At 46.8% G+C, this 144179-nt stretch overlaps 1 protein-coding gene and 1 pseudogene across 1 annotated transcript; both read left to right on the top strand.

The window, feature by feature from the left end:
• The first annotated feature begins 63128 nt into the window (after positions 1–63128).
• CHRNA4 (cholinergic receptor nicotinic alpha 4 subunit) lies at positions 63129–133819 on the top strand. The gene is made up of 6 exons (XM_066623229.1): positions 63129–63189; positions 71075–71226; positions 91229–91273; positions 93589–93698; positions 112152–113535; positions 133633–133819. Exons 1-6 carry the CDS (start codon positions 63129–63131, stop codon positions 133756–133758), a joined length of 1878 nt encoding a protein of 625 aa, XP_066479326.1. The 3' UTR covers positions 133759–133819.
• A 6387-nt stretch (positions 133820–140206) lies between these two features.
• LOC136650476 (5S ribosomal RNA) lies at positions 140207–140323 on the top strand (annotated as a pseudogene).
• Positions 140324–144179: the final 3856 nt, after the last annotated feature.

Genomic DNA, 144179 nt, shown 5'->3' with positions numbered 1-144179 from the left:
CATACGCATCATGGCTTGTAACCCGTAATGGATTTTTCCTCCAGAAACTTGTCCAATCCCCTTTTAAAGGCATCTAGGCCAGATGCCGTCACCACATCCTGTGGCAAGGAGTTCCACAGACCAACCACACAGAACAATTTATTTATTTATACAGGTATTTATATACCACCTTTCTTTGGTCTGATTTCTCCTCAGACTTTTACTCCAAGGCGATTTACATAGGCAGGCTGTTCTAAACCCCCGTAGGGATTTTTACAATTGAATAGTTCTAGTCTTTCATAGAACTCCTCGTTCTAGCTGGATTCCTTCCCGGTCTGGCCTCTCTCTGGCCCTTCGCCTCCCACTCTCCACTTGACAGCAACTCCTCGGCAATTAAATATGGTATATTGGCAGAATGTGATTCTCTAAACATGGGAAAGGCAGTTGAGGGTGGAGTGGGGGGATATCACTGGTTAAACTATTTTGTGATTTCTGTTTATTCTTTTGCACGGATGGCTACTTTGGTATTGGGAAGAAATGCTTGTAGAACAGAAAACCAGCTGTAAATGCCAGTTGGTTGAGGATGGTTCCCCTTCTCATGTCTGCACCCACCCGTGTGCAGTCGCCCATTTGGTGAGACAGATAGCATTAGTACTCCAATCTGCCTTCTGCCACCCCATGACCTTTAAATTTTCTTTTTGATTTCGGTTTACTTGAGAGCTGAAGCACATTTCGTCACGCTGCTGTGGCCATGCAGTGCCACCCACTTTGGGTGTCTGCCCTCACAGTCGCCATCTGGCTCTTTGAATGATCAACCATGCCATCCACTAAACTGGATGCAAATTGAAGGCAGAGAAATGCCTGCACTTCAAAAACAAGACTGTAAAAAAAAAAAACCAACTGTTCCTTCATATGCTTACCCACAACGATGTATTAAAGCATTTTTTTTCCTTGAACCAATACGCTTTGAACCTATTTCCTACTACCCCGTGTGTCACTTGCATGGCTCCCCTTTGATGAGGCTACACATGCTCTGTGCATGGACACTGCAACTTGAGGAAAGGTTCTGACCTTGCTCACACATATGGGAAAAATGTCAGTGGCACCACAAAACACAACTGGATCATCCAACAGCAACTGTAGACAGTTTTCAAGAGGTTTGTTTAACCAGCTGCAAACGAACAGGCACCTGCAATCAGTGGCAGCAGAGATTAGCTACTAGGCTGTCTCAATTCATTTGAAGGTCCATTTCATTTCAATTCATTTCAAGGGTCCTCAATTCATTTGAAAATATGTTGGTGACAGAGAAACCTCTCTCTCTCTCTCTCTCTCTCTCACACACACACACACACACACACAGGCGGCAGCAGAAATCTAATTTCATAAATAAATGAACATCCTGGAGGATTTCTTTCAGAAATAAAGTTGTGCTTTCCATGGAAATAGAAAATATGTAAGAGCAGAACACACTGTCTCAAAAAGTACAAAAATATGATTTCCTTATCCTCTTCCTGGACAATCTGTTTTGCACTAGATGTATAGAACCATCAGAAGAGACACCTTATTTTGTGAAGAAAAGCCTGCTGGATTTTAATTTATTTGGATTATTTCCTGGAGAAAAGTCTACTGTACTTTAATTTATTTGGATAGTTTGATGAAAATATTAATCCCATAAACTGTTCTTAGAGCTGGGCAGTCACACCAAGATATTATATATTTGGAAAAGCATAAACATTTGTTCATGCATTGTACTGTTCTCCTTGCCATGGAGCAGATAAAGTTCAATAAATGTAATAAACAGCAATATTTCAGCAGGTTCAGCCAAGGTTTTATCTATCCACGATAGGGCGACTTCTTCTATTTAGCTTCAGGGATATACAGACACAACATTTCACAAAATTTCTCAAAGAGAAAAAAAATGCAATGAACACATATTTAAATGCAACCACAGCTGGTGTATTTGTTGCAGCTGAAGCAGCATATCCTCCAGAACTTGAGACAGGTTAGTAAGAGACTCAGCAAAACTTGTAGCTGAGTTTTTGCAAAGGACATTTGCTCAGCCTCAACCTGTGCTCTTTGCTCCTGGAACTGATGTTCACTGTTTCTAAAACTGCCCGGTGATCTTGACACAAGATTCATTCCTGCCTGCTTCCCAGCATAGCTGCAAATACTATGAGCCAGACAGACCTCTTGCTGGTTGAGGAGCCAGGGAAAATATTTTCACTTTCTCCTCCCTAGCCTCCTGATTGCAGCATATTCTGTTTTCGGTGTAGCCACAAGCTAATGGGGAACAACCTAGGATTGAGCTGCTAAAGCAGTGGTTTTCAACCTTTTGGTGCACTAAGGGCGCAATCCTAACCTACTTTCTAGCACCAACATAAGGGTAATGCAACTTCAAGGTAAGGGGACAAACATTGCCATACCTTGAGAAGGCCTCCATGACTACCCCCCAGCTGCAGGATGCAGCACATGTCCCATTGGCACAGCTATGTCAGTGCTAGAAAGTTGGTTAGGATTGCGCCCTAAGTAAATAAAATGGCCATCTATATAACCTTCTCTGAGAAAGTTCATAACATTCACCAAGCTGATTCCAAGTCAAGCTGAGGAGAGCAGTGGAGTAGCTAGAGGAGTTGCAAAGCACTAAGTTTTGCAGGGAGCCTCACTGCAGCATACAAGAGGGTCCTTCCCCTCCCATTCAGAACCATTCCAAGCGCACACCTCTGTTTTGCTCCACTACCTGGAATGGCTCCAAAGGGGAGGGGGAGGGGCCTCTTGCATGGTACATTCAGACGCCTGCAAAGCCTAGTGCTTTGTCCCCCCTCTAGCTATGCCACTGGAGGAGAACGTGCTGGAAAAAATGGAGTCAGGTAGTGGATGGCCAGGAGTTCATTTAAAATAAATACCCCATTTCCAGGAACTACCATCTGAATTGATTTTTGCTCTACACTTTACAAGGCATCATCTGCTTTCAAGCCTTCCATTAAATAAAAAGGTCAGACTGCACTCTTGCCACGTGGTCAGGGATAAATGGAGTACAGCTGAACTGAAATTCATAATTGAGCATTTGTGCAAATATTTCAGTCCTGCAAAAAAAATCTTCCCGTTTTAGCAATTTTTTTAGCGCACTTTGTGAAAATGTTCACTAATTCATGTACGCTGTTCTCAATTCCTCTCACTCATTCTCTACGATGTCAATGCTTAGCTAAATCAGAATTGGCTACATAACATTATCCTGTTCACTGTGTGATCCCTGATTGGGTAGAATCACCCATACGATTAATCTAGGAAGGAAGACGCTGGTGTAAGGTAAAAGCTCAGAACCTGAGCTAGGAATCCTGAGAATCAAGAAGTCCCTTGGTTGGATCTCATTCTTGCCTTGAGCTTGCTAGATTTCTTGAGTCAACTCACTTGCTCTCAGCCCCCCCCCCCCGCAATATGATGATACTCACTTTATAGAATTGTGAAGTTTAGAGTTGTGATACCTGCAAAGTGCACTGAATAGTTGAAAGCCCTAAATGGTCAGTTATCATTATGAAGCAGTGGAAGCAGCCAGGATAAAACAGCAGTGAAGACAGAGCAACAGAGAAAATGAATGTGTCAAACAGGATTGAAAACAAATGAATTGTAGTCACACAGTATAACGTTTTCTTCTGGGAGGCATTTCCATCCAATGAAATCTCTAGTCTTGACCTGAAAATCAAAAGTGTATCGTGTTTAGCACATTTAGAAGATGGACTGTCTTGCAGCAGGACTGACCACACTCTGAAGTGGTCCAGAGAGCAGACCCTATATCTTGAACTTGTCGAATGGGGGTTGCTGTGAGATTGGAGATGCCTAGAAACTGGAGACCTGCCAATCCATTTAAGCATCTCTTGCAGTGGAGGCCTCCCTGTTGCTTTAAGGCTAGAAGCGGAGAGCATTTTTAGCTGAAAACAGAAAAATCCCTGGGCAATTTTAAAGTGGAAAGAGACAGAGAGAGGGAGACAGAGAAATAAAGAAAAAAAATAGGGAGAGATTATACGTAATAAGGAAAAATATGTGTATTTTGTACAGAAGAGTATGATTCATACCCCCAGTCACCATATCCCCCACCCAGCCACCCACATGAGTGAAAGTGACTTGAAAGCGCTGGCAATCTTTGCAGAGGATATATTTAACTCTGCTCTAATAGGTGAAGAAAAAAGTCCTTGGTACCTGTATTTTCTCCGGAATGTGAAACAGCAGCTCCCAATGGTATTGATCAGTGGGAGAGACTCTTCCACACATCCCGCAGTAAGTTACTGTTGATTAAACAGAAAGTCTGGAGGGAGCAGCTACCGTTCTAAACAGATCCTCAGAGACCGTTTTCCGGCCTGACCTTGAGAAGAATTTTTTTCCCTTTCCAGACAGATATTTCAGACGATACCGCAGTGGAGGTAAAAGTAAGGGATTTTAAATGAGATGAAGGGGAAGTTGCACCTTGTCATCCTGTGATTGCTCTGGAGGGGAACCTTATGACCTTCAAGACTCAAATCTTGCAGGAATTTGAATGATCCCCAGAGTGGTTTTCAATATACTGAAGACAGCTGCTGGCTGGAGGTCTGGCCCATAAGTATAAGCCAGACATTAAACTGACTGATAGATAAGCTTGTCTCAAACAGCTTTCTTGAATGACTGCCCAAACTCCTTTGCTTCCCCATATACTCGGAACTCCACCCCAGAACATAAGTCTCTTCTCATAATTCCCTGGTAAGTCAAGGGTAATTCAAAATCACTTTTAATGAAGGTATTTAATAGTGTGCACAGCTGGAGAGCCGGAAGAGGAAGAGGGACAGATAATTTGTCACTACAGACGGTTGTCCTTGAAACAGAGCCACAGAAACTGGAAGAGTTTTTCCAGTGATCTTCAACCACTGTGCTGCTAAATCTTGTGGCACACCCGCGGACCTTTCGTGGCACACCAAGTTCTGTGGCACACCAGTTGAAAATCGCTGGTCTAGGCAGTAGCAGTGAATACGAGGTTTTGCCCAATTTCCTGACAAAGGTTTTGTCTCCTCCATGGGCCCCTGTTGGCCTTTGGGCTCCAACAGCTTCATAGATACCTGGATGGAATTTAAGCTGTCAGTGACAAACCAGGAAAGAGATCTTAGTAGAGACGAAATGTAGTAGGCAATGCAAATGTCGATACGCAGCAGCGGTGAGGACACAAAGATTTGTCTGGAAAGGTAAAAAGACTCCTTCTGGTGGAGGGGTAAAAAAGAAGGGAAAAAAAGCTGCCAATGTCACTGTCATCACTTTTCAGTCTTCCCACCCAAAGGAAAGGCAAGGACCAGCATTTGGAGCCTATCCCTACGCCTCACCTTCTGCTATAGATCACGGCTTTACTCGTCCTCTCATGCTCCATGCCAGTGGCATAGTTAGGGGGAGCTGAGCTCACCCCATGAGGGGGTGTCAAGGGGGTGCCTTGCAGAGACCTTAGAAAGGTGCTTCTGGTTTTCGGCAAAAATGTAAGTGCCCTTCTAAAGCCTTCAGGAGGCCTTATGAGGCCTGGGGGGGGGTTGCAACTGTTACCCTGCACGTGCCTGATCTTGTCTGATTTTAGAAGCTAAGCAGGGTCAGGCCTGGTTAGTACTTGGATGGGAGACTGCCTGGGAATACTGGGTGCTGTAGGCTTCTACCAGAGTCTTTCGAGACAGAAGGTTGCCAACCATGGGGATATGGGAGGTGTTAAAAATCTATGAGACCCAGGTGCCATATGCCCCAGCTACACCACTGCTCCATGCATCCTCCACATGCTTGCTCATCCTGCTTAACAGGACTGCACAGAGGTGAAGTAGGTAAGGGGGCAGGCAAGTGGGAGGAGGATCAGAGACTGACCAGAAGGGGTTTGTTGGCAGTGGAATGGAGGAGGGTGGCTCTCAGCCATTCATTGCCTGCCTCCAAAGCACTCCTCTAAATGATACATTCAGGTTGTGTAATCGGTGACCTGGCCAGGCCAGGTATCTAACGCTGGGGAAATTGGAGAGCATGAACAAGGATATCTTTTACAAGGAACTAATTTCTCTGTAATGAAACCCAGAAGTGGATACCTAATCAGTGTTCAGAGGGGAAAACACAGAGTGTCGAGACATATCCTGGCTACTTGCATTGCCAAAGCTTGCGGAGAAAGTCTTGCCCTAATTTTTTGGCTTCAGATGGCTGAACGAATTCTTGACTGGTTTGAAACCTAGGAGCATCATTTTATTTCTTTAGATTTATGGGAAAAAGAAGTGTTCTCCTGCCCAAAACACCCTTCCTGGACCTCCAAGCCTCTGAAGTGCAATAAATCAGAAGAGAAAAAGCAGCTTTGTAATATGAATAAATAACCAGGTAGCAATAGTTTCCCCCCACCAATTATTCTCAGTGGTCCATAAATCACTACTAATAAACCCGCTTCTTCAGCAACCCCCCTTTCTTTTATTGCATGGCATGAGTTGCCATTTTTGTCTGAAGGTCAGTAGGCTTGAATTATGGGCAGCAGGCAGAGAGCAGAGTGCAAATCAAAGAGGCTTTTCCTTTTTTTTGCTAAGCCACCCTCTGCAATGAGACCAAGGACCAGCTGGAACTAATTCACAGACAACAGACCTCCACAACATTCATTCAAAACTTAGGAACCACAGCTTGGTGGCAGAGCACACACTTTGCATACTTAAGGTCTCAGATCTTAGTTCCCTGAGACTAGAATACATAAGAGCAGACAGTGTGTAATGGAAACACACAAGAGCTCTCAAAGAGATAGGGTGTGGTGTCAACAGGGGCCCCTTGCTCTGAGGGGTCTGGGCAGCATAGGGTTAAAACCTTAGACTGCAATGAATGTGCTGGACAGCTGCAGTCACCTGGAGGCAACAAGGCCCTCAGGGATAAGAGCACCACCTGGAGAAAAGAGTGGAGTGGGTAGTAGAAGAAGGAAAGTTGGGGAGGAGAGTGGTTGAGAGTGAGGATTGGCTGACTAAATGAACTGGCAGATGGACTGGTTAGCTGACTGATGCGAGATGTATGGAGACTGATAAGCCTGCCATGCCCAAGAACTGCTGAGAACCAAGGTGTTGCTGTGGCGTCCAGAGAAGCTGCTGGTGGAGTGGGGAGAAAGGAGGACCTCTGTGGCTCCCACTGGTGGTGGGGGTCCAGCACTAGGGCCATGGTTGGGAAAGTAGGGGAACTAATTAGCTGAATGTTGACATAGGTTCTGTATACAAGGCTTGGAAAGGGAATTTGGCAAAACACAGTGCACCGAGAGGTGAACAAATATTTTGATTCAGTAGAAGGCAGCTTCATACGTTCACAGCACTGAGCCCGTACTTGCTGGAGCTGTCAAATGATCAAGCATGAATTGCTGTGTGCTCAGGTTGATGGTGGAAAAACGTGACAATTCCCTTCACAGCTTGTGTTCCCTCCTGGCTTTCAATATTGCCAACTGCTGGAACTAGAATAACCGCTTGGCTTCTTATTGTATGAGTCCTTGGTAACTGCGGGGGGGGGGGGAAATCAATTTCGGGACCCACCATGGATACTGAATTTCGCAGATAATGAAATCTGCAGGAAGGCCACGAGACACTGCAGTTCCTTACCTGGGGACTGTGCCTGGCCCTCCAGAGTTTGCACATGGCCTCCTAGGCACAACCAGAAGCCACTTCTGGTCACATCTGGGAGATCCTCTGAGCCTTCCAGCTTCAGGCTCAACTTTCTGCAGGAGGGCAGCTTTCTGAGACTGGCGTACAACCCCACATCCACAGCCTGCCAACTCACTCCTTGCAGTCCCCCTTCTGAGGCTGGAGTAAATAGGGGCTTCTGCTATAATTGGGCCCCACCCCACTTTCCCCATGCTTTGCTGTTGTAGCCTGATGTGCTTGCCCTTTGTTCGTGCTGTCTATGCCACTGTGTTTACCTTATTGGTTACTGCAATTCCTGCCTTATGCTACTGTATCCTTTTGTTGTTTTTGCAGTGCCAAGCCCCAGGTGCTGTGGGGAGTGGAACCTCTTTCCCTCCCTCCCTCTTGCTGCTGTTGCCACAAGCAGCAAGGTAAGAAGAAGGTGGCTTGGGGTCAAAAACTCACAGGAGGAAGGGGAAAGGATGCAGGTTCCTCTCCAGGCTAAAATCTGAGCCAGAGAAGAACTTGGGAGGGGGGGGGTTACACTACTCACTCATATTTCATGGTGAGTGAGTATTAGGAGTTGACAAGGTCCATACTCTAAGAGAGGGGTGCCCAAACCCCGGCCCGGGGGCCACTTGCGGCCCCTGAGGCCTCTCAATGCGGCCCTCAGGGAGTCCCCAGTCTCCAATGAACCTCTGGCCCTCCAGAGATTTGTTGGAGCCCACACTGGCCCAACACAACTGCTCTCAGCTTGAGGGTGACTGTTTGACCTCTCATGTGAGATGTGGGATGAGGGCTCCCTCCACTGCTTGCTGTTTTACATCTGTGATGCAGTAGCGGCAGCAAAGGAAAGGCCAGCCTTGCTTTGTGCAAGACCTTTTATAGGCCTTGAGCTATTGCAAGACCTTCATTCATTCATATAAGTTCATCTTTAATATATTCATTTATGTAAATTTATTCAAATTTTAGATGTAAATTAATTCTTTTTCCCCCCTGGCCCCCGACACAGTGTCAGAGAGATGATGTGGCCCTCCTGCCAAAAACTTTGGACACCCCTGCTCTAAGACAAGGAATTTCAAAGCTCAGCAGTGTCTCACTAATGTCAACAAATCTTTGCAGTAGGAGTTGAGTTTATTGAGTCTCTCTATTCCTGGATCTGTCTCAGCACACACACACATAGTATACCTGAGATAGTATACCTCTGAATTACCTGGTGCAGGAGATTGATGGATAAGAGTGTTCCAGTGCTTGAGGGACATCTGATTGGCCCACTGCTGGACATAGAATGCTGAGGGAGATGAATCATTGGCTGGATGTCAGCTGGCAATTTGCATGTTCTTCAGTGCTGTGCCTCCAATGTCCAAGATCACAGAAGAGCTTCTATAGCTGGCCCTGTTGCTAATCACTGATGTCCCTTTTGCTCTCAGTGTTTTCTCAGATCTGCTCCGGGGTGCACCGCAGATGCATCTTATCAACACAATTCATGTAAGACTTTTTGTTAAGGCACAAAAGGGGGAAGTGAAAAAAAGATCAAACTTATCTCTCTTTCGCACCTGCAATTCAGATGCTTGCTGGTGATGGACTGCTAGGCAGGGAAGATGAACTTTACCTGCCAGCCCTCCAGATAAACAGACCCTGCTTCTATCAGAGAAGCTTGCCAACTTTTGGATAAAATTCACCAATTAGGCACAGGTCCCAAGGACGGAGTTGAAAGAAGTGGTCACATTTCTTATGCCAATGGACACAGGTTGTTTTGTGATGCTCTTCCTCTAGTGGATTGTGTTTTCAGCCACACAAAATGCAGAGTAGGACTGATCTATTACAAGCTATTTGAAGGATGTAAAGGTTCTCTTTTGCTGCTGAACTAATAACTCACATCCAATGATGGGTTTAATGCATTTCTTTAAGCTTCTGCTTAAGCAGGGCTGGGTTTTGTGATATGTTTCAAATCTGTGATTGAAGTTTTGACAGCCTCAGTAAGAGATGCAAAATAGGAAAGAGAAATGCCTCTTCTCTGGTCCATTTTGCCTGGTGAAAAAGTATAAGAGTAAATGCTGGTTCAGATACAGGCTAAAGCGGCCTCCAGTCTAATGTTAGTTATTTTGCACCACAACCAAAAAGCAGATTGACGTACTCGCTCGAGATAAACACATGGAGGAGAACGCTGAAGATGGGTGTGCTGGGCCACCAGAGTGGAGAATGTGGTCAGATTTGCTACATTTAGGTTTTGATAATTCCAGCAGTGCTGGGCAAGGGCAGAGTATCCCTGAGTATGTGCAGAGTGTCTTTGTTCTGTGGGGAATGAAAGAGACACAGGGACAAACTGCCTTTGAGTCTGTGCCAAAATATCCCCCATATGTTGAAGGGTGCCTGTAAGAGTGTTCAAAAGAGGGTTGAATGATCTGATGCTAGTAACTGGCCCTGAGAACGACATGCCTTAACGTTAGGACTTAATATCCTGAGATGTTAAGACTTAACATCAAGGCATGTTAGGACTTTACTACAAGAATATCACGCATGCAACAGAATCCTGAAGCTGCTTTTCTGAAAAAGAAAAGTAGGTTTGCAAAGAGGCAATTTAGAAAAGGGAAGCTGTGTTTGTGTGCTCCTAACCAACTGCTTTTCTTTTCCAAAGTGTGTGTCCTGTTTCTCTCCCTGTATGCTTGGTGAAGAGGTGTTTGTGTGTTTGGGATTCCTTTGGTAGGAGGTTTACTCGGGAGGCAATCTGGAGTAGAAAAGTGGTGGGCAGAGAAAAGCTTAACTACCCCTCCCTCTAATGCATCTTCCTTCCAAAGTGTCTCTGAAAACCGCTTTTCCCAGGGAAAAGTAACCAACAGAACTTAAGGGTTATATAACATGATGGTATTATTCAAACATACCAAGATTTAAAAAATTTTGGTCAGTAGTGGTGTCACCCCCCCTGGGTGCATCAGCCAGTGCGGCCCACACCCTCACACCCCCCTAGCCACTCCACTGGTACCAGCAGTACATGGAGGGAGTGTGGGATCACACCCAGCTGGCTCCATTCTCATCTTCACCCCAACACATGAAAGTCAAGAGCATGACATACCGGAATGCAGTCATTGGAAATGGAGCCAGCTGGTGCAACCCTGCTCTCTCTGTATGTGTCATCCATGTGCATGAAAGGGAACATGAGCACAGCTTTATATTTGCACAAGTTTGTGTATAACGTGTACATAAACCCTGAACTAAGTCATTGGGGAGAAAAAAAATATTTTTTGCAAATTGTGCTTCTAAGGATACCACTAGCCTCCTGGAAAAAATAGGAAATGAAAGCACCTTATTTCTTATTACAGTAAGAGTTCTGTTTATTTAACTGGTTTCCTGGGTCAGCTTTTATGCTTTACCACAGAGAAAACATTAGCCTGATTTGACATGGAATGATTTTCGACTCTTTAAGGAATTTTTTCAAAAACCCTTCTGAATAAGCTTAAATAACTTTTTGTTCCTCTGTGCATGAATATGTAATGCATGTGTCTGTCACTGATTACAACATTTTTTAGTTACCTGTATGATTTTAAACGGATGGGCCTGTTTTTATTCTAAACGAGCACCAGATCGGCTGCTGGTTCGTACTGTTAAATGGCAAGCCGCAGTTGTTGCCCTGCACATGCCCAATCTCGTCTGATTTTGGAAGCTAAGCAGGGTCAGGCCTGGTTAGTACTTGGATGGGAGACCGCCTGGGAATACAGGGTGCTGTAGGCTTATACCAGAGTCTTTCGAGACTGAAGGTTGCCAACCATCTCCCTATACTGAACACTATCTCCCAATCTTGTCTGATCTCGGAAGCTAAGCAGGGTCAGGCCTGGTTAGTACTTGGATGGGAGACCGCCTGGGAATACCAGGTGCTGTAGGCTTATACCAGAGTCTTTCGAGACTGAAGGTTGCCAACCAGTTCTGTCCTTGGAGACAAAGTTGGGGCCAGTTGTCATTTGGCACATCCCCTCCCGTTTTGCCAAACTCCCTTTCCAAACTTGGTCTAAGAACTTCTGCCCACTTTCAGCTAATTAGTCCCCCTGGCTCAAACACAGCTAGCTCAGTAGTACGAAGCTACTGTTGAACCCCAGCACCAACTGGAAGGTAACCAGTAGCTTGCCTGTGGGGCTGCAGCTCCAGTTCTCAAGCAGCAGCACTTCTGGGTACAGTGCCCCCTCCACTCTCCCCCACTCAGCAGTCTCTGTTCGGTCAGGCTGCAATCCTAACCACACTTTCCTGAGAGTAAGTCCCATTGAACAAAATTGGACTTGCTTCTGAGTAGGCCTGGTTAGGATTATGCCCTCAGTCTGCTTGCCAGGTGGTCAGTTAGTCCATCAACCACTCTGTGAGTCAGTCCCTTAGTCCTCTCTCCTTCTTCCCTCCAACCTTTCTTCCTACTACTACCCATATCTTTTCCTTTCTCCAGGTGCTACTTTTATCCCTGGGGGGCTTGTTGCCTCCAAGTGGCTGCATCTGTGCAGCACATTACTGCAATCTAAGGCACTGGTGTTAACCCCATGCTTCCCAGGCCTGTCAGAGCAAGGGGCTGCTGTGATACCACACCCTATTTCCTCAAGGTATCTTGTGCATTTCCACTACACCTCATAAGAACATAAGAACAGCCCCACTGGATCAGGCCATAGGCCCATCTAGTCCAGCTTCCTGTATCTCACAGTGGCCCACCAAATGCCCCAGGGAGCACACCAGATAACAAGAGACCTCATCCTGGCGCCCTCCCTTGCATCTGGCATTCTGACATAACCCATTTCTAAAATCAGGAGGTTGCGCATACACATCATGGCTTGTACCCCGTAATGGATTTTTCCTCCAGAAACTTGTCCAATCCCCTTTTAAAGGCATCTAGGCCAGATGCCGTCACCACATCCTGTGGCAAGGAGTTCCACAGACCAACCACACAGAACAATTTATTTATTTATTTATTTATTTATACAGGTATTTATATACCACCTTTCTTTGGTCTCAGGTTGTGCATACACATCATGGCTTGTACCCCATAATGGATTTTTCCTCCAGAAACTTGTCCAATCCCCTTTTAAAGGCATCTAGGCTAGACGCCAGCACCACATCCTGTGGCAAAGAGTTCCACAGACCGACCACACGCTGAGTAAAGAAATATTTTCTTTTGTCTGTCCTAACCCGCTCAACACTCAATTTTAGTGGATGCCCCCTGGTTCTGGTGTTATGTGAGAGTGTAAAGAGCATCTCCCTATCCACTCTGTCCATCCCCTGCATAATTTTGTATGTCTCAATCATGTCCCCCCTCAGGCGCCTCTTTTCTAGGCTGAAGAGGCCCAAACGCCGTAGCCTTTCCTCATAAGGAAGGTGCCCCAGCCCCAGAATCATCTTAGTCGCTCTCTTTTGCACCTTTTCCATTTCCACTATGTCTTTTTTGAGATGCGGCGACCAGAACTGGACACAATACTCCAGGTGTGGCCTTACCATCTTTTTGTACAATGGCATTATAATATTAGCCGTTTTGTTCTCAATACCTTTTCTAATGATCCCAAGCATAGAATTGGCCTTCTTCACTGCCGCCGCACATTGGGTCGACACTTTCATCGACCTGTCCACCACCACCCCAAGATCTTTCTCCTGATCTGTCACAGACAGCTCAGAACCCATTAGCCTATATGTGAAGTTTTGATTTTTTGCCCCAATGTGCATGACTTTACACTTACTGATATTGAAGCGCATCTGCCATTTTGCTGCCCATTCTGCCAGTCTGGAGAGATCCTTCTGGAGCTCCTCACAATTACTTCTGGTCTTCACCACTCGGAAAAGTTTGGTGTCGTCTGCAAACTTAGCCACTTCACTGCTCAACCCTGTCTCCAGGTCATTTATGAAGAGGTTGAAAAGCACCGGTCCCAGGACAGATCCTTGGGGCACACCGCACACACCTCCCAGCACTGTCTTCTTGGTGGCTATTCCACCAGACCTCATCTGAGGGACAGCTGAGGCCATGAAGCCCCTTCCATCATTGTGGCTGGAACTGGCTGCCATTTGGCTCTTCCTCAGAAGTGTCTCTATTCCAGCGGGCTGCTCCAGTAGGAGAGGCAAGGCTCTTAAAAAAAAAATAGCACAGATCCTGTCCACAGGCTGCCATCAAAGACGAAAGGAAATGGATAAGATGAAGACAAGCACACCCAGGTGCCAACACTTTTGGGATATGGAACCATAACATGGAACAGCTGCTGAGCATACAGGATCCAGAAGGGGTGCAACTGGAGCCTATCGAGTGGACCACATTGCCTCACTTCTTCCAAGCATGGAGGCTGTTTTGGGGACAAGCCAAACAGCGGGTGGTCCAGGAAGAGTCAATGATGGGAACCTTGCTGTTAGTAGTCCCTGGTGAAAGTCCCTGGTGAAAACAGGTGAAATTCTGTTATGGGTTTCATGGTGGCTACATTCTCTGTTTTTCTTCTTGGCACACTGTCCTCTATGGTTTTCACTATGGTCCTCTCCTCTTGTGACGTCACTTCTGGGAGATCTATCTGGGTTCTGCAGCTCTGTTTTTAGGGCAGCTGTCTAATAACCAATTGTCTGTCCCTCTTCCTCCACCAAGATGTACTACCTGTAGTAACGACAATTTGTTACTACAGGCAGTTGACCTACTCGTAGAAACAGAACTACAGAATTGGGAAGAGTTTTTCAGCCATTTTCAACCACTGTACTCCAAAGTCGTGCAGTACACCTGTGGACCTTTTGCAGCACACCAATGTGCCATGGTGCACCGGTTGAAAACAGCTGGTCTAAATAATGAACCTGTTGCCTGCTCCAATTGCAACATGCCAAGCAGCCCTCAAAAGAAGCTCAACAGCTGAGACCTTGGAGTGGGGGATTGATTTAATTATGAAATGAGAACTGGGATTCCTTTTTTTTCCTTCCCCTTTAGGCTTCAATTGTTGATTTACATTGGACTTGTCTCTGGCTTGCGCTGGCTGGCACAGGGTGTATTGTCTGACTGATGTGAAGAGAATTGGGCCTTGAGGAAAAGGATGGGGAAAAAAATAAATAAAGATGACAAGCAGAAAGTTTGAATTAGCAAGGTATATGCACAAGGGAGGCTTTGTAAGCCTAATCAGAGATAATTAGAAATACTCCGAAGCAATCCATCAAAGCCCTGCAGAAAGGCAGAGACCATTCACAGTTGTCTGCAAGGTGAACTGGCTTTCGTGAAAGTTGGCTCTGGAAATAAATGATTCAGACAATTGTTTTTGAAGCATTTTCATTTTCTGTGCTGGTTGACAGCCCAATCCTATGCATGTCTACTCAGAAGTAAGTCTCATTAGAGTCAATGGGGCTTACTCCCAGGAAAGTGTGGCTAGGATTAGGCTTATACTTTACTATTACTGGCATTTAGTGCACTCATTTAATCCCTAAGCAGAAGGGCTTCTAAGAGAAGCAAAGTATATAACTGACAAATAGGTAAATACAGAACGCACTAAGCTTCTTAGGTTTTTGTCTCTTTTGTTCTCAAATCAGATTTTCTCAGATTTTCCTCTTCACTGTTATTTGAAAATTATTCAGCATGGTTAAGAGATAGTTTGCCTCAGTGGCATTGCATGCTGTGTCAAGACTCCCTGCGAAACTTAGTGCTATGCACCTCCTCTAGCTAGGCCACTGGTTTGCCTGCATCCAATGGTGTAGTGGTACATTTTAAGTGCAGCAGCTCTTCATAATTTCCCCCCATAGCTGAACCCAGTAACACCACACAAACACACACACACAGAGTTGGGTTGTATCACACATAGAACCTTTGTTGGGTTTTTATTATTCTTAGGTTTTGTGTGTGTGTGAGAGTATTCCTAAGCATGTGCAGAGTGCCTTTCCTTCAATGTTTAATAACCACAATACAAAAAAAAAATATCAGTTTGGGCTATCTGCTTATTTGGTGGAGAAGAAAAACATTACATTAGTAGTTGAAATCAGAGGGGTGGCCGCATAAAAGGTGGAGGAAAAGTTGGGGGGGGGGCTGATGTAGCACTGAAGAAAAAGTTAGAATGGAATCCGATGCATACTTAAAAGCCCCTCTGAACTCGACAGCCTGACTCCTGAATAACAGTTGAATCTTGTGCACTGTGACAGAGAAGAGGGGTTGTCCCTCAAAATGGCCACGGTGCCAGAAGATTGGAAGATAGCAATCCTCCAGAAGGATCTCTCCAGACTGGCAGAATGGGCAGCAGAATGGCAGATGCGCTTCAATGTCAGTAAGTGTAAAGTCATGCACATTGGGGCAAAAAATCAAAACTTCACATATAGGCTGATGGGTTCTGAGCTGTCTGTGACAGATCAGGAGAGAGATCTTGGGGTGGTGGTGGACAGGTCGATGAAAGTGTCGACCCAATGTGCGGCGGCAGTGAAGAAGGCCAATTCTATGCTTGGGATCATTAGGAAGGGTATTGAGGACAAAACGGCTAGTATTATAATGCCGTTGTACAAATCTATGGTAAGGCCACACCTGGAGTATTGTGTCCAGTTCTGGTCGCCGCATCTCAAAAAAGACATAGTGGAAATGGAAAAGGTGCAAAAGAGAGCGACTAAGATGATTACGGGGCTGGGGCACCTTCCTTATGAGGAAAGGCTACTGCGTTTGGGCCTCTTCAGCCTAGAAAAGAGACGCCTGAGGGGGGACATGATTGAGACATACAAAATTATGCATGGGAAGGATAAAGTGGATAGAGAGATGCTCTTTACACTCTCACATAACACCAGAACCAGGGGACATCCACTAAAATTGAGTGTTGTTAGAACAGACAAAAGAAAATATTTCTTTAGTCAGCATGTGGTTGGTCTGTGGAACTCCTTGCCATAGGACGTGGTGACGGCATCTGGCCTGGACACCTTTAAAAGGTGATTGGACAAGTTTCTGGAGGAAAAATCCATTACGGGTTACAAGCCATGATGTGTATGTGCAACCTCCTGATTTTAGAAATGGGCTATTTCAGAATGCCAGATGCAAGGGAGGGCACCAGGATGAGGTCTCTTGTTATCTTGTTATCTTGGGGCATTTGGTGGGCCGCTGTGAGATACAGGAAGCTGGACTAGATGGGCCTATGGCCTGATCCAGTGGGGCTGTTCTTATGTTCTTGTGTTGTAAGAGAGGGTGAGAAACAGAATGTTAAGGAAAGGAGGGGGAGAGAAAATGGGTGTGAAAGCAGTAGGAAAGATTAAATTAAGAGCAAACAGGTGCATTTGCAAAAATAGAACAGAAACAGGGAAACAAAAGTTTAAGGTTGCAATATTCTGCAACTCGTTTGGGAGCAAACCCCGCTGAACAGTGGAATTTTGATTCCAAGTAAAAATGAAGGAAGAAGGGAATGGGGGGGGGGGGATAAACCAAGCATCCAGAGAGGGAGGAACTAGATGAAAAGAGCCATAAGTAGGGAGGGAAGCTGTTTTACAGGCAAAGGGCTGCCAAGGAGGAGCAAAGGGCTCTTGTCCCTTTAAGGACAGAATGAAGGGCCTGTTAATCCATAACCCATCCCTGGTATTACCTCTGCTGTTCATCTCTAAGGATTCCTTATGCTACAGCACAGCCCCACAGCAGTGGTGCACAGAAAGACAGTCACCACTGTTTCAGCTTCACTCTTACATGAGCCTACAAATACAGCTCAATCTAGCCTTGGAGATTTTCCTCCAGAAAATCCAGCTTCAGATTTTACCAGACTGGTACGTTCATTTATAAAAACCTAAGTGCTGGGGGTCACATCTGCCAAGAATCTATTGTGGTACCTAGTGTAGAAAATAGGATTTGGGGGAGGGCTCACGTTCTTTTGGATGCAACAATATCTGACTTGTAAGCCATGCTCCTAACTCAAGACAAAGGTGGACCCATGTCAGTGACCCAAATGTACTTTGGGTAATTTGAATCTGTAGACACACATGGTTCGTTGATAATGGTGTTTTCAAAGGCTTGACAGGCACATGCTGGTGATGGTCTAGGAAGATTTCCTGCTACAGACAGGGGGTTAGGCTAGATGATCTTGTAGATCATTTCCGACTCTATGATTGATTCTCTGAAAGGCTGCTGTAGGAGAATATCCCAACAGCATTGAAATCCTGAGCCAGCACAAAGTTTCTGGCAGGTTAGAAGTCAAAAACAAACAAACAAAAATGGAAATAAAGGCAAAAATGATGGGCAACTAGGGCATTCACCACAAGGTGTGATTAACAAATTGATACATAAATAATCTCAGCATTTTTAATTGTACCCAGAAATAAATTTGAAACATGCCTCTCATCCATCCATCCCCAAAGTCTGCTGGACTCAAGGGATGGTTGCTCCATGTGATCGTTCTGAGGGTCAAATGTGGAACATATCTGGGTGTGCATATGGAAAACATATAGTTTTAATATTTAACTTTCGGCACCCAAATGTGATAGGATGACCTTCTGCGGAGCAAACATTTTTGATCCTCTGTTTGTTCAAACCCTTGACTCTGCCGGGCGGTTCACGAGGAAAAACCGCGTACTGTCTCATTGTGTGGCCTGGCTGTTGCTACACCACAATTAGTGACTGTTGAGCCAGTATTCGCATTGGGAAGCAGACGGCACACTGCCATATTGATTATATTATTGCAGCCTGGGAAGTGGGGAAATGGGTGAGGGAGAGAAATTGGCTCGGTGCAAATTGCAGCGAGACGTCTTCACAGCCTGGCTTCGCAGATGGGGAACAGCCAAGATGTAAAAGATCGTTGGCTGTTCTCTTCTTCAGCTGTGAAAACAGATGGGGTGGGAGAGGAGAGATGTCCCTTCCTACAGGTGACTCTCCTTTCCTAAGCATGGATGGCTTGGCCCCAGTCCTTTGGCCACATGGAGAGACATCTTGAGTTTCAAGGATACTCCAGATGGTTATCATGGATGGACGAGAAATCAGGCCTGTCTTGAAAGAATCTTTCTTCAACCATTTCCAAGTGAAAACAGCAACAACCAGACCCACTCCTGTAACATTTCCAAAGTCAGTGTAAAGGGAGAGAGGTGCTGTGGTGAATCAGAATCATGGTGTTCAATGGGGTTTACTGTCAGGATTAGGATTGCAGCCTAATCCTTCTGGGCAAATCCATTGGCAGAAAAAGCATTCTGTTAGTGGAGACTGCCTTATGGCAATCATAAAAGCTGGAGTGCCAGCAGGGAGGCTGAATTAGTCCTGGACACGGTGGTGGCTCTGTGAAGATCTGGTGACCCAGGAAAGCTGGCAGAAGTAGATGGAACGGGGCAAGGGGTGAGCAGAATGGGAAGGAGATGGGGCAAGAAGGAAAGTGGATCAGGTCTAGGAAAGGGGTGGGTTTGGTGGCAGAGGTATCTGCCAATCCCTTCTTGGACTTGATCCCCTGACATGGGTCCATACAGATGTGCACCAGTGGGGGGGGAATCGGATTGGGCTGTAAGTTTAGGAAACAACAAGAGATTTCTTTTCACACTTGTTGTTCACCCAATTGCTATTGTGTTGCTAGATCATGTCTAGGCCCGCTGTCACCCAAGTATTTTCTGCTAAATCAAGTTTGATTGAATTGCCTTTCACACCGGCCAATTGAAGAGGAGAGAGCTTGTTGCCTCATCTCCAATGACTGCTTCTTCTAAGTGATCACATCCATTTTTGTCACACATTTTGGAGGGAGAGTCTTCAAGGTAGCTCCCTTCTGTTTCGTTTAGCTTTGGCTATTGCTGCTGTTTTAGTCCAGAATAAGGTTAAGTTGGGGCGGAAGGAAGGAAGGTGGTGCTGGGTGCATAAGGCCAGCCTTGGGAGCTATGGGGCCCAATGCAAAACCTTTTTTGGGGAGGGGGCACCCCGTGGCGCTCCCTAGTCACCCGGATGAGTGGCAGCAGTGAGGCATTAGGCAGCAGCGCCTTCACCAACTGCTTGGGGGGTGGGGAGGGCTAATTTTAAACCAATCAGGCTGTCCAGTGGCAATGCTTCGCTTGCTACGCTCTCCTCGCTCCACCTCAGGCATGGAAGATTCCAGGCTTGTGTGTCAGTTACAGAGCGAGGTGCCAGCTGCAGGTAGGGGGACTCCTCTTGCCGCCCCAGTGCAGGGCCCCTCCAGGCAAGGGGCCAATGTGTTTACTGGGCCCCATCCTCTCATCCATCACATGTAATCTGTAATAATTTAAAGAAAAAAGGAGCGATAATTTTCCTATTACATGCTATCACCTAGGGCTCTGGTGGGGAGGCTCTGCCTCACCTGCCTCCCCACCCACCACACGTCCCTGCTCAGCAGCACACCCTGTGGCTTAACCAGACTAAAATAATGAGGAGGAGGAGGAGAGAAAAGTAAATTTGTGGGACAGAATGGGGAAGAACAAGGCGTTTAAAGAACAAAGTGTTTAAAAGAGGTGTGAACAGCAGGTGGAAACCAATGAGACTACTTCAAAAGGCAGAAAACGGATCAAATAGATGAGAAGGAGAAATTAATTTTGCCAGGGTTTCTGATGTTATTGAAGAGAGGTAAGAAGCCATCGAACAGAAGATTACAGGAATCGAGATGAGAAATGGCCAGGGCAGGAACAAGAATTTTAGAGCCCAAGAAATGCTTTGAGTTTGCAGATGTTTAAAATGCTGTCCTTCATGGTTGTAGAGCTTTGTTCTGTAAGATGTTCTGGAGGGCCCTCAGCTCAGTGGTAGAGTGCGTGCCTTGCGCACTGCAGGTCTCTTGAATTTCCATTTTAAAGGATCTCAGGTAACAGGGCTGGCAAAGAACTCTCCCCAATACCTGGAGACCTTCTACCAATCGGAGTAGGCCAGGAGAAAAGATGTGTGGCTAAACATCTGACTTTCCCTGCTTGGGAAAACAGAAACAGCTGGAAACAGATAGCATGCCCCCTCCCCTGCCAAAGAGGCGGTGCCAGAGGACCGAGCATATCTTTGTCCCTAACGGTTCAAAGACTGAGCTATGAATCAGAATGTCCTTAGTTTGAATCTTGCCTCTGCAGTGAACTTGCTAGGTGGCGTAAGGTAAGCCTCTCAGCCCCAGTGCCTGTGTTGCTGTATGAGGATAATAATCCAGTTGGAATCCAATAATCCAGTTGGAATGGGCCAGCACACTGGGAGCGCTGAATTTCAAGCAAGATAATAAACAAGAGGGGGACGATCCGATATCATAGTGGGCCTTACCTTTGGACTGATAATTCCCTTTTCCAAACTATAATATACTGTATAGGACAGGGGTGTCAAACTCATTTCATATGGGGGCAAAAGTTAGCAGTCATGGTGCCAGAAGTGACATCATTAGGCAGGAAGTGACACCATTAAGCAGTTGATAGCAAGAAATAAGCACTTTGTTCTCACGCAGAAATGCGTTAGCTGCAAATGACAAAAAAGAAAATGTGTACATTTTGTTCATATTTTCAAGATATGAGAGAGCCCAATTTTCAAACTGGGAGAGCCCAATTGTAATGGGGGCTGGATAAATTGCCCCCGGTATAGGAAGATGGATCATGGAAGGTGTTCTCTCCCAGGTGAGAGGCTTTTAGGCTCCCCAAATACTGTATACTCTGTCCCCCTCCCCGTTTCCGAAGGTACCTCTTCTACATGGATTAAGAAAGACATCTGCAGCATTATTATAGACTAGAGAATATCAACAACAGCAGAACATAATAACAGTGAAGATCTTGTTGGAAATTTCCTGTCACAGTTGCCAGCAGGGGAAAAAAAAACACAACAGCATCCAGGAGAAGTGCTTGGCTATCTCACTAGTCCCAGCCCATCAGATTGCATTCTAATTACTTCTGTGCTGACAGCCCTTTTATTGGCATCCTAGGATACCCAAGTGCTGACTGCACAGAACTGAGCATGAATGTTCCTAGCCTGTAATTGCCATTAAATGGCGCATTTGTTCCAACATCCCATGCATGACAAGTCCGGGGACTTTTGTTTGGTTCCGTTGCCTTCTGCAGCATTTTGACAGCCTGATCTGGGACTCGGTGTGTTGAAACCCATCACGTCTACGGCGGCGGCCGGATATAAAGTGCCCCCTTAGCTTTTCTTGTAGCCCAAGTTTTTCAACCTTGTGAGCACCTCTGCTGAGCAGTGGGGCTGCAGAAAAACAACTCAGGCTCAAGGAGTACATTTTGTGCGTTTTCAAAGGCCTTCAAATTCTTTCAAATAAGATGGGTTGAATTGTTTGGGATGTGCTACCAGGGAAAATTCAGGGCTTGCTGTTTACAGAGGAAATGCAGATATAATGATGAAGTGAGATGAAAGTGAGGGACTGGAAGGAAGGCTCTTCAATGTACACTTACTGTTTCAGTCTCAAGTCTTAAAAAATCCTGCTCTGATGATGGGGAACATCAATGTGAAAGGCACCAAGCAGAACTGTTTACTTGTTCTCTGATTCCCCATACAGAGCACTTACTTTACAAAAAGGGATCTCTGAGGTTTTGTGATATACATTCTTTTTCCAACCAAGCCACTTTTCCATCATTTAGCAACTGGGGGTTGCCATCTGATTGGAAAAAAAAAAAATCTCTTGCTCTCTTAGCAATGGTTTGATCTGCAGTAATCAGTGGATGAAGCTTGTCAAGGCATGGAGATACATACTGGTATATAGGATTAAGAAATGAATTTGGGGATTATAATTTCAGTATTAAATGCTTTTACACAATATAATTCTAGGTGGCCAGCTCTTTTTGTTAAAAATCCAGCAGACTAGAATTCAGGGAGAGGATGGGTCCCAGGAGGCTAGTTAATGGTTCTCAACAACTCCCAAATGGCCCTAAATGAGTGCCTCACTGGAAGACCGCAAGCGTAGTATACAGTACAACTGATAGCTTTCCCCCATTTCTGCTCCACAGCAAATGGTATTCAGAGATATACTGCCTCTGAATGTGGAGGTTCTACATATGGTTGGCAACCTTCAGTCTCAAAAGACTATGTTATAAGCCTTCAGCACCCAGTATTCCCAGGCGGTCTTCCATCCAAGTACTAACCAGGCCTGACCCTGCTTAGCTTCCAAGATTAGACAGGTACAGGGTAACAGTTGCTACACAGCCATCAAAGTTAACAGTTGATGATAAACCTTTGGTCCTCCTGGAATTGGTCGAATTCTCTTTAAAGTCTACCACCATCTCTTGTAAATTAATTCTGTATTATGTAGAAGATTTTTCCTTGACCATCCTGACTTTCTGGTCAATTAATTTTATCACTTGACTCATGTTCTGATATAAGAGTGGGGAAAAGTCTCTCCACTTTCTCCACCCTAAGCATAATTTTATAACTCCCTTTCCACATCATATCCCTTCTGTATGCACTTCTGAGGTTGTTTGGCTTGGGGAGTTATTGAAAATAGTTCTTTGCTTGTCCCATTTCTCAACCCAGAAGCTAGCACATGTCACCTCAGGACCAAGAGGTATGACGAAGCAGGATGTTGGCTCATGTTGCAACATAGCTGAACCTGGTTTGTGTCTTGAACCTATGAGAAATCTCTGAAAGAGAGCTCCTCTAATAGACAACACCTTGGACTGGCTAAGATGAATCCATCCTTGGCTTGGTTCAAACTCTGTCTGCAACTGCAAGTAGACACCAGACTTGTACCAGCCAATCAGAGGTAATCATTCAGGGAAAATGAATTAATCATTTTAAAGTACTGGTCATTAAAACCACTTTTCTCCCTCCCTCCCTCCTTCCTGCTCCCTCCCAGTCTGTCAGGATGCCAGACATCTCTTTAATCATTCATAGTTCTCAGTGATGGTTTGCTGTAGCCCCCTTAGCTATTGTTTTTAGAGGGCTAGAAAGGGAGCTCCATATTTGAGGAAACTGAGGAAAACTAAAGGGGGGGGCTTGTGGATCTCATTAAGAGCCCTGTTACCCATTCTCCCATAAGCTGAGCATGATCACATTTGCTATCAGGTTGATGGGGCCACTCAATTATAGTTGTCAGTACGCCAATCATCATGATTCCATAGAGAATCTATGTGGTCCTTCAGAATCAGGACAACAAACATGTAACCTAGTCAAGGTGCCTCCACCAAAAAGCAACTACTCTTTTGTTCTCAGAACCAATACCTGAATTTGCCTAGATAGACTAAACCAGGGGTGCCCAAACCCTGGCGCCACATGTGGCCCTCGAGGCCTCTCAATGCGGCCCTCAGGGAGCCCCCAGTCTCCAATGAGCCTCTGGCCCTCCGGAGATTTGTTGGAGCCCGCACTGGCCTGACGCAACTGGTCTCAGCGTGAGGACGACTGTATGACCTCTTGCGTGAGCTGTGGGATGAGGGCTCCCTCCACTGCTTGTTGTTTCACGTCTGTGATGCAGCAGCGACAGCAAAGGAAAGGCCAGCCTTGCTTTGTGCCAGGCCTTTTATAAGCCTTGAGCTATTGCAAGACCTTCATTCATTCATATAAGTTCATCTTTAATATACTCATTCATGTAAACTTCATGTAGATCTCACGAAGGCTTTCGACCTGGTCAGCAGGGACGGCCTCTTCAAGATTCTTCCCAAGATCAGATGTCCACCCAGGCTCCTCAGCATCATCAGATCCTTCCACAAGGACATGAAGGGCACTGTTGTCTTCGATGGCTCCACATCAGACCCCTTTGACATCCGAAGCGGAGTGAAGCAGGGCTGTGTTCTTGCACCAACCTTGTTTGGGATTTTCTTCGCTGTCCTGCTGAAGCAGGCCTTTGGAACTGCAACAGAAGGCATCTATCTCCGGACCAGATCAGATGGAAAGCTCTTCAACCTCTCCAGACTGAGAGCAAAGTCCAAAGTCCAGCTGAAATGTCTTTGTGACTTCCTCTTTGCTGACGATGCAGCTGTCACTACCCACTCTGCCAAAGATCTCCAGCAGCTCATGGATTGTTTTAGCAAGGCCTGCCAAGATTTTGGACTGACAATCAGCCTAAAGAAAACACAGGTCATGGTTCAGGATGTGGACTCACCTCCCTGGATTACAATCTCTGCGCATGAACTGGAGGTTGTCCATGACTTTGTGTACCTTGGCTCAACGATCTCCGACACTCTTTCTCTCGATACCGAGCTAAACAAAGGCATCGGTAAAGCAGCTACCACGTTTTCCAGACTCACAAAGAGAGTCTGGTCCAACAAGAAGCTGACAGAACATACCAAGATCCAGGTCTACAGAGCTTGCGTCCTGAGTACACTTCTGTACTGCAGCGAGTCATGGACTCTCTGCTCACAACAGGAGAGGAAACTGAACGCTTTCCACATGCGCTGCCTCCGGCGCATTCTCGGCATCACCTGGCAGGACAAAGTTCCTAACAACACAGTCCTGGAACGTGCTGGAATCCCTAGCATGTATGCACTGCTGAAACAGAGACGCCTGCGTTGGCTTGGTCATGTCGTGAGAATGGATGATGGGCAGATCCCAAAGGATCTCCTCTATGGAGAACTCGTGCAAGGAAAGCGCCCTACAGGTAGACCACAGCTGCGATACAAGGACATCTGCAAGAGGGATCTGAAGGCCTTAGGGATGGACCTCAATAAGTGGGAACCCCTGGCCTCTGAGCGGTCCGCTTGGAGGCAGGCTGTGCAGCATGGCCTTTCCCAGTTTGAAGAGACACTTTGCCAGCAGTCCGAGGCAAAGAGGCAAAGAAGGAAGGCCCATAGCCAGGGAGACAGACCAGGGACAGACTGCACTTGCTCCCAGTGTGGAAGGGATTGTCACTCCCGGATTGGCCTTTTCAGCCACACTAGACGCTGTGCCAGAACCACCTTTCAGAGCGCGATACCATAGTCTTTCGAGACTGAAGGTTGCCAATACAATCATGTAAACTTATGTAAATTTATTCAAATTTTAAATGTAAATTAATTTTTTTCCCCTGGCCCCTGACACAGTGTCAGAGAGATGATGCTCCCTCCTGCCAAAAACTTTGGACACCCCTGGTCTAAACCACCATTTTTCAATGGGTATTTTTACAAATATATTCTGTGACTCACAGAATCCTCGGTCACCAGGTGTAGCCTTCACAGTGTGGTCACCTCCTCTATTTGCAGGCCATTTAGCTTCTGTAGGCAATCATAAATCAAGCCTGGACAGGTCCCAAGGTCATTCTCTGTTCTTTGCTGGCTGGCCTTCTTACACACTCCCACTTCTCTCATTGCATGGCTAATCAGCTCAACAGCGACTCTGTCCTGCCACAACAGGTACTGCAGCTTGTCACAGCCTGGCATTCTGTCTGCCATCCAAAAACACAATAATAGATTCTCCTGGTTAGCTCTTCACGCAGTACCGGCAACTCAACCATCAGTCCACACCTCCTGTGTCCAGGAGCAGTCAAGGTAGCAATATAGAGGAGGAAGGAACCCAGTGATCTGAGTCCAACTTCTTACCCTTGAGCAGGAAGTACATGCCCAGTCTCTGAAATTTGTTTGATGGATGCTACTGTCCTAACTTGCCTTAAGGGCCTCCAGAAAAGGACATTGTACAGTTAGCTTGTTACATTCTGCCATGATCCCTGTCACTCCTTGCCCTAATTTCAGCCTGTACAATGAGCAAATGTTATTCTTTCTGCCTCTAACATTCTTTTCAAAAGGTGTGAACTGATACTATGTTCCTGGATTTTCTTTTTCCTTACCTAATATATACATACACACAGGTCCTTTGGTAGGATTTTTTCCTCATCCGTTTCCGTCCTGTAAAACTCTTTTGTATCCTTTCTAAATTGTCAACTTCCTTTCGGAATTGGAAAGCCCAAGATGGAAGTCTGTCCTCCAAATGTGAGGGATATACAGGAACCCTTTCAGATCTACCCCCATCCCTTGTTGCTATGGTGCTGGGACAGAATCTTTGCCCTTGTCTCCTTGCAATGGGCATGTTTGACTCCATCCTTGATGTGGTTCCTGATGGAAAAGCTGAGCCTGTCAGACTTGTGCCTGCTCAGACAACGTCTGTTCTGCTGAATGATCTCCCACATCCCTTCCCAGAAGCCGACAGCTTGCCTCAGGGGACATCATTTCATGGTACCAAGCAATTTGCACCTTGCTGAAATTATCAGGATATTAAAATAACATCATTTTTGGTGCTGGGCATGACTGGATTTTTAATAAGTGGCTACCCTGGCATTGCAGTATCTAAAGATGTTCCATGAACGTTCATCCAAACCAAATATTGAATCCCCCAAGGCTGTCTAAGCAACCCTTTCATGTAGCTTTCCAATGAATAATCCAATGTATGAATGTTGGATGTGGTAGAGATGTTATCAAGTCACAATTAACTTTTAAGCCAATATCAATTTTGATTAATAAGGAGGAGTGGCACACTTTATTTAAAACTGGGAAATATATAGAACAACTTGGTTGAAAGAAAGAAAAACATAAGCTCTGGCAGCCTGATTGAACCATTAATCAGAAACATGGGAATGAAAATCAGTTTGCCATGCAGGAATGTCCAGAATTTCTCAGATTTTCTTCAGAAATACTGCTAGTCCTATCCCAGATCCTACTGGAGCTCTGTCTCCTTGTTTCCTTCAGAATTCCTTGCACTTTTCACTCAAGCAGGAATTGGGACCTCTCAACCTCCCTTGACAGTTTCAGCAAAAGTTGGGAAGTGTTTAGTGATGTATGGACACCCAATCTGAGAAATTTCACTGGCAGTGGTTCTCAAACTTTTTAGAGCCGGGACCCACTTTTTAGATTGACAATCTGTCAGGACCCAGAGGAAGTGATGGCATTAACCTGTAAGTGATGTCATGGCTGGAAGTGACATCATCAAGCAGGACATTTTTTAACACCCCCTACAACAAAATCAAATCAAATCAAGTAAGTAAATTAAAAGTTTACAATAAGTATATGTTTAAAAATTTATTTAAAATAAAGAAGATCCCTCATAACCCTCCCTAGCAGTTGCTGATCTGTTTTTTTTAAAAAAAATTCCCCAAACATCCGAAAGGCTGCAATCCTATCCACACTTATCCAAGAATAAGTCCCCTTTACTATCATTGTTAAAAGCATATACATAATAGCCTGTTAAAAGTACAGACCTGTAACATTCCCCCAAATACAGTCACATACCAGGGTAGCATCAATAATAGCGGATGTCCCATTCATTTGATGGGCCAAATGCTCCAGGCGCGGTGCCTTGTGCATGTTTAGGACCCACAGAAGCCTCTCTGAGGCTCCTGACGGGGTCAGAAACTGTGCTTTCGGTATGCCGGAAGCACAGTTTAAAGTGTTGGGGAACCTCAGAGAGCCATGTAACATCATGGTTACAAGCCATGATGTGTCTGTGCAACCTCCTGATTGTAGAACTGGGTTATGTCAGAATGCCAGATGCAAGGGAGGGCACCAGGATGCAGGTCTCTTCCTGTCTTGTGTGCTCCCTGGGGCATTTGGTGGGCCACTATGAGATACAGGAAGCTGGACTAGATGGGCCTATGGCCTGGTCCAGTGGGGCTGTTCTTATGTTCTTCCCTGACACATCCTAGAGTCGTGCAAGGCTCCATTGCGCTCCAGGTAAGTGGGGGGGACAGATTTTCATGGAGGCTGTGACGTTCTGTGGGGGGCACCATCGCAGACTTTTGCCCTGGGCTGCAGGGCTGGGGAGGTTCACCACTGAGCATCAAGTCTCATAAAATTTAAAATAAAATACACATTGCAATGAATGGGGATGCACCTGAAACTGGCTTGCGACCCGCCTAGTAGGTCCTGACCCACAGTTTAAGAAACACTGCTCTAAGGAATCCAGGCATGGTTGCAGGGTTGCAAAAGCCTGAATTTGTTGCATCCATATAACCTGAACAGGCAGGTACTGAACAATCAGGCATATTTGCTGAAAGCAACAGGGCAAGGAATCAATTGCAGGAGAGAAGTTGTCAGGAGTACTGCTTCGCCCTCCTGTCTGCTTCTTTTGCCCCAGCATGAATTCTGGATGCGTGTTTGCTCTGTCAGTCATGGGAAAAATGACCAGGGATTGAAGGGAGGAGCTGTAGCTGAGTGGAAGAGCATCAGAAGGTTGCCACTTTCAATCTCTAGGCAGGGCAGAGACTAGTTCCTGCCTGGAACCTTGGAGAGCTAATCAGCACCAAGAACACTGAGCTGCATGGAGCAATGGCCTGACTCAGCATGGCAGACCCATAAGATCCTAGCAGTGGATTAGGAAGGGTTGCACATCCACCCCTCACCCCTGCTATTTTACAGCTGTTTGACAGGGACCCAAGTTTTCAGACTCAAATTTTCTGCTAATGTGTCTTTCTGACTTCATTGTGTCAGAACTCTTAACAAAGATGCCCATTTCTCTCCTTCGGCAAATGATGCATCCACCAAACTTCTGGAACTTTTTCGTCATTTTAGGCTATAAAAATGATTGCCACCAGGTACCACACTAGTTCCTCTAAGTGCTTGATCATTTTGCCTGCTGAGAAGACTGGCTCAGAGGAGTTTTTTGGATTGCAAAGTCTTTGTTGTGAGCAGTTTCCAAACAAGAGAGTGAAGCTTATTGATTCACCTCCCTTGCTTCTAAAACGGTACTTCTTGGAATTCAGCCGGCTCCCTTATGATGGTGCAGAACTACTTCCACTGGGCTTACAGGAGAAATAATTAAAGTTATCATAAGCCTAGGTGCTCTCAGTGATTGTGCTTTTCTTGGTACAAGGCTGTTAACTGCATGTAATTCTCTGGAAGGTGACTCTGGAGTCACATCTTTTTTGACACAGAAAACCTGGTTTGTACTTGATTGCACAGGACCCTCTATAAGCACAGTTGCCATGCTGTAGAAATGAAAAAGATCACCTACTAATCACCTTCAGCAGGTTGTAAGGGAAAGGCTAAACCCAATGGTGTAGCTAGAGGGGGTGCAAAGCACTAAGTTTTGCAGGGAGCCTCACTGTAGCATGCAAATGGCCCCACCCTCTCCCCTTCAGAGCCATTCTGGGGGGGGGACTCCATTTAGCTCCCACTGCCTGGAATGGCTCAAAGAGGAGGGGCCACTTGCACTCTACAAAACTTAGCACTTTACACCCCCTCTAGTTATGCCACTGGTTAAACCAGCCATTTTCAACCACTGTGCTGTGGCACATTGGTGTGCCACAAGTGGTCCACAAGTGTGCCACAGGAATTTGGGCGAAGGTCATTTATTAGTAGGGCCAATGGGAGATGAGAACTCCCCACTGTCAGTATGGTGTGCCTTGTCAATTGTCAAAAACCCAATGGTGTGCATGGACAATTTTAGAGCCTTGTCAGTGTACCATGAGATGAAAAAAGTTGAAAATCGATGGGTTAAACCCTAAGCATATTCTGAGACCAGTGGGCTGAAACTCTTTGGACATAAGCATAGATCTGAATTCATCAAAATAAGCAATAAACATTTATACAGTATAACATTTTCTGAATATGTGCTTCAATGTACTGTCTGCTTCTGACAACATACTTTGGTCAAGTTATTTAAGAGTTATGATAGTGGTGCCCCAGTAGCATAGCTAGAGGGGGTGCAAAGCATTAGGTTTTGCAGGTTCCTGAATGCACCCTTCCCTCCCTAAAGGCCTCAATGAGGCCAGAATGAGGGCATGTCTATGTATGTTCTTCACATAGACCCCATGTGATTCTCAGCTGGACTGATGGCCCTCAATAAACGTGTGGTGGAATGGCTGTTGAGGAGATGATGGAAGGGGAGAACATTCAGTGTTTGGCTTCATGCCACACCTTCAGATGGCAAATAAACATCTAGGAACCAACTTCAGTCCCATTAAATGGCCAACACCATGTACCTTTTGTTCAATAGGTAGGTGGGCCCTGTGAGCTAATTATGCCATCAGAGCAGTGTGGGAGGGACAGATGGCAAACTGGCTTCTTGTTCTAATTACTTAAGAGCAGCCAGTACATGAACCAGTGGGAAGATGATTGAAGCCCTGAAGTTTCAATAACACAGGCAGGCAAAAACATCCTAAATGGGAAACACCAGATGCCACCTTTCCAGTGCTCAGTCAATAAGATTTTGTCTTCTAAAGCTTGGAAGATATTGTGACACTGGAATTGAGGCCTTGAAGAAGCACGTGGGTGGAGTCACAGGGGAAAAAAGAGTGTAGCCCCCACACTTTATCCCAAACACTTTTTTTCTCTTTTTGTTTGAATTGAAAATAATAATTACAAAAGTAGCAGTTCCTTCTTTCCAATGCTGAGATGAAATGCCCTACTCCCCTCCTGCCATCTGGAGCAAGCAGAAGTCACCAGTCATCAGCATGTTAAATGATTCCCCCTCCCCCACAACAAATTATCTAGCCATCAACATGGGCAAGCCTAACTTCCCATTCCCATAATCACCAGTCTTCAACATGAATGCTTGATTATTTTTCCCCTAACCCATACCAATTACATTGGTTCCTATGGGAAAAGCAGTTCCAATTTACAGGTGTTCAATATACGCACCAATCTGAGAGGACATAACCCCTGTGCAAATTAAGAGCTGCCTGTATAGCATAGAATCATAGAGTTGGAAGGGGTCTAATAGGTCATCTAGTCCAACCCCCTGCATTAGGCAGGAAATCCTCTTAGAGCTTCTCCAGCAAGCCTCAGCTTGAATATCTCTAGTGAGGGAGAGAGAGACTGGGCTGTGAATCAGGAAGTTCTCTGTTCAGATTTCATCTCTGCCATGAACTCACTAGGTGGTCTTATTAGCCAAGTCACTCTTCTGTAGCTCCCTGCCATCTGCGGTAGGCGTAATAATACCTACCTTACAGGACTGTTGTGGGAATAACAAGAAAATAGTACACACTGTGCACTTTGTAGACTTAAAAGTACAATACTACTACTACTACTCCAACAGGAACAACACATGCTTCATGTAAGATCCATACTTAGAAATCCTTGTGAATGTATTTCCCTACTGCATGAGTACAGAGATTTTTCCGGATATGGGTGTGCGAAGTGGCATCTCCCCATCTATTTCTGGTTGGGATTTGGGGCTTTTTCTTCCCTCCACCTTCTTCTGCCTGTGGGTGAAGAATTCTTAGCCCAGAGAGACCACATGTGGTGGGGCTGCCCTGATACGGGAAGCATAACACATAGCTCAGTTTTGAGCATCAGTTCTGATTCTCAACATTTTCAGTTGCCACTGAGCTCCTTTCGCAGGCTGAGACACCTCCTACCAAAGGGACCTGAGACTCCTACCTCTGAGTGAAGGAGACAAAGTTTTGTCAGCCAATCCCTTCCAGATTCTTCCATGAATAAGCTGGAAAACATTTGTCCTCTGGTGAGGAAAGGACACGGGCTGAATTTAGCTCTCCAGAGCTGTGCAATGAAACTGAAGATATCCTTGGAGAACAAACTTGTCTAAAGAGACATGTTTCTATTCTCTAATTTAAAATCCATCTGCTTGCCACTCCAGAGAGTGGAGGCTGTATTGGTCTCTCTGGTTCCCCCCCCCCCATCCTTTTTGTTATAGCTTCCATTTACAAAATAGAAGTTTGGATCATTTGTAATATTAAGTCTCTAATTGCCTAGGGGAATGGGGTTCTTTAATGAAGCTGTATTTTGCCTTTTGACATTTTTCTCTTGGTAATGACTCAATTCCCCCTCCCCCCACTTTCTCCAAAAGCCATTATTATAGCCACCAACCCCCTTGATGACCTTACCTGTCGCTTTCGTCTGATGGCTGCGCAAGACAAACAGAAACGAGCAAACGTGACAAGATAAGGAATGAATGAAAGAATGACTGTGGCACTTCTCAAATATAGCATGAGCTGACCCTATCAGCCATGCTGCAAATGTGGAATCCCTGGAAGGACTGCTAATCACCCAGTAGTTTACTCGCCCATCCAGCAAAATGATATTCTGTCTAATGATGTTTTGAATTCCCCTCCCCATTCTCAAATGAATTTGGCTTCAGCGTTTCTCAAAATTTGCCCTCCACTGTACCACTTCATGTGGTCCACATATTCAAAGTACCACCAGAAATAACTGGTGATGACATAATTGTCAGTTACTTCTGGGTTGGAAGGCCAGACAACAAACACCAGAAAGAGACTCAAGGTGGATGGGAGGGCTTTTTCGAGCGTGGAAAAGCATGCTTTGGAGCTCTGCCTGCTGAGCTTCCTACCACTGTTTGTTGTGTCATGTTCCTGGTCTTGCTGCCGGGTGGCAGGTCTCCAGGGGCGCTGCGGGTACCGCCAGACCTCAAGTACCACTATCGGTGCGTGTACCACTGACTGAGAAACACTGGCTTCGATTAAGCCAACTAGCTTAGATTAGTTTGCTAGTTTAGATTAAGCCAACACTGGCTTCGATTAAACCAACTACTCCATCAAAAATTCAGAATTAGTTTGACAATTTCAGTTATGGCCCAATCCTACCTAAATCCCTGCCTGGCAATCCTATGGTGCCAGTATGGACTACGCTGCATCCAGTGGGGGATCTTGGATTCTGCAGGGCTCCTTGGGATAAAGGAACTCCCCTTGCCACAATGGGTCAACTCGGATCTGCACCAGAAATATTGCTGGTGCAAGTTTGCATCTGCTTTGATCCATGCAGACGGATCAGGCCCTGCAAAGGGGATTGGATATGACACATGCTTACGACATTTATCCTGCCTCTCCCAGCCCCAATCACTGTCATAACCTAAACCATCTCACAGGTTATTGCAACAACAAAAGGACGATTGCATTCCAATCATATGCATGGGCTCTGTAGGGGAGGGAGAGGGGCCGCTTGCACACTGTGGCGAGGCTCCCTGCAAAACTTAGTGCTTTTCGCCCCCTCTAGCTATGTCACTACAGCCCAATTCTACCTAATTCCCTATGTGGCGATGCAGTGGCACCAATGCAGCATTCACTATGTCCTGTGGGGGAGTTTCAGTATCAGAGATAGGCTCCCTGCAAAACTTTGTGCTTTGCACCCCTTCTAGCTACACCTCTGACTGCATGGAAAGTCCATGTTCTAAGGCAGTATGGGTGCTGGGGATAAGAATAGGCCCTCAGTTTGACTGTACTTGTCGTAAGAGGCGACTAAACAGCCACCGGGTAGATGGGACTCGTCAGCCTGGGAAGGCAGCTCATCTGAGAGAAGGAAAATTCTGGAACTCTGAGAGAAGGAAACTCTGAGAGAAGGAAAACTCAGGAAAACTCAGATCCCAAACCTCCACTGCCTTGTGGCTACATCCAGTTATGGAAAAGGCTTCAGGAGTCAACCTCGAGGCAAAATCCGGAGTCGGAGTCCCTGAGGCAGTTCATGGCTGAACACAGTCACGTTCTGGCAACTCCTGCGACGCCGCTGGAACCAACCGTATTGGCCTCTGCCTTTCCATTGGACCATTTCAGCGACGTGGAGAGGGGGGATTTGCTGCATGGGTAACAGCCTATCCTCCATACCTACTTTACCCAGGCTTCGCGCACTGGAGAGGACACTCTGTTCCAGAACCACCATTCAGAGCGTGACACCATAGTCTTCCGAGGCTGAAGGATGCCAACAACAACAAGGCAGTATGCCTGGCAGTGCGCAATGGCGGCCCAGTTTTCATGCTGCAGTAAGGCACTAGTTCTGACAGCACAGAAAGCATGTAGGATTGGGCTGTTAGTGGCATACTGAAGAAGACAGAGGTTCTGTCCAGCCATCATGCGTCATCACCAAGACTAACAATTAACTTCATGATGAACAACCACTTCAAGCTAATGATGGACTAACTCCAGGAGGTCTGTATTCCTGGCAAGGTCTTTGTCTTGACAAACATCATACTTGCTGCTAGAAATTACTTTGTTTTGGTCTGGGTGCTTATAATTTAGCTGGGTGATCACTGGAAGTAATAGCTTCATAGGCTCAGAAAGCAACAGAGATCACTGCACTCAGAGGGGTCACGCAAGAAAATTTATTACTAGCAATTTTGTTCTACATTGACCCCTCTCTCCTCCCCCTCCCCCGAGAAGATACGACAGCCAGCAAGCAGACCTTATGCCGGAAAAAAATATTTATCCAGCCCGCAGAACTGTCTAATATTTCATTATTTGCATTCTTGCCTCCAATGGAGCTGCTGCAACCAGCAGTCCCCATTTGGTGCATTGGCAGAGCGACCCGGGAGGTAGTGAGTCTAGAGCCAGGGCTGCAGTCAGCCGTGGCTGGCTCTTCTGCTGCGAGGTTCACAGTTTTGCCAACACCCAGAGCCATTAAGGTAACCCTTGCATTGCAAGGGGAATTGAAGAGTAAAAAACATGGTTCTAAAAATACTTGAGAAGCACTGAGGCTGAAAACGGGCCCAGAAGGCGCAACTTTCACCCTTGTTCCAGATCTGACACGTAACACCAGTTGCTGCTAAGAAATGACTGGGGGGGGGGGCCATTGCCTTCCTCTCCTGCTTCCCAGAAGTATACCTGAGGCTTCCCCAGAGGCATCTAGATACCCACTGTGGAAAACAGGATGATGGATCTCTGGTCTGATCTTGCAGAGCTCTTCTTATGTAGACCACCCACACCCTCGGGGCTTCACATTCTATCTTTTTAGTGTTGCTTTATATGTTCCATTAGATGAAGAAGTGCATTGCTTGCCCCCTTCAGAGGGTGAGGTGGGCAGCCCAATCCTGAGCTGCCCGGTGCACGGGCTGCAGTGGTGCCAACATGGCTGCCACTGCATCCAGTAGGCCCCAGGCAGCTATCACCACCTCTTTGGGAGAAGGGAACTTTCATCCCCTTCCCCTGGGTAAAGCGAATAACCCCGCAATGGGGTTACTCAATTCTACGACAACCCAAGGGTCGGCATAGAATTTAGAGCCTCCGTGTTGGGTGGACAGCCCAACTCAGAGGCTCAGGATGGTGGAACAAAGTTCCACCGGTGCCGCCTCCTTCTCGCCTTGCTCCGTCCACCCGGCACGCCTCCTTCCCGCCCTTGCCCTACTCTTCCTGCGCCTCCCCCCACCCCAGAATGCCTCCTCCCTGTCTCCACCCACAGCCCACCTACCTCTCCACTGCCCAGCATTCTGTGTGACTGGTGCTCCACTGGTGTTAGCCCAGCTAGCACCGGCACTCCGCTGATGTACCATCAGCCCACCCTGCTGGCTTTTTGGCTATAACTTTTGATAGAATAGAGATATTTCAACACGGTTTGTTTCATTGCATTCTGCATGAAATTACGCATTGACTGATATATAACATGATAGTATTATTTGAAAAATATCAAGATTTTAAAAATTGTAGCAAGTAGTGCTGTCACACACTCCCGTGCACATAACCCGGTGTGGCCCACACACCTGCACCCCCGCACGCCCGTGCAACACCACTGCTGGTGAGTGCCCAAGTATGTCCATTGCGGTTGCTGGCTTTCCCTGGGGCAAGGGAATGAATGTCCCCTTACCTCGAGGACACCTCCGGCAACACAAAATTCCCGCATGGAATGCAGTGCAAGCCACGCTGTTGCTGTTGTTTTGGTGCGGGGAATTTGACCCAAATTGAGCTGCCAAGGATCTGTTTCTTGGGCGCTGCCCCTAGTGCCCTGCTGACTGCATTGTATGTACTTTCCAACAGGGGTTGGAGATACAGCATGCAGAGACTATAGTCGTTAAGGGTATTTATTTCCTCTCTACTTCTCCATCTAAATTATTCCTGTAACCACTTTTTTTCCCTTCTGGCCTACTAGCCATTATATCTGTGCTCCGTGTGCAGATTCCGCTGGGGAGCGTTGTATTCTCTCCATTCCGAAGCCTCCTCTCTTATCTTTGCGCTTGGAAAAAGTACAGGATGTGCCTTTCATCATCACTCAGCAGTCCTGAAAGGGCAGTGGGGGGAACCATCAGCCAGTGAGCAGGAAGGAGGGCAAATGGTTGTAAAAGAGTAGAAGGAGCTACCCTCTCCCCCCCACCCCCTGCTTCATTGACTGGAAATTTTTGGCATCGGTTTACTCATCGTGATGCTGAAACGCAAGGAGGGAAGGAACGGACGCTTGTATGCGCGGCCCGGCGAGCTCTGCTAATCGTAAGCGGGCTTGATTTGCTTTGCGCATTGTGCATCAGCTTTGTGCCTTCTGCTTGTTCCGGACCCCCTTATGTATAGCTCAGATTTTCTGAGCTAGTTCACATGAGGTAAGCAGGCATGGTCAGGAGGTAACTGACCTCTTCCCGGCAGGGCTGACGTCATGGAAGCAGAATGGCCCAGCACAAAGGAAAGCAGGGCGCGTGTAGCTGTCAGGTTTGTGTGGGAGATGGGATTTTGTCAGGTGCAGCTGGGGTCGTGCAGGGAAAAGGAGGCCTTCACCTGCTGAAAGTCTCTCTGCTGCACATCCATTATGTTCAGTGGCATACTGCACTGCCTTGGCAACAGAGGCAGTGAAGTTGTGACATCACTTCCGGGTTCTCCCCAGAGGAGTGGGCGCTGGTTGCTCTGAGTACCCTATTCCTTCTCCTGTGGATGCTCCCCTTCAAGGGTGCGTGAAGTTGCAAATGACCTCTCCTCCAGGGAAAACCCAGTTGTGACCGCCTTGCACCGACTGTGGTGCAAGGCAGTCACTTCCAGATTCTTCCTGGAGGAGCGGACCCTCCAGAAGGGAGAGTGAAGCTGCCTGCAGCCCTCAGAGCAGCAGGGAGCTGCTCGGAGTGCCATGGTTGGAGGGCCCCGCTACTACTGCTTGCAGTTCAGTAAGTCCACACCAGGTGCCCCTCCCCCTTGGTACCCAGGGCACTTACTCTGTCTCACTACACCCAAGATACACCCCTGATTATGTTTGCCTCAACATGGAGCCTGTGGCAGACTTCAGAGGGGCAATTTTCTTCCCTCCTACTGCAGTCCCAGTCTGGAATGCCCTCGTTTTATTTACATCTGAAACATCTAACCCCATCGAACGAGTGCTGTCTTGTTGGCTCTGACTTGATTTACTTTTTCATCTCTATAATAAATTACTTCCCCCCCCTTTTGCCTTTGGGCAGTGCTTTATTATAATATTGCTAACATGGTAGCTGGAGTTGTCCTGCTTCAGGTATTGGTTCCACGCTTCAAGCCTGTAGAAGTTAGGTTGAGAGCAAGCGTGAATTTGGTGGATTTGGTGTAAGTTTATGTTATGCTTCTGGCACACCCCATTGTCAACCTGTTTGGGGTCCTCTGCCACATAGTTACGTTGATGTAGTGACTATGCTGGCATCTCCACCGCATTACAGTGGTGCAGGATGACTGACCAAGACATCACTCCAAGTGCGCCACCTCTGTGACATCCATCAAATCCAAAAGTGCCCCCTCCCCACAGCTCGTGTACCTAAGCATAGGACTGTCCCCTAATTTTTTTCCATTGTATTTTGCTTTAGATTCTGGAGGCTTTGGAGGCTACACATTCCCCTTTTGCTTGGGCACCGTTTCAGATTTCAGCAGTATGGGGTGAGATCATCACATTCTGTAAGGTCCAGAGATCTGCTCTTGGATGGACTCCACAGAAAATTATTTTTTTAAACCCTATGCATTTTAAGAGCAATTGCTGCTGTTATTTTCCATTTTAATTACCTCCTAATAAAGGCTGGCAAATGTTACCCATGGAGATCAAACAGCCACCCCTGTAGAGGCAGAGGACTGCATGTGTTTGGGCATCCGTACATGCTTTGTACACATGGAGTTAAAGCACCTGCTTAGCAGGCAGGAAGTCCTGGTTTTAATCCCTGCAGCGCCCCGGGGCAGAGCTGGGAGACAGACCCCTACTTTAAATTCTGGACAGCTGCTGTCAATCAGCACAGACAATACTGAGCAAAACTGACCGAGCATCTGAGTCACTATGAGGAAGCTTCCCGTGTACATAGACCCACTTAATTGCTTGCAATAATAAACCCTTCATATGCTGATCCCTTCATATGCAATAATAAACCCTTCATATGGGTAGATGGGACTCGTCAGCCTAGGAAGGCAGCTCATCTAAGAGAAGGAAACTCTGATCTCAAACCTCCACTGCCTTGTGGCTATATCCAGTTGTGGAAAAGGCTTCAGGAGTCAACCTCGAGGCAAAATCAGGAGCTGGAGTCGCTGAGGCAGTTCATGGCTGAACACAGTCACGTTCTGGCAACTCCTGTGACGCCGCTGGAACCAACTGTATTGGCTTCTGCCTTTCCATTGAATCATTCCAGCAACGTGGAGAGGGGGGATTTGCTGCATGGGTAACAGCCTATCCTCCATACCAGGCTTCACGCACTGGAGAGGACACTCCAACTTCACCATATGGCGTCGGCACAACACGGGAAGCAGCAGTTACCGGTTATAAGTCTTTGCTCGATTGGCGTAGGGCATGACGCCAGGGGCTGCTTCCGACGGTGGGAGAGATCATTGCATCTCATTGGGCAGCTACCGCCCGCCTTAAGCTGGGCAGTCCCCAGCCAGTAAGGTGTTGCCTCGCCACAGTCCGTTAACCTCACGGGGTGCGTGGGGTTTAGGGTGTAAACCGACAAGCGGATCGACAACTCTGCACCATGCAACAGAAAACAGAAAACTCCTGCCCTAAAGCTGGGCACCTGGAACGTTAGAATGGATGATGGCCGGATCCCAAAGGATCTCCTCTATGGTGAACTCGTGCAAGGAAAGCGCCCTACTGGTAGACCACAGCTGCGATACAAGGACATCTGCAAGAGGGATCTCAAGGCCTTAGGAGTGGACCTCAACAGGTGGGAAACACTGGCCTCTGAGCGGCCCGCTTAGAGGCAGGCTGTGCAGCATGGCCTTTCCCAGTTTGAAGAGACACTTGGCCAACAGTCTGAGGCAAAGAAGCAAAGAAGAAAGGCCCATAGCCAGGGAGACAGACCAGGGACAGACTGCACTTGCTCCCAGTGTGGAAGGGACTGTCACTCCTGAATCGGCCTTTTCAGCCACACTAGACGCTGTTCCAGAGCCACCTTTCAGAGTGCGATACCATAGTCTGTCGAGACTGAAGGTTGCCAACGTGATATGCTGATCAGCCCTTGTCAACTTCGTACCCTCCAGTATTTCAAAAGCAAAGGCAGAAGCAGGAGTCTGAGAGCATGATTTTTATTCCAATGATCCCTGCTTCAGCATGCCCCAACCATGCTGCACATTCCCCATTGTGGACAGCTCAACTCCCTTTTGGGCTCCATAAGTGGTAACCCAGTGTTCATCCACATGCATTTGCTGCATATGGACTAGACAAGAGGCAACTCTTGTCCCTGCTCAGGGCCAAACTACATGTTACATTAGTTGCATTATTAAGACTGACATCTTATATACACTTCCCTGGGATCAACAGCCCAACCCAATGGAATTCCCCATGCGGCTACGCAGTGGCACCAATGTGGCGTCTGTTGTATTCCACAGGGAGTTTTGGCATCTGATGGCCTCCTTGGGGTAAGGGATCATTTGTTCCCTAGCACTGGGGTAAGCCCATGCTGGCTTGTTGGGTCTACTCAGATCAGCACCAGCTTTAGCGCTGGCATAAGTCTGCATGAACCTGTGTCAGGGGATCTAAGCCAGGAAGGGAATTAGAATTTTGGCCTATGCTGCTGCCTTTCGCTGATACCGCTCCCTCCTGGTCCTGATCCACCCTCTTCGAATCAGCCCTCCTCGCTCCTGGTCCTGATCACTGCTCCGCCCACCCCTCTTCCCTCCCACCCCTTGTGCAAACCTATTGGCACCAGTGGGTGTCTGTGGTTCACTGGCATGCGGAGCCAGCCACTCACTTGCCCTTGCAATGGTAGCCAGTCCACATGCATTGGTGTGTCAACTTTTCAACAGCTGGAAAGGGCCTTACACCACTGGAATGCTTGTTCTTGCAGCACATGGCTCCAGTAGGATTGGGCCATAAATCCCATGGAATGCAGTGGAGCTTACTTCTGAGTAAACACGCACAAGATGGTGCTGTAAGAGGTGTGTTTATTAAGACTGGCAACTTTTCTTCTCCAACCAAAAGCAGCCACAGGACATAAGAACATAAAAACAGCCCCACTGGATCAGGCCATAGGCCCATCTAGTCCAGCTTCCTCACAGCGGCCCCACCAAATGCCCCAGGGAGCACACCAGATAACAAGAGACCTGCAAGGCTTCCTGGGAATTGTAGTTAAGAACATAAGCACAGCCCCACTGGATCAGGCCATAGGCCCATCTAGTCCAGCTTCCTGTATCTCACAGCGGCCCCACCAAATGCCCCAGGGAGCACACCAGATAACAAGAGACCTCATCCTGGTGCCCTCCCTTGCATCTGGCATTCTGACATAGCCCATTTCTAAAATCAGGAGGTTGCGCATACACATCATGGCTTGTACCCCGTAATGGATTTTTCCTCCAGAAACTTGTCCAATCCCCTTTTAAAGGCATCCAGGCCAGATGCCGTCACCACATCCTATGGCAAGGAGTTCCACAGACCAACCACACGCTGAGTAAAGAAATATTTTCTTTTGTCTGTTCTAACCCTCCCAACACTCAATTTTAGTGGATGTCCCCTGGTTCTGGTGTTATGTGAGAGTGTAAAGAGCATCTCCCTATCCACTTTATCCTTCCCCTGCATAATTTTGTATGTCTCAATCATGTCCCCCCTCAGGCGTCTCTTTTCTAGGCTGAAGAGGCCCAAACGCCGTAGCCTTTCCTCATAAGGAAGGTGCCCCAGCCCAGTAATCATCTTAGTTGCCCTCTTTTGCACCTTTTCCATTTCCACTATGTCCTTTTTGAGATGTGGCGACCAGAACTGGACACAATAGATTGGGATCCTGGTTTGCAGAGAAGGAAAGTGAATCCGTTTGAGATTAATGATTAAAGGGCAATAATCAGATGGTAACCTGTGGCTTGGATGGGATCACTGGGGAGTAGGTCTACTGCCCATCTGTGTGATCACTGTAAATTATGTCTGAGGGAATAAGTGCCAAGTGCCTGATAGCTAGTCATTATTCAAAGGGTGGAAAATTAATTTTTAGTACAGATGCTATAATCTAATGTTTTACACCCCTGGCGATACTTCTCTTGCCTTCCCCCCCCTTTTGTCCTTACAGTCTGATTGTCATAATGAAAATGTTTCAATAAATAATGAGGCATAAAAGAAAATGAAATGGGTTTGAGTTCCAGCCTCTCCAAAACTGCTTATTCAGAGGAAAGAAAGAAAGAATAAAAAATTGCTTGCCTTGAGAATAAAAGGATAGTCGGAGCTCCACCCACAACTCCATTCAGCCGACATGTTTGGATTGACAACAGCTGAAATCCCATCTACACCTGCTAACGAAGCAGCTGATATCCAAGAATTCTAGCTGAGGATCAGCCAGGCTGCAGGTTCGTTAGAGGTGCTGGTTCTTTGTATCAATGCTTAATACTTACGTAGCCATTTCTGATGATTGACCAGCCATTTCCCGTCCATCCTGGAGGCCAACTGAAGCAGTTGCCTCAGGCAGCAGATTGCTGAGGTGTGTGTGCCCATCTCTGCTGGTCTCTATTGCTCCTCCTCCTTGGAATAGAAGAGGTGGACAAAGAGGAAGAGGAAATGCAGGGGGGAGCTGAGTTAGAATGGGGTGAGCAGAAGCTGATGCATCATCAGCTGGGGGGCAGCATTTGCTTCTGGAGGTCAGGAGGTCTTGAGCTGGCCCTGCTGGTGTGCACAGCATTTCAGATGCACTATCTTGATGCCAGCCTTACAACAATCCTATAAGGTAAGTATTGTTATCCCCATATTGCAGTCAGGAGAGTTGAGGCTGAGAGGGAATGACTTCTCTAAGAAGGCCACTTAGTGAGTTCATGGCGGGCTGGGACTGGAGAAGTCCTGAGTGTCTCAGTGTGTCTTAGCCACTACGCTGTGTTATGTTGTTAACCATGAGTCATCACTTGGGGTGTAAGTCAGAAGACCCCCTTTCCTCTTAGCTGTGTCAGGAAGATGAGAGCATATTCAGCAAATTCTAAAGTCTCCAACAACAACAACAACAACAACAACAACAACAACAGGTATTTATATACCACCTTTCTTGGTCTTTATTCAAGACTTTATTCAAGGCGGTTTACATAGGCAGGCTTATTAAATCCCTTATTAAATAGGGATTTTTACAATTGAAAGAAGGTTCTTTCTTTCAAGAACCACTACATTCAGGTGTTTCATTCCGATCTGGCTTCACATTCTGGCCTCCATCCTCCCACGCTGAGAGCAGATGGAATAGCTCGGCTTCAGCTTGTCAGCTGCTTCAAGGTCGCACGGTGCCGGTGGCCTCGAACTGGTGACCTTGTGGATGTTATCTTCAGGCAGATGGAGGCTCTACCCTCTAGACCAGACCTCCAGCCCACATTAGCTACCTGCCAGATACTGGGTACAATTCAAGGTGATGGCATTACCTATAAATCTCAAAACAGCCAGGTTAGATGGGTTAATTACTTGATACCTTCTCACCTTGCCTGAGTCATCTGGCTCTAAGTTTGGTTTCCGGGCAGCATTCTGTAACCCTAGGGCTCTTGGCTTGAAATAGGAGCCTGTCTCCCTCAAGCATCTGTTTTCCTTCTGCAACTTAGGACCAAGCCAGAAGAGACAATGGAGATCTGTGATTGGATCTCCCACCTCTTCAAATTTTGGGTAAAAGCAGCCATGCAGGAGGGGAGAGGATTCATATCAGAACCATAGTACTTGGGGGGAGGGAGGTTTTATCCTTCCCCAGATGCAGTTTTACTATTGAAAATTCCTCCCCTCTTGCCCCATAGCTGCAAAGAGAGATGGGGGGGGGAAGGTAACATTGGAAAAGATATAAACTCCTCTCCTGCTATTGCCAAAAACCTTACTGGAATTTCCCTGCAACTCCCTCTTTTTTATTTTTTTATTTTTTGCTTTTTAAAAATTTAAGAAGACTAAAAATTCAGTCAGGGATACTCAGTGATCTATCAATGAAATCATATATTCATATAAGAACAACATATCATACATTCATTATTATCACTTTGTGTTCTTTTTTGTGTGTGCTGTCCACCACCCTAGTATCATTGATGGTGAATGGGATACAAGCATATTAAACAAATAAAATAAATCTAGCTTGGCCCTGATCCAGGACCGGAATCTGAAAATTTCAGCTAGGGAATGGGTAGCAAAATTCTGAGCTGCCCAACCTGTGGAACTGCAGCAGTGCTGAAAATGGCTGTTGCTGCATCCAGTCTGCCCAGGCAGCTGCTGCCACCTCCTCTGGAGAAGGGGACTTTTGTCCCCTTCCCTGGGTAAACCAAACAGCCCCGCAATGGGGCTACTTGATTCAATGAGGACCCAAAGGTTGGTGTAGAATGAAAAGCCTCCATGTCAGTTGGCCAGCCCGACACAGAGGGTCTGGACCCAGTGGAGCTCCCAGCCTGCCTCCCACCCCCTCCCTCCCTCCAGCATACCTCCTCCCCGCCCTCTCTGCACCCTCCCTAAGCCTCCTTCTGCCCCGGAACACTTCATCCCCGCCTCCCTCCACGCCCCCCACCTACTTCTCAGCTGTCTGGCAGTCCGTGAGACTGCGGAGCGGCAGAGGTCCGGTGCTCCACCAATGCTCGGGCCACAAGGCACGTTTGCGACAGTGTGCACTGGTGGTGAGCCAGCACGCACTCCTTAGAATTGGGCCCTAAGTGACGTTGCAGAGAAGAAATAAGAATGGAAAGAAATTTGGGAAAGTAAAGAAACCTGAAAGTATAATGGGGAAGGGTAGGGATTGGCTCTGTCTGTCTGCAGAATATTTACCAAATTTCTCCCAGGAGTTATTTGCTGTTAACATCTCAGAGATAAACAGAATTAGTAGTGGAGGTCTGGGTAAATAAGATGGAAATGCATTTATTATTGATTCAGTATAATTTGCCATGAATACAAATGACTTTTTACAAAATAATCACAGGAGGAGCCCCCACTGTGCAGAATTTAACATTCTTAAGACATGGATGGCCAATGAGTGCAATAGACGCCACCAACAACACAGGCATAGGAATGAATGGATTTCCTATGAATGGGTTTCTTCCATCTTGTTCTGTAGGTCGGCTGAATTTCAGGTTAATTTGGGAAATGTCTGCAATTATTTCCAGAATTGAAGAACCCAATTCTATTCCCACCAGCCCATAGCATGAAGCTCTACTACTGGAGCACATGCCGCGTGCTATGGGGGGGACACAACCAGAAGGCCCGGGAGAGGTAAGAAAATTTTTTCCTTACTTATCTCTCTGTAGGCTGCCTGGTCACCAATGGGTCTCCTTGGAAAGGGGGATAGGATGTCGGTGTGTGCAGCTGCCATTGAGATCCTCCCCTTGCCTGGCCCACTCCCTACCCTGAACCTCCCACACTCCTCTCCTGGATTGCCCCACTGCCAACCTACCTGCTTTGATAGAGTGTTGGAGAGCCAACACATGCACAGTCTTCAGCTATTTGCACCAGCAGCTCCAGTGTAGACAGCAATGGTGCCACTTTCATGCTGCTGGTCCAGGATTTACAGTGGTGGATCACAAGATCTGCCACCATAAGTCCAGGATATGATTGGTCTGTAAGTGAGTAGAGTTTGCCACCACTTGTAAACTCTTCCATTTATTGGCATCTTTTCTCCTACATTACCAGTATACACATGTGCATTGATAAAAACATTGTAAAAGAGCAATCTGGATGTGACCATACACACAGAAAGTATTTTTGTGTCGCGTTTTAGTGATGTAGACAGGTGCTTTTCCGCTTTGGTGAGACATCACGCAAAAATGATCTTGCTAGTAACATGTGAACAATCGTTTTTTTTTATTTGTGTTTAAATTTTTCAGTGTTACATCAATGCACAGTTGCACACTAGTAACGTAAAGGGGGAAAGATGCAAATGAGCTGAAGGAACAGAATCTTGCTGGGACCTGTTCCACCTGTACAGTGTTCTGCACATGTTCAGAAATAATTTAAAAAGCAACGACCCAGAACAGTGGTGTATTCTGAACGGGTCGGTTCAACGCTACAAACAAGACCAGGTAATTTGGAACTCCGGAACTTGGGGAGAAATTCAGATAGGGGGCATTACAATAGGACACAGCCAGAGTTTATCGACGCCCTGGTGGGAGCAGCACAGAGTCCGGCCAACACACCTGCCTACCTTCCGGATCTGCATAGTTGTCTGTGCCCTTGCTCAGTAGACTACAGAGAAAACATATGGGTTGTGTGTGGACTGCAGTACATACTAGAACAGTGTTTCTCAAGCTGTGGGTCAGGACCCACTAGGTGGGTCATGAGCCAATTTCAGGTGGGTCCCCATTTATTTCAATGTGCATTTTATTTTTAATATATGTGTTTGACTGCATTTGGAGTCTAACTTGATGTGTTTGACTGCATTTGGAGAAATGTTACACACCTGTTCTTTTAACAGGCTATTAGTATGGATAGGATTGCACACTTCGGGGTGTTTGGAGAATTTTTTAAAATATCAGCTGCTGGGGTGGAAAGTTAGGCGGGTTCTCCTTTATTTTAAACATTTTTAAAAACTTATTGTAAACACTTAATTAACTGATAGCCCAATCCTATGCATGTCTACACAGAAGTAAGTTCCATTAGAATCAACGAAGCTTACACCTAGGAAAGTGTAGAGAGGATTGGGCTGCCAATTAACTAGATTTGAATTTGTCATATGGGGGTGTTAAAAATTTTCCTGCTTGATGATGTCACCGCCAGCCATGACATCACTTCCAGTTTAATGACATCACTTCTGGGGGGGGGTTGTTCCTGACAGATTGTCATTCTGAAAAGTGGGTCCGGGTGCTAAAACATTTGAGAACCACTGCACTAGAGAAACACACTCTTATAGGACTAGCCTGAAAGGAGACTGAAAGAAGGGGGCATTTTGGAGAGATTTTGAGGAGCAGGTGCATGCACAAAAATCACTAAAAGGAAGGGTGAACTTAACAGCCAGTGCTGGTCTTTTTCCTGATGGACACCAGCTGGAAGCTGCCTTTTCTTCTTTCCCCCTTTTTTGCTTTTTCAGCCATGTCTTTTGTGATGCAGACATTGGAGTTCCTCTTGGGGTGACTGATAGCCACCATTCCTTCCCCCCCCCCCAACCAGAATGCTCATGGAACAATGCTACATCATGATCAAGAACACTACTGGGAACAGACCTTTTTCCAGCGTTCCCATTAATTTGGCAATAGTCCTCCAGATGTACTGTTGTACGCCCAGGGACTCTTTCAGGATGAATGTAAGAGTGTCAGGCATGTACGATCCCATTCTCCCCTCCTCACTGCCACTGCAATCATAATTTCTGGAAAGAGCTTTTATTTATTATAGCTTTAGCAAGCGGCGTAAAGAACATAACCAGCATAAGGAAACAGATCGATACAACATATAAGATAAAAGGTTACCCAACACAATAAAACCACCGTAATGACAAGAATAAAAGAAGGGAAGAAAGTACTTCTGAGATCAAAGAGACAAAGTTCTCCCACATGTCCCATTCCTATTGCAAAGTTCAGCCAAGGTCACACTATTAGAACATCCGGTGTGCACAGTGAAGTGATCTCAGAGGCTCCACCAAAATGCTGGAATATTCTGCCCATAGCATTTCCTAAGCCTGATGTCTTTTCAGAATGGCCAGTTATAGCACAGGTAAGGTCGGGTCAATGGCGGTCCTGGGGAGGTTCGGGGGGAGCAAAAACCCCAGGAGTCACACCTGTGGGCCCACCGCAGTGCCGTTGCCTCCTCTGCCCGTCCTCCTGAGCTGTTCTGGGGGCAGACAAAGCCCTTTGCTGTGTCTGTGGGCACTCGGACAGCTTTCTGAGGCCTCCAGAGTGCCCTTAAATAGTACTTCTGGTTTTCACTGGAAAACTGGAAGTACAATTTAAAGGTACTCCGGAGGCCTCATAAGGCTTTTGGAGTGCTTGGAAACAACGTGCGAGGCTCTGTTACGACTGGGTAAGTATCCTGGGGGGGGTGGATTGGGAGTGGCATGTTGTGGTCTTGTGTCCTGGGGCGGCACTGGGGCCAAGTGCGCAACTGGGTCAGGCAGCTGCCCAGGGGCTGTTGGATGTTTGAAGGACTTTCAACTTTTAATTTACCAACTTTAGTAAGTTATACTCAAGATTGGAAGGGTGTCAATAAAACACACGGTTTTGTTTTAGAGCGTCCCACAAAACCAAAATCCCAAAGTCATTAGTATTTGTCCTTTTGTCCCTCCAACTCTAACAACAACAACAACAACAATATTTATATACCGATTTTCAACAAAAAGTTCACAAAGCGGTTTAAAGAGAAAATCAAATATCTAATGGCTACCTGTCCCAAAAGGGCTCACAATCTAAAAAGATGCAACACCAGCAGACAGCCACTAGAAAAGACACTGCTGGGGTGAGGTGGGCCAGTTACTCTCCCCCTGCTAAATAAAAGAGGAGCACCCACTTGAAAAAGTGCCTCTTAACCAGTTAGCAGGGGTTAACCACAGAAAACACGTCCTGTTGTGCAAAGAGTAGAATTTGGAAGTGCTGATGCAATTTTAATCTCACTGGTGTATCACAATATGTAGCTGCCATAGCTGGGATGGTCAGATTCTTTGCTTATGGTTCCAGAATCAGGATGCAGGCGTTACTCATATTTCAAGGAAATCAACTCTGTGGGTCCCACTTCCACCCAAACCCACCACGTGCTCAGGCTCGGCAGAGTTGGATATTTGAACCCCTATTTTGTGGATCCCACTCAAGTGCCTTCCACTTTCTAGCCCACTGGTTCTTCATAAAAGAGGCCAGAATGGATGATGATCTCATAAGGACAGAATTATTGATGGAAGAATTGCAAAGAAGTGAAAGGGGCTCTCATTAAAGGGCAAGAGCGCACTGAGAGATGAAGGGGAATGATCAGTCAATCACAGCACTTATGGCATCGTAAGCATTTCATGGATTAATTAATTTACTGTGTCTGTGCCGGGAGGTCAAATGCCAGAGTCCTTAAATCATCCTGGGAAAGGTGGGGAACTAATAGACTAGCTTTCCCACAACACATGTAGACACAGAAAAAGCACAATACTCTCTCTCTCTCCCTCCCTCCCTCCCTCCCTCTCTCTCTCTCACTTATAGCTACTTTTACAATACATCAGAAAATACTAAAAAGTACTACAGGGACAATTAAAACGACAATACGCAGCAGAACAGTTCCATGAAGCCATCAACCTGGATTATATTACATGTTAAGAATGCAAATTAAAAGTTTGCTGAAACAAAAATATCTTAGCTGTACATCTCCGCACAGATAAAGAGGAAGGTTGGCAGTTTGCCTCAGGGAGGGCTTCGCACAACCTGAGCACTGCCACAGAGAAGGCCCTGTCTCTTGTGCTCACTCACTGGATCTCTACCGATGTTGGGACATGAAGAAGGGCCTCCAAAACAGATCCCAAAGTTCAAGCAGATACATACAGGGTGTGTTTGCATGTGCATACATAGAGTACTGTGGGCCTTCATAGGAACTTGGATGGTTCTAGAGCAGTGGTTCTCAAACTTTTAGCACTGGGACCCACTTTTTAGAATGATAATCTGTCAGGACCCACTGGAAGTGATATCATCAAGCAGGAAAATTTTTAAAAATCCTACCCACACTTACCCAGGAGTAAGTTCCATTTACTATTATTGTTAAAAGCATATATGTAGTAGCCTGTTAAAAGTACAGATCTGTAACATTTCCCCAAATACAGTCACATTCCATGGAAGTATCCAGTTTAATATATTAAAAATAAAATATTGACATGAATGGGGACCCACCTGAAATTGGCTTGTGACTCACCTAGTGGGTCCCGGCCCACAGTTTGAGAAGCACTGTTCTAGAGACTGCTCATTTACTTGGCTCAAATGCAATCTTGGCTCACTGGCTGCTCTCCACCTGCCCAGACTGGCAGGTGTCACCACTGGGCAGTGTCAGGAACCTCGTGGCCAATTTCTTCACCTCTGCTCTCATCTAGGAAGAATTCCTTAGGTGAGGTTTGAGACTGTGTTGTCTCTGCTGCTGCCCTCACCTGACACTGAAACTGGGACCTCATTATTATATACCTCAGAACAGTAGCATACACCAGACTTCATAAGAAGAGCCCTGCTGGATCCGGCCAAAAGCCCATCCAGTCCAGTTTCCTGCATCTCATAGTGGCCCATCAAATGCCTCCAGGAGAACATAAGACCACAAGAAGCCTCTGTCCTGTTGCCACTCTCTTGCATCTGGCATTCTGAGGTAGCCTACTTCTACAACTATTCTTCTATTTATTGTTTGCAACCCTAGTCACGTTCTGGCAACTCCTGCGACGCCGCTGGAACCAACCGTATTGGCCTCTGCCTTTTCATTGGACCATTTCAGCGACGTGGAGAGGGGGGATTTGCTGCATGGGTAACAGCCTATCCTCCATACCTACTTTACCCAGGCTTTGCGCACTGGAGAGGACACTCTGTTCCAGAACCACCATTCAGAGCGTGACACCATAGTCTTCCAAGACTGAAGGGTGCCAACACACATGTTTGCAACCCACTGGAAAAATCCCAGGGCAACAGAGCTTATATGCGAAAAATAACATGTTCGACATATCTGAAGATTGTCTCAGGCCACTGGTCCATCTGTTTGCCTTGCTGAGGGATTGAAGCTGTCCTGCCCGCAGCAAACTGACTTTTGTTAAGATCTTTATTGGGACAAAGAAAGAACTGCAGCCAAAGGCAGAAAGAAGGGCTGCTATTTCAGAATTTAAAAAAAAATGCAGGGTGAAACTATGTGTATAACCTACTGTGTGTTGTGGCCCTTTGTCTTCAGTCAGCTGAGGACGAAGAGGACTAAGGGATTAAGCTAAAGGTAGCACGAGACAGGTTTGAGACAGGATTTGGAGAGTTTGTAGTTTTGCACTCATGCTTCAGAACAGATTATGCTTATGTTATGATTCTTCCTTCTCTGTGAATGTTTAATGCGCCTCATGCATGCATCCGGTAACCAAGAGGAGGAAAAAGAACCAGACTAATTATATCTGATCGATGCTCCAATACACATGACAAATCCCATTTCCCTGTAAACAAAGCTGCCCACACAAGGAATAGGGCTGAGACATTCTGCATGAGAAATGGCTGTTTCCTAATGATCACAATGTGTCCTTGAAAATCGATCAAAAGTCCACTAAATCAACAACCTTAGCGCCCCGTGTAAAGATTGCGCTGATCTTTAATCCTTCATGCAGCCGAGCATGAAGGTCAAGGGTTGACTCAGCCAAAGATCCGAGCCCTCATTCAAAACCACAAGGAACAGGCAATCTTTCACAGGGCTTCTGGTTCCTTATTGGCACAATGCTCTGATCTGGCTGTTCATGAATTTGCAGCGGCAGGACTATGGGTTGATGTTCTTAGGCCTTTTCAAGCAAATAAAAAACATTATTAACCTAACACTCATTCTTCCCATCAAGGAGTATGAGTTATAAACTCCCATCGATTTCTTTGGGGAGCTGAGTAAGCCAGCAAGATGAATCTTTTATTTAAAAGCTAAGGGAAAGATGCGATATTTAATATAGTCTTTTCCCTTATAGATTTGAGGTGTAAACCACAAACACAGGGCACTGTGCTAATGCCTTCCTTTAGTGCCAGTGCAGGTGGCAGACCATCCCATCCCCCCCCCCCCCCCGCAAATTCTGGGCATATTTTTTTGGCCCATCCACCAGACACTATGCTGCCAAATAATGAGAACAATTAAGAACGTATGAAGAGCCCTGCTGGATCAGGCCCAAGGCCCATCCAATCTAGCTTCCTGTAACTCACGGTGGCTGACCAGATGCTTCAGGGAGCACACAAGACAACGAGAGACCTGTGTCCTGTTGCCAGTCCCTTGCATCTGGCATTCAGAGATAGCCTACTTCTGAAACCAGGATGAGGCGTACTCATCATGGCTTGTAACCTTTGATGAACTTTCCCTCCATCGGTCTGTCCAATACCCTTTTGAAGGCATCTAGGCCAGACGCCATCACCACATCCTGCGGTAAGGAGTTCCACTAATTAATTACAATTGCAACAAGGTAAATTGCAAGCCAGGCTAAAAACTGTAGGCTTTTGTCACCCTGTTTCTCCTGGAAGTCCTAAGGGTGAAAATATATTACTATGAGGTTGAATGGGCCAATTGTTGTGGATGTGTCCTTAGCAGTGCCTGATCCTGAATTTGGAACTTGACAAAAGATCTCATGTTCTTAAGGAGATCCTTCCTTAAAGAGGAGATTTAGAGCCCAATCCTGAAGCATGGCTCTGTGCCGCAGACCTCAGTCGCAAATGTGCTGTAAGGCCGCAAGGCACGTTTGCAGGGCTCACCGGCAGGTTTCCGCCGGAGCTAGCCCAGCTCCGGCCGGCGCTAGGTTAGTGCATGGCGGTTGCCCGGGTTCTGTGGCCCGGCAGTCTCCCGGACCACTGGGCTGCAGAACGGGAGGGGCACAGCTGGGGGTGCGGGGGAGGCGTTCCGGGGAGGGGGATGTGTTGCTGGGGGCGGGCGGGAGGCGTGTCAGGGTGAGGGAGAGAGGCGGATCCACGGAGCCGAGTTCTGCAGGATCCAAGGTGCTTGTGCAGGGTTGTGCGCCCTACACAAGCACCTTTACTTTAGTACCAACCTTTTGGTCGCCGCTAAAGTGAGTAGCCCCATTGTGGCATCCCTCCACAGAGCCGCCGGACCTGGGCGCTGCGGGCAGCTCAGCCCTTGGGTGCTTCCTTAATAGAAGATTTTTCTGAAGAGCCATCAGAGCTTGGAAAATGCTACATCCTTCTCCCTTATTTGATGGGAGGAGCTAGTGGGTGAGTGAAAAGAGAAGCTGGGGAGACAGACCAAATGGGAGACACACATTGGACATGAGAGTCTAATGGAATACGGTTGACAGTGTAGAGGTGCAGCTCTGTTCTCTGGGAATCTGTTTGGACCTGTTGCTGGTTTATTGAAATGTGCACGTTTCTTGTCTCCACCATTCATGTATTTTTTTTATCTAAGCCAAAAATTACAGACGTGACAGGCCTCCAGTCAGTAGCATAGCTGGACAGCATGCAAAGCACTAAGTTTTGCAAGGAGCCTCACTGCGCCCTGCAAGTGGCTTCTTTTCCCCTTCGGAACCATTTCAGGCTGCTAGAGCAGTCCGGAATGGCTCTAGCAGCCTGGGATGGCTTTGAAGGGGAGGGGCCATTTGCCTGCCGGGGTGAGGCTCCCTGCAAAACTTAGTGCTTTGCCCCCTTAACTATGCTACTACTTCCAGTGATCTTCTCCTCCAAAGGAAGTCAAACACAGAAGCTTTGCCTCAGAACTTCTCACTGCTTGGAGGAAATGAAGCAGACGTAGCTGTGATGGGAGTGACTCTTTCACTTGTGCACTTGCCCTGCACACACTGCAAACTAGCAAGTTGAACCCTAAACCTGTTCTCTGTATGACCCTTGCTCTCATGTTTGGTGGGCTGTCTGTCATATACAAATAGGCATTTATAAGTCTAGATGGTCTTCCATTACCTATAGAACTCACAGTGGTGTCGCTAGGGAGATGTAGGGGTTAACCCCTGCTAACTGGTTAAGACGCGCTTTTTCAGGTGGGTGCTCCTCTTTTATTTAGCAGGGGGAGAATAACTGGCCCACCTCACCCCAGCAGTGTCTTTTCTAGTGGCTGCCTGCTGGTGTTGCATCTTTTTAGATTGTGAGCCCTTTTGGGACAGGGAGCCATTAGATATTTGATTTTCTCTGTAAATCGCTTTGTGAACTTTTTGTTGAAAAGCAGTATATAAATACTGTTGTTGTTGTTGTTGCACGGGGGTGACATGACACCACTATTTGCCAATTTTTTTAAATTTTGGTTTTTTGAATAATACCATCATGTTATACTTCATTCGATGCGGAATTGCACGCAGAATGCAATGAAAAAAACCGCGTTGAAATATCTCTATTCTATCAAAAGTTGTAGCCAAAAAGCCAGCAGGGGGTGGGGCAATGGTGCATCCCCATGCCCTCTGCCTGGAGCATTGCCCCGCCCACTACACGGAAGGAGGTCCATCATAGGGACGATGCTCTGGCTCCCTGCACCACAAAACCTAGTGACACCACTGTACTACCTACAGAACTCACAAACATTTGAAACAGTTACAAAAATTGTGGTGTGAGGAGATGTGTGGGTGATTACACAGATGCTAGGTAGTCAATGCCCAACAAAGCTTCCTGTGCCACTAGGCAGGGAAGTTACTGCCAATGGATCCAGGTGGTCCTCCGACCGACACAGAGGCCCAGCGCCTGCCTGCGCTGCCCTCCCCGCTGGCACCTCTGTCCCTTTAGTTGCCGTGATGTGCCTTCTGGCACATTTGTGACAGCTGTCTCCAGGGCAGCAGGAGACTGGCACTGGCCCAGGATAAGATCAGGACGTTGGATGCTTTTAAAAAAGAATTTCATGTGAAGGAAGGACTCAGAAGCTTCAAAGAGGTGAGTGCACCGTGCATCTCGGCCATCAAGGGAACCCTGCGTTATGGCTGGATGTTCAAAATGTCCAAGGAAGCTGATGGGAAAACCTGCTCGGGAGCAGCGAAGCAGAAAAGCAGAAAAGGCAGTAAGATTAAGCAAGGTCACTTCAAGGTAGAGGAGCCATTGTAAAATATGTTCCTTCATCACCCCCAGTTCTATCGTCTAATGGGGGGAGGAGAGAGATTAAACCTTTCTCTTCCACAGAATGACAACCCAATGATGAACGTCTCCCAGAGGGGATTCTATTTTTTAATCAAAATTATTTATAGGATTAACCCAAAGCCAACCTTTGCATGCCAGATTTATTGAGAACCAGTGCGGGATTTGGGGGCATGTTAGGAGTGGAAAGAATATCACAGCTTCTATAGCATGCTATTAAAATAAGAAGTTAGTGTAGTGTAGTGGTTCTGAGCACGAGCTCTGGGCTGGAAATCCCCATTCTATTTTCACCACGGACTCAGTGAGTCCTTACTATATATATACACAGGCTTCCCTCATCTGTATATCTGGTTGTTTTAGAATTTACTTGTCTGCTTCTTAAGATTATTTGTATCACTTTTCAGCATAAAATAAAGTTTAGATAGATAGATAGATAGATAGATAGATAGATAGATAGATAGATAGATAGATAGATAGATAGATAGATGGTTTCCTGTCCTAAAAAGTTTCACAATCTTATAGCTGTTTCATTCTTTTATATTATGTTGTCTGTGCTATTAGTATTATTATTGTTGCTATTTTACTGATCATTTAATTATTGTACTATTGATTTAATAGCCTAAGAATCAGTTAAATGGGAAGTGGCAAAGAACCAAAGAATAAAACTACTGGCCTGCCCGAGGGGGTTGTTGTAAAAACTGCAGCACGGATGACCAAGATCACATGGAGACAGCTGGAAATGACTTTTTGAGGATGGCTAATAACACCCAGTGCATTGGACCAGCCATCACATCTGCTTGGGGAAGAGAGTTTGTTAGAGTATGTGCCCCATACAGCAAGGCAATTTGGTGGCTGGATCAGGCAAGCCTACCAGACTGCTGCTGTGTATAAGCAAATGTAAGCATACCTGTCAGACAATGGGGCAAGGACCAATCAGGGCAAAGTGCTGAGTCATTGCACAGAACAAGGAGAGATGGGAAAAGCTAATGCAATCCCCACCCAGGATGATGCAATGACATTCCTCAGGGATGAGGTCATGGCCTTTCCCATTGGCTGACAGGAGTATAAATGGCCAACAAGCACACTCCACTGGGTGAGTTGTAGGAGTGAGTTGCTGCATGAATCTCTGCTGGATGGATACCTGATTTACTGACTACTTGGACTGTTTGCTGGACTGCCTCTGCTTGCTGATTTTTGGAACTGCCTTCTACCTGTAAATACTGCCTGTAAATAGACTCTGGTGTTGGTACTTCCCTGGGTCTTGCCTCCTTTTTTTGTCATCCTTCCCTGTGCTCTGAGCACCACACTCTGCAGCTGCCGGTTTGCGCTTCTGCTATCTCTGTGTTTTGCCCAATTATATCTAACAGAGTTCCTTGCTACCATTACCAGGAACCCAAATGTCTTGATGGCCTCTGTGGCCATGGTGATGACAAGGAATGGCTCAGGGGCACTTTCAGGCCTGGCCCAAGCCTGCTGGCATCCGAAGCAGTGTGTCACAAACTGCCCCCCTTACTTGTAATTTGCCAGTTCCTGCTCCCTGGATGGGAAAAGGAAGGAGTCTGCTATTTCCTCCCTCTTCTTTCTCTGAACCAGTGGGAAGAAGAGGAGCAGTGGAGGATAGTGGGCACATACAGGTAGGGCCCCCTCCCACCTGAGGCAACCACCCCAGTCAGTCTTGCAGACAGGCAAGAGTGGAGCTTTTCCCACCAGTCTCTGTGTGAAATGGTTGCTAAAGATTATTGGTCTGGTCTCTGCTGTGCATCAGTGCCACCCTTAAGAAGGTCAGAGTTGGTACTGCAACCAAACCTGCTCCCTTCAATTCTTATTTTCTTGCTCCTGAATCAGACCTCCTGCCTGCCTCAAAGTTCAGTCCAGGACTGACAAGGAGCTACTGATGTCAGAAGAGTGTTCCATTTTTTTTGTCCCTAATTTTGAGAAGATCTTTGCATACACACAGTTTGGGGATCTCTTCGTAGGCCTGATGTATTCCTGTTAGTCCTTTCCACCTTCTCCAGCCAAATCCACCTTGCATGCACATAATCCCTTCCTTACAAGAAGCAAAATGCTTCCTTAATCTCCCGATGGCTTGATTTACAGCCTGTTTTCTCTGAAGGATCCCACATGCGCCACTCACAATGCTCTTCATAGCCTTGGTGGTGCTTCTGGTTCCATCTGTTACCTGTTCCCTAGGTAACCAGCTTGGAGGCACTGAACCCAACTTCCATGAGGTGGAGGGGGTTAAAAGAAAACCTGCAGTGCATCCACTCATTTTTTCCACCCCCAGGCCATTAGAGAAGCTGAATATACATGCCAAGCACTTGTTGCAATACAACATGTATTAGTGGAAACAATGTGACCTGCATAATAGGAAGACCTTGGGATGCCATTGCTGTTGTTTCCCTAAAGAATAGAAAGGAAACTTTTATTACCTGGCAAATACATCAGTCCCCTCCCTCCCGCCCCCTCCGCAGACCTTACTGAAAACAGGATTTCATTTATTCTGAGACAAAGTGAAGCTTCTCAACACACAGCATTCATCTGGATGGACATAGCTGGAGGGGGGAAAGCATTCCAAAGCAGCTGTGTAGCTAGAGGGGGTGCAAAGCACTAAGTTTTGCAGGGAGCCATCGCAGTTTATGCCTCCATTTTGCTCCCATGGCTTGGAATGGCCTTGCACCTTGTACAATGGCCTCCTTCCATGATGTTTCTCATTCATTGTGGAATAGGGGTGGTGATGAATCTGTTATATCACATAACTATACTGTTGAAAACGGGCTCCAAGGCCATGTAAGGTGGAGGATGCTGAAAAGATAGCTTCAAAGTACTGCCCTAAGATTCTCTGGTTCACTGATGTGTTTTCAAGTTACAAAGTACTCAGGTTCTCTTAACAGTGAATGCACCACCACTCTGTCTTGAGGACCTCCCAAGTAGGAACTCTTCCTAATGGTCAAAATGCAGGTTGCTTTACCCATGTTTTGCAAGCATATGCTTTCAAAAGAAGTGAAACAGCAGCTGGATGGAGCCCACACAGATTGAGACTATGGCTGGGGAAGGGGCTTTAACCAAACCCCTATTGTGATCCAGACTGGGTCTCTGCAGCTGCTATTTTCAAAATGGAAAAAAAAGTTCCTATAGGCACCAATGGGAGATTTAACTTTTTCTTGGCACTTAGCAGGCAAAGGGACGGGAGACCTTATCAAGACACCACCTCAGATCTTGCTTTTGTCAGTGTTTGCCGGCAATTCTGCTCTTTATATAGAGGAGCACATTCCCCCCAAAAGGACGGCACCCAGCAAAGACAATGGGGACACCCCAGAATTCTTTGTTCTGTTTAGAGAAGGAGAAGTCTCTCTCTCCCCCCCCCCCCAAATAGACAGGAACTCCCCAGGAAAGGGTGGAGTGGACTTGATTCTAGTCTTGTTTACACATGCACAGCAGTTCAAGTCAATGATGACATCTTCTGCTCCCCATCGTAGGAGGACAAAGGAGGAGTGAAATACAAACTACATGTTATATTCAACCTGCCGTTAAACTCGTGGGCTTTACACAAGAAATAAACCAGAAATCTTCTTTCATAGTTGGAAGGAAACCCGCAAACCTGGCTGTGGCAGGTAGTATCCAATTTGGGAGGATGGCATGCAGGCAGGAGAGAATTGACTCTCTCCCCCTGTACCATTTTCCTCCTGAAAATTCCTCCAACTCAGTGACTAAATGCAACTAAATACCTAGCTAATTTGGCCTGCAGCTTGATGTCTCTGCACAGATAACCACCATGAAAAGTTGGCCATTAACTGGAACTGGTGAAGACTGCCTTTAGCTTTGTCTCAGGCAGACCATAGGGCCTAATTTGAAACAAGGAGGTGGGCCTCAGGGTCTTTTCAGCAAGCCCAAATCCAGTCCTCAAATAGTAGTTTCAGGAGAAGAACCTCTGCAAACGCAGCACGCCACCCCCATGTTATGGCACAATCCCAGAGAATTTCCCCCTTCTACTCCAACAGGAGAATCAGGTCCAGGAGTTTCAGGTGAGAGAAGGGATGTGGCTCCAAGGAGCTGGCCTGGTCCTGACATATTGGATATTAATCACTGGTTGCATACCTGATACCAGCCTGGGGACAGAACAGTGGTTTTCTTCCAGGCAGAAAGTGCCATGCTGGGCTTTATAGCTCACCATGTGAAATAACCTCCTGCAGGTCCCTGATAAACCAAAAGGCAACAATGGAATCTGAAACGGAGTCTCCTTTTGTCATCGCTGACAATGTAAAAGCAATTTTGAGATTTACATGACTGTACACTGCAGGCAAAGAGATGGAATTCGAGTGGTTTGCTGCTTTCCAAGTCGGTTTGGGGCAGGCAGGGCCTGTCATGCCCGCTTCTGGAGACAGGAAGGGCCTGGGCGGCTATTTACACTTCCTTCCTGGACTGGCAAAGGACTGCTGTACTGAAAAATGCGAGATCCTCTTCCTAAAAGTCACCTTGCAATAAGCATGGTTGGTTACAAATGTGTTGGAATGGATCTACTCAAGAGCAGAGGTGTAACTAGGGTGGAGCCTGAGGGGCACTTGCCCTGGGTGCTAAACCAAGGGGGGGAATGACTGCCCCTCATGCTCTGCCCTAGTTACAGAGGAGGCACTGGTGGCATCATGTTCTCCCCATTCCTTCTCCTTCAGAGGGGAGCCTTGCCAGGAGAAAGAATGGGGGAGAGGGGCAACAAACCTGCCAGTGCCTTTTCCTCCAGGGAGAACCCAGATGTGACATCAGGATGTCATGTGATGCTACTTCCCCAGGCACCAGGACAGTGATTTATGCCTCTGGAGTTGTGGTTACTCTGACTGTTTTTCAGCAGCGACAGTCATCAAAAGCCAGCTTCTGATGGTGGGCTGAGTGGATGGATTGAACTGCCTTTCTATGTCTTTTCCCTTGCCCTGCTCTTAAAAGTCCATGCACTGACATTGGAGCTGCTTGCATTGGTCCCATCTAGTGTGGATGAGGCTACCCACATACTCTTGACTTCCCTAGTTTCACATTACCAGTATTTGCAGAGTCACTAGCTTGCACCATCTGGATATGAAAAGCCACTGAATATATTCTGGGCCCTGCAGGCATCTTTGGCCTTGCTGTACTTGGCCTCCACTTGCTTTCTACTGATGTCACAAGAGGCTCATCAACAGTACTCCTCAATGGCCTGCTTTACAACTTCATCTTTAACAGATTCCATTGAAGCAGGAAACCCGGGCGGGGGTGGTGGTGGTGGTGGTGGGGTTTCTGTGGTATGTTGCACTGTGCTGCTGCTGTATATTGGCCACATAGAATAGGGTGCCATTTACTCCATGCATGTGCCAGTGATCTGTGCATGTGCAAAGGTGTGGTGCAATCAGCACGTGGGCAAAGATTTGCTACCTGGGAACAAGAAAATATAAGGGGGTCAAAAAATTTTTTAGAAAGTCAAAACTTCACTAATGGCTTCTGAACTGTCTGCGACAGATCAGGAGAGAGATCTTGGGGTGCTGCTGGACAGCTTGGTGAAAGTGTTGACCCAATGTGCAGAAGCAGTGAAGAAGGCCAATTCCATGCTCAGGATCATTAAAAAGGGGATTGAGAACAAAACGGCTAATATTATAATGCCATTGTACAAATCGATGGTAAGGCCACACCTGGAGTATTGCGTCCAGTTCTGGTCGTCATATCTCGAAAAGGGTATAGTGGAACTCGAAAAGGAGCAGAAGAGAGTGACTAAGATGATTACTGGGTTGTGGCACTTCCTTTAAGAGGAAAGGCTACAGCATTTGAGGCTCTTCAGTCTAGAAAAGAGGTACCTGAGGAAGGACATGACATACAAAATTATGCAGGAGATGATAAAGTGGATAGAGGGATGCTCTTTTCCCTCTCACACACCAGCACTAGGGGACATCCACTAGTTGAGTGTTGGGACAGTTAGAACAGACAAAAGAGAATATTTCTTTACCCAGCATGTAATTAGTCTGTGGAACTCCTTGCCTCCGGATGTGGTGATGGAGTCTGGCCTAGATGCCTTTAAAAGAGGATTGGACTGACTTCTGGAGGAAAACTCAAGCACAGGTTACAAGCCATGATGGGTATGTATAGTCTGAGATTAGTTGATCACTTATCATTGAGCATGGGCAGGTCATTGGCACATCATGGTGCATTCTTTCTTAGGCTGCAATCCTAACCAAATTTCCAGCACTGACATAAGGGCAATGCAACTCTTGAGGTAAGGGAACAAACCTTGCCTTACCTCGAGGAGGCCTCCAAGACCTTGCCCCTGACTGCAGGACGCAGCTCACGCCCCACTGGCACAGTTATGTCAGTGCTGGAAAGTTGGTTAGGATTGTGCCCTTAGTCACTCTACATTTATGCCACACACAGACCCCCTACAGGCCACAATTGCTTTGCAATGAATTCCATTGATTTCAGTAGGATTTGCTTCCGAATAATGCATTTAGGGATTGAAGGTATTCATCATCACCTTGACTATTGCAGTAGAAGGGATCTTCTGTGGCTGCACAGATTGACTGCAGTTTAGATTGTGGCGATTTGGGATTTTCAGCATTTAAAACATGTAATTTTATTATATATGAATATTGGCATTTCAGCTTTGAGCTTTCCTGTTTGCCAAGCACCTTGCTCAGCAAACGTGAGCAAACATGGATGAGCTAAGAAGATTTGCCAGACAGGATTCTGGGTAGGTACATGCTGAGCTTTGGTGGCTGCTGTTGACTTTGTGAATGATTGTGTTAGCCAGGCTGTTAATACGAGTGTGAAGTTGCTGCTGGGAGCCCACAAGGATGCAAATCCCAAACAGGCACCATCTCAGGGGCACATAGGTGGAGGAGATTCGCAATGAAGTTTAAAGGCATCCGACAAACTTTTTGGAAAGTTCTGCTTGGTTAACTTGTATATGCTGTCAGGATGAAACCGCACACTTAGGTTTTTTCACTCTTTGATGAGACCATCAGTGGTGTAGCTAGGGGGATGCAAAGCACTAAATTTTGCAGGGAGCATCACTGCAGTGTGGAAGCGGCCCCTCTCCCTCCCCTACAGAGCCATTTGCCTCTGTTTTGCACCAACCACCCTGAATAGCTCTGAAGGGGAGGGGCTGCTTCTTTGCACCCCTCTAGCTACACCACAGCAGACAATATTTTGAGACGCTTTCCTACTGAAGCTTACCTTTGTTTTTTCTTATGGAGCTTCCATATGTGTCATTACTAAACCACCAAGATTTAAAGGCCCACTCTTGGATGTATTTAAGATTACCAAGCTGAAGGGAGGAGAGAATAAAAAACTCTTGCCTTTGTGAAATTCCCCCCCCCCCCCCATCTAAATGTAGCCTGCAAGTTCCTTAGGAGAGGAACCTGTCTTTTGCTCATGTCAGTCTGTAAAGTGCCATATTATTATTGTTGCAGTATTTTCAGTTAATTATTTTCAATCAATTAAAAATAATTGATTAAAATTGGATTCCTTGCGAACATAACCCCCACCCTTAACCAGACAACATATTATTAATAAAACTGTTTTAATAAGAGATGTGATATTCAAACTGCATGAGCTAAAAGAACCTCTGCAGACACAAGAACAGCCCCACTGGATCAGGCCATAGGCCCATCTAGTCCAGCTTCCTATATCTCTCAGCAGCCCACCAGATGCCTCCAGGAGCACACAAGACAAGAGACCTGCATCCTGGTGCCCTCCCTTGCATTGGCATTCTGACATAGCCCATTTCTAAAATCAGGAAGTTGCACATACACATCATGTCTTGTAGCCCGTAATGGATTTTCCACCAGAAACTTGTCCAATCCCCTCTTAAAGGTATCCAGGCAAGATACAGGAAGCTGGACTAGATGGGCCCTGGGCCTGATCCAGCAGAGCTCTTCTTGTATTCTTAAGTCTGTGGGGGGAGCTTGAAGGAAACAGAGGGCTGTTGCAAGTGGCTTCCTAACCTCCCATGCCCTAGCCTAGCCCTTGTGGCAGGGAGTCACCACTCTCTCAGGTTGACCAGATGTAATAACTGCCAAAGAGGACCAGGCACCCCAAAATGTAGGACAATCAAGAAAATTGCAGGGCACGGCAAACTAAAAGTGAAAAACACTCATGAGTATGGATTTCATGTGGTTAATTTAAACACTATATTACTTACTATTAAATTGAAAACTGTATTACCTCTAATTTATGGCATATAATTTATGCGCTGCCTGCAGGGGCTGCTCCCAGCGAAAAGGAGGACATTTAAATGCTTTTCCAGGACATGAGGCTAAAAAAGAGGACGTGTCCTGGAAAAAGAGGACGCCTGGTTCCCCTGGCCTCTCTCCTCCTCCTCCTCCTCCTCGGGTCTGCCCTGCCTTCTAGGATGGTGCAGGCTGCTTTCTGCGGGAGCGTCAGAGACAGTCCGGAGCAGATGGAAATTGACAAGTTGGGAGCTGGTGGGACTCCGTAGAGGCGGATCGCTTGCACCGAGAGAGGCAGCGCCCGAGGCGTGGGACTGGTCTGGGGGTCTGGAGGGACTGGCCACCTCCCCCTTCCTGGAAGCCCAGCGCTGCTCCGCCTGTGGTTTCCCCCCCGCCACCCCTCTCGCTCGCCCCCTCCTCTGAGAAGAGGAGGAGGAGGAGCAGGGCAGGTCCCGCGGGCCCCCCACTCCAGCGCTCTGGCGACTGGCTTCCGATCGGAGCGCAGAACTGTCCAAAGGGAGAGGCGCGGATCCCCCCGCAGCTGGAAGCCCCAGAGACGGAGCCTGGAGGGGAGGGGCAGGAGGGACCGGCGCTCCCCCCCCCCCCCAGCAATAGCTGCACTTCTGCCGCCCCGTTTGCAGGGCTCGTGGCTGAGATCGAGGAGGAGGCGGCTTCCTCTCCGGCTCAGGAGTCCCGGGGAAGAGGAGCCTCCCCAGGCAGAGGTGGGCGAGCAGCCCGGGCTGGGTGCAGGCGTGGTGAGCTCGGAGGAGGAGGAAGCAGAGGGTCCCGCCCTGCCCCTGCCGCGTTGGAGGCTGCTGCCCGGGAGGGAGACCATGAATCGGGACCAGGCGGGGATCGCGCGGGGGGAGCAGCTGCTGCGGACGGGATCGGCGCGTTGACCGGCTGCCAGCCCCGGGATGGCTTCGCCCCACCGCCGCGGGAGAGCCGGCAGCGCCATGAGGTCGCTGGTGCTGAAGGAGCAGCTCGTCCTCCTGCTCTGCGCAAACTTCTTCCCGGGTGAGTTGCGCGCCCGGATGCCCTGGTCAGTTTCACGCCCTGGTCCGTTTCTCCCCCGCCGGCCCAGCCTGCTCTGCAGCAGCGCCGAGGCTCCTTGAAACCCTTCCCCAGCCCCTCTCCCTCCCCTCCCCTCTGCTCTCTCTGCAATCTCATCTTCTTCCCTGCACTTGGGAGAGAGCTGCCTGCTTCTCAGGGGGAAAGCAAAAGTAGCACTTTGCACATGCTCGGTGGACCTCTTACTGCATTCTGTCCCGGGCTCCTTCCAAGGAGCTCTGAGCGCTTTTGAACAGTGGCGTAACCAGAGGGAGTGCAAAGCACTAAGTGCTGCAGGTCCCTGAACGCGCCATGCAAGGGGTCCCTCTCCGTCCCCTTCGAAACCATTCCCACCCCCTGGAATGGCTCCGAAGGGGGGGGGGAAGGCTGCTTTTGCAGCACATTCAGGTGCCCACAAAACTTTGCACCCCCTCTAGCTACGACACTGTGAAGGCATTTTCTCACACCCTTTGAGGTAGGGCAGGTGATGACTTGCCCCTAAGTTAACCTAATAGTAAGTATCCTGTCTGACCTGAGCTTTGTGTCTCTGGTATGCAAGTTTGTCATGTCACAATGGCATTTAAAATGCACCAGTCACATTAGTAGAGTGGCCATCATCCTTCAAAGAACTCAGGGTAGCATACTCCAAGGTCACCCACTGAACTCCTTGACTGAGGAGGGATTCGAAACTGGGTCTTCATAGTCCCACATTGTCCTAAGCCACCTTGGGTTCCTTCAGGAAGAAAGGAGGCATAGAAATACAGGAAATATTCCATTTCATTCCACCACCCACCAGCATGTTCCAGCATACCCATTGGGTTTACTCCACACTCTGAAGCAGGCTCTGGTCAGAAGATTCTACCTCAAATGAAGTCTTAGGTGAAGGCACCCACAAAGTTTGATTTGGGAGGGACTGTGGTCTCACCTTTCTTGAACCTTCCTCCAGCCACCTGCTTTTCTAATCAATTCTACAGGGGTATTCTGGAGCATAGAGAATTGCCTTGTTGGTATTTTATCTGTGGAGCACTACAAATCCTGTAGCTTCTCCATATCATGTACTAGTTTGGGATAGTTTTTGAGTTTGCACCTGCAGAGTAGCCAGCAAAAGGTGTGGCCTCCTAGAGCACATGCCCAGGCATGTGGAATTCCCACCACCAGCAAGGGTGGCTCTGGGATTAAGGCATCTATACCTCTAGATCTGAGAGCATGTTAGGAAGGTTGGAGGGAAGACTACCCTGTGGAAAGAGCATGTCCTCTCCTGTCTCCAGGCTTAGAACATAAGAAGAGCCCCGCTGGATCAGGCCAAGGGCCCAACTAGTTCATCTTCCTGTATCTCACAGCGGCCCACCAAATGCCCCAGGGAGCACACAAGGCAACAGACACAACCTGTGTCCTGGTGCCCTCCCCTGCATCTGGCAATCAGAGGCAGCCTGCCTCTAAAACCAAGAGTTTACACATACCTGCTATGATTTGTAACTCGTAATGAACTTTTCCTCCAGAAATTTGTCCAATTCCCTCTTAAAGGCATCCAGGCAAGATGCCATCACTACTTCCTGTGGCAAGGAGTTCCACAAACTAATTACATGCTGGGTAAAGAAGCCAGGTAGCGCCAAGGCTGCAGAAGTGTGTACATTTACTTGAGGGTAAGCACCACTGAATATCACAGGATTTATTTCTGAGTACATATATACATTGGGTTGAATACTTCTGGGAAGTCTTTCCACAGGGTAGGCTTCCCTCCAACCTTCCTAACATGCTCTCAGATCTAGAGGTGTGGATGCCTTAATCCCAGAGGCACCATTGCTGGTGGTGGGAATTCCACAAGGAAGCCTGTGCATGCAGTGGCATTACTAGGGTTTGCGTCACCCAGTGCGGGATGCCAGCGTGTCACCCCATGCAGTGGGCGGGGCCCCAGATGGTGGGCGTGGTGATGTACCATCACTCCGCCCCCACTAGTTTTTTGGCTGTACCTTTTGATAGAACACATTCTGCATGAAATTACGCATTGATTAATATATAACATGATGGTGTTATTCCCCCAAATTGTGATTTTAGTGATTTTGGTCACTAGTGGTGTCACGCACCCCCCCCCCCACAGGGTGTCAACTTACTAACACTTTATTGCAGCAGTTCTCAAACTTTTAGCACTGAGACCCACTTCTTAGAATGACAGTCTGTCCAAGACCCACCAGAAGTGATGTCATCAGGCAAATTAAAATAAATAAGTCTAAATAATTAAAGTAAAACAAATAAATAAGCAGAAACCAGCCCTGGTCCACCAAGTGAATTTCCTCTGTAGCCTGCCTGCAGTAACACCCCCCCCCCAAAAAAAAACCAGTAAGATTTTCAGCCCTACCCAGTGCCCAGTTCAATTTAAGAACTTCTGTTTAAACCAGATCACTGTCAAGATCCACCTGGCTTTGCAAGTCTCAAAAACCTTCACCTTATCAGCTGAAGCCTCTGTTTTGATCCTTTTTAAGGGGGGAGGGTGGCTGCATTCTGGAGCATTTGTTGAGCTCCAGTTCCATCAGATCAGGGCCATTCTGGTGGCTTCACATTCCCCTTTGCCTGGCCTGATCACCAGCCAAGGCACGTTTGCTTACTCGAGAGTAAATGTGACTGTGAGGCTTAGTTTCTCTTTCCATATAGCTTAATACATGCATCTGCTTGGAGGGAGGGACTTCCTTCTCAGGTGTTATTGGGGGCTGCATTCATTGGATCAGGACCATTTTGGTGTCATTGGATTCCTCTCAGTCTGCCCTTTCCGACAGACTAAGGCAAGTTCACCTACTCGCAAGTAAACGCACAATACGGCTCACTTTCACTTTCCATAGGGATCCATGCATTTTTTGTTCTCCATTTTTTTGGCCATAACTTTTGATAGAAAGGAAATATTTCACTCTGGTTTTTTGCATTGCATTCTGCTCAAAATTCCACATCCAAAGGTATATAATATGAGGTTACTCCTAACCACTGCAATTTTAGCATGTCACCCCCCCCCGTGCGTGTCACTCAGTGTGGCCCACACCCCCCGCACCCCCCTAGCGATGCCACTGTGTGCATGTGCTCTAGGAGAAGTCTGGGAAGTCTCACTTCAGTCAGGAATTTACCAGGGAACCTTAAGCAAGCTATTTTTCTCTCAGCCTCAATGTCACCTCTGAGGTGTCTGCAATCTAAGGATACTAATACTGACCTACCCTTCTGAACTGTTGTAAGGATCTGTGATGCTCTTGGAATGCTCAGATGTTGCATGATAAATGCAGACTTTATGATGATGCTGACTAGCAACAGTTGGGGCTAATAAAAATATTTGCTTTGCTATTATAGTGAACGTCATAGTTTTACCAAGTGCTGACACGGGTTATGTCCAGCTGAGTTTGGAATATGTACTATCCTTCCTGATTGTCACAACTCTTCTCCTTTCCTCCCCATCTTCCTCTTTCTGAGCATCTTTTTGATCTTCCTCTCTCTTATGGTATATTAATACATCTCCCATTTAGTGCTTTGCACCCCCCCAGCTATGCCACTGTCTTGGTGTGTTGCTTTCGCAGTCTTGCTGCCTCTGAGTTGTAAGTGCAAGAAGCAGAATCTTATTCTTGGCTATTTCTGAGCAATGCAAAGCTAGGCCTTATTTAATTTTTTTTTTTTTATTAAGAAGAAGGCAAGACACACTTCAGAGAGTTCCTTTAATGGTTCTGCAGCTGTCTCAAACTTCTCAGGTCATTCCTAAGAATGAGGGTCATGCCTTTTCCTTAATTCTCACTTAAAAGCTGATGATCTGTTTCACATAAAGGCATAGGAAAGAGCTGCAGGTTCAAAGGAATTCTGGCTCTGCAAATCTCATCTCCAATAGATTAAAATGGCCTATCTTTCCACTAATATTTCTCCTGTATTTAGCATTCATGCAGCAGAAACTTTTACATGTTTACTCAACAGTAAATCCTACTGTGTTTCAGTGGAGCTTACCCTTAGCACGCAAAGGAAGGAACTGAAGCTTTCCTTTCCACTTTTTGAGACCACGCTTACCTGCTTACTTATTTTCAAAATGCTTACTTGCCTTGGCCCTTACGGTTCCCCCCCCCCTCCCGCCCCAAGTGTGTGAGGCAGGCTAGCCAGCATCCCGTTTTTCAGATGGGGAACCAATGTGGGGTGACATACAGTCGATCCATGGTAAAGCTTGGACCTGGGTCTCCTAGAGCCTGATCTGCAGCATCTTTGCTCAGAAGTCAGTCAAAACAGACATGTTTTCATCTGAATGATGAAAGGGATGTTTCCCTGGCTACCTAGCAGGACAATAAAGGGCATGCATAAATCCTGGAACCAGTGGGGTTGCTAAGAGGTGTGTGGGGTATGGGTCTCAATGGGTGATGCGCATGGAGGAGGGGTGACACCACTACTGTCCAAAATTCTTAAAATCTTGGTAGTTTCGAATAATACCACCATGTTATATATCATCTGATGCATCTTTTCATGCAGAATGCAATGGAACAAACCATGTTGACATACGTCTATTCTTTCAAAAGTTACAGCCAAAAAACCAGCAGGAGGTGGGGCAAAGGAGCATCACTACACCCACATCCTAGGGTGTTTCCTTGCCCACTGCATGGGAGGTGGACCATCATGGGGTGATGCACTGGCCTCCTTTACTGGGTGCCGCAAACCCTAGTGACATCACTGCCTGGAACCCTCATCTGTCCCTCCCTCCCTCCCTGAACTTCTGTTTTTTGACAGCCCTTCTTTTTTTTAATCTTAGGTTAAAAACAGTAAAATATAGTATCTGTCCCACTGAGCACAGTGGAGCTGACTTCCAATAAGTCTTAGCACTGCAAGCTTAGACCCAACTGAGGTCTTCTTCTCTGCTTACTGTCACCAGTGGCTCCATCCTGCATTTGTACATTTGAAGTTTGATTATCTTAAGTGTGGTGTTCTGTTGGAAAAGTAAGTTTGTTGTAGTCAGGGTGACCAGATGTCATAACTGCTGAAGAGAAACAGGCACCCCAAAAATGTAGGACACCCAAGGAAAATGTAGGACACAACAAAACAAAAGGCTAAAAACATTCATATATTGTTTTCATGTGGTTAATTTAAACACTATATTACATATCATTAAACTTAAAACTATATTGTACTTAATTTTTTTATGTGTAAATTATTAATTACAAGAAGGCTACATGCTCCCTGCAGGGGCCCACTCACAGGGAAAAGGAGGGCATTTCAATTTCTCCCAGGACACGAGGCTAAAAAAGAGGATGTGTCCTGTAAATAAAGGATGTCTGGTCACCCTGGTTATGATGCACAAACTTGGTTTGCTGCTAAAAATGAGCCTGTAAAGTGAGTTGAAGCGACCCATGCTGACAATCCAATCTAATTCTCCAATCTAATTACACTTTTTTTCCTTTGACATAATAGCCACATATAAAACAATTCTTCCACATGTTTACATTTTTATTTAATACATTCTAATTCATATTTATCAATTTCATACATATTCTTTTTTTTTCCTTCAAATAAATTTGGGCCATTGTTATTAGCTGAATAAATCCTCCAATTTTCTTTAACCCTCAGATTACCCCTCAGGGTTCTTTTTCTTTCTTACTTTCCATTTTTTCTCCTGTAATATCTTTAATAATTTATCTCTATAATAGAATCTGATAGTTCCACACTTTCTTATATAGGGTGTGTTCATTCTTCCAGTTAACTGGGATATATTTTCTCCTTGTTCCAACAAATTTTGTGATTTGTGCACTCCTGTTACTCTGTCCATCTTATCTTTCTTGATAATAATAATCTCCATCAGTGCCTCTTCTTTGTCCTGTTGATCACCCTGTTGATTTTCCTCCTTGTCTGCTTTTTCACTCCCTTGTTTATCTTCTGCTTGTTTCTTCACATCTTCCAATTGTTCCTTACAGACATCTATCTGTTTGGAAAGAGTCTCCAGACTGGCTTGAATCTGCGAGGACCAATTCAGCTGTTGTTGCTCCATAACAAGCAATCTCTCCGTATTAATCAAGATTTTTTGTATCCACATTTCTGGAACAGAGTCCATTTTGCAATTTCTCTCTAGTCCACTAGATGTCCGCAACGTATTATTCTCCTTACTTCCACCACGTCATTACTACTCTGCCATCTGCATTCCTTTCATACCTCTTGCAGATAACAGTCCAGTGCGGTTAAGAAACCATTCTTCCAGTTAACTGGGAAGTGCGGTTAAGAAACCAGTGAGAGAGAAACAAAACAAAAGAAAACAGTCTCACCATCTCTGGTGCAGAGAAAACAAAACTCTTTCAAATCTAATGAGAATTATTTTTACATCCAATTACGTCCAATAATAATTCTGGATTTTAGTTCACACCCAAGTTGTAATTATAATCCACCACCAATTTATTCCATGTCAGAGAAAAAGAGCACTTTCAACCTCCTTAAAAAGTTTCTCGTTAACGCCTCCAGTATATCCAGGGCTTTTAGCCAAATCAGTCAATCAGAGCCAGGGACAATATTAACACTTACTTATCTCAAATTTCCAGCTTAAACTTTACACTTCATGCTTTTTTTTTTTCCCCTTCATATGGCATCTCAGCATGGAGCCAGCAGCTTGATTGCAGATCACTGCACCTCCCCAAATACTGTCACAAATGGTTAGATTTCTCTGAGAAGAAAGCACCCCCCACCCTGGTCGGGCTTTCAGTTTCCCAGTTACCTGCACTGATGAAGATCTTGTCTCTCCTAACAAAGATCTTCAGGTCCTCTTCAGACCTACAGTATTTGGGGGAAAACAAACAGTCTCCCAAGAGCTCCTGGAGACATGTCTGTTCGTCCACTGTTGACTCCTCCTCCTCCTCCTGGATTGCAGCCAAAGTTTTTTGAGGGAGCCTCACTATAGCCTGCAAGTGGCCCCCCCTCCCCTTTGGAGCCATTCCAGGATGGTAGAACAAAACGGTGGCCTAGCCAGAATTGCTTCAAAGTGGAAGGGGAGGGGCTGCTTGCATGCTTTGGTGAGGCTGCCTGCAAAACTAAGTGTTTTGCACCCACTCTAGCTATGCCACTGGTTCAGGGCTGAGCTAGGATTGGTTGTAGCATCCTGCTTTCCAGTCCTGATTTGAGAGCCAATATGGTGTAGTGGATAACAGGGATGTGGAGAGTGGGGGCATAGTGTGTGCAGTGGGCTGCCCCAATACCACAGATTCCTGGTGGACAGTGTGGTGGGCTTGGACTGGGGAGAACCACGAAACACACTGAAAGCCAATTCTGTGCGTATCTACTTGAAATAAATCCCATTTTAGTCAATGGGGCTTACTCCCAGATAAATATGGATAGGTTTCCAGGTAAATGTGGATAGGCTTACAGCCAAAATGCCCTTGGGCCAGTTGCTGTCCTTAGACTAACCCAGGGGTCTCCAAACCCAGATGTGGCCCACAGCCAGCCTCTATTGGGCCCGTGGCCAGCCTCTGATCCCCTGAGAGCATCTGGACCAGTTGACCAACACAACCAAGTTGTGCTTGTGGGGTGGTAGAATAAGGGGCCATTTAAGTGTATGCTTTATTTCTTTGGCTGTGTTCGTGCTTGGAGAAGTCCTGGACATTTGAGCCCATTCATTTATTCATTCATCCAAGTTCCATCTCTAATGTATTCATTTAAATTTTATATTTAATTTTTTCCCCGGCCCTTGATCCTGTGCCAGATATTTGATGTGGCCCTTCAGTCAAAAAATTTAGAGACCACTGGGCTAACCTGCCAGGCAAAGGTGAGCCTCACCAGGGGCTGTTCACCATGGAAGAAGAGTGGATGTCACATCTCATACAGAGAAGCCAATGTCTGCCATCATTTATTTCTATCTGTTTGGCCTTCTTAACAGCACTTGGTCATGTAGAAACCCGAGCCCACGCAGAGGAGCGGCTCCTGAAGAAACTCTTCTCAGGATACAACAAGTGGTCCCGGCCGGTTGCCAACATCTCAGATGTGGTCATTGTGCGCTTTGGATTGTCCATTGCACAGCTCATAGATGTTGTAAGTAGAGCTGGAACAAATTGTGCATGTGCCTGTTTGTGTGAGCAGGGGAATGAGCATTTTCCAAGCATGAATCTGTGTGCAGAAGTTCTCAGACGGTTCTTCAAATTGACATGTGTTAGAGTTGCAACCCTTTGTCTGGTAAAGAGTTGTATGGAACCTTGGATGAGCAGGCACACAAAACAGCATACACCAGTAGAGTTCTTTGCATGCAGTGGTTATATTTCAGAGCAAGGATTATCACAGGTAGAGTAATCAGTAAACAGTCCTAGTCAGTACGATGAGCAGTCAGTCCATAAACAACAAATCCAAATCAGTTTTCCAAGATACACAGTCAAAGTTCATTCCATGGTCAGTAACAACATGTATATACTCACATCCAGCCTCCCAAGTTACTGGCAGCAGTTCCATAGTCTCCTACTACACTCCTACTGCTGCACTGGAAGCTCAACAGACCAAACATTAAGTAGTTGGAGTGGCCAATCAGTGTAGGCGAAGCCACACCCAGGGTGAGGCAGTCACAGGTGTTTGCTGATCCTGCTGACTCCAGCAATCTGCACCTGTTCCTAAACCACCTTGTTGGCTGTGTTTCTGCCTTATCCAGAACATAGACCTGACAACATGCTGGTATTTGCAACTCAAAAGTTAGATGGAATGTTATTATTATGTTAGTGTTTTTTTTTTATTTTAAAAAATTATGTTTGCATTTTTGGCTTATTTTGGGCACAATCCTAACCAGGTCTACTCCAAAATAAGTCCTATTTCATTGAATGGGGCTTACTCTCAGGAAAGTGTGGTTAGGATTGCAGCCTTTGTTACATACCACTTTGATTTTTTTTAAGTTCTTTATAAATCTTATAAAATAAATATTAAAAACATAAAGGTAGTGCAAGTTGTGACTGAATGGCAAATGTTTATCTGTAGGTTCCAGGACTGGCTGCTGTTGTCATCCAGAATGGCTTAGGGCAGAGGTTCCCAATCTGTGCATCCTAATGCCCTGGGGCAGTGGTTCCCAAACTTTTTAGCACCAGGACCCACTTTTTAAAACAACTCTCTATTGGGACACACCTAGGTTTACCAGAAAGAAATTTTATTTATAATGACCAGAAAAAAGACCCTCAAACTTTATCTCTCTTGCAACCGGCAGAAGCTTAGCTCCTTGCAGGGCAGTTAGCAGCTATCTTGCAAACTGTAGGAGCTGAGCTCTTTGCAGGGTAATTAGCAGGGTAATTATACAATATCTGATTTCCGAATAGCCTCAGGGCTTGAGGAAATTAGTTATCTAATATTTCCATCACCCTTTGGAGACCCACCAAAATTCAGGTCACAACCTGATGCCAGGGAGGGCATCAGGATACAGGTCTCTTGTTGACTTGTGTGCTCCCTGGGGCATTTGGTGGGCCGCTGTGAGATACAGGAAGCTGGACTAGATGGGCCTATGGCCTGATCCAGCGGGGCTGTTCTTATGTTCTTAGTGTTGCAAGGTGCTTCCCAGGTATGTCACAGGAGGCCTGCCACTCAACAAGGATACCAGGTGGGAGCCTAAAACTAGCACTAGGAAGCTTGGTGCAGCAGGCAGAGCTGTTGTGCACAAAAGCCACATGCTTGAAAAAGCTGGCTTGCCTGCCTTGCAGTGGCATAGCCAGAGGAGGTGCAAAGCACTAAGTTTTGCAAGGAGCCTCCCTGCAGCGTGCATGTGCCCCTCTCCTTCAGAGCCATTTCAGGTGGGCCAGAGCAAAAAGGAGGCCTCCAAGGGGGAGAGGCTCCTTGCATGGCACAGTGAGAATCCCTGCAAAACTTAGTGCTTTGCACCCCATCTAGCTACGCCACTAGGCTATGCCTCTATTCTGAGGAAAGCCCCCTGTGTTCAATAGTCCCAGCTACATTTTCATAGGATTGTAGCCTTGAGCAGCAGCAGCACTTTCCTGTCCATGCTTACTCAGAGACAAGTCTGACGGTGCTCAACCAGGCTTACTCCCAGGCATCTGTGCATAGGACTGCAACCTCAGTGAATGCTGATTGTACAAGGATGGGTGACATTAGAGGAACTCTTTAATAGTTGTTGTGACCCAGATATTCCCAGCTAGGCAGCACACAGATGCAGAGGTGGGGACAGCAGCGACAAATGCAACTATTTTCCTCAATTTGTCACATGGTTATAATGACCTTTCCATGTGCAGAGAGTGATTCACTGCTTGACGGGTGGAATAGAATGTGCAAATAATAGCTTCAGAGAAACCTTTTAGAGTCAGCTCACCTTTCCAGAAGCTGTGATTGCCGCTGCATAATAGCTTCTTCTGCTCTCTAGCTGTAGCACGGCCATAAACTAGATAATTGTGTCTCTTATCAACTTAAAAGGGCTCATTTCTTTGAGATACTGCACCACAGTGGAGTCTTAGTGCAAAAAGCTGTAAGACAGACCTCCAGAAGGTCTAGAGACCTTCCATACATCCCCTCCAGGCAGTGGCATAGTCAGAAGAGGTGCAAAGCACTAAGTTCTGCAGGGAGTCTCACCGCAAGGGGCCCCTCCCTCTCCCCTTTGGAGCCAGTCGTGCGCCTCTCTCCCACCACCTGGAATGGCCCCAAAGGGGAGAAAGAGGAGCCCCTTGCACACTGCAGGTGAGGCTCCCTGCGAAACTTAGTGCTTTGCACCCCCTCTAGCTATGCCACTAGCTATGCAGTGTTCAGATAAATTAATCTGTTTATTGGAAACACTTCTGTCTTGGCCCTCAGACCATTTGAAGTGGCTAAGAACATTAAAATGGAGTGAAATCCAGCTTTTGCAGTGTCTAGTCCCACTATGTTCAGTTGGGTCAGTTTCCAAGTAAGTGTGAATTGGTTGACACTGCACTAAAGTAGGTGTGTGTCCAGGGTTGACCAGGTAGGAGATTGGCACCAGCAACCTGGCATTAGCATTGCATTAAGCAACTGAGGGCACAATCCGAATGCGCCCTTGGGTCAATGCAAGTCCCTTGCGCCAGCCCAGGAGTGTCACAAAACTGTTGTCAAGAGGATTGTGTGTTCTAATGCTCCCCTATGCCAAAGGAAGCTGGCACAGCAGGGAGAAGATGAGGCTAGCACTCTTTTCCCTAACATGGTACCATTATTGTGTGCAGGAAGAAATGATACAATCTAAAGAACTCTGTGCCTGGTGATTTATTTGAACATGTAGAGTGGCATGAAGGAGAAAGTTGGGATGTTCACTTACTGTGCTCTGACGAATGCAGAGCCCAAGGCCTTGGTGGCCCTGGGAAAGTGGTTTCCTCAGGAGCTACAGTGCTGGAGAAGGGAGGGGAAGGAAAGTCCTTCATCCTTTCCAACTCCTGCAGCTGCTGCTGCTGTCATAGATCCAGCTGGTAAGTGGGACTTTGAAAGAGAATTGGGGAGGGGCACAAGGAAATTGGTGGGAAGTTTTGGGGCTGGGAGAGGGGCAATATGGGGATTCTTCTTTGACTTGGAGTTTTATGAAACTCCTAATGCTCACCTCTCCTTGGAGGTGGGCGTTTGGAGCCCCTGAAGCTCCTGTCTGGACCTGAGACAGGTACACTCTGCCAGCATTGCTAGAAAGGAGAGGTGTACCATCGGTGCTCTGGAAGGGAGTTCAGAGTGATGGACACCAAAAGAGGATGGGCAAGTTGTTTCACAGAGCAAGAGATCTTAGAGGTGCATCTGTCTTCTGCTTAGGCAGGCCTTTGGGTCCATCATGCTCTGTATTGTCTGCACTGACTGGCAGCAACTCTCCAGGGTTCCAGGCAGGAGTCTTTCCCATGCCTGTCTGGAGATACTGCCAGGAATTGAACCCAGGATCTTCTACATGCAAGGCTGAACTCAGCGGATAAAAGGACCTGGGGACTAAGAAACAGAGCTGTAATGGACCAGGGCAGTGACATCATGATGTTGCAAGACATCATGACATCATTTCTGAGTTCTCCCTGGAAGAGGAGACACTGGTGGCTTGACACAACCTGTTCGTTCTCCTATGGAGAAGGAACGGGATGCCAGCACTGGCCAGCCCCTCCTCTGTAAGAAGGGTGGAGCTGGGGGGGGGGTTAGTCATGCTCTCCCACTTGGCGGAGCATCTGGTGCATATGCAGATCCCAGCAGATCTTTTGAGGAGTTTGGGCTGAATACCGAAGAGGATGGGAAGTCAGTGGAGAAGCAGCCATCTCTGTGTCCAAAGGAAATGCCCATCTCCCATGTCTTCATATTTGGAAAATTGGAGCAATGTGTCCAGCCCAACCTGTGATTGCCAGAGTTTAAGTGGCACTAAATAATGAATGAGCTGGGATCATTAGCCAGGATAGTTCTAAATTATGGAGAAGGGGCCGGATTGATACTTAGGCTTTGAGGTGCCCTTCCAGCTTAACCTAGGATTAAAGCTAGTTAACCTAGGATTAAAGCTAGACTTAACCGAGGAGTTAAGTCAGATAGAGGTTAAAAGAGAAGATGTTTCAGACCTCATTGATAAATTAAAGATCAATAAGTCACCGGGCCCTGATGGCATACACCCAAGGGTTATTAAGGAATTGAAGAATGAAGTTGCAGATCTCTTGACTAAGGTATGCAACTTGTCCCTCAAAACGGCCACAGTGCCAGAAGATTGGAGGATAGCAAATGTCACACCTATTTTTAAAAAGGGAAAGAGGGGGGACCCGGGAAACTATAGGCCGGTCAGCCTAACATCCATACCAGGTAAGATGGTGGAATGCCTCATCAAAGATAGGATCACAAAACACATAGACGAACAGGCCTTGCTGAGGGAGAGTCAGCATGGCTTCTGTAAGGGTAAGTCTTGCCTCACAAACCTTATAGAATTCTTTGAAAAGGTCAACAGGCATGTGGATGCGGGAGAACCCGTGGACATTATATATCTGGACTTTCAGAAGGCGTTTGACACGGTCCCTCACCAAAGGCTACTGAAAAAACTCCACAGTCAGGGAATTAGAGGACAGGTCCTCTCGTGGATTGAGAACTGGTTGGAGGCCAGGAAGCAGAGAGTGGGTGTCAATGGGCAATTTTCACAATGGAGAGAGGTGAAAAGTGGTGTGCCCCAAGGATCTGTCCTGGGACCGGTGCTTTTCAACCTCTTCATAAATGACCTGGAGACAGGGTTGAGCAGTGAAGTGGCTAAGTTTGCAGACGACACCAAACTTTTCCGAGTGGTGAAGACCAGAAGTGATTGTGAGGAGCTCCAGAAGGATCTCTCCAGACTGGCAGAATGGGCAGCAAAATGGCAGATGCGCTTCAATGTCAGTAAGTGTAAAGTCATGCACATTGGGGCAAAAAATCAAAACTTTAGATATAGGCTGATGGGTTCTGAGCTGTCTGTGACAGATCAGGAGAGAGATCTTGGGGTGGTGGTGGACAGGTCGATGAAAGTGTCGACCCAATGTGCGGCGGCAGTGAAGAAGGCCAATTCTATGCTTGGGATCATTAGGAAGGGTATTGAGAACAAAACGGTTAGTATTATAATGCCGTTGTACAAATCGATGGTAAGGCCACACCTGGAGTATTGTGTCCAGTTCTGGTCGCCGCATCTCAAAAAAGACATAGTGGAAATGGAAAAGGTGCAAAAGAGAGCAACTAAGATGATTACGGGGCTGGGGCACCTTCCTTATGAGGAAAGGCTACGGCGTTTGGGCCTCTTCAGCCTAGAAAAGAGACGCTTGAGGGGGGACATGATTGAGACATACAAAATTATGCAGGGGATGGACAGAGTGGATAGGGAGATGCTCTTTACACTCTCACATAATACCAGAACCAGGGGACATCCACTAAAATTGAGTGTTGGGCGGGTTAGGACAGACAAAAGAAAATATTTCTTTACTCAGCGCGTGGTCGGTCTGTGGAACTCCTTGCCACAGGATGTGGTGCTGGCGTCTAGCCTAGACGCCTTTAAAAGGGGATTGGACGAGTTTCTGGAGGAAAAATCCATTATGGGGTACAAGCCATGATGTGTATGCGCAACCTCCTGATTTTAGGAATGGGTTAAGTCAGAATGCCAGATGTGGGGGAGGGCACCAGGATGAGGTCTCTTGTTATCTGGTGTGCTCCCTGGGGCATTTGGTGGGCCGCTGTGAGATACAGGAAGCTGGACTAGATGGGCCTATGGCCTGATCCAGTGGGGCTGTTCTTATGTTCTTATGTTCTAAAGCTGTTGTGATATAAGTGTATTTGGCATGCCAGGTGCCCATGGCAAAGAGTCCTCTGTGCACTGGCCGAACCAGGGAATGGTCTTGTATGTGGGGATGATTGTGGCAGGACTCCACAGGGTGGATTCCTGGCTTGGGGCTCCCACTCAAGTCTTGGATGAAGGGTGTAAACAGCATCCAACTGGCTTCTTCCTTTCCTCCTCCTTGGCTCTGTTACCATCCTCCTGGGCCCTGTTGCTTCTAGGTTTTTAAATGCTACCTCCTATTTCCTCGCCAGCTACTGCCCACTTCCAGTTTCCTTCTCCAGTCAGTTTGTGGTTTCCATCTCCATTACCCTGTGATGTGGTCAGCATTTCTCTCCAAGCCTCAGCTCCTGGGTCTTCCCAACAAATCTGAAGGCATGCAGCTGTATCAATATGCCTAAGGAGACAAGGCTAAGGAGCTGCCTGGATTGCAGTCCATTTTGGCAGATGTGCAAGTCACCCTTGGTCCAACAAGAAGCTGACGGAACATACCAAGATCCAGGTCTACAGAGCTTGCGTCCTGAGTACACTTCTGTACTGCAGCGAGTCATGGACTCTTTGCTCACAACAGGAGAGGAAACTGAATGTTTTCCACATGCGCTGCCTCCGACGCATCCTCGGCATCACCTGGCAGGACAAAGTTCCAAACAACACAGTCCTGGAACGTGCTGGAATCCCTAGCATGTATGCACTGCTGAAACAGAGACGCCTGCGTTGGCTCGGTCATGTCGTGAGAATGGATGATGGGCGGATCCCAAAGGATCTCCTCTATGGAGAACTTGTGCAAGGAAAGCGCCCTACAGGTAGACCACAGCTGCGATACAAGGACATCTGCAAGAGGGATCTGAAGGCCTTAGGAGTGGACCTCAACAAGTGGGAAACCCTGGCCTCTGAGTGGCCCGCTTGGAGGCAGGCTGTGCAGCATGGCCTTTCCCAGTTTGAAGAGACACTTGGCCAACAGTCTGAGGCTAAGAGGCAAAGAAGGAAGGCCCATAGCCAGGGAGACAGGCCAGGGACAGACTGCACTTGCTCCCAGTGTGGAAGGGATTGTCACTCCCGAACTGGCCTTTTCAGCCACACTAGACGCTGTTCCAGAACCACCATTCAGAGCGCGATACCATAGTCTTTCGAGACTGAAGGTTGCCAGCAACAACAACAGGGGGTACAGTGAACAAATGTGTAGGAAGACCAGTCTCAATACTTGCCAGAAATTCACTAAGATCATAAGAAGAGCCTCCTTGCTGGATCAGGCCAAAAGCCCATCTGGTCCAGGTTCCTGTATCTCACAGTGGCCCATCAGGTGCATCAGGAAGCACATAAGACCACAAAATACCTGTATTCTGTTGCCCCTCCCTTGCATCTGGGATTCAGAGGTAGCCTATTCTAGGACTAGGAAGTTGCACATACTAGTCACAGCTTGTAACCTGTAATGGACTTTTCCTTCAGAAATCTTTCTAATCCCCTTTTAAAGGCATCTAGGACAGATGCTGCCGCCACGTCTGGTGGTGAGGAGTTCCAAAGACCAATTACATGCTGGGTAAATAAGTATTTTCTTTTGTCTGTTCGAACTCTCCTGACATTCAATTTTAGTGGATGTCCCCTCATCCTGGTGTTGTGTGAGAGGGAAAAGAACATCCCTCTATCCACTCTATCCACCCCCTGCATAATTTTGTATGTCTCAATCATGTCCCCCCTCAGGTGCCTTTTTTCTAGACTGAAGAGCCCCAAACGCTATAACCTTCCACTGAGGATAATTGCCTTCCCTTCCAATCCATGTTGGGTTTTTTTTTTCTTGAGCACAGAGATTGGCTTTTAGTTTTCGTTTTAAAGGGAACGCATTTAGTTTTTAATTTACTTTTAACTTTGAAACAAATTATACTTTTAAATGGCAATTCCCACAGATGCTGTTAAATCCCTGGGTTTACTTTCAGTAGTCACCTGGAGATAGATATGGATTCCTGGAGACACCAAGCCTCCTGGAGGGATGGCAACGCTAGCCGCAGCTTGGGGGATTCCTCAATGCTGGGGGACGTATCAGCACCCCTTTGTAAGAGGAAGAATTTTGAATGCAAAGCATATTCACATCTGTGGTACCCCAGAGTGGAAGCAACATGCTTTGAAACACCAGTTAGTTCAAACGGATAATACAAAGATAATAGTAATCAAATGTAATTAGTCTCTGGAATGATGGCAGGAAATATGATGAACAGAGCAATCAATTAGTCTGCTACTGAGACAGGTGGCAGAAGCAGCAACCTCCACTGGACTCACTAGTTGTAGCTGTTTATAAAGTGTGAGTAGAGCTCAGGGCAGGGCTGGTACCTGAGGCAGTGTGCTGAACCATTCATAGGGGATGTGCCAGCCTGTGCTCCTCCCTGTGGAGGCAAGTGGAAGGGGGCAGAGCAGAGATGGGTGACTACTGCCAATCTGCTTGATTCAGTTAGCCTCATGGATTCTGGTTCAGTAGCATAGCTAAGCTGTGCCCAGGGGGGGTCCTTTGTCCCCCATTGTGGAGTGGCATTTTTCTGCCATCTCTGCTGGGGGAAGGAGTGACAGTTGTATGGCACACACTGTGAAATCAGCCCACCCTTCCTTGTCCTTGTACAGCTCCAAATGATCAATCAATCAATCAACAGTATTTATATACCGCTTTTCAACTAAAATTCACAAAGTGGTTTACAGAGAAAAATCAAATAACATAAATGGCTCCCTGTCCCAAAAGGGCTCACAATCTAAAAAGATGCAAATGAATACCAGCAGACTGCCACTAGAACAGACAGTGCTGGGGTGAGGTGGGCCAATTACTCTCCCCCTGCTAAAAAAAAGGAGCACCCACTTGAAAAAGTGCCTCTTACCCAATTAGCAGGGGTAATGGGGTGATGGAGCTGTTTGCAGGACCACAGCCGTGGATCGATGGAGGAGGGATGACTGTGCAGGTGTGGGAAGGATCAACTGCCTTCCCACCTACTCTACTACCCTGACTCAGAGGTACAGCATTTTAATACAGGTTGAGTGGTCCCTGTTTCAAATCCAGGTGTTCCTTCTGAGAGAGAGAGAGAGAGAGAGAGAGAGAGAGAGAGAAGAATTTCAGGAAGTGGAAATCAGAAACCCCCTTGTGTGCCTGAGTGGATCTTCAGATTCAAACCAATATACAGTGTAACTGGATCATGGCAGTCGCAAACAGTTAAAGCCCCTCGCATCACAGTCCCAGTTCAAATTGGCCTCTCTGCAGCTGCAATTCAGGAAGAACTTTTAAGTGATCATTCGAAAAATGGCATAAGGGCATTTGCATTCTGGACAACTGTGTCCTGTCAAATGTGTCTCGGTCATTGGCATCGCTGGACATTTGTGTTTGGGTTTTTTTCGCGTTCCGGTCATTTGCATCCCACTATAACTGGGCAACAAACCCCATGTTATATATCCTATCCCAAGCCTAACCCTACCTTTTCATTAAAAAAAATAAAAAGTAAGTCTAATATAAATCTACATGTATTGGGACACAAATGTCTGGGACGCAAAAAGAATGGATGCAAATGTCCAAAACTGGGATGCATTTGACAGTTGTCCAGAATGCAGTGGTCTTGTCACTTAGAAAAACAAGTGTCTCCTCGGTGCACCCTGATAGTGGATTGGGTGCTACCCATTGACATTGGTACTGACAATTCAGGATTCAGCCGAGCCAGTGGGCTCACTGATGGATGTAAGGGCATCTCTGGACATCATCACAATGAACTACACCTGGATCAGGCCTATTGACTTGGACTGAAATTGTCACAAGGGTTTTCAATGACCTGCTGAGTCACACAACTGCGCACCTTGAAGCCGAGCTCCACAAAGCATGGAGCTTGGTGACCCGAATGTTCAGAGATGACTCATGACATCAAGCATTCGAGACAGCACTGTGATACAGTCGCACCACCATGCAGGAAAATAAGAGGTCCACGCACTGGTGCAGACCCCTTACAGCAGTGGTTCCCAAACTGTGATCTATGACTCACCAGGGAGCTGTGGAAACCAGCCAGTGGAGCTGTAGAATCCTCGTGAAAAACCCACCACCCTATATATAGTATTGTAGCCCCAATGGGGAGTCATGGCCAATAGCCAAGTAGAGGTCAAGGGAGCCGCCAGTCAGAAAAGTTTGGGAATGACTGCCTTACAGGGAACAGCCACTGCTTCCATTGTGAGTTGATTCATTTTTTCGAAACTCTGCCTTATCTGTACATTCAGAGCAATTTGCAAAAACAATTTAATTAGTTTATCCACAGTAATTTCTTCTTGTGAGCCAGAGTGCCCTTTGAATGTCAATAGCTTGCAAACGGCATTTCTTGATTGTTAGCATGTAAAACACATAACAAGACAGCAACTCCTAGCTAGAGATTTGGGAGGGCTGGAAGCAGAGTTCTGGGTGGCCCTGTATTCCGCAATATATCAAGGTGGTGCCCTAGAAACTGAATTGCAAAGTCCCTCGTTCAGGTGCCGTCTGAGTTCTTAGGCCCACAGACTACAATCCTAACCTGGTCTACTCAGAAGTAAGTCGTATTTTGTTCAGCGGGGCTTACTCTCAGGAAAGTGTGGTTAGGATTGCAGCCACAGTTGGTTCACGGGCCCGTTAGCAAGCAGTTTGATTGCTCATACAGTGGGGAAACTTGGATCTCCTTGGTTCACTGAAAACAAGTCGGCTTATGGTTGTACCGATAGTTGGTTAATGAATGGCCCAAGCCTATCATAAATGTTGTGTTTTATGCTGTTGTGGGCATCAGAGCTGCTGGTGCGCATGGCCGAAGGCTCTGCGCATCCACCAGAGTTGGGCCCAGCCTGCATTGGAGCACTTAAGGTGCCAATGGAGACAGGTTGTAGGAGGTTCGGGGGAGGCTCAGGTTGGGGAGCAGGGAGGGCAAGGAAAAGTTCAGGGACAGATCTTGGTGGCAGCTGGATCCTATCCCTGTTTTCTAGGCCTGACATGCCCCTCCCTCTCCTTGGACTTGCTCCAGGAAAATAGCTGTTGTCTGTTCCAGGAGACCCACTGAGAGCTCTGTGGCTTATGGAGATGTAAGTAATGGTGAGTGCCTGCATGTGGCCATTGCTGCCCTGAATGGCTCCGCGGGTGAGTGGGAGGGGCTGCTTACACAGTGCATTGAGGCGCCTGCAGTAGTTACTATACCACCCCCTCTGGTTATGCCACTATTGGGTGCTCCAGCTGTTGATCCCCTCCCATCCTGTTCAATGTGTCATTTGGCTTGAAATAGGAATTATTTTTTTAAAGGGTGCCAGATTTTATTCTAAATCCACCTTCAATCCACGTGCATTAGGACATCTCTGATGGTGTTTTAAAGCTTAGAATACAGCAGCGGTTGTTTGGCGCAACGGGGGCCATCAAAGGACAGAGGCAGGTCGTTAGCGGCAAAGAGTACTGGCCTTTAGCAGTCTGAATTAATTTGGAGCTTGAGTTAATGGGAAGCGGCCTAGTTCTAAAGAAGTTGCTGATGTCTGACCTCTTTTGTAGATTGGCCGCAGTGCCAGAGAGGGGAAGGATGCAAGGTCTTTGTTAGCAATGCTGCAAACTTTTACAGTGATAAACTGAGGTTACTCCAAAGTTGTGTTTGATTCACTGTCATTGTGCTGATCTCCAAAATAGCGCCGAGAAGGACCACGTTATCGTCTGGGAAATTTGGTGCCTCTCCCCTCCCTGAGATCATGTTAAAACCACACATCTAAATAGGTCATGATGACCAGAAAAGTGGGGTCATGATCATGTAACCGCCCCAGGGTACAATCCTAACCAGGTCTACTCAGAAGTAGAGTCCTATTTTGTTCAGTGAGGCGTGCTCTCAGGAAAGTGTGGTTAGGTTTGCAGCCCCAGTGGCGTAGCTAGAGGGGGGTGCAAAGTACTAGGTTTCACAGGGAGCCTCATCGCAGCATGCAAGGGGCCCTTCCCCCTTGGAGCCATTCCAGGTGGTAGGAGCAAAATGGAAGCTTATTGGCTGTTGCTGCTTGACAAATAGCCATCAGTATTCACCTGTATTTTGAATGTGAAATGGCCATGAAGTGGCCAGAGGGTTGCATCAACTGGCCCATATGTTCCTCTTCCAGTGCTGGAGGTGTAAGAAGTCTATATGATACAATTCAGTGAGCTGTCACTTTTAACAGGTGAACCATCCCACTCAATTTGGGACGGTCTCGGAAAATTATTTAAGTTAAAACTGGTTATTGAATTAGAATTAAGGCATTTTCCTTTATTGTCATTGTCATTAACAGTGTTTGTATACTGCTTTTCACCAAAAATGTCCACAAAAGTGTTTACGGGCATAGTCAAATAGTAGCTCCCTGTCCCCGAAGGGCTTACCATCTGAAACGTTTCAGAAGGACCCCAGCAAATAGCCACTAGAAAAGATACTGTGGTGGGATGAACCAGACCAAGACTGTTTTGGGACTTAGTATCCAATCCTATCCAACTTTCCAGTGCTGATGCAGCCAAGCCAATTGGGTGTGTGCTGTGTCCTGTGATAAGGGCAGTCACGGAGGCCTCCTCAAGATGAGCGATCGTTTGCTCCCTTACCTTGGGGTCAGGATTAGGTAAGGCTGCATTGGTGCTAGAAAGTTGGGTAGGATTGGGCTGTATACCCCATCCATGATCCCAAAGAAGGCAGTGGGATGACAACCAGGCTGGGGGGGGGATGACCAACCCCTGCCATGAGCCACCTATAAGCCCCTATTTCTTTACCTTTCCTGTTCCCCCAAATACCTAGTGGTAGCAGGAAGTCCGTAAGCCCTCTGTGCTACCATTTGTACTAGAAAAATTTGAATTTGGATGGCAAGGGCTTGGCAGGAGTAAGCCTTAGCAGCGGGACAAGTTCATTATGAACCAGGCTCAAAGAATTGAAAGTATCTGGGCTGGGGGTTATCCTGAACTTGGGGAATTTGCTTCCAAATTCAATTGTGAATTGTGAATGATTTTACCATCTCTTGCTCTCACATTTGTACCCCACCTTTTCTCCAAAGTGCTCAGAGCAACATATATTGCCCTTATGTTGGCATCCTTCTGTCTCGGAAGACTATGGTATCGCACTCTGAATAGTGTTCTGGAACAGAGTGTCCTCTCCAGTGCGCGAAGCCTGGGTAAAGTAGATATGGAGGATAGGCTGTTACCCATGCAGCAAATCCCCCCTCTCCACATCGCTGAAATGGTCCAATGGAAAGGCAGAAGCCAATACGGTTGGTTCCAGTGGCGTTGCAGGAGTTGCCAGAACGTGACTGTGTTCAGCCATGAACTGCCTCAGGTACTCCGGCTCCGGATTTTGCCTCGAGGTTGACTCCTGAAGCCTTTTCCATAACTGGATGTAGCCACAAGGCAGTGGAGGTTTGGGATCAGAGTTTTCCTTCTCTCAGATGAGCTGCCTTCCCAGGCTAACAAGTCCCATCTACCCGGTGGCTGTTCAGTCGCCTCTTACAACAAGTACTGCCAAACTGAGGGCCTATTCTTATCCCCAGCCCTCAGGCAACTGTGAAAATTAGATTAGGCTGGGGGGGGGGGTGGAAGGCCACCCAATGAGGTTTTGAATCCAGCTGTCATCGATCCAGACCCACAGTGCATAACAATCCAAAAAGCATAAAATGAATCATTTTCAAGATCTGCATTTTGAGCCCGGCACGCCTTACGTCAGTCTTTATTGACGTCCTTGCCTGCCTGCTCGCCTGTTTTGCAGTGTAATGTTCAGTAGTATTGGATGCCCAAACCAGAAGAAAGGAAAAAGGCACCGGGCGAGGCATAGATTGTCACGGCTCATGCCCGATTATGTGTTTGCCGAGCAGCCTGCCAGCTTTTGGTATTTGCCGTGAATTCAAATGGTTGTGAGGTTCTGTAGAATAACAAAATGCAGCTGGATTTTCAAAACCTGTGTATGCTGGATTTTGCACTTGCATAGGGCTGCTTCCTCTCCCAGAAGAAAAAAGAAAAACTCTGGTCTATTGTTCATGTAGATGTTAATTCATGCAAATGTATGCAGATCTAACGGTCCATTGCTTTGAGTTAAGGGTGTGTTAAATATGATGAGGAGACAGAAACATTGGCTGGGCTGGTTGAAAACTGACCCAGTGTCACTTCGGCATCTGAAAGGCCCTGGGGCTGAATTCAGTTTACTCCGGCCCTGAGCTGCAGGTCCCAGCTGGAAAATGTGCCTGCCTGCTCTCATTTCAAGCGGGTCTGTTTGCACTACCAATTGCTGTCTCCACTGTACTGTCCATTGCTTGCTTCAATTAGAGACCTAAAGGGGTTTTTGTGCATGTATGTTTGGCTTCAGATTGCCACATCTGCGTTTTTTTTGTTTTTTTTTTGTTCCTGGTGGTCTTAAAAGGGACTTCAGCAGTTCAGCAGGAATGTTTGACTGTGAGGATGAGAGCATCTGATATGTGCAGTGCAATCCTATCCTGCGCTGGAACAGGCAAGCCAGGAGGCTTGCGCTGTATCCAGCGCAAGACTGTGGCCAGAAGCGGTTTAGCCAAAGGCAAGGGGAAACTTTCCCCTTATCCCTGGGTAAGGGCTGCTGGCCCCAATGGGTCTCCTTGGACTTGCGCCACCTCTGGTGGTGGCGCAAGTCAGAGGAGAGTGGAGCAACTTGAAGCCACTCCGTTCTCCCTGGGAATGGGGGTTGGGATCTGGCATAACTGCTGGATCCCAGCCCCGCCTCCCTCTCCCTGCCTGCCCACCTGCTCCTGGGGCTGCCCACCCTCCCCCCGCCCAAGAATGTCTACCCCCCCCTCCTCCCCCCCATGCCTACCTTTCATCCTTGCATTGGCTCATCCGAGCCGACACAAGGCAATGGGAGGAAGCCGCCGCAGAGGCTTCTGTCAGCCTTCACAGGCCGGTGTTTCTGGAAGCGCGGCCTGGCTTCCTCCCAAGGAGGTGCAAATGTGCCTTACAGCAATGGACTTGGGCCAGCCTAATTCCACGTTAGGATTGCTCCCTAAGAGTTTGAAATATCACAGTGGAGACTGCATAATATTCATCTAAGTTGGGGCTGGCAACATTTCTGGGCAAAGGGGTCTGGTATTTGGTGATGTCACGTCATTGCCAAACTTCTGGGTTGCTGGGCTCCCAGAAGTGGCTGCATCGAGCTTGGATTCGGAGGCAAAATCTCCTGCCCAATTTGCCGCACACCGGATACGGTATGGCAGAGCTGCCTGCCCAGGCTCGTGGAGTCCCGTGCCCTGTCCAGCATGTGGCAAATTGGGCAGGAGGCTTTGCCTCCCAAGTGGAGCTCTGGGCAGGCCAGATGACTTTGAGTGGCAGGTCGATTCCAGCCTACATGCTGCAGGTTGCTGACCCCTGATCTAAGTGAATTAATCCTGCTTTCATCAGCATGGCTACCCAGAACTTCAGATCAGGAATCATAAGTAACGGATCTGCAAGGCTCTGTAAATTCTGGGCTGTCTGAATTTCAGCAGCAATGCCAGCCAACCATTCACTGCCAACACACCCACTTCTGAGAATTCCCATTTTCTTACAGCCAGTTAGTCTCCGGTATTGAGCGATTGCACTGAATTGGATGGTAGGGGAGGAGTAGTTTTAGAAAGCCTTCCTTAAATAAGTGCTCTTTGCATAGAAACTTCCGTTTTCATTTGAGGAGAAGGACTTTGAAAAATCGAGAGGGAGAGGCTGTGCCAGGCTCCATGGCAGGAGGGTCGCAAGGGTGATGAAAAGAAGGCAGTAGGGGGCGATGATGAGCAGCTTTTCCCAAATAAAGGGAATGAGATGGAGCATAAACGGAGACAGGGGGTGACTTAGAGCCCAATCCTGAATGGTGCAAGCTGGCTTACTGCTGGCGCAATTGTGCATAAGGCACATTTGCGAGTCTTACTGCCGGGCCAGCGCCCGTGCTAGCCCAGCACTGGCTGGCGCTGGGCTAGTGCCAGGTGGGCACCCAGCCTCCGCTGCTAGGCAGTTGCACGGACTGCAGAGCCGTGGCACGGTAGGTGGGGGCAGGGAGGGGGGCAGGGAGGAGGCATTCTGGTGAGGGGGGAGGAAGGTGGAGAGAGGGCGGGGAGGAGCCGTGACGGGGAGGTGGGGAAAGGGCGGGTGGGAGGTGTGCTGGGAGGAGGGAGGGAGGCGGGTCCAGTGGAGCTTCGTTCCACCGGATCCTGTGTGTTTGTGTGAAGCTCGGCACCCTACACGAACGCCTTTACCCTACCACCGACCTTTTGGTCGGCGGTAACTTGAGTAACCCCATTATGGGGCTACTTCCCTTACCCAGGAGAAGGGGACAAAAGTCTCCTTCTCCCGAGGTGCCACCCGCACTAGCCTGTGGTGCACAGGATCCGGCGGCAGCCATTTTCGGTGCTGCCGAAGCTGCGCGCCGCAGGAGCTCAGGATTGGGCTGCCCGGCTATAATCTGATGCACACTTACCTGAAAGTAAGTCCCAGTGAATATATGGGATTACTTCTGGGTAAACATCCATAGGATTATACTGGCATTCTGTTCAGTTTAGTGCATCATAAACAGTAATAAACAGTATGGAGAAAAGAGAGCACAGAAAAAGAAGAGCCTTACTGGGTCCAGCTTTTTGTTTCTAGCTCCAGCCAGTCAGGTGAATCTGGCTGCTCACAACTAGGTCATGAAGTTAATGGCCAACCCTTACAACAAAAAACCCTACGCAGTGGTGTTGCTAGAGGGGGTGCAAACTTCACCATGGTGTGCAAGCGGCCCCTCCCACCACCTTCTGGGCAGCTGCATCAGCCATGCTCAGGAACAGCAGACTGCAGGCTTAAGAGTGGCCTTCTAATGTGTGCGTGTGTGTGTGTGCGTGTGCGCGCGCTTAAATTATGTGGATTTTGAATATTTTATTTTAATCGCAACTTATATATGCTCCCATCACTGTTTTTGTTTAAATTGGTTTCATTTATCTGCTTCATTGATGGTTTCACACTAGACTTTTTTTTTTTTTTGGCTTATTGTATTATTTGCTGATAAACTGTGAACCACCTTGAAGCCCTTTTGAGGTTGAAAGGCAGGACATCAATCATTTAATTAAAGACAGCTGGGAGTAGCTGTGGTTGTACAGGGGAGAAAGACTGAAGTCTGGCTGTCCTCATCTCTGTTTTGAAGCCTCCCAGGATCTTACATCTAAATTGACGGACCTCCTGCTTGCGGCAGGCTTGGTCAAACAGTAGCTATCTTGACTTCTGGGACTTCCTTCCTTGGCCCGTCAATCCAATTTTCTATCTTATTAATTCTAGACCAGGTTAGAGAGAGAATGGTGTACTCACCAGAGAGTTTTGCCTCAAGGAGCATCGCCAGGCTTGCTTCGGACATAATCATTAGTTTATAGTTCTGACTGGAGCCAGGATAAATTTTCTCCCTGAAACTGTGCCATTGCCAGTGGCATAGCGAAACGGCTGCAAAGCACTGAGTTTTGCCGGGAGCCTCACCATGGCATGCAAGTGGCCCCTCCCCCTTCCCCCACTGAACCATTCCAGGCAGTGGGAGCAAAACAGAGTTGTACACCTGGCTGCAAAGGGGAGGAGCCACTTGCACACTGCGGTGAGGCTCCCTGCAAAACTTCGTGCCTTACGCCCCCTCTAATTACTCCACTGGCCATTGCCATTATTTTAAATTGTGTATTTCCTGATATAATATCAGCTTCTGGGGATGTGTGAGGACCTCCTTCCATGTGAGGTACAGCTGGTTTTCCTCCTTATCAGAGGAGGGTGAAGACTTTAAAAAAAAAATGTCAGTAGGTTTTTTTCCTGCCTCCTTCGATTTGTGACTGTTGCCCTATTTATCTTTTATTTTATGCTTTTCATCCTTTTTGGAGGGTTGGTTCTTTTGCTATTCTTTTAAAAGTTGACGTTGAAAATTATGTTTGTTTAATTTTGAACATGAGTTGCCAACAGAAGAAAGGGTGGGATATAAATCTTTTTATAATTTACTACTACTACTACTACTACTACTACTACTACTACTATGATGCTTTACAGAGCTTAAGAAGATAGGTGTCTGCCCCAAGGAGCTTACAATCTGAAATTTGACACAAGGGGGCGGCAGAAGAAAGGAGGGCGATGAAAGCAGGAGTCAAAAGGGAAGGATATACATTTATTTCAGTTAGACGTATCTAGGTTCAGTTTCATCAGGTGATGGGAACTTAGGCTGAAGTCCTACACTAAACATTCCTAAACATTAGGTGGTGGTGGGTGGGCCATCTCTGGCTCCTCCCTCAGGATCTGTCGTCGGGGGTGTGGATTGGCATTCCCTCAATGCGTGGTGCCCACAGCAATGTACCCACAGGTGAAACTGTGATTGGAGGAGGATTGGGGGGATTTATGATTTTGTCTCCGCCATGGTTCCAGTTCCAATCATACCTGCTGCCTCATATTTTATATAGAAAATGGCATGCAGGTGGGATGAAATTGGGACTGGAACCATGGTGGGATCAAAGATTTAAGGCCTCCCTATCTTCCCCCAGTGTTGTCTCACTTTGCAGTCTTTAGGAATAAAAATGAAAACCACCATTCTAAATTATGCTTTCCGTACAACATTTAATGGTGCATTTGGATACAAAGTAAAAACTTGCGTCGTTCCACTGCTGATCATGATAAACATTCTGGAGTAAAAACAAAGAAATCAAATCTTCTCTGCTTGGTGTCTCACTATTTTATGACCTGTCTCTGGAGGTGACAGCAGCAAAAGACAACTCAAAGATTCTGCATTCCAACAATTACTTTTAAATGGCTGAAACGGAGGAAGTAAGAATTGACTAAGTAGACAGTTTTTGAACTCCAGAAGGGAATGGTGTGTTGAAAGTCTGCACTGGAAGCTGAATAGGAGAGAAAGAGGAGAGAAGGAGGTGGCTTGAATTCTGAAAAGGCAGGGGCTGTACTGTACACTTCCTTGACTCTAGCAAGGACCATTTAAACAAAATACTGGGATAAAATAAGTATCATTACAAAGTGATTACATCATTACAAAATAAGTATCATTACAAGTCTCTTGTGCCGGCGCAGGAGGGTTGCAAATGTGCCGTAAAGCATGTTTGCACCTCCTCAAGAGTTGGCTGGGTCAGTGCCAGGACGTGCACTGGCCCACGGAGGCTGAATCCAGCCTCTGCGCCGACTCTGACAGGGAGGGTTGTGTTGGCCAAGCTTGGCTGATGCAAGGGTCTGGGGAGGGTGGGGAGGAAGCAGGAGGGAGGTGTTCTAAAGTGGCGGGAGGGTAGGCAGAGGGCAGTCCCAGGTCTGGGAGAGTGGGGAGTGGGAGGAAAGGCTGGGAACTGGCAGTTATGGCGAATCCCAGCCCCATTTCCCAAGCAATAAGGAGCAACTGCAAGCTGCTTTGCTCTCCTCAGACTTATGCCACCTCCTGCCGCTACCTGCCCTGCCTGTTCCAGTGCAAGACCTCAAAGCGGCACGCAAACCGCCCCTGCCCTTTGGAGCCATTCCGGGCGGGAGAGCAAAATGGAGGCAAATGGCCTAAAGGGAGGGGCCGCTTGCATGCCACGGTGAAACTCCCTGCAAAACGTAGTGCTTTTCACCCCCTCTAGCTACACTGCTGTGGTCGTGTTTCAACTTTGGCTGGCACACACCAGGCGGTGGAGCAATCGCACGGCTGTCAGGGTGTTAGATTGGTTGTTGAGTGGAGGGAAGCAGTTGAAATCTGTTTTATGCTAAGCTTGTGTAACAGCTGCCTTTTTTTCAGCTAATGCTTAAATACATTTATTACTGCGATTATTGGCGATTTGCAAAAACTAGATGGCAACAAGAAAAGCTGCTGTTTCAAGAATACATTGTGGAGAACATCTTCCAACTCATTTCCCCCTCTCCTCTTTCTTTATTTCCAGGATGAAAAGAACCAAATGATGACCACAAACGTCTGGGTGAAACAAGTGAGTCCACAAAGATGATTTTGTTTGTATTTACTAATTTTTTTTCTGCACAGTAGTCATTTCTTTGTAGCTGGAAAGCAGAGGCTGTAACCCAGTGATAGTTCAACTCTGTAAATGCCCCGCTGTTGTGCAGCTCCCAACAGCGCTTATGCAGAAGAACTGCCCAATAGATTGTGAATTCTTCTCTAGTGGGTCATTGAAGGCTCACTGAAACCATCATACCCAGTTACGCACTCTGGGCGCAATCCTAACCCCTTGTGTCAGAGCTTTCAAGCACGGACATATAAGGGCAATGCAACTCTGAGGTAAGGGAACAAACATTCCCTTACTTTGAGGAGGCCTCCGTGAGTGACATCCAACTGCAGGATGCAGCACACGTCCCATTGGCACCGCTATGCCAATGCTGGAAAGCACTGACATGAGGGGGTAGGATTAAGCCCTCTGTTAGGTTAAATCCTGTGAACAAAGTAAAGAAGCATGGCAGAGGAGCCTGATGCTGACATGAAAATAATATTTGGGCTGCTATCATGGAGATTGGGCCTGTCAACAACTTTGAAAATCGAAGACATGCTGGAAAAAAGTATGCTGGAGAAAGAGCTACTGTATAGCAAGGGAGAATGATTGCCTTTGAGTCCCCCTAGGGGGCTCCCTAGAGACCTTTTGGTGACCACTGTGGTTAACAGGATGCTGGACTCAATGAACCATGGGTCCAATTTAACTGAGCTCTTGATTTAACTGGGCAGGAGGTCTGGTCTAGAGGTTAGAGCCTCCGTTAGCCCGAATATAACATCAGAAGGTTGCCAGTTCGAGGACACCGGCAGCTCCCTGAATGGCTGAGAATAGTGAGACCTTGAAGCAGCTGACAAGCCCAGCTGAGTGATTCCACCTTCTCTTGGTGTGAGCAAGAAGCATCTTGGTTGCCCTCCATGTGAGAGATGGAGATGCTGTCAGCCTGTGTGGGAGAACTGGAGGCCAGAAGTGAGGCCAAACCAGGAAGATCCATTCTGAAATGTTGTTGGTTCTTGAAAGAGAGAACCTCTATGATTGTAAAAATCCCCTTGAGGGATTTAGAAATGCCTGCCTATGTAAACCACCATGAATAAAGTCAGAGGAGTAATTCGATGTTGTTGTTGTTGTTGTTGTTGTTATCTAATAGTAATAATAATAATAATAATAATAATAATAATAATAATAATAATAATAATAATGTATGGGGGAGTTGGGGTTAGTGAAGATGTTAAAGAAAAGAACATCTTACTATCGAGTAAGTTTAGGTAGTGTGTTTTTTTGAACATTTTTAGGTTGTTTGGCACATAAGTAGCATAAACGCAATGTGAAAAATCCAAAATGAAGGTCCTGTGGGTCAAACAAAAGGCCGTTTAGTCCCACAGAGGATCATTCAGGCATGGGGTGGGGCAGAGAGTTCTGCATTCACATTCAGACTGGGACTTTTTTCCCAGTGGGGCTGTTCTTATGTTCTTATGACATACTCAGTTGAAAATGCTGCTGGGGAAGGGGAAACCTGTTGTGGTTCAGAGAAGTAGAGAAATGGTGAGCAAGTTAAGTGTCTATGCCAGCAATTTTCGAGGCTTTTCTACTCATGGCATAGTGCCTTCTGTGGCCTTCTCTATGGCCTTCTGTGACCTTCTGTGACCTCTTGTGTTGGCACTTCCGGCTTCCTGAAGACTCTTCCAGGTTCTGTGGCTCTTTTTTCTACGACAACTGTCTGTAGTAACAAATTGTCCCTCTTCCTCCATTGGAAGCTGGGCAGACAATTTGTTATTACAGACAGTTGCCCTAGAAATAGAGCCACAGGCCTGGAAGAGTTGTGCAGTTATTTTCAACTTCTATGCTCCAAACTCCTGCACTGTACCTGTGGGCCTTTTGCGGCCCACCAGTTGAAAACTGCTAATCTAGATTTTACAGTGCAATGCTCAGAAGTAAGGCCCATGGTGTATAAGTCTGCAGACAGCCTCCGTGTGCTGTGCATTTGCTCCTAAGCCTCATGCAGTGGCATAGCTAGGGGGGTGCAAGGCACTAAGTTTTGCAGGAGTCTCGCCGCAGCATGCAAGGGGCCCCGCCTCTCCCCTCTGAAGCCATTCCAGTTGGGGGAGCAAAATGGAAGCTAATGGGGGCTCCGAAGGGGAGGGGAAGGGCCCCTTGCATGCTGCAGTGAGGCTCCCTGCAAAACTTAGTGCTTTGTACCTCCTAGCTATGCCACTGGCCTCCTGTTTGATGAATCTGAGGCCATATTCTAAAGTTGCAAGCTGGTTCTGATTTGACAGCATAGTTGAATTCTCTGTGTTTATTTTCAGGAATGGTATGATTATAAACTACGGTGGGATCCTGAGGAATATGAAAATGTTACATCAATACGAATTCCTTCTGAGCTCATTTGGAGGCCAGACATTGTTCTTTACAACAAGTAAGTTGTATCTGGAGAATCTTTGTGATTTCTGAAGTGTGTTCTCAAAAACCTGGGCGCTCTCTGCACATTTCTCAGGGGTTCGTGTCATTTGTTTATTATTTAGAAAATGTTGTTCCCTCTGAGCATGCCTGTGTTTCCTTCCTTACCTGTGGCCAAACTACACTTATTGTTGCCAGCCAGATCCAGCCCATCACCTGAAATCATCTTGCCCATTTGGGGCTCGGCTTGTGTGTGTGTGTGGGGGGGGGGGGGGGTTTGGCAATTTGCCGCATGCTGGACAGAGCTGCTTGCTCAGGCTCACAGAGTTTGGGAGGGAGTGAATCTGATGGCAATGGCATGCGCTGGATCCTATCCCCTCTGGCAGCAGCCTCCCCACTCCCTTTCTCTTCTCAGACTTGCACCAGTCAAGGAGACCCAGTGCATGGCAGTACACCACCCACATCAATACACTTCTATGGAAGTGGAAATATTTCATGGTGCCGATCTACCCCAAAACAGCCTCTTTAGAACTGGCCTTCTTACAAAAATAAGGCCAAAATATGTGATTTTACTTTTAGCAAATGGAAAAGAAAACAAATCATTCTTAAAATGTTGACCGCATCTTTCAAAGATTAGTTTCTTATACCCGCTGCGAAGGCTCGGTAATTAATAATCTATGAGTACATGAGACTACCTTACGCTAGATGAAAGACCAGCACTTCAATATTATACAATTTCTTTCCTGGATTGTAGCCAGAGAAAGGGGAGCATTTGTTTAGATAATCTTCACATGTGCGAGCTGGTTCATTTTCAATGTCATGGAGCTTTGGCCTAAAGAGGAAGCAGACCCGGTGGATTAAATTTTAATTTAATTTTGATGCCTGGTCAGCTTGGAAACTTGCAAGAGACTGCGGCCCAATCCTATCTAACTTTCCAGCTCCAATGCAGCTGTAATACAAATGTTCCCTTACCTGGAGGTCTCTGTGACTGCCCCACCCCACCGCAGAATGCAGAATAATAATAATAATAATAATAATAATAATAATAATAATAATAATAATACAGGTATTTCTATAACGCCTTTCTTGGTCCTCAGATTTCTCCTTAGACTTTATTCAAGGCAGTTACATAAATCCCAGTAGGGATTTTTACAGTTTGAAAGAAGGTTTCTATCTTTCAAGAAACCAGAACATTCAGGTGTTTCTTTCTTGATCTGGTCGCACATTCTGGCCTCCATCCTCCCATGCACAGAGCAGATGGAATAACTCGGCTCAGCTTGTCAGCTGCTTCAAGGTCGCACAATGCCGGTGTCCTCGAACTGGCGACCTTCGAATGTTATCTTCAGGCAAATGGAGGCTCAACCCTCTAGACCAGACCTCCTGCCCTCTAGACCAGACCCTGTTGGCTGCATTGGCTCTGGAAAGTTGAATAGAATTGGGCCCTAAGTATGTGCAGTTGTATCTGGTTCCCAGGGCTGGGCCAGGAACTGCTGGTGTCTGCAGTGATGTACCAAATGATGCTCCCCCATGGGCTGCTATGGTGCCAGCCTCTGCTCTTCCCACTCTCTGAATTGGAAAAAGAAGAGGGGAGTGGAATGGAAGGGGAAGTGAAGAAGAGAAGAAAGTGGTGGGCTAGAGCAGCGGTGTCCAAACATTTGGGCAGGAGGGCCACATCATCTCTCTGACACTGGGTCAGGGGCTGAGGAAAAAAATGAATTCATTTACATTTAAAATTTGAATAAATTTACATAAATTAATTTATTAGAGATGGAACTTGAATGAATGAATGAAGATCTTGCAGTAGCTCAAGGCCTATAAAAGGCCTTGCACAAAGCAAGACTGGCCTTTCCTTCATTGCCACTGCTACATCACAGATGTGAAACAGCAAGTAGTGGAGGGAGCCCTTGTCCCACAGCTCAGGTGAGAGGTTGAACAGTCGTCCTCATGCTGAGAGCAGTTGCGTCAGGCCAGCATGGACTCCGGCAAGTGTCTGGAGGGCCAGAGGCTCACTGGGGACTGGGGGCTCCAAGGGCCAGGTTGGGAGCCCCTGAGGGCTGCAAGTGGCCCCCGGGCCGGGGTTTGGGTATCCCTGGGTTAGAGTATCTAGAGCAGTGATTTTCAACCTTTTTCTCTCATGGCATACTGACAATGTGCTAGAATTGCCAAGGCACACCATCAGTATTTTGACAATTGACAAGGCACACCATGCTGCTGGTTGGGGGCTCAAATCCCCCCAATGGCCACACTAATAAATGACCCTCCTCAAACTCCTCAGGCACACCTGTGGACCATCCGCGGCACACCAGTGTGCCACGGCACAGTGGTTGAAAATGACTGATCTAGAGAAGTGATTTTCCATGTTTTTCTTTTCACAGCACACTGACCTCAATGGTCTTCACCTCTTGTGATGTCCCGGCTTCCCAGAGAGTTGTCCGGGTTCTGTGGCTCTGTTTCTAGGACAACTGTGTGCAGTAAAGAATTGTCCGTCCCTCTTCCTCCGCCGGCTCTTTGGAAACAATTTGTTACTACAGGCAGTTGACCTAGAAATGGAGCTGCAGAACCTGGAAGAGTTTTTCAGTGATTTTCAACTGCTGTTCTGCAAACTTCTGCGAACCTTTTGCAACACACCCATGTGTTGTGGCGCACCTGTTGAAAGTCACTGACCTAGAGGGGTCTGACAAGAGGGATCTCCCTACTTTGCCTAAAAGACATTCTGTCAGTTTTACATCCTCCTGGTATTCTATAGCATGAAGGCACAGCCAGTGGCATCACTAGGGTTTGCTTCACCTGGTGCTGGAGGCCAGCATGTCACCCCCCCCCCCATGGACCTCCTCCCATGCAGAGGGCAGGGCAACGCCCCAGACAGTGGGTGTGGTGGTGTTCCATTGCCCCACCCATGCTGGTTTTTTGGCTATAACCTTTGATAGAAGGGAGATATCACACCATGGTTTGCTTCATTGCCTTCTGCATGAACTTACACATTGAATGATGATGGTATTATTCAAAAATACCAAGCTTTTAAAAATTCTGGCCAGTAATGGTATCACCCTCTTCCCTGTTTGCGTCAACCAATGTGACCCGCATCCCCTGCATTCTCCTAGTGACACCACTGGGCACAGCTGCTAAACATTTTTCTTTTTCTTTTCTTGTATTAAATGTAATAAAAAAGAGTGGGAGGGAATTGTGGCACTTTTTAAAAGAGACATCAGAATCTGCTTTGACAATGCTTGTGTAGATGCCCCTTGCTGGATTAGGCTAAACAGGATGTAGTTAAGTATATACGATTATATTTTTATCTTGCCCTCCCACCAGGGAAGCACAGAGGGTTCCTTTCTCCTGTCACCCTCTCCTATTGTATCTTTGCAACGATCCTATGAGGGAGACTATGCTGGAAGACCATAACTGGGCCAAAGTAATTCGACATGCTTCATGGCTGACTGTGTCTCCCTGGGTTCAAGTGCAATTATGTAAATTAGGCCATGTCTGTGTGTGATCCACTCAAGTTAATTTTCTGAAGAATGTAAAAAATCCTGTTAATTCAAAATTCTTCTTCCAGTTGCTTTTCCATCTGTGGGGAGAAAGAATGCAAAGGCTTTGTGTCTCTTCCTCTGCGCGCAATAATCAAACTGGGGGCAGCTGCATAGCTAGAGTGGGTGCAAAGCACTAAGTTTTGCAGGGAGCCTCATTGCGGAGTGCAAGTGGCCCCTCCCCTTCGGAGCCAGGCCTACACCTCTGTTTTGCTCCCCCATCTGGAATGGCTCTGAAAGGTAGGGGCCCCTTGCATGCCGCAGTGAGGCTCGCTTCAAAACTTAGTACTTTGTGTACCCTCTAGTCATACCACTGCTGGTGGATTTTGATTGGAAAAATGGCTTTAAGGGGGTCAAGAAACTCCCCCATCAAAACATTGCCAGGAGATGGTTTACAGGTCTTCCAGGTTGTATCTTGTTTAGCCATAAACAAGGGGAAAATCAGGCTTCATGATGGAGTCTCTACCCAGAACCTTTCCTGTCTCTTCTGCGGGAGAGACAGCCGCAGAAGCGAAACAGAGATTTGCATCTTCAAGGGACACGTCCCAGTGGCTGTTAAGTTAGCCTCTCATCTTCGTTCATTATTGTCAAAAGCTTCCACTGGCGCACTCTGGAGGACCAAATTAAATCAGTAACTGTGGCTAAGCTTGTTCCGGAGAGTATACATACTTGTCAACATTCATGAGGAATCTGAAGCCAAATTAATATCCTAAGGGGGAATTAATATGCAGTAGGGTTTCTTCGGCAGGCTTCGTTAGATGAGTTTGAGACTCTGCAAAGAGTTTCTTTGGAACCTGGCAGTCTGTGCACTGAAGGAGGGACTATAGCAAAGGATGCTCCTGCTGCCATCCTTTCCTTGTTTTATCCAGAGTAGCTAAAAACCCTGAGACCTGCTCCTAGGAATTATAGTTCTGAGATAAACCATGTTTTCCTACCCAAGGTTCAAAAAATCTCAGGTAGCAGCAGCAGCATAGCTACAGGGGGTGGGGGTGGTGTGGTAAGTACTGCAGATGCTGCATCATGCTGTGTAAGTGGCCCCTCCCACTTGCCTTTGGAGCTGTAGTTGCCATTGCTGCCCAGAATGGATCAGATGGTGAGTGGGTGGGCTGCTTACACAGTGCGTTGTGGCACCTGCAATACTTACTGTGCTGTAAGAACATAAGAACAGCCGCGCTGGATCAGGCCATAGGCCATAATGGCCTACCAAATGCTTCAGGGAGCACACAAGACAACAAGAGACCTACATCCTGGTGCCCTTCCCTGCATCTGGCATTCTGAGGCAACCCACTTCTAAAATCAAGAGGTTGCGCATACCCGTTGTGGCTTGTAATCTGTGATGGCCTTTCCTTCAGAAATCCCCTTTTAAAGGCATCTAGGCCAAATACCATCCTGTGGCAAGGAGTTCCACAGATTAATTACATGCTGGGTAAAGAAAGGAGAAGCTGTAGCTATACTACTGAATACTGGTTCAGGCAGTGGCCTTCAGAAGTCAAGAGAAATTGAGGCCTGCAGACCACACGGGATCAGAAAGATGGAATTTGACCCCCAATGCCAAAATTCTCCCCTCTTCTTTCTGATTTTCATTACAATGTATGTTTCCCAGGCCAATCTTACCCTTAGGCAACAGACTGGTAACGGGGTGCTCATTCATTCCCATCAGTGGTGTCGCTGGAGAGGGTGGAAAGCAGTAAGTTTTGCAGGGAACCTCACCGTGGTGTGCAAGTGGCTCCACCTTCCCTTTGGAGCCATTCCGGGCAGGGGAGGCCTTCCTCCTCCCTCTTCCCTGAACTGGAAAAGGAAGAGGGAGATGGAGCGGAAGTATTCTAGCCACCATGTTCCTATCCTCCCATCAACACTTCCTCTTCCGTTCCATCCTTCATTTTCCCTTCCCAATCTTGAGCCCACCAGGAGCAGAGACTAGCATATCATCAAGCTGCCTCAGGTGCTGGGAGGTCAAATGCCAGTCCCATTCACCCATCTCTCAATAGCATACTGTGGTCTCTGAGCAGGAAAACCACAAGTTCTTTGATCTCAGCTGGCACATACAGCTCTTCTGAGCATGTCCAGAATCCTCATTTCAACTCTTGTTCAGGCAATTGCTAGCAGGCGATTCTTGTGAGGCAATTAAGGTGATCCCATCACCTGAAACATGTTGCATTTTTTTCTCCAAGTTAGTAATTTGGGGGGGGGGGGCAGGGAGAGAATTTTGAGCTCACACATTCATAGATCCAAAGCAAAGAACAAGAAGTAAATCACACAGCCAGATAATCAGCACAGTACATAGTATATATAGTATATAGTAATATATAGTATATAGAACTATATAGTATGTATCAGTATGGATAGTCACTAAACAAAATTTAAGAGTCAGTCCATTTCTAATTGCCAAAAAGAGCACCAAACCATCATTATGCAGGAGACTAGCCAGATCCCTTGAGGCAGGGAGTTCCATTGCCTTAACGGTGATGTACTCCTCAGTATTCCCATCAACAGCACCTCTGATGGGGGTGGGACCTGGAGCAGAGTCTTCCCTGATGAGATGATGCTTCAGGTAAACTGATCCCAAGCTTTTAGGGCTTTAAAGTTAGTAAGAAAAAATGTTCTTGTTTTCCTGTTTTAGTGTCAGCACCATCCCTGTGTTGGGTTTCCCACTGGTTCATGTGGACTAAGTACTACCCCCGGATTCCTAACCTAGATTAGAATCCCTGTTTTGCAGATGAGCCTGCTTTAAAGAGAAATGCAGGCAGTGGCTCTCTCCCCGAGACATCGATTGTCTCTCTGCAAGACGTGGACTGTTATTTTTGGCACCCTTGGCAGCCGTCTCATTTGCTTCTGAGCCTGGGCGGGCCTTCCCTACGCATGGCCAAGTCAAACATCTCTGTTGCCAGCAGCCGGGCACAAAACTAGCTTGAGAAAAACTGTAAACGGAGATTCCCTGGGGTCATTTAGGAACTTGCCGGTTCTAGCTCTGATAAAGCAGACTCTTGGTACTGTGGTCTTATCTCAGCCTTGGAGTTTTCAGAGCTCCCCGAGAGGGAGTCTGGATCTGCTCCTCGGCATTGAGCTGGGAATGCTTTCCCCATTAAACTCATTAATTTGTAGCTCTAATTTCCTTTGTACCCAATATTTGCTGAACAAAGGGTTTCTTTAATTGGAGAATATTGCAGCTTGAATGTTTAACAGTAGTGACTCTTTAATGTTTGGCGGGGGGGGGGCTGGATGGTGGAGGAGCTGCATTGGAGTAACCCAGTTCTGTTTAGGTTTGCACTTGTGTGCAGGAAAGGATGCTTCAGCGAGGGGTTGCCATGGCCCTATACAGGCCTTGTTGCTTTCAATGGAACTTGCCCAGGAGGACGTCCCCAAGGATTGTTCCTGCAAATGATATGGTCAGTCTGCAGCTGTTTCACAAACAAAGTAATTGTGAAGAGTTTACCAGCTGCTCTTCCTCCAACTTTGGAGTGAAGAACTGAATAATGAAAAGCGCTCAGGTTATGATAGGGCCAGAGGTCAGGGGGTGAGAGCTGCATGCAGCTGAACCCAGGTGAAGCTGGGAAAGATCCTGATTGAACCCCTGGGAGGTGTTGCCAGTCAGTGTAGGCAAGGCTGAGCTAGATGGACCAAGTATCTGACTCAGTGGAAAGCAGCACCGCATGGCACTTCCCCGGTACCTTTGAGCAGTGGTGTAGCTAGAGGGGGTGCAGAGCACAAAGTTTTTCAGGGAGCCTCACCGTAGCATACAAGAGGCCCCTCCCCTTTGGAGCCATTCCAGGCAGTGGGAGCAAAACCAGGGCAAATGCAGGGAGGTGAATACCTCCATTTTGTTCCTTCCACCCAGAATGGCTCTGAATGGGAGGGGCAACTTGCATGCTGCGGTGACGCTCCGTGCAAAACTTCATGCTTTGCACCACCTCTAGCTACACCACTGCCTTTGAGCTACTGTTTTAGCATACATTTTAGCTGTTGTTTTAAAGGATTACAGGGGTATATGATTTGAGTTAAAATAGGGTGAATGGGGTTAGTTGCAGATTTCATGAAGGATCCCCTGCCTCTCTCTCTCTCTGATACTGATAAAACAATGTCACCAGGTTATTTCATTTAAGTGATCTATCTATCTATCTATCTATCTATCTATCTATCTATCTATCTATCTATCTATCTATCTATCAGTTTAGATCTGTACTGGGTTGAAAATGCTTTCCTTTTACAGGTCGCTAGAAGCATTCAAGCTTCTATAGCGGCATGCAGGGAGCCTGAGCATTGAAAAAGACTAGATTGACATTAACAGGAAGAAGGAAGTTAGCAGCACAAATGACTTCACAGCCAAGGCAAATTTCCATAGAAGCAAGAAATCTGGTCCTGCGTACAGAATTCCAGGTCCAGAAACTTCAATTTTTGTTTTTTTAATGAACAGATTTCTGATTCTTGTGACTGAAAGTGTGTGGGAGACAGAACATGAAATCTCTGAAGTGGGAGAGAGGGCTGAGTGGCATCCTTATCTGTGGGGGATTCAGAGCCTTGTTTGGCTCCCGCCTATCACTAAAAGAAGTAGAATTAAAATGATGCAAATCAAGAAATTGCAAATACTTTTTGGTTCTGTTACACAATTTATTCTGCTTTTGCTACTTGTGGGGATATAATAAGCAAATAGATGAGCATTTGATTGGTTTGCATTATTCATACAAGGTGCAGAATGTAGGTTACCTTGGCATCAGGTTACCCTGGTGGTGAATTTTTATTGGGAATGTGACTTTTCCCTATTCTGATTGGATCACTTTCCAGTTTAATTTGAAGAATTTCTATGCTTAAGTTTGGAAGTGGCATATATACCATTTGCCATCATTTTCTTTCTTCACGTGTCTTCCCCCCTCATGCTATTGATGTGCACTAGCACATATGCACATTGATTGAATAAGTACAAAAAGGATTCTTGATATGATTACATGATTGCATTGATCAAATCATAGCTTTAAAAAAAACCGTGCGATCACATCAAAATTTTCTCTGTGGTTTAATCAGCACACATAAATACTGCTGTGGCAATAATTGACAGCCTGTCAGAAAAAAAAGAATGAACTAAAAATTGCAGAAAACTCTGAGTAACGAAAACTGAGAATAAAAAGAAGACATGGAAGAAGTCCCTAGTGCATCAGAGTTCCTCCAGACATCAAACTGGGTAATGGGCAGCCCAATACTATCCATCACTGGCAGAGTGGAGGTGCTCTGCCCATGCTATATCCAGCCCTGAGTTTGAGCAGGCTGGAGGTCACCTTGAGACAGTAGCATTGCTAAGGGAGTGTGGGCTGCACCGGGTGACATGCATGGGGGGGGGGGGTGATGACAGAAAAAATGTCAAATTTGTAAAATCTGGGTATTTTCGAATCATATCATCTTGCTATATATCATTTGATATGTAATTCCATGCAGAATGCAGTCAAAGAAACCGTGTTGAAATATCTCTATTCTATGAAAAGTTATAGCCAAGAAACCAGAGGGGCGGGGCAATGGTTCATCACCACGCCCACCACCCACAGCATTGCCCCACCCACTGCATGGGAGGAGGTTCATCATGGGGGCGATGCCCTGGCGTCCCGCATTGGGTGACGCAAACCCTAGCGCCTTGGGGTAAGGGAAAATTTGTTCCCTTAGACTGTGTCAAGCCCCAGCCTACCCAATGGGGCTACTCAGATCTGCACCAGCAAAATCACTGGTGCAAAGTTTGAGTCATCCCTTGTCATTGGGGTAAGGCTCAGGAAGGGGAATAGGATTCTGTGGAGGCCTCCTCCTCCAATCCTACCCCCTCTCAGGCCTGAACTGCCCTTCCCCATCCTCTCCCACCCCAAAACACTTCGGGGGTTGCACAGCAACACACTGTTGCTTGCACAGTTGGCCGTCAGTGTGGATTCAGTGTTGGAGGAATGGCATGCGTCGTGGGTGCATCATGGAAAGGAGGGACTGGAGAGCAGGGCACCTGCCTTCAATCAGCTCCTCTACATCCTGCTTCTTTGAGGTTTCTTGGCAGTGTGTTGTGAATCCAAACTGAATGCCTTGGTGTGGAATGCCCGCCAAGTTTTCGAGGCCAGCCGTTCGTACAAATGGAATTGTCTTAATAAACCAAAACACAATGACTTCTGCATGCTGACGCTGCAGTTGTCCTCACAGAAATTACTTGGCGGGTGTCTCATAATGCAAAATGCTTCTGCCTGGCTGACAGAATTTAGCTCAATTTAGGGGAAGGAGAAAGTGTTCCAAAAGTGGCACTCAAGCACGAGAGGTGCAGAGAGGGACCTGAGAGCAGAGGGCAAATGCAAATGCCAGCCCTTTCTTGCTTACTGCCGGCGCGCACTGTCTCAAATGTGCTGTAAGGCATGTTTGTGAGCTCTAACGCCGGGCGAGCGCCTGGCCAGCGCTGGGCTAGCGCCAGGCAGGCATCTGCCCTCTGCCACTCAGCGGTTGCATGGACTGCTGAGCAGCGGAGAGGAAAGCGGGGGCGAGGGGGAGGCGGGGAGGAAGTGTTCAGGGGAGGGGGAGGCAGGAGGAGGGCGGTTTAGGGTGGGGAGGAGGCGTGATGGGGAGGTGGGGAGAGGGTGGGAGGAGGCACGCCGGGGGGAGGGAGGGGGAGGGAGGGGGAAGGAGGGAGGTGAAACTGGTGGAGCGACTCTCTATTGTGGGACTACTCCCTTTACCTGGGGGAAGTCCTGTTTCTCCTATTAAGGGCACCCAAGGTGATAATGATGAAACCAGGAGGCCAACGGTGTATGAGGATGGGGGTGAAGTTGTGCCTGCTGTCCCCAGCCCCAATCTTTGTGTGCCTATACGTCACATGAGACATGATCCTGGGACCCCTCCCACTTTCATCATACATGACTAAAGTCCCTTTGAAAAGGATGGAGGGCTGCCTGCCAGACTAGAAATGGGCACAAGGAACTTTGTGTCTGTTTCCGCAAGCTAAAGTGGCGTGGGAAGATATGAACAGAAGACCTCAGTACAGGTTGGCCCTCCTGATCTGTGGGTTCGGGACCTGTGGATTTGACTTACCACAGGTCCTGACCTGTGCCTGGAGGGCCTCACTGAACCTCCCGGATGTGACTGGAAGTGCTGGAAGTATTTTGAGGCATGGGGAAGCTGCACATGACCTTCCTGCATCCCTAAAGGCTTTCCAGACACTTATAAGAGGCACTTTCAGTTTGACAAAAAACCAGAAGTGCCTCTTAGAAACATCTGGGAGACATTCTGGTGTGTGCAAGGCTTTCCTGTGCCTCAGAACACCTCTAGACACAACCGGAAGACACTTTTTGTCATGTCCAGAGGTCATCTGAGGGCTCCCCCTCATGGATCTCAATATTCGCGGCTTCAGTGTCTGCACAATCCGTCCAGGAACGGATCCCCTGCAGAAACTGAAGGCCAAACTCCACTGGGTTGGCAGCCTGGACCTGCCTGGGGTTGGCCAACAGAAGATAAGTACCAAGATTAGGATCTCTGGGGGAAGTCAGGCCCACAAGGCAGTTGTCTAGCAGAGTTTGGGCAGCAAGATATGGGTCTGCGAGACTAGACAAGGGAGTTTCCCCCTCCTCTCTTCCCTGTTTGTTGCTGCTTCATTGTTGACATGTGGATTGGGGCCAGGGCTGTCCTTTCTGCTTTTGTTACTTTGTCAAGAACCAGGTTCAGCATAAATTATAGACACGAGCTGTTACTTCCCAGTGGAATGAAACTGTACATTTCTACACAGCTTAGCCACAGGGTGTTTTTTAAATCCAGCCTGTAGTCAGACCCTTGCCTGCTTCCATCCTCCTTTCATTTACCAGGCTGAGCTTTTCACTTCTTTTCTCTGCCACCAATATGAACAGCTTAAGAACATAAGAGCAGCTCCACTGGATCAGGCCATAGGCCCATCTAGTCCAGCTTCTTGTATCTCACAGCGGCCCACCAAATGCCCCGGGGAGCACACTAGCTAACAAGAGACCTGCATCCTGGTGCCTGGTTTCTACGCACATTCCGCATGCAATTTTGCCCAGAAATGTATTTGTCCATCCCCCTCCCCCTAGGACTGATGGAGGTATAGTGTATTTTTGGGGATCCAATCCAGAATCTGTTCTCCCCCCCTTGTCAATGGTAGAGATTAGAAATGGGGTAATTAAGTGGGGAGTGCTAAAAATTGTTAGCACATAGCCTGGTTTGAAGCCAATGGAAAGGTCATGACAGCACTTGAGTTGGGCCCTGGAAACAAATTTTGAGCCAGTCTCCAAAAGGGGAGCCATGTGGTCCTGAGGTGTGTATTCATTTAAACTGCTTTTGCCCAATGTTGCATATACGCAACAGAGATCAAATGTGCACACCTGGGGGCTGGGCAAAAATGGATTTTAAACAGCTCCTATTGCAGCTCTTGGTGTCTTATAGGTACGCCTAAAAGAGGATTTTCCAAAATGGGACTGTTAAGATATTTATAGAAGAATTAATTCCCTGAAGAAGTCTGTTCCAGGGATTGGGGGACAGAGCAAAAGTGGCATGAAAAGGAAGGAAGGAAAGAATTTAATTCTGAAGCCTCTTGCTCAAGTTATATTGCTAATCAGTGAACAAAGACCCAATGAGAGAAGACAGCCCGCCTTGAACTGGAAATACATTATTCAACCTGCTCCACACAGAAGTCACATCTTTCCAGCCACTGTTTCCCCAGAGAGAGCTCGTCCAGGAGAAACATGCTGGTGGAAGGTACAGATTCCCCCTCACTCTGCACGCTTGCTTCAGAGCAGAGATGCGATGTGACAGCAACAATGTACAGAGATTAGATTGCTTTTGTGTGCCTGGGATGGGGAGATTGTTGGGATAGAGAAGATGAGGAAGTGGTGCAGTGCAGGCTCAGGGGGGGGGGGGAGAGAAGGTGTCGCCTTTGCAACTAGAGGTGGAGCAGATGAAGCAGTCAGCAAGACTAGGGGCTACCAGAGCTGAAGGGCTCCAAGAAACTGATACCAGCCTTGAGCTGCATCTGTTCCAATAGATTGCTCCCCTACAGCAAGGTGCAGGAGACTGTCAAAACTGACTCATTAAAATAATCACACTGAGATCTGTTGAAAGAGCCTGGATTCCAAAAGCAGCCCATCATCTGACATCTGTGCCACGTCAACCCTACAAAGAATGGCAGTGAAAAATGTAGTTGCCTTCCATGAGTCTTTCCTGAAGGCCATGGATGAAATTGATTAGGGCAGTGATTCTCAAACCTTTTAGTCCAAGACCTACTTTTTAGAATTACAATCTGTCTGGGACCTTCCGAAAGTGATGTCATGGCTGGAAGTGACATCATCAAGCACAAAATTTTTTTTTAACAATCCTAGACTACAGTCCTATCCATACTTACCCTAGAGCACTGATTTTCAGCCAGTGTGCCATGGGACATTGGTGTGCTGTGAATGGTGAGCCTCAGGAGTTCAAGAGAGAATCATTTATTAGTAGGGCCATCTCATCTGATCTCAGAAGCTAAGCAGGGTCAGGCCTGGTTAATATTTGGATGGGAGACCACCAGGGAATACCAGGTGCTGTAGGCTTATAACATAGTCTTTCGAGACTGAAGGTTGCCAACCATAGGGGATGTGAGTCCCCGCCAGCATCATGGTGTGCCTTGTCCATTGTCAAAAAACTAATGGTGTGCCTTGACAATTTTAGGGCTATCTCAGTGTACCAGGAAATGAAAAATGTTGAAAATCTCTGCCCTATAATTCCCACTGACTGTCATCGTTAAAAGTATATACATTGTAGCTTGTTAAAAGTGCCGATATCCCCAAAGGCACAGGATTGTGCCCTGTGTGGAAAACAAACACCGATCAGAGACACTCTGCAGATTGTGGACTTCTTAAACTACAGGATGGCAAAAATGGGAAAATCTGCAAAAATCTGATCCCTCAAGTGGGATAAATTGGACCCCAGGCACTGAAGGACAACATTCTGAGTGGATTTGGGGCTTGATGAATTTGGGTCGGAGGCTTGATGATGGTGATAATTAAAAATAGACTTATTCTAATGTCTTTAAGACAACACACTAGACTAGACAGACGTTTCATTCCTTTGCAGCCAGACTGAGTAATTAAGCAGCTCAGCAGGCAGCCATAATATTTGACATTGTAATGTCATAATACTCTATTGCAATTCATCAATAAATTAAACACTGTTTGACATAGGCAAAAATACTTCCTAATTCTCTTATTCCAATGGTAGCATAGCAGAGACCGAACTCTAAAGAGGAAGTCAGTATGCAACCTCCGAATTTTAGTGGTAGTCTGTCTCTCTCTGGATACAGGTATAGGTATCCTGTTGTCTTGAGTGCTCCCAGAGCAGCCGTTTTCAACCACTGTGCCGTGGCACATTGGTGTGCCATGAGAGGTCCACAGGTGTGCCACAGGAATTTGGGAGAAGGTCATTTATTTATAGGGCCAATGGGGGATGTGAGCCCTCCCCCCCACTGGTAGCATGGTGTGCCTTGTCAATTGTCAAATACCTGATGGTGTCCGTTGACAATTTTAGTGCCTTGTCAGTGTGCTGTGAGATGAAAACGGCTGAAAATCGCTGTCCCAGAGGCATCTGGTGGGCCACTGTGAGATACAGGAAACTGGACTAGACGGGCCCTTGGCCTGATCCAGGAATGTTCTTAGGAAGTCCCCAGTTTACATTTGATTCTCCCCAAGAATCCCCAAGCTAGTTTTAGGCCACCTGCTCTTGCTGGTCTCATCCCCCACCTTTACAGTATTACAGAACTGATCTTCCTTGCAGGGCTGTTGTGTGATTTACAGTGCAATCCTATACATGTTTATGCAGAAGTAAGGTCTAGTATGTTCAATGGGGCTTACTCCCAGGAAAGTGTGTATAGGATTTCAGGCTTGGTGAGATAATGTTGTTGTTGTTGGCAACCTTCAGTCTCGAAAGACTCTGGTATCGTGCTCTGAATGGTGGTTCTGGAACAGCATCTAGTGTGGCTGAAAAGGCCGATTCGGGAGTGACAATCCCTTCCACACCGGGAGCAAGTGCAGTCTGTCCCTTGTCTGTCTCCCTGGCTATGGGCCTTCCTTCTTTGCCTCTTTGCCAACACTTGACTGTTGGCCAAGTGTCTCCTCAAACTGGGAAAGGCCATGCTGCACAGTGAGATAATGTATGTGAAGCATTTTAAAATGCTTTTAGCATGCTAAATGTCGTTGTTGCATGAATGGAATCCCTCCACTTGCGAGGCTGTCAGCATTCATCACAAAGGGATGTGGCATGCGGGGCTTGGAAAAAGGAAGGAAAATAACTTAGTGGAAATCAGTAAATAAAGACACTCTGCCCCACGCACACACACCTCCGTGGGAACAGAATCTGGTATTGGGCAATCCACAGGGTGGCTATTCAAGGGGCGGTTATTCATGAATCCTCCAGCTGAGATCAACCAAAAAGAGACAAACCAGTAAGCAATAAACCTTTGTTTGAAATTGCTGGGGTCCTCTGCTGAATGAAACATATGTGTGAGTGAACATTGTGGTGGACATTCCATCCCTTCTTGGCCATGGGAAGGGCAGGGGTCACCCAAGCACTCGTGTGTGGAAGCACGCCAGAATGAAACATAATATGAAACCGTATTTGTTCCTGCTAAACCTTTGTTCCTCTTGCCTGTCTCTTCTTCTGCTTTTGACCTTTCAATTGTAAGTTCTCAGGGGCAGAGGCTGTCTTTTTTTGCTTGTGTTATTGGTCAACATTGCAGTGGCATCACCCAGTTAAGGAGGCCAGCGCAACACCCCCATGGTGGACCTCCTCCCATGCAGTGGGGCAGTGCCCAGGGCGGTGGATGTGGTGATGTACTATTGCCCCACCCACTGGTTTTTTGGCTATAATTTTTGGTAGAATAGAGATATTTCCACGCAGTTTATTTCATTGCACTCTGCATGAAATTATGCATCAAATAACATATAAGAGATAAGAAGATATAAGATATAATATGTTCTAACATATAGCATATAAGAAGAGGGATCTGAAGGCCTTAGGAGTGGACCTCAACAGGTGGAAAACCCTGGCCTCTGAGCGGCCCACTTGGAGGCAGGCTGTGCAGCATGGCCTTTCCCAGTTTGAAGAGACACTTGGCCAACAGTCTGAGGCAAAGAAGGAAGGCCCATAGCCAGGGAGACAGACCAGGGACAGACTGCACTTGCTCCCAGTGTGGAAGGGATTGTCACTCCCGAATCGGCCTTTTCAGCCACACTAGATGCTGTTCCAGAACCACCATTCAGAGCGCGATACCAGAGTCTTCCGAGACTGAAGGCTGCCAACAGCAACATATAAGATGATGGTATTATTATAAAAGTACAAAGATTTTAAAATTTTGGCCAAAATATGTAAATTTTCTCTGCAATACTTGCCTACTTTCCAAGGGTTTGTCAATGTATCCCCAGGTGGTTAGACTACTTAGCACATTCATTTGTGAATTGCTCAAGCCCACAGCCTTTAGCAATTCCAGCAGACCCATTCACAAACAAATCTGAAGAGATAACCCCACAAAATAAGTATAAAGCTAAAATCAATTGGTAGTATTTGTCCAGCAACTATTAAATCTGAAACAATGGATAGTGCCATAAGAGATGATTCCAAGTTAAGCTGCACAAGCCTGTACAAATGGAGATTTAGGCTGCAATCCTATCTACACTTTCCTGGGAGTAAGCCCCATGGAATATAATGGGACTTACTTCTGAGTAGACATTCATAGGATTGCACAGTTAATTTTAAATGGACTCAGTACAAAAAAAGGCTTCCAAATAGATAATTCCTTATTCTCTCCTTCTATGCAACTATATTTTTGGAATCACAGATGGAAAAAAGTTAGATCTCCGGAACGAAAATACAGATTGCCAGGGCACATAAGTGATGGTGTGTGTGTGTGTGTGTGTGTGTGTGTGTGTGTGTGTGTGTGTGTGTGTGTGTGTGTGTCCTTTGCCAGACTACACACACATCTGGGTTGTCTGCAAAAGCCCTCAGGCTGTTAGCTGAAAGGATTTTAAATCTAACCTCCTTGTGTGATTCCTACAACACATAGCATGCCCCCCCCTCTCCGTCCATGAAGCATTTTTACTAGTTCCTTATTCTTCAAGACTGAAGAGAAACTTTTTCCCCTTGCAGACTCATATTGGTTGGTGGGCTCTGGGTTTTGTTTTTCTGACTGTACATTGGCCTGGGTGTGAGATTGCAAGAATGGGGCAGGGTGCTTGGATTAACTCAACCCAAGGGAGTCAATAGGCCAAGTGGTAGATGCAGTGCAGATGAAGATGGCAAAATAGGAAAGAAATATTAATGAGCACCCTGAGAATTTGGTAGAGTGGGGTGGGGAGGGCTTCTTCAGACCCACCTTTCAGGGCCAAGAGACTCAAGAAAACCTTTAGGAGGCCTACCTGATTCACCTGCTCAAAGTCATGAGGCCCAGGGATGTGGTGACGTTCCTTTGCCCATCATTTCATGTGCGGGCCATGAGGAGACTTACAGTGCAATCCTAACTTGTGCTAGTGATGGTGTAGCAGATCTGGTGCTCGGTGGTGGCATAGCTAGTGGGGGTGCAAAACGTAACTTTTGCAGGGAGCCTCACCACAGTATGCAAGTAGCCACTTCCTCTCCTCTTTGGAATCATTCTGGGTGGTAGGAGCAAAATGGAGGCATACGCTTCAACCGCCCAGAATGGCTCCGAATTGGAGCGGCCGCTTGCTTGCTGTGGTGAGGTTACTTGCAAGACTTAGTGCTTTGCACCCCCTCTAGCTATGCCACTGGTGTTAGGTGTCACAAACAAGTGATAAAACAAGTTTGCTATGATTCACAAGAAAGGCAGTGCTGGAGGGAAGTCCTGTGCTGTCCTGCTGGCACTGTGTCCACAACACTAGCTGCCAGTAGAGATGAGTGCAGTGCCAAGTGGAGAGCAGCAGAAGGTCAAATCGAGGCAGGGAAGAGGAGTACTAGGCCAGGGGGAGGATGGAATGTGGATGGTACTGGTCCAGTAGGGGGCCTTACATGGGCCTTCTTGAACTCTGGCCAGTGATATCACTGGTGCAGATCCAAGAAGTTCCATTGGGTAGGCTAGGGATAAAGCCGCAGGGTTAAGCCTCCTCTTAACCAGTGCTGGATACAGCATAGGCCATGCAGCCCCCCCTGCACCAGCGCTGGATAGAATTGGGCTGAAAGGCAGGGGGAGAGCCTCTCATGGGTCCTGAAGCCAAGGATTCCAAAGAAAGTATGAAGTGGAAGGAGGAGGTTACCAACCGGACCATCACTGATGGATTGAAAGTTCGTTCAATAGATTCTATATGGTTAATGTAAAATACAGGGTGACCCAAAAGTAGGTGGAATAAATGTTATCATTTACTGCCCACCTACTTTTGGGTCACCCTCTACATTTAATAGCTATATGTTGCCCTTATTAAGGTCAAGCATTAGTCTTCATTCTGCTGCCTGGGTGTAATATTTTGAGAGAGGGAGAGAGAGAGAGAGACCCCAAGCCATCCATCTTTAGAAGTTGCCCAGGAGAACAGCATTGCTGCCCCCTGCTTTGAGGAGGCACCATTAGCTCTTTATGGCAACAGTAGCCATGACTCTAGTCCCCATTCTCATTTCATGCTGTTTGCATAGAGCCAGGCAAGGCAGCTCCTGCTAAGCAAAGGGGCAGAGGCCATCATTTTTAACAGGCCTAGAAGCAAAGGCTCAAGAATCAACACAGAGGGAAGGGGGAAAAAATCAGTAGCGCTGTTGCCCTGATGGGTGTCATGGAGAAAGTATATTTTGTGGGGAGGCAGAGATCCATTTTCCAGCCTTCTAGGCAAATCTGCAATAACACATTAATTAACGCATTAAACAAATTTCGCCCAGCTGTAGCACACTCTTGAGTGCATTTTGCTACAGGCAGCTCACTTAGTAAGAGAACCTTAATCCTTCCTGTGTTTTATTCCCTTTCCTTCACACAGTGCAGATGGGGATTTTGCTGTGACCCACCTCACCAAAGCCCACCTCTTCTATGACGGCCGGATCAAATGGATGCCACCAGCCATCTACAAAAGCTCCTGCAGCATCGACGTCACCTTCTTCCCTTTTGACCAGCAAAACTGCACAATGAAGTTTGGGTCGTGGACTTATGACAAAGCCAAAATAGACCTGGAGAGCATGCATCGTCACGTAGACCAGCTGGACTACTGGGAAAGTGGGGAATGGGTGATCATTAATGCCGTGGGGAACTACAACATCAAGAAGTATGAGTGCTGCTCAGAGATCTACCCTGACATCACATATTCCTTCATCATCCGGCGCCTCCCTCTGTTTTACACCATCAACTTGATCATCCCTTGTCTACTGATCTCCTGTTTGACTGTTCTGGTTTTCTATTTGCCTTCAGAGTGTGGGGAGAAGATCACTCTCTGCATCTCAGTCTTGCTGTCTCTAACTGTCTTCCTTCTCCTGATCACTGAGATCATTCCCTCCACCTCCCTGGTCATCCCTTTGATTGGGGAGTATTTGCTCTTCACCATGATCTTTGTCACCTTGTCCATTATCATCACCGTCTTTGTCCTCAACGTCCATCACCGCTCCCCTCGCACGCACACCATGCCAGATTGGGTGAGGAAGGTTTTTCTGGACGTGGTGCCTCGCCTCCTCTTCATGAAGCGCCCCTCTGCAGTGAAGGACAACTGCAAGAAACTCATTGAGTCCATGCACAAGATCGCCAACTCACAACGGTTTTGGTCGGAGATGGAAGTGGAACCCAACTTCACTACCTCATCTTCAAACAGCCCTCAGAGCAACGAGCAGTCTCCCACATCCTCTTTTTCTGCCCGCCTCGATGACCAAGCAAAGACACAGCCAGTGTGCAAGTCGCCCTCTGGCCAGTATTCCATGTTGCATCCAGAGCCAATTCGGGCTAGCTGTACATCACTACAACCCCCCTGCCACCCACTAGGAGACTCCCAATCCAGTTCCATTTCCAAAGGCAGGTCACTCAGTGTCCAGCAGATGTATAGCAGCCCAGGGAAGGCTGAGGAAGGAACCATCCGTTGCCGCTCCAGGAGCATCCAGTATTGTTACTTGCAAGAGGAGTCGTCCCAGACCAATGGGCAATCCAGCGGGTCACCAGCATCTCAGCGGTGTCATCTCAATGAAGAGCAGCCCAAATCCAAACCCACTCACTGTAAATGCAAATGTAAAAAGAATGAGTCAGCCAGCACATCAGGGCAAGGGAGCAAGACTCTGGGTACGAAAGACCAGCAGCTTTTGCTGATGTCACCTGCCTTGAAGTTAGCAGTGGAGGGTGTCCATTACATTGCAGACCACTTGAGAGCAGAAGACGCAGATTTTTCAGTAAGTAAAAATAGCCTGTTTTTATCACCATATCACCAGCTTAGGATTCCACCTCATGCTGAGTTGAGTGCTCTCTGAGTTCTGTTTCTGCCCTATAAGTAGTGATTGAGGGCAGTCCTATGTGCTCAATCCCACCGTTTTCATGGTTGTTCTCCGTTGTTCAGAGTTTGTCTGTTCTCAGTGTTTCTCCTCTGCTTCCTCTTTGGTGGTCAGATTTGTTTTCATTCATTCCTCTTGGTGTGATCCCAACCAATCAGGAATCACATATGGGATGCAATGACACCACAACACTAGTTAATCAACCAGATTTAGCCTATATGCTAATTTTGCTAAGGGCAAAGATGATGCCCATTGGTGTAAGGGCAATGCATCCTGTAATGCTCACATGGACAATCTCAGCCAATCAGATTTGAGCAGTTTCTCAGCCCTTTTGCAGTGATTCCTGAAATACTGTTGAAAGGGGGAAGCTTTTAAAACTGTCCCATTCCCATTTTGACTTTGAAATACTGCTATTGCTATTTTACATTTGAAACTTCTTCACACACTAGTGTAGTGCCACTGAAATTACATTCAACAAGGATCTACAACAAACCATGGCTTCCCGGTGTCCGGGATCAGTCCACTCACAACGTGATCCTATGAACCACTCCAGACAGCAATCCGTTGATGTGGCTGAGTGTATTCTTATGTTAGTTTATTGCATTATTGTCTATCAGATACAAATTGCTCAGCATTTTCTTTTCAACTGCAAATTTCTAGGCCTTATGGTCACACACATGGGGAGAAGGCCTGAAGAGGCTTTCTGGTGGTCAAATAATTCATATCTCTCAGCATCCTCAAAGTACATAAATCTGTCATTTTTGTAATTGATGCATATTGCAGAATTCAGCTCTTTTTGATGTGGAATTTGAATATGTTATAAGTGAATCCGCAGACATTCTCACAGGCTCAGGTGTGCAGTGCCTAAGACCAACCTATCCATGAGAATAAGATGGTCACCTCAGACAGCAGATGGAGAGGAGATGCCCATCTCTTGTTGGCCCATTCACCTCCACTGCTTCTCCTCCCTCCACTCCTTGGATTGGAAAAGGAAAGGGGATGTAGCAGAGGAGGGAGCAGTGGGCTAGAATGTCCTCCACACTTCCTCTTCCACTCCACTGGCAGGAACTTGTTTAACATGGAGCTCCATGTTGGGGTGCCTGACCCCCAAGGGGGTGGAACCTCTTAACTAGTCATTCTCCCCCCCCCCCATCATAACATGTGGTGCAGCATCAGTATCACTGCATCAGACAGGCTGGCAGGGGATAGGATTGGGGCTTCAGTCTGGGAAGCTTGCTACTGAGAAAAATCACAAGCTTCTGCTCTGTACTGTCAGATTCTACCCCTGTCTGCTTTCCTGTTGTTTGCCTCCCACACCAGCTTCTTGATCTGTTCAACCTGCCTAGATCCTTTCTGCCCTCAATGATATATCCTCCCGCTTTGGGTTCTGTGCTCCTACAGGCCCATAAACTCTACTCTTGCTTGCCTGATCTGCGTCAGGCTACCCATAGCCTTTCCAGTTGCTGGGATCTGACCTGCAGAGGTTCCAGTGCTGAGCACCTGACGTTGCATCTTGCTGTATATGACTTTCTGTCTAAGTTTAGCACACTGCAGTTTCTCGTAATAGCTCTGGTAGCTGCTGAAGATTTTCTAAAAAGAGAATACTCCAAGAGAAAAAATACGTAGTAATGATAGAGGAGAGAACTGAAGCAGGAGAGGGCATTCCTGAGTACCCGGAAACTGGCCTGGAACCCCATTGAGCCCTGTGTACCATAATTTGAAATGGCTGCACATGCTGACCCATATGGATTCCAGTTGGTATTACTGGTGCCTTCTTGGGTCTGAGCATCAAATATAGCAGAACAAAATTACCCATCCCTAAAGCTATTATCAGGGAACAGAAAGTCTGCACCTTGCAAGAGGCAGATAAAAAAGCAAAAGGAGAAAACTAAAAAGGCTTTCTTTGCTGTTGAGATCTCGACTCCATTTGCCTTTCTAGATAAGCCACCAACAGGGAATGATCACCTCTGTCTGTTATTTGCAAAAATGACTCCGGCTGTTTAGTCTGGAAAGAATGGCACAGTAAAGGAGTATTTTGAAGGGAAAACTTGGAGTCCAGGACAGATTTCCCTGTGGAGGTACCACAAAACTAAATTTCAGATTCCTGAAATGTCTGGTTGAAGCTGATAAATCTAGACTCATTTCAATCTGGCTTCTGGCCAGGATTTGGAATGAATGCTGTCCTTTGGAATGAACACCCTATCCTGGGAATTGGACAGGGGAATTGTATTCCTGTGGGTCCTGCTGGACCACTCAGATGCATTTGATACCGTTGACTATGGTATTCTTCTGGACCACCATACCAGAGTGGAACTTATGGGGACTGTTTTGTAATGGTTCTAATCCCCCCTAGAACCCCTTGACCATTAGCTTTAGAGGTCCTGCAAGGTACAATCCTGTTCCCCACGCTCCTTAACATCTGAATGAAACCACTGGGAAAGGTTATCAGAGGATATTGGGTTGGATGCCATCCATATGTGGAATGCTCTCATCAATGTAGGGCCTGATGTACCTGACTATCCCTTATCTAAGCAGATTTGATTTGAACACAATAATAACCTCCCATCCTCTTTATTTTTTAAAAAGGTTTCTCTGTTGCCTTTCCCCAGGCTACAAACCTGATGCTCAAGGTGGTTTAGAATAAGATTAACCTGGTTAGTACTTGGATGGGAGACCGCCTGGGAATACCGGGTGCTGTAGGCTTATACCATGGTCTTTCGAGACTGAAGGTTGCCAACCAACCAAAACATACATAAAAACTACTACATACATACAAACATACATACAAAAAATGCTAAAAAAAATGCAGTGGGATAAAAACAGCAGATTAAAATATAAAAGCATCAGGCAAACAACAGATTAAAATGTCCAACAGCCCTCCCCCTGATATCCCTAACTGTCACCCCCTATCCTGCCCACTATCAAACATTGTTTTGAAATGAAAAAGTTTTCAAGCCCCATCAGAAAATGTCCAGGGAGGGGTCAGATTGTAATTCACCTGCGAGGGAATTCCACATTTGGGGAGCCACCACCAAGAAGGCTCTTCCTGTCACTGCTGCTCCCTTGCTTCAGTCAAGAGGGGCACACAAAGAAGGGCCACCTCTGAAGATCTCAGAAGAGCTGGTCTATAAGAGAAAAGGTAGTCCCTCAGATACTCTAACATAAGAACATAAGAACAGCCCCACTGGATCAGGCCACAGGCCCATCTAGTCCAGCTTCCTGTATCTCACAGCGGCCCACCAAATGCCCCAGGGAGCACACCAAATAACAAGAGACCTCATCCTGGTGCCCTCCCTTGCATCTGGCATTCTGACATAGCCCATTTCTAAAATCAGGAGGTTGCGCATACACATCATGGCTTGTACCCCGTAATGGATTTTTCTTCCATAAACTTGTCCAATCCCCTTTTAAAGGCATCTAGGCTAGACACCAGCACCACATCCTGTGGCAAGGAGTTCCACAGACCGACCACACGCTGAGTAAAGAAATATTTTCTTTTGTCTGTCCTAACCCTCCCAACACTCAATTTTAGTGGATGTCCCCTGGTTCTGGTGTTATGTGAGAGTGTAAAGAGCATCTCCCTATCCACTCTGTCCATCCCCTGCATAATTTTGTATTTCTCAATCATGTCCCCCCTCAGGCGTCTCTTTTCTAGGCTGAAGAGGCCCAAATGCCGTAGCCTTTCCTCATAAGGAAGGTGCCCCAGCCCCGTAATCATCTTAGCCGCTCTCTTTTGCACCTTTTCCATTTCCACTATGTCTTTTTTGAGATGCGGCGACCAGAACTGGACACAATACTCCAGGTGTGGCCTTACCATAGATTTGTACAACGGCATTATAATGCTAGCCGTTTTGTTCTCAATACCCTTCCTAATGATCCCAAGCATAGAATTGGCCTTCTTCACTGCCGCCGCACATTGGGTCGACACTTTCATCGACCTGTCCACCACCACCCCAAGATCTCTCTCCTGATCTGTCACAGGCAGCTCAGAACCCATCAGCCTATATCTAAAGTTTTGATTTTTTGCCCCAATGTGCATGACTTTACACTTACTGACATTGAAGCGCATCTGCCATTTTGCTGCCCATTCTGCCAGTCTGGAGAGATCCTTCTAGAGCTCCTCACAATCACTTCTGGTCTTCACCACTCGGAAAAGTTTGGTGTCGTCTACAAACTTAGCCACTTCACTGCTCAACCCTGTCTCCAGGTCATTTATGAAGAGGTTGAAAAGCACCGGTCCCAGGACAGATCCTTGGGGCACACCGCTTTTCACCTCTCTCCATTGTGAAAATTGCCCATTGACACCCACTCTCTGCTTCCTGGCCTCCAACCAGTTCTCAATCCATGAGAGGACCTGTCCTCTAATTCCCTGACTGTGTAGTTTTTTCAGTAGTCTTTGGTGAGGGACCATGTCAAATGTCTTCTGAAAGTCCAGATATATAATGTCCACGGGTTCTCCCACATCCGCATGCCTGTTGACCTTTTCAAAGAATTCTATAAGGTTCATGAGGCAAGACTTACCCTTACAGAAGCCATGCTGACTCTCCCTCAGCAAGGCCTGTTCGTCTATGTGTTTTGAGATCCTATCTTTGATGAGGCATTCCACCATCTTACCCGGTATGGATGTTAGGCTGACCGGCCTATAGTTTCCCGGGTCCCCCCTCTTTCCCTTTTTAAAAATAGGCGTGACATTTGCTATCCTCCAATCTTCTGGCACTGTGGCCGTTTTGAGGGACAAGTTGCATACCTTAGTCAAGAGATCTGCAACTTCATTCTTCAATTCCTTAATAACTCTTGGGTGGATGCCATCAGGGCCCGGTGACTTATTGATCTTTAATTTATCAATGATGTCTGAAACATCTTCTCTTTTAACCTCTATCTGACTTAACTCCTCGGTCAGGAGGGGCCGTTCGGGCAGCGGTATCTGCCCGAGGTCTTCTGCCGTGAAGACAGATGCAAAGAACTCATTTAATTTCTCTGCCATCTCTAAGTCTCCTTTTATCTCCCCTTTCCCTCCCTCACCATCCAGAGGGCCAACCGCTTCTCTGGCGGGTTTCCTGCTTCTAACATATACATAACATATACATAACATAACATAACTCTGGCCCCAAACCGTTAAGGGCTTTAAAGGTTAAAACCAGCATCTTGAACCAGTATGTAAAACCAGTGCTAGTTAAATGGAACTAGTCATTTAAAGACTTGAAGCCATGCAATAGAATCTGCTTCTCCAACTTGGGCCACAAGTAATTGCTTTTAATAGAGGTATGTTGTTCTCCCCGCAATCTTTCTCATCAAACCTTGTTTGCAGCATAAGACAGTGTGATGAAAATACCTGGATGCCTGTGTGTGTGTGTGTGTGTGTGTGTGTGTGTGTGTGTATTAATGTCGGTCCCTTGTCTGAATGCAGCCTGTCTTTTTGATGGAAACGAGCCCTCCACTGCAAAAGGCAACACAATTTTGACAGTCCCATTACCTGCTTAATCCAATAAAAGAAACCTAATGAAAGACTGCCCAGTGTGCGAATGAGGAATCAAACTGGAGGGAAAGAAATGACCATTGATGACCTTGTGTTTTCTGCCACTTTCTTGGGAAAAGATATAGAATCTATAATATTAGAATCCTTGTTTTGTTCTTGGCTCACCACTGAAAAAAGAAGATTGCTTCTCTGGCTTCCAGCGCTGCAGGGACTCAAGCAATTTCCCCAGAAAAAAAACAAAATGCGTGAAAACTCTCTCAAGTAACCTTGTGCCAGGCTGGGTATATTTTGCATTAGCAAACAGCCAACACTCTTTACACCCAAACTCTGCACAAAGAAAGCTGAATTCCACAAATTACATACATTATGCATCTGTGTAATTTGAGATATATTTACTCACTTTGCAGAATGTATTCTGCTTCTGCTAATCATGGAGCATGACAGAAAGGAAGATTTGGAGAGCTTTATCCTCAGACCACCCAAAATCCATACTGGGATTGAGCAAAACCCCAAGTTCTGCTGTGGACCATTTGGGCAGAATGAGGAAGGCATCCATTCTGCTCTGGAATGGATCCACGCCAGAGGCCAGTGGTGCCAGTAGTGTAGCTAGAGGGGGTGCAAAGCACTAAGGGCGCAATCCTAACCAACTTTCCAGCACCAACATAGCTGTGCCAATGTGGTATGCACTCCATCCTGCAGCGGGGAGGTAGTCAAGGGGGCCTCCTCAAGCTAAGGGCATGTTTGTTACCTTACCTTGGGGGTTGCGTTGCAGCTGAGTCAGTGCTGGAAAGTTGGTTAGGATTGCGCCCTAAGTTTTGCAGCGAGCCTCACCACAGTGCAAGCCAACCCTCCCCCTCCCCTTCTGGGCCATTCCAGGCAGGGGAGCAAAATGCCAGAGAAGACCCAGAGAAGAGGTGAATGCCTCTGTTTTGCTCTGCCTGCCCAAAATGGCTCTGAAGGGAGGGGGAGGGGTCGCTCGCACCCTGCAGTGAGGCTCCCTGCAAAACGTAGTGCTTTGTACCCCCTAGAGCTATGACTCTGAGCGCACCTCATCTTCTTTGCAAATGCTCCAGTGTTCCCACCCGTTCCCAAGATCTTGTTTGGCCCAACACGGAAGGTTCAAAGCAGCTGCTCCTGGACCTGCTCCGGAAATGATTTCATTTAAATGAAAGTCGTGTTTCCTACTTGGACTTCCATTTGGCTGGAACTGTGCCCCATCTGTGCCCCAGGCACACATTTCACTTCTGAAGTTTCACCGTGCAATGACAAGCCTGCCTTGACCTCCTTAAGGGCTAAAAATATGTGCTTTTGTTTTTAAAGCATGAAATCTCTAAGATTCACAGATTCTCAGGATGCGAAATTTCATGTCTGCACAATGTGGGCACATACGAGGCCCAGCCAGTGCTTGCATGTGGCCTGACTTTCCCCCAAAATCAAAATCAGTGTTGTGCGCGCACCTGCTTGCTCCCTTCCCCCACAGCTTGTGGGAGAGAGACCTATGGTGAGCTGAGCCCAGAGCCCTCACCCCTTTCCCTTATCTTCAGCTTTGGCTGCCCTGGGCGCAAGCTCAGGAGGAGCAAGATATTCTTCACCAGCCAAGCACATCGTTAGTTGATGCAGCTCACTGCCACTAGAGGTCCAGATGACCACTATTGTAGGCTGCAGTCCTATGCGCCATTAGCAAATCTTTTTAAAATCAGTAGGTCTTATTTCTGAGTAAACATGACTAGGCATATTCAATACCTGCATTTAATACCTTCAAAACAAGAGGAGACCAGTACAGTGAGGAGAAGTCCATCAATTTTTATTCATCCCAATGGCCGCAGTTGGATTCACGGAAAGAATGTCACCGAGCACTGTTTGCTGGGAAGCATTGGCGAGGGAGGGCCATGGCCTTCATGTGCTACCTATGGGTTTCACAGAGGCATCTGTGGAAGGCGGGATGCTGGACCAGATGGACTTTTCTGCAGGGATTTTCTTATGGTGAAGAGGAGATGTGCACTTAGATTTTGAGGGGGAATTTGCAACCAAATAGCAAATTAAGTTGCAGGTTGGTCTTTTAGGTTTTTTTCAAGATAAAACATGAGAGATCCAGTCACTGGTCTCCCACTGTCTTGGCTCGTTCAGTCCTCAATCCCAACTAATATGGTGGGATTTACTTGCATGTAATACTCGAAAGCCTCTTTAGTGTCTTAACAAGCCATCACTTAGGAAGACGGGTCTATCTTCAAGTCCCTGATCAGTATTCCACTGAAGTCCCACTGTTGCCGGGGAAATGTGGGTATATTAAAAGCAAATAGTTCCTTTAATTAAGTGATTGAGGGTTTTTTTGTTTTTTTTAAATGAGCAGAAGCAGAAGGCAGGAAGCGAGAGGATATTACTGATATGACTTGGTGCAGAGGAGATTTTCCAGCCCTAGTGAGCTTCAGGGCCTATCAAAGAGCTTCTGGTGCAGGACGTGGGGTGGTAAATGTTGCCTCCCACTTTGCTGGTGGTATCTCTGGTTCTCCTCTTCACTTCTGCTCTGTCCCTTTTCCAGTCCAATGAGTGGAAAGAAGAGGAGCCATGGTGGCAAATGGGCAGGTGGAGGCTGGTGTCCCCTGCCAGTCTGCTGTCAGCCTCTTCAATGGATTGGCCCTGCCTGAAGATTTTTGGGTTAGTCCTTGTGGTTCCCACCCAGAAAGCTTTACCTCATGGGTGAGGGGGTGGGTCTGGTCACATTTAGCAGGTCTAGCACAGATGCTAAGGAAATGCCATGCAGATACAAATTATCCCATGCAAGCTTACTCAAGAGAAAGCACTCAAGGGGGGGGGGAAAGCAAAGGATTAATTAGAGATAAGTGAGCACCAGCGTACTGGACCTGAAAAGAAATTGTTCATCTTGAGCATTGATGTCCAGTCCTCAGAAGCCTTTCAGAGTGTTCTCCAAGCATTCAGCACTAATGGCCAAAGGGTGCAATGGTTGGCCAGCCCTCCATGCCCATCCCCTAGGGAAGAAAATGGAGGAAGTGGGGGGGGGGGGAGGTTGCAGAAGACTCCAGCCTCTCTTCTGTTGGGAATCCTGGTGTGTTTAGGACCCCAGCAAGCTACGCTTGACTGAGTTAGACCCTTTGGTCCTGCTAGCTGCATGTTGCTGCCTGTGCTTGGAATATTGGAATATTTCATTCCTAGCCCTTCCTTGAGATGCTGTGGATTCAACCTGGAACTTTTGGTGTGCAAATAATGTGCTCTACCACACATGGCTATCCCTGACCTCAGTTCTTCTCCAGGGGGATTTTAGATACTGCCTGCCTCATCCTATGCATGCTTACTCATGTGAGTCCCATGACATTAAGTGAGGCTTTATTCCAAGTAAAAGTGCATAGAACTGCAGTCTGAGTGTTGTTTTTCCCTTGGAGATAGAACCATAGAATGTCAGAGTTGAGAGCTACCTTGGAAGTCATCTAGTCTTAGTCCCTGCTCTGTGCAAGTAAGTGCAACAGCATCCCTGACCAGTGGCCATTCAGTGATGGCTCGCCCCATTATTCCTGGGGTAAAGTTGCTCAGAGCATCATTTTCAGAGGAGTGACACACTGAGCCTCCCATAGTGGTGTCACTAGGGGGGTTCAGGGGGTGTGGGCCATACCATGTTACATGCATATAACATTACCATGTTATAATGCCGTTGTACAAATCTATGGTAAGGCCACACCTGGAGTATTGTGTCCAGTTCTGGTCGCCGCATCTCAAAAAAGACATAGTGGAAATGGAAAAGGTGCAAAAGAGAGCGACTAAGATGATTCCGGGGCTGGGGCACCTTCCTTATGAGGAAAGGCTGCGGCGTTTGGGCCTCTTCAGCCTAGAAAAGAGATGCCTGAGGGGGGACATGATTGAGACATACAAAATTATGCAGGGGATGGACAGAGTGGATAGGGAGATGCTCTTACACTCTCACATAATACCAGAACCAGAGGACATCCACTAAAATTGAGTGTTGGGAGGGTTAGGACAGACAAAAGAAAATATTTCTTTACTCAGCGTGTGGTCGGTCTGTGGAACTCCTTGCCACAGGATATGGTGATAGTGTCTAGCCTAGACGCCTTTAAAAAGGGATTGGACAAGTTTCTGGAGGAAAAATCCATTACGGGGTACAAGCCATGATGTGTATGCGCAACCTCCTGATTTTAGAAATGGGTTATGTCAGAATGCCAGATGCAAGGGAGGGCACCAGGATGAGGTCTCTTGTTATCTGGTGTGCTCCCTGGGGCATTTGGTGGGCCGCTGTGAGATATAGGAAGCTGGACTAGATGGGCCTCTGGCCTGATCCAGTGGGGCTGTTCTTATGTTCTTATGGGGGTGACACCTCTACTGGCCAAAACTGGTAAAATCTTGATACTTTTGAATAATACCATCATGCTATATATCAATCAATGTGTAATTTCATGCAGAATGCAATGAAACAAACCATGTTGAAATGTCTCTATTCTGTCAAAGGTTATAGCCAAAAAACCAGTGGGATGGGACAATGGTGCATCACCACGCCCATTGTGCTATCCCGCCCACTGCATGGGAAGAGCTCGACCATGGGGGTGTCATGCTGGCCTCCTGAACCAGATGGCGCAAACCCTAGTGACAACACTAGCCTCCTGATATGCACTGCAGAGGTGATGTAGCTGGAGGGGGCGTGGAGCAGCCAGTCTGGTGGGGAGCATCAGCCTAGTGGGCAGGCAGCCCCTCCCTTGGGGGGGGGGCAAAATGGAGCTGTATGTACCAGAGCTAATGGATAAGCCTACCAACACTTCATGCTAATGAGCCAGCCCACAAGGTAAAAGCATTTTAAGGTGATCACATGTGAAAAGCTACATGGTGAAGTCTGTACTCATGACCTTGGACCTATATAAATCAGGCCTGAGTTCAATCTTATCTTTCAATTCTATGTGCACTTGCTTGGGAGTAAGTCCTATTTAACACTGTGGAATTTAACTCTGAATAAACAGAACATAAGAACAGGCGTAGAGTTGAAGTGCACTTGCCTTGTTATGGTGGTCCATCATGCTAGATCAGGGGTGCTCACACTTTTTTGGCTCGAGAGCTACTTTGAAACCCAGCAAGGCCCAGAGATCTACCAGAGTTTTTTTTCAATGTTCGCGCCATCATAACATATAACATGTGTACATTACAGTGTATGTTGGTGTACCTTGCATAACCGCATGAGCCAATATTGCACAACACAACATAATTAACTATAAACATTTTTTTGTAATTACTTGAGTTTACTTTGATGACTTGCACTGAAGTGAATCAGCCAAGGATGCATAGTCCGGACAGTAGCTGCTGACAGCCAGCCTCAAGCACACTTCCAAATGTTCATCAGTCATGGTGGAACGGTACTTGGACTTAATGATCTTCATGTAGGAAAAGGCTGACTCACATAAATAAGTGGAGCCCTTCCTGCCTCAGGTGCTCTTATATCTCTGAGGGCCCTATTGCCTTCAAGTGGCTGCAGTTGTGCAGCACACTTTGCTGGATGCCCAGGCCTTACCCTTAAAGGGGCCACTGCTGACACCACATGTACCTCCTCACCAGATCTTCCTGGATTCCAATACAGGTGGGGGGGGGAGCAGATCTCTATACAGACCAGTGCAAAAACAGGGGAAAGGTGTGGGGGAGGGAAGATCTCTATATAGACATCACAGCAAGACCAGTGCAAAACCCCTTGCACACAGAACCAACAGATGGAAGTTGTGGGGGGCAGATCTCCTTACATACCAGTGCAAAAACAGGGGAAAGGTAAGTCAGCCCCATTAGAGTCAACGGGGCTCACTCCCAGGGATGCGTGAACAGGAACTCACTCCCAGGGATGTGTCACTCCCAGGGTGGGGCTCACTCCCAGGGATGTGTGGACAGGAGAGAAGCCTGCAATCGACTCATTTTGCCTCGCGATCTACAGGTAGCTCGTGATCGACGTATTGAGCACCCCTGTGCTAGATCCAGCTCAATTTGTGCCTCTACATAATGATTCAAGAAGGACCAAGTTCCAAACTTCCAAATCAATGTAAATTGTAAGCTGTTCTTTTGAAGTGTAACTAGCTCTTCTTCTCTTTCCCTCAGATCTGATCCCCCCATCCCAAAAGCACTTTGGGATTTTAATTGCCCTCCAGAGTTCATTTTCTAGTAGACTTGATTTTAATTTAACTTGACTCTTGGGGAAATATGTGGACACTGATGATGTTAAATAAGCATGGATGTAAAAATGGAAACCAAAGATTGCCAAAATTGTAGACATGCCTCAGTAGAGTCATAGCACTGGTGGACACGTGTATATTCATCCCTTGGTTTTTTCATCACTTGTCCCGGCCTGCAGCTGAAGGGGTGAACTGACTCTATCGGAAACTGCTGCAATTGATTGAAAGGGCTTGATGTGAAAGATTTGCTGGTAGGGTTTAATCTGTGATGGTGCATTCGCACATGTGGTTCACCACTTGGATATACATAAGGCCGTAAGGAGGCCAGGAGAGAAGAAAGGTGGGTGAGCAAACCCAGAAAAGGCATTCATTATTAAAATAAATGCAGATTATTTTGATTAACAATAGCAAGAAGATTGAAAAATAGCAGAGAATGAAACAGGTTAATATAAACATACCCTTGGGACCAATTTACACATGCCTATAGCTAAATGGCAAAGCATGTCTGGCATGCAGAAGGTGTTAACTTCAGTCTCTCACTACTCAAAGAGATTGAGAAGACCTCTCTCTCTCTCTCTCTCTCTCTCTCTCTCATCTGAGCCCCACTGCTGCCACCATCAGTCAGGGTAGATTAGATTGAATGAGATAGAGCAATGTTAAGAGGCATATCTGGATAGCCCTTCTTTATTTGTGGCAAAGATATTGAAATAGTAGCGTAGCAAGAGGGGATGCAAAGCACTAAGTTTTGCATGGCACTGCACCACACTGTGCAAGCGCCCCTCCCCCTTTGGAGCCATTCCGGTGACACCTCCATTTTGCAGGGAAGGGGCAGGGGCTGCTTGCGCGCCATGGTGAGGTGCCATACAAAACTGAGTGCTTTGCACCCCCTCTAGCTATGCTACTGCCTGGAAAATAGCTCCTAAGCCCTCATTGTTGTCTGCACCTTGGGATGATCTGTGCTTGGTCTATGAGCAGCAAGTCGCTTCTGACATCAGATTGTGTTGCATGAGTGACTTTCCTTCCAAAATGGCTCACGAACGGAGTATTTTCGGTCTCCTATCTTGATCTGAACTTCACCATGAGCTGTTTACCTGAGGGAAAAGAAATTGACTTCCAGAGCTAGATTGTTTTCCTGCTTTCCTGCCTGCTCAGTCTTAAAGTGAGTGTCACAAAACATACTTCAAATATCACACAATTATGCAATTCTGTGTGTGGTTATTACCAGCTGTGCCTATCAAATGTGACTTGGCTTCACTGAAAAATGTTGTTTGGGGTGAAGTGCAGGCTGTGTCTAGGGATGGTGCAATGGGGAACACCGGCCAGCATTACTCGGAGTCCGCCTCTGCCGTGGTGTGATAACAAAGTCCCTTACTGTGGCCTGTTGTGCAGTTTCTCCAAACCAGGAAGTACAAGACTTTTGGTTTTATTTAAAAAACTTTATTTCACTCTGTTTTCACTTCCTGGTCTGAGAAAACCTTATGATGGAGCATGGTAAGGAATTGAATGATCTACTTTAAGCAAGAGGATGGTGGATCAATTTGTCCTGCATCCACAATGGACTGGATGGAGGCAGCAGCATACTTGGGGTCCCCTGAATCTTCTGCCCCCACTATCCTCTGCTGCTATCAGATTCTCTATACTGCTCTGGGCCAGGGTATCTTAGAGACTGCCTACTCCCGTACAATCCGGCTCGTCCTCTCAGGTCATCAGAGAAGGCCTTTTTACAAGTGCCGCCGCCTAAGGAGGTACATGGGGCGGCAGCAAGAAACAGGGCCTTCTCAGTAGTGGCACCAACGTTAGGGAACTCCCTTCCCCTTGACTTGAGAATGGCTCCCTCTCTTGAGACTTTTTGGCGAGGCCTGAAGACCTTGCTGTTTAAACAAGCCTTCTGGCTTCATGGCCTTTTAAACATCTTTTAGTTGCTTTTTTACAGGCCTGATTCCTCTATGAACTGCTGTTTTATGCTCTTTTTTATTCTGACTTTTATCTGACTACTGTTTTCATGGTTTCTGTTAATGGGTTTTTAATATGTTTTTATCTGTTTGGTAAATTATGTTTTAATCTGTTTTTATATGTTGTGAGCCGCCCTGGATCCCTTTAGGGAGAAGGGCGGGATAGAAATAAAGTTTATTATTATTATTATTATTATTATTATTATTATTATTATTATTATTATTCCTCAGCCTGCTTCATGGCTGCACTGGTCCTAGTTCAATGCATCATCAGGGCAGGTCAGAATGCCATGAAGTGCTGAGGGCATAAGTACATAAATTAAGGATATTTATAGCCCAATCCTATCCTTTCCCTCCCACTGGTGCAGCCATGTTGAAAAGGGTCTTTCCCCTCCATAAGCCTTCCACCTGCAATGGTTCTCCTTGGACCTGCGCCAGCTCTTTAGCCAGAGAAGAGAAAGGGGATAAGGAAGCTGCTGCCAAATAGAATTTGACCTGTGCCATCACTGTCACATCTACCCCCTTCCACAGCCTCCCTTCCCCCCATTCCTCCCCCTTCCACACCCAGTTTTGTCCCTATTCCACTCTCTGCCCACCTCCTCCCATGTTGGAAGCCATCACACTGAAAAGACATGCAGGAAGGCTCTGGCCAGAGCACACTTTATGTAAGGCACACAGCCACAAAGCATGCTTCGGCCAGAGCCTCCGAACAGCTCTGCTATTACAGTAAGAGCCCCAGTCCAATAGGTAGACTCAGTCCATTTCTGAAAGAGACGCAGGCAGTCCACAGAGCAGAGCCAACCACAACCAGATCCACAAACAAGTGCCCCTAGAAACTATTCCAGTAATCAACCATCCCCAGAAAACTCCAGCAAGCTACTGCAACTCCAGCAAGCAGCTCAGTACATAACACCAGAACCAGGGGACATTTGCTAAAATTGAGTGTTGGGAGAGTTAGGGCAGACAAAAGAAAATATTTATTTACTCAGCGTGTAGCTAGTCTGTGGAACTCCCTGCCACAGGATGTGGTGATGGCATCTCCCCTTTAAAAGGGGATTGGACAGGTTTCTGGAGGAAAAATCCATTACGGGTTACAAGCCATAATGGGTATGTGCAACCTCCTGATTTTAGAAATAGGGTACGTCAGAGTGCAAGATGCAGGGGAGGGCACCAGGATGCAGGTCTCTTGTTGTCTTGTGTGCTTCCTGAGGCATTTGCTAGGCCACTGTGAGATACAGGAAGCTGGACTAGATGGGACTATGGCCTGATCCAGCGGGGCTCTTCTTATGTTCTTTTGTTAGCATGATGCTTAAAAGATAATATAATAGCCAGCAAGCAAATGTCCTTTGGGAAGGGAGTTCCACAATCAAAGGCATCACAATGGATGCCAATTGCAGTGGGAAATTTCTTTCCCTGATAGTCACCTGCACCATCTCTGATGATGTGGACACCTGGAAAGAAGAAGCTGGAAAAACATGAAGGTCTCTTAATCATTGGTGGTGGAGATCAGAAAGGAATTGGACTCCACGGCCTTCCTGAAATTCATGGTCTTAAGAGTCTTCTGTCTCCTCTTGTAACTCACCAGAGCATTAGAAAACTCGGGGCTTGTTTTTGGAAATGATTTGCATGCAGAGCAGCAACTGTTACCCTGCGCATGCCTGATCTTGTATGATCTCGGAAGCTAAGCAGGTTCAGGCCTGGTTAGTACTTGGATGGGAGACCGTCTGGGATTACCGGGTGCTGTAGGCTTATACCATAGTCTTTCGAGACTGAAGGTTGCCAACCATTTTTGCATGCAGAGCAAAGCAAGGAATTATGTCCCAGAAATGATGATAAGAGCTGTTAACGGTATCACAACATGCTTCACTTGGAACTTAGCGCTGCCTTGACGTGACATGATTTCCCGGCACATGAGATAAAAGTGCTGCAAAATGATCATAATTAATGTACAAAGCTAGTAGAACTGATGATTTACATAGCAGACTTCCTGGAAGCTGTCCTTGGACCCCCTGGGAGATGAGAAGCGTGGCTATGTGGATCACAAAGGATGGAGGCTAGTGAAGCTATTTAAAGGATGAGAGCGGAAGATACTGCCAAAGTTCTTCTATGCTCTGGGCAGAGTAACATTTATCTCCATTTAAGTGTTTTATCCCTCTAGTTTACTTCAAAGAACAACTTAAGTATAATCAACATCAATGCAACTCAATTTTTAAAAATCCGACCAGAGCCAACAGTTTAAAGCATAAACAATCCAGTAAAGTTTGGTCCAGTTTGGTCCACCAAACTGGACATGACACAAGAGCTCTCTTGGGTAGGCTTCTTGTCACCATTGCCAAGGAGACCTGTCTGCCTTTCCATCTGCTGATGGTGATGGGGGAGGGATACAGAATACGACCTCCAAAGTTAATTTCAGTGCTCAGGCAAGTTCCATAGGAGAACTTGGGAGAACATAGGAGAACATAGGAGAGAATCAATTTATGATGGATCCCTTCATTTATCTTAGCTCAGATTCTCCAAAGCCGAAGTCGTCGTCGTCGTCGTCGTAGTAGTAGTAGTAGTAAATAATACCACTTTTTAGCAGAAGTAGTTCACAAAGTTGTTTACGTAGTAAAATAAATCTACTCTATGCCAGAGAGTAGTAGTAGTAAATAATACCACTTTTTAGCAGAAGTAGTTCACAAAGTTGTTTAATAATAATAATAATAATAATAATAATAATAATAATAATAATAATAATAACTTTATTTTTACCACGCCTTTCTCCCCGAAGGGACTCAAGGCGGCTTACAACATATTAAAAACATAATTTAAAAACAAATAAAAACATATTAACACATCATAAAAAGCAGCAGTCAGAGTAAAAATAGGTAAAAAGAGCATAGAGCAGCAGCAAGTCATAAAAGAATCAAGCCTGTAAAAAATATTAAAAGATGTTAAAAGGCCGAGAACTCAGAAGGCCTGTTTAAACAGAAGTCTGTTTAAACAGAAGTACCTCCCTAGGCGGCGGCACTTGTAAAAAGGCCTTCTCTGATGACCTAAGAGGATGAGCCGCATTGTACGGAAGTAGGCGATCTCTAAGATACTCTGGTCCAGAGCAGTATAGGGCTTTAAAGGTCAATACCAGCACTTTGAATTGTGCCCGGAAACGAATGGGCAGCCAATGCAGCTGCTGGAGAAGCGGACTGACAGAGTCGAACTGCCTACCTCCAGTAACCACACGGGCCGCCGCATTCTGCACTAGTTGCAGTTTCTGAACCGTCTTCAAGGGCAGCCCCACATAGAGCGCGTTACAGTAATCTAATCTCGATGTCACCGAGGCATGGATCACCATGGCCAGGTCAACACGATCCAAGTACGGCCGCAGCTGGCGTACCAGCCAAAGCTGAGCGAAGGTCCCCCTAGCTACAGCCGCCACCTGGGAAACCAGGAGCAGCTGTGAGTCCAGGTGGACCCCCAAGCTGCGGACCTGCTCCTTCAGAGGGAGTGCAACCCCATTCAGCGCAAGTCGATAGTCCAGCACCTGCATCGAGGATTTCCGAACCAGGAGAGCCTCTGTCTTATCCGGATTTAATTTCAGCTTGTTAGCCCCCATCCAGATCCTCACTGCCTCCAGACAGCACTCCAGGCCCTCAACCGCCACCCTGGAGTCTGGAGAAAAGGAGAGATAGAGCTGGGTGTCATCGGCATATTGATGGCACCCCACTCCAAAGCCCCGGATGACCTCTCCCGGCGGTATTTTACATAGTAAAATAAATCTACTCTATGCCAGAGAGTATGCCAGCCCTCTTTCCCCTGAGGGCTGGGGATAAGAATAGGCCCTCAGTTTGGCTGTACTTGTCGTAAGAAGCGACTGAACAGCCACCGGGTAGATGGGACTCGTTAGCCTGGGAAGGCAGCTCATCTGAGAGAAGGAAAACTCTGACCCCAAACCTCCACTGCCTTGTGGCTACATCCAGTTATGGAAAAGTCTTCAGGAGTCAACCTCAAGGCAAAATCTGGAGCCGGAGTCCCTGAGGCAGTTCATGGCTGAACACAGTCACGTTCTGGCAACTCCTGCGACGTCGCTGGAACCAACCGTATTGGCTTCTGCCTTTCCATTGGACCATTTCAGCGATGTGGAGAGGGGGATTTGCTGCATGGGTAACAGTCTATCCTCCATATCTACTTTACCCAGGCTTCGCGCACTGGAGAGGACACTCTGTTCCAGAACACTATTCAGAGTGCGATACCATAGTCTTCTGAGACTGAAGGATGCCAACAAGAAATGCCAGACCTTGTAAGCAAGGCAGGAAGCACTTGATGATAAAGAACCAGGGAGAGTTTCTCCCGATATTCCTGAATAGAATGATCCACATTAGCCTTCTCCAGTCTGTCTTGGCCTTTGAAAGAGTCATGCCTTGCTGTCTGTGACGTTTCAAGGTCCCACTGGATACATGGCTTCACAGACTGTCAAAACACAATATGCAGTATGCTCTTCTGTGACCCTTTCCAGATTGTGCCCATGGCAGGTGCCCCTCAAAGCCAACCCTAGTCATGCTTCAAATTGTTAAGGTACAATAGATTTGTGCTTGTGTCATAGGAATGACAAACAGAGTAATGGATGTATTCAGCTTATCAGGGCACGCGGAGAAGCCTGATAGACTGCTAATAAGGCCGAGTGCTATTTGTCCACCAGCTTCCCCAAAGGTGTGGAATATAGTGTGATGAGTTTAGTTAATAAAAATCAAATCCTCATTTGGTGATCAATTCATGCAACCATAACTGTATAAATGAATACTTGGAAGGGGGCAGGATCACTGGCCCCACCCATATGGTCCTTGGGGTTAGATGCTAAGGCTGCAATCCTCTTCACACTTACCTAGGAGTAAGTCCCTTTGACTATAATGGGACTTACTTCTAATGTACTTCTTACCCTTGGCTTCATTTTGAAATAGGTCAATGCCAAAGGAAAATCAGGAAACATCATGTAATTTCATGGATTTGAGGCTAATGAATTTTTTAAATGTTGTAGGCAGTGGCATAGCTAGAGGGGGTGCAAAGTACTAAGTTTTGCAGGGAGCCTCAGTGCAGCATGTAAGGGGCCTCTCCTTCAGAGCCATTCTAGGCCATTCTTCCCCTTTGGAGCCATTTCAGCACTACTCGGAATGGCTCTGAAGGGAAGGGAGAGGGGCCGCTTGCACTCCGTGGTGAGGCTCCCTGCAAAACTTAGTGCTTTGCACCCCCGCTAGCTACACCACTGGTTGTAGGCTTTCTACGTAACTGTAAGTTTCTTCTAATTTTAAAAAATGTAACAAGCAAATAAGTTCTTTTATTTGAACTCTTTATAAGAGGTTCCTCCTCAGCAGAACATCTAAGTACTTTCTGGAAAAAAATCGAGATTCAGTAAGACTAGTGAGATGAGATTTCTTGGGAGGGTGTTGCTCAAACTCGGTACAAAGAACTGAGAGCAACACAGCATTCCCTTCAGACAACAATTTTCAACATTTTTCTATGCGCAGCACACTGATGGTCATTGCCTTTTGTGGTGTCGTTTCTGGTTTCTGGGAAGCTCTTCTTGGTTCTGTGGCTCTATTTCTAGGAAAAATGTTGGTGGTGACAAATTGTATACCTGTGGACCTTCCACGGCACACCAATTGAACATTGATGCTTTAAGAGAATGGGCAGTGTGGGATACTTTGAACTGACAGTGTGTCGCTAGGTTGAACTGTTCCTCAAAACAATTTTTTCTTAGCCTGACCTGTTGATGGTTGGAAGAGCATGTTTAAAAATATTGAGCATTAGCTTGACTTTTTTCCCCACTGTGTTCAACCAGAAGGTCACTGATATTGACAGCTAACACTTCAATATAATTATAACTCATTGTGAAATATTACCCGGTTTTTTTAAAGATTGCTAAGTCTTATAATATCTCTCCCTGTCTTCAATCAGCTCCTAAGGGCACAATATGAGAAACACCGATCTGCCCATTTCTCAGGTGATATGAGAACTTGTCCCTTTTCCTCTGCTGGCAGAGGAGGAGTGGTTTCCAAACTTTTTTGACTGGTGGCTCCTTTGACCTAATGGACCACTGGCTGTGGCTCCCCATTAGGGCTACAGTCCTATACATTGTATAGGGCAGTGGGTTTTTGCAAGGATTCTGCGGCTCCCCTGGTTAGTTTCCGCAGCTCCCTGGGGAGGCACGGCTCACAGTTTGGGATCCACTGCTATAGACAGCTGCCCTATAAACAGAGTTGCAAACCCCAAATGCAGGAAGTGACATCACAAGAGGTGAAGACCATAGAGAAGACCATAGAGGTCAGCGTGCCTTGAGAAGAAAAATGTTGGAAATCGCTGGCTTACGGTTTCTCTCTCTGCATACGATTTTGCTCTTACTAAGTGTCTTTTCCCATCTTCTGTCTTTTCACAGGTGAAGGAGGACTGGAAGTATGTTGCAATGGTGATCGACAGAATCTTCCTCTGGATGTTCATCATTGTCTGCTTGCTGGGAACTGTGGGTCTCTTCCTCCCGCCTTGGCTGGCAGGAATGATCTAAGAATGAGACACCTCTGGAAAGGAATCAACTGCATCCCATACAGTAGATTTCAGTCCACCTGGAAGGGGCAGAGCTGAAGGCTGGAGACCATCCCCATGAGTCATTTACCATAACGTCTGTGCATGAATTGTTCCCAGAGCTCTGGGAATGCCTTCCAAGGTGGCATCACCTGCCTAAGCCATCCTCATCTTCTATATCTCTTCAGGGGGGAGGGAAGGGGCTGGTTAATTAAGGTTTATCTATAGCATGACGGCATTTGTTGTCATATATATGCCTCTAAGAACACAACTGTGTTCCTTTAAAGCAAGCGCAGACAGAGACGCTAACATACTGACTCAGCCCCTGGCAAATCAGCAAAGAAGTTAAGTAGGCTTGGTACTGAGGTGGACTCTTTAAAACCAAATGGCTCCGATAAGGGTCTTGTAGATGAATATTTGCATAACAGGGAAGGCATGGTGGAAGATGAAATGATGGTGGAATGTCTGAATGGAAATTAAAAAACACCAAATCCAAGCCAAATGTTCCTGATCCTTCAGAATTTTACTTCATATATTAAAAAAAAAAAAAAAATTAAAACAACTGGCAGAAAAGGTGGATTATACTTGCTCACCACGGAACTGCATCAATGGACCAACTCATCTGTGAGTCAGTGGCATAGCCAGAGGGGTTGAAAGTACTAAGTTTTTCAAGGAGCCCCACTGCAGCATGCAAGCAGCCCCTCCCCTTTGGAGCCGTCTGGACAGGGGGAGCAAAACGGAGGCATACAACTCCATTTTGCTCCCCCTGCCCAGAATGGCTCCAAAGGAGATAGAGAGGGACCTCTTTGCACCCCCTCTAGCTATGCCACTACTGTGAGTCAAAGCATATGGTTGGAAGAATCACATAATATAGCTCTGCACCATCTCAGGCTGCCCGCAACATGAGCAATCCCAAAAATTTAAATGATCATTGTATGTACGCAACTAGCATTGCAGCAAGAAGGTTTGGTTAGAACTTGTGTCCCTGACTTGCTCCTTTTTTAGATGCAGGGAGCTTCTTCTATCAAGCACCAGTCAGACATCCTTTGATGGGATCCTTTGATGGGGTCTGAACTCTGAAATGGAGTGCCCAACATGGTTGTGTTATATAACTCTTCAGATTGTGAGTTTCATAGCCCTGTGACAAAAGAAAATCTCCAGCAAGAGAAACATTTGAGACAGTTGCAACCCAGAGCCTCACAAATGTACAAGGCTTCCTTTTTTGGTTGTAGGTGGAGTTTTACAACCTCACAAGATCACTTTTCTCTGTCCTGCCCATCGTGGGTGAGCTTTACTTCCCCGCACAATGCTGGCAGGTCTGTTGAATTGTTGCTAAAATAGTTTGAAGCAGCAGCTCCTAACTTTGTTTACATAAAGGATTTGCTATGTTGGTTCCAAAGAAAGATTTGGAGAATCCAACATGGTGCTTACCATGCCTTTTTCTGGACCAACGGGGTCAGAACAGTGGCAGACTTTGGAGTTGCACAGATCTAACTTCATCAGTCAAGGTCCAACAGAAACCTTTTTTGGCAAGAAGCATTAACCCGTTTCTGCCCAGCCTACAGGTATACACTTTTGATCCCTGATGCATATATGCAATCTTGGGCAGAAATGGCTTGATATTCTTTCAACACAGTGGTTCCAACCAAAGGCATCACATGCACCATTTTGAATCTAATCTGTTCCTCCCCATCCCATCTACTCTCAGATTGTCAGGCTTTATTTGCATAATGCATCATAGAATTCATATTTCTTCAAGACACAATGTGGATTTTTTTCCAGATTTCCTAGATACCGAAGAAAGATATGTTATCTATTGGAGTTCAGTTAGCTGTGCAGCTTCAACACTTGGGTCAAGCCATATCTGATGAATGAATCTGTGGGAAGGGCCACGATCACCCCCACAATCCATCACCACTCTTTGTGTGCAGGACTGGTTTGATTCTTAAAAAGGGGTTAAAGTGTGAATACTACATGGCTTGATCCTTGTTGGTAGAGTAACATTTGGGTCCCATACTTCTTGTCTAAATCAAGCCTGGCTCAGGGCAGTTCAGGCTTTTCTTTGAGGACATGAACTCAGGTTAATTCTTGATCTTTTTGAATTACATCTGCAAGATGGAAAGGAGATGCTTTGGAAAGGGAGGGAGATCAAAATCTTCCTCCTGACTGCTCAAGACCTTTATTCCCTGTGGGCCAAATCTTTCTCGATTCTGAGAAACAATTGATGACACTTCATGAACAGACTTGAAATAAAGGATTTCTGAGTAAATCATGGAGGTGAGTTTTTTTAAATCTAACTTGAATGTGAAGCACTGGAAAAGCCGTATCAGAGCAATGGCATTCTGTATGTGGGGCACAGGAAGGAACACAAGGAGGTATGTGCTCTCTGCGGTCATGAAGCCCCCCATGGGCAGTGAATGTGTGGTGAGGCAGAAGGGTTGCAGCGAGTCATGCCCTCTGCACACACTTGCTGGCCATGCCTCCAAGCATCCAAGTGTTCAGCACTTCTCTGTAGAGGGCTGTGTCAAGTGTGGGGGGATATCTCCATAGAAGGTAGAACCCTGGGGGTGCCAGAGTTCCACAACACATGCAGGAGCACTCTGAGGTCAAGTGTTGAACACATCGCAGTTCATGTCAGACCCAGTGAGTGCGTCAGCTGAAACTTACATGTTTCCCCCCTCCCACACACACTGACTTACACAGAAGGTATAATACCTGCATAGGGCCAGAGAGGATAGGAAAAAAATGTGTTTAACATGAACGAGATTGGGGAAAGGATATTGACTTCCGTTCCGTACAGTTCTGCCCTTTGGATGAAAGTGCCAACATTATAAAACTTTTTAACAAGCACTTTAGAATTGCTGGCAAATGTGAGCAATACCTTTTGCACTTCAAATTTTGTGCCATTTAAAAATCCATAAGTATTTCAAGAGATGAATTTTGCAGAGAGGGTTTTATATTTGTTCTGGAACACTGTTCTTTCATTGGGTTCTCTTCAAAATGCATAACATTTTGAACCCATGCCCAACCCTAACCAACTTTCCAGCACCAATGCAGCCACAATGCAGCCTTGAGATAAGAGAGGGTAATGGAAGATCAGAAGATCATCAGGTGGATGATGTGGTGTTGACAGCGATTCCATGTTTTGACAGCTGTTTGACAGCTCTGGGAAGGGCAGGGCTGGCTCCACAGCTGTAATCAATCAAGGCCAATGGAGACCTGGATGGACACCTGAGCTTCATTTGATCATGATGGGACTTTGAATGAGCTAAGGAGGGAGCTCACAGCTGAGCTGCATTTGGACTTAACAAGGGGCTGCAGGATAAAAGGCAACTTCAGAATAATAATAATAATAATACACTTTATTTATACCACGCCTTTCTCCCCGAAGGGACCCAGGACGGCTTCAGAAGGAGCAAAGCTCCTAACCAAAGGCTACCCTGACCCAGAGGGAACCTGACCAAGAGGCTACCTGACCCCAGACCTACAGGATGGACAGACATACGGGAGAAGGGGACTGCCAGGACTCTGCTGGAGGACACAGAAGAGAGGACTGCCAGGACCCTGCTGGAGGAGACACTCTGCTGCAGAAAACTGAATTGGGAAGACTGGACTGTGCTTTGGAGATTAGACCGTGGACTTGGACTGGAGGCTTCAGACCTTTACCCACTGAGTTAAGTGGAGTTCTGGGGAGGGGAAAGCCTCTGGACAAGAGGAATTGCTGGGAGTGTGTTTGTAGCAATAAATTCTTGTTAACTGCTCAACTGATAAGGAGTTCTGTTCATTTCTTTGCACACTACAGCTGTTGTTTCTAGAGATAAAGAGGGTGTTAATTAACCAAAAAGCAGGCATTAGAAGGGAGTTGGAATATTTGGACGGAACAGAGAGTAAACATTTTGTTATCTTGAGGAGGCCTCCACAACTGTCATTCCCCACCCCCCATGCAGTGCCTGTCGTGTTGGCACGGTTGCATCAGCGCTAGAAAGTTAGTTAGGATTGGGCTGTAATTCATACAGTGCATAATGCGTGATTTGGCCCAAGGACAACGCAACTTCATTGTCCCATTGCAGACTGGCCAACAGGCACAGGGCACTTCTCTGTGTTGAAATAAATAGAAGCTGCATTTTGGATTCAGTCTTTTTGCCCGTTCTAATAATGCTGGCTATCCAGAACAAGCTAGGCATGGCTTGAAGGTTGCTAGAGAAGTCAGGTCCAGATTATGACCTCATGCCCAGAGGTAGGTGGATCGGTGCCATTAATGTCTCATCAAGCTGAACACTGTTATGTCCGGCTGGTATCCCACAGCGGGTTCAACACGCAGGACAAGACCTCCAAGCATATATCCTCAGCTTGATGGGTAATCCTGTGTGCAGGTTGGTGCTGCTGTGAAATGATTGAACTAGACATTAAATACATCATTGTATTTCCATCACCCCCCGCCCAATGTGCACAAACATTAAAGTTTCCCCCCCCCTACAGTATTCCTACAAAAATTGCCCTGCAGCTCCTATTTGCTCAAGAAGGGAAGCTATTTTTTCTAATAGCAGCTTCCTTCTCAAGGTAAATAGCAGCTGGGGAGGGAAGAATTAGTGGGAAAATGATCCAAGAAAAAGGGTTACCACCACCCTACCCACAGTCCTAATTGGGTCATCCTTTCCCAAGTGCTATCTAAAAATAAGAAACAAATGATGGAGATAATTTGATTCATTTAACATCATATACCTAAGAACATAAGAACAGCCCCACTGGATCAGGCCAGAGGCCCATCTAGTCCAGCTTCCTGTATCTCACAGCAAGCCACCAAAAGCCCCAGGGAGCACACCAGATAACAAGAGACCTCATCCTGGTGCCCTCCCTTGCATCTGGCATTCTGACATCGCCCATTTCTAAAATCAGGAGGTTGCACATGCACATCATGGCTTGTAACCCGTAATGGATTTTTCCTCCAGAAACTTGTCCAATCCCCTTTTAAAGGCGTCCAGGCCAGACGCCGTCACCACATCCTGTGGCAAGGAGTTCCACAGACCAACCACACGCTGAGTAAAGAAATATTTTCTTTTGTCTGTCCCAACTCTCCCAACACTCAATTTTAGTGGATATCCCCTGGTTCTGATGTTGTGTGAGAGTGTAAAGAGCATCTCTCTATCCACTCTGTCCATTCCCTGCATAATTTTGTATGTCTCAATCATGTTCCCCCCTCAGGCGCCTCTTTTGCTGATCCTTGCTCCCCAGCCCAGTTAAGCATCTAGGCTCTTTCGGAACATTGGCAATACCACTGATTTGCCATTAAGGAGGAAGAATGTGCTGAATTTAGTTCTCCCTCCTTCCTCTTCCCAAGGAACACCTCCTTGATGCAATTATCTGGTGAACATCAATTGATATGCACATAATCTGTTCAGGCCCCGTATCAAATGTTTAGTTTATTTGCAAAAAGAGGGTCATAGCTGCAGCCATTTTAATGCTGCATCGGTGTGAGGCATTGTGGGTAAAAAGTGGCCACTGCCTTGATTAAAGTTTTCATTAAAATGGTTCTATTTTTCTTTCACATTGTATTATTGCACATTAAAGATGTTTACTTTTGGGTCAAAATACTGCTCTGGACAAGATGATAAAAATTTTTTTTTTTTAACATACCCATACTATGCCCCTTCTCCCCAACCCACACATCACTGCAACCTTTTATATTAAGTACTATTTTTAACTTTTATGGGTTATTAATGGCTTCCATGCTCAGCCCAACACCCAAATGTTCTTCCATTTGTTGAAAAGATTTGAGTTATTAAGGACTAATTAAAACAGACCCTTTAACCTAGGAATCTCTTTGGAGTGAAAAACACACATGAAGAGCAACCACTATATTCATTGGAGGTGGGGATAATTAAGCATAACCTTCTCTAATTTACTGGAAGCAATTGTTAGTTCAAGCTCTTAATGGTGTTTGTCAGGTTTTGGAATACAGTGTCTTTCTTTTGGGTCATGAGACAAGACAAGAGCATTAATCATCGTGGATGTTGATGAAAGGCTGCCTCAGTAGATAGACTAATAAGTCCTGATAGTGAAGCCCTAAGGACTGCTTTGGTTTCTGCATTACAAGTAGAGAGGCTTGCCACTTTTCCACCCAAAGGTTTTGTGTTTTGAGTGATTGCTAGATTTTATACGTAAAACAGATGGAGGACCAGCCAGTATTGCGCATTTGTCCCAGCTGCCCCTTGTGTAATCTCCACTGAACACTTCCTTAGTCTGTGCGACCACCGAGCAGCGGTACCAGTGAGCCACTGGCACTAACCCAGCACTCCTCTGGTACTAGGGCTTGCAAAGTTGGTGTGCACTGTATAGGATTTTTTTTTTTTTACAGGTATTTATATACTGCCTTTCTCGGTCGTCAGATTTCTCCTCAGACTTTATTCAAAGTGGTTTACATGGGCAGGCTATACTACAACTGTTACCCTGTATATGCCCGATCTCGTCTGATCTCGGAAGCTAAGCAGGGTCAGGCCTGGTTAGTACTTGGATGGGAGACCGCCTGGGAATACTGGATGCTGTAGGCTTCTACCATAGTCTTTCGAGACTGAAAGTTGCCAACCACAACCACTTGTTCTAAATCCCCATAGGGATTTTTTTACAATCGAAGAAAGGTTATATCTTTCAAGAACCACAACATTTCAGATGTATCTTTTTGATCTGGTATCACATTCTGGCCTCTGGTTTCCTCCCACGCAAGCTGACAAGCAGCTCCTTCATCTCTCACAGGGAGGGCAGCCAAGACGCTTCTTGCTCACACCAAAGAGCAGGTGGCATAACTCGGCTCGGCTTGTCAGCTGCTTCAAGGTCTCGCCGTTCACGGTGCCGGTGGCCTCAAACCGGCGACCTGCGGATGTTATCTTCAGGCAAACAGAGGCTCTACCCTCTAGACCAGACCTCCTGCCTGTTGGATTGGGCCATAAATCCATGTAACCTTCTGCACTACATCTCAAGGTTGCTACAAATGGGGAGTAATGGCGATACCATCCCACCACACAATAGGTCCATACTCATCCCTCTCCCCATATGTTCAGTGAGTTCATGTGTGGAGAGAGGGGCCATACTGCTGGCTACACCCCTGGTAGAGGAGCATTTAGTGTTCGTGTAGGAGACACTCTGTATGCACATATAGGCAAGACTGGACTCTTCACTCACAACAGGAGAGGAAACTGAGCGCTTTCCACATGCGCTGCCTCCGACGCATCCTCGGCATCACCTGGCAGGACAAAGTTCCTAACAACACAGTCCTGGAACGTGCTGGAATCCCTAGCATGTATTCACTGCTGAAACAGAGACGCTTGCGTTGGCTCGGTCATGTCGTGAGAACGGATGATGGCCGGATCCCAAAGAATCTCCTCTATGGAGAACTTGTGCAAGGAAAGCGCCCTACAGGTAGACCACAGCTGCGATACAAGGACATCTGCAAGAGGGATCTGAAGGCCTTAGGGATGGACCTCAACAAGTGGGAAACCCTGGCCTCTGAGCGGCCCGCTTGGAGGCAGGCTGTGCAGCATGGCCTTTCCCAGTTTGAAGAGACACTTGGCCAACAGTCTAAGAGGCTAAGAGGCAAAGAAGGAAGGCAAAGAAGGAAGGAAGCCAGGGAGACAGACCAGGGACAGACTGCACTTGCTCCCAGTGTGGAAGGGATTGTCACTCCCGAATCGGCCTTTTCAGCCACACTAGACGCTGTGCCAGAACCACCTTTCAGAGCGCGATTCCAGTCTTTCGAGACTGAAGGTTGCCAACTACTGGCCTGTTCATGAGGCCAACTGAAGTGGTTCCCTCAGGCTGCAGATTGATGCAAAGTACCCATCTCTCCACAGCTCCTCCCTCTCCTTTCACTCCCTGGATTAGAAAAGGAGAACAGAGAAGGAAAAATTAGAGGGGAACGGAGAGGAAGAGGAAATGTGGAAGGGAGGGCTGAGTTAAGGGATAAGAAGCAGCAAAGGCTGGCGGGGGAGATGGCAGGGCTTGACTTGCTGCCTCAGGACTCAAGAGATCTTGGGCCAGCCCTGCATGTAGTTTCCTCATGCAATGAGGAACTGTGATTGCCCAGGGTTCCCAACAGTGTGGAGCAGCCCTGTGCATTTGCAGCTGTACACACACGCACAAAGTGCATGAATGCCAGAGTACCTGTGGATGCCCGAGTCCAGCAGGTGTAGTTCTGCTCTAGCATCCAATCCCAGATTCAGTATACGTGTTGGGGCAGGATATCTGTCCAAGACTTTAACTCTGAGTTCATTCTATCAGCTTTGAGTAATTGTCCCTCACAGTGGCTGACTCAGCCTTGTGGGACTTCTGGCGTGGCAGCTACTGGTGCAAACTGTAACCGCAGTGATGTGGAAGCCGAGGGAAACGGGAAATCTGTTAAACAAGGATCTCAGGCAGGCCACCTGCTTCAGGGCTCTCCCAGGAATCTGCTGGGGTTTGAATTGTTTCCCTCTTTTAACCAGCTGGCTTGAAGTCACTGGAGGAGATTGCAAATATTAGCACAGAGTCACAACAGAGCAAGTGATTTCCGCCAGCAAAAGAGGTAGAAAAGCAGCGAAGAAAGCGAGTGAGGATGGATGAGCAAAGCACACAGCCTCAGCCCAAAGAAGACAGTAGGAGCAAAACACATCCCTTCTTAAAGGGCAATCTGCAAATGCTTTCAGGGCTCAGTGGTTACAGCTGCTTTCTCACAGCCCCATGAGTGACTGCAGTGGCTGGACTCGGTGGCGTAGCTAGAGGGGGTGCAACGCATGAAGTTTTACAAGCGTCCCCTCCCCCTTCCCTTTGGAGCCATTCTGGTCGATGGGAGCAAAATGGAGGCAGAGGCAGGGAGGTGATTGCTTCTGTTTTGCTCCCCCCCCACCTGGAATGGCTCTGAAGGGGAGGGGCTGCTTGCACGGCACATTCAGGCCCTTGCAAAACTTAGTGCTTTGCACCCCCTCTAGCTACACCACTGCCTGGACTGTACCATTTCAACGTACAAGTCAGAGCTTACATGGTACAATGTCCCTTCTCACACACACACACATGCACAAAGAACCTAAACAAGAAAAACCAGTACGTGAGCTACAAAGGAAGGTTAGATGTGCAGGGTGCTTTATTAAACAACATAGTATTCAATCCATTTACAAAAAAAAGTCAGTTCAATCATGTAAGCTCCCAGCTGCAGTCTAATGGGGTCAGTGGTGTACCCAGGGTGTGGCAAGTGTGGACATCTGCCCCAGGCATCAGCTGAGGGTATGCCAGGCACAAACTTACCATAGCAGCAAGAAGTAGTAGTGGTGTGCCCCCCCATCCATGGTGCTCTGGGTTTTTCCCAGGCTCTCTCTGTGGAGTGTGTGTGTGTGTGTGTGTGTGTGTGTGTGTGTGTGTGTGTGTGCGTGCCTGAAGTTGGGCCCACATGCCATCTCTAGGATCCATTTGTCTGTGAAATGGAGCCATTAAGAAAATAAGAACAGCCCCACTGGATCAGGCCATAGGCCCATCTAGTCCAGCTTCCTGTATCTCACAGCGGCCCACCAAATGCCCCACAAGAGACCTCATCCTGGTGCCCTCCCTTGCATCTGGCATTCTGACATAGCCCATTTCAAAAATGAGGAGGTTGCACATACACATCATGGATTGTAACCCATAATGGATTTTTCCTCCAGAAACTTGTCCAATCCCCTTTTAAAGGTATCCAGGCCAGATGCCATCATCACATCCTGTGGCAAGGAGTTCCACAGACCAACCACACGCTGAGTAAAGAAATATTTTCTTTTGTCTGTTCTAACTCTCCCAACACTCAATTTTAGTGGATGTCCCCTGGTTCTGGTATTATGGGAGAGTGTAAAGAGCATCTCCCTATCCACTCTGTCCATCCCCTGCATAATTTTGTATGTCTCAATCATGTCCCCCCCCCTTAGGCGTCTCTTTTCTAGGCTGAAGAGGCCCAAACGCTGTAGCCTTTCCTCATAAGGAAGGTGCCCCAGCCCCGAAATCATCTTAGTCGCTCTCTTTTGCACCTTTTCCATTTCCACTATGTCCTTTTTAAGATGCGGCGACCAGAACTGGACACAATACTCCAGGTGTGGCCTTACCATCGATTTGTACATCAGCATTATAATATTAGCCATTTTGTTCTGGCATTCTGGCAGGGGGCTGTAGGGTACAGGCTCAGGGGGCAACATGATGTCTTTGGGGGGGGTCATATTGCTGCATCACCATCCTGCCCCAGGTGACATTAGGCCCCAGGATGTGGCTGGACAGGGTATAGTCCAGACACAGTGAGAACAATGTCCATATAGAAACAAATGCTTTTAACTAGCCCCACACATTGTGTCATATTCTCTCTTCAGTTGGTTCCCTTTTCAGTAGCATTCCCAGAGGGGAGGGCCCAGCACTATGTTCTGT

Source organism: Tiliqua scincoides, chromosome 4 (assembly GCF_035046505.1).
Source record: "Tiliqua scincoides isolate rTilSci1 chromosome 4, rTilSci1.hap2, whole genome shotgun sequence".
NCBI classification, from domain to species: domain Eukaryota; kingdom Metazoa; phylum Chordata; class Lepidosauria; order Squamata; family Scincidae; genus Tiliqua; species Tiliqua scincoides.
This window is presented reverse-complemented; position numbering and strand designations above follow the sequence as displayed.

Bases quoted from the DNA above. Each gene is read 5' to 3' on its own strand.
- CHRNA4 (XM_066623229.1), top strand. From the start codon at position 63,129: ATGAGGTCGCTGGTGCTGAAGGAGCAGCTCGTCCTCCTGCTCTGCGCA. The intron at 63,190-71,074 runs GTGAGTTGCGCG...CCTTCTTAACAG, and splicing joins CTGCGCAAACTTCTTCCCGG to CACTTGGTCATGTAGAAACC. The intron at 93,699-112,151 runs GTAAGTTGTATC...TCCTTCACACAG, and splicing joins GACATTGTTCTTTACAACAA to TGCAGATGGGGATTTTGCTG.